The following is a 118,064-nucleotide window of genomic DNA, read 5'->3' on the forward strand; positions in this document are numbered from 1 at the left end:
CCCTTGTGCTACCTTAGATGACCCCACCCTCACATTGACGTGTTCTCCCTACCATAACAAAGGTGGATAAAGGTGGAAAGATTTCATGTAATCCATGGACACCAGTGAAGATCACAAATCATTGAAGAAAAAAGGTTCAGGGCACTGTCTAGTGGGTCTAGATGACCCAACTCCCAAAGTTAAAGTGCCTAGGATAGCACAAGGATTAAAAAATACCACAAATGAATTTGTTTATCATTTCAAGCATTTTGGACTTTGTCAGCAATCTTTATCTCAAAAAAATGAATTAGTTATATCTTCTTGTGCCTGGCAAATCTAAGGATTTTGTTCTGATTTATGCTGCTTTTTATTTTTTTTATGTTCAAGTTTTGTAACTCAAAGATAAAAGCGTAATAGTCCTTTTCTTAAAGCTAATGCACATGGGTCAAAAGGGACCACAACACCATAAATATTGCTATTAATAATAATATTAATAAGTAAATAAAACAAATGATGATCACAGAGGTGTGTTCTAATGTCCCTCAGTCATACTAATGTAAAAACAGTCTAGTTTATAAATGTGATTTTGGTTTTTCTCTGGGTACAATTTACCATTTTTCTAAAATGGAAATGCCCAAAAAAAGCCAAAAACACTGAAACTTACGTTAACAGGTGGAAGGCTAAAGTCAAGGTTGGGCTATGAGAAGTGAACGTGCTTTTAATGTTTTCTTTTTTTACCTGGTGAACTCACCTGCATACGGAGATTTCACGATTACCTGTTTCAAACCAGCTGTAGAGAGGAAGTAAAAGTGTTAGCCTTTTGCCATTTTTTAGAAAGATTTTTGCTTTATTGTGAGAAGGTTGATGGAGCAGAACATTGTAACTGTTGTGCTGTACGTCTATTTTTCTTTTGTCATTAGATCTGTATGTTTCATGTCATTGTGAAAGAAATTATTGGGAAGTTTTTTGTGTGCAAATTGTTGAATAAATTTTTTCGTTTAATTTGCTAATTTTCTAGGTAGTTTAAGAAATATTTTTTTGTAATTATCCTTTTTAAAATTTAGGGAGCACAGTTCCGACATGTAGGCAAAAATCCAAATGCATGAAGTCCAGGTGGATGAAAATCAAGTTTGTTCCGAAACCTTTGAATCTCCTCAAACTGCTCTAAAAAACTTCATCGAAGATCTTCTGTTTTAGATTTGAAAGCCTGATAAACAAGAAATTATGACTTCAAGTAATTTTTGTTTTTCATTTTACTTTGAGTTTGCTTTGGTTTCACAGGAATGAACAAAACAAATAGTTTTCTTTTTAAACTTCTTTTGTGTTTTATTTGATAAAGGATAGATCTTTTTTGTTCCCAATTTCATCTAAAAAGGTTAAAATGTCAGTATTAGACATATAAATGTTTTTTCCATGAATCTATTTTATATTTCTGCATTTCTTTTTTTTAATTTAAAACTAACATTCAATCATTTTCAACCAGTTGTTGTTCTTGTACGGAGCAGATGTCGCGTGGAAACACCACCGAGGATGCGCTTTGTTCTTCTCATGACTGGGAGCCCTGGAAGCCATTTTTATTGTCATCCAAACAATCCGAGAGCTCCAGCATCAATGAGGACTCTGTCAATTAAAACTGGTGACAATTTGCTCACATCTGGAGCGCATTTTCCCCAGACCGACTTGGTGAGATCTGCTGTGGTAGGAAATGACAGCTTTTTCATGGGCTTGGTTTTAAACAGATGGTGTGTTTACATTAGCAGAGGTGGGTAATAAACAGCTCAGAGGGGGAAAAAACAGCTCTTGGATGCAGAGAAAGGCCTCGTCAGTTTTTTGTTTTGTTTTTTTATAGGTGAAGGTTTTTTTGTGGAAAAGATCTGCCGACCTTTGTGGTTCTATGGACACAAAAAAACCCAGAAAAATCCCTGAGACTGAAACTCAGAGTCGCAGGCTTGAAGGTTACTTCCTGTAGGGGTGATGCAATCCGAGAGCAGACGGCGTGTGATAAATTCTGGATAATAAAAGGCAGCAGGGGGGTCTGCAACGAGGTGGGGTAAGGCAGCACCCAACATTAGCGGCCTGCAGCAGGTTGATAAGCAAATGGGTGGAGCTTAGCAGCCATGTCATACAGGCGGCTCAAGGGACGCCCGAGAACAAGATTCATTCTTCAAAAAAAAAGAAAATAATTCTTTTTCTGAAACATCTGATCACATCCACCTCAAGCTTTTCACAAGGCATCAGATGATTCTCTCCCCTCTGCTTTAACAAAAGTCTCTCCAAAGTGGAGCTTTTTGGTTTTTCTATTTCATCATCATGTTTCATGTTATGCTGATGATGCTCTGGTCTATTTATCTGTTAAGCCAGGTGAAACTTATCAGTTTACTAGACTAGCATGTCGCAGAGACGTGAAGGTCTGAGGATTTTGATGTTGGGGTTGGTATTAGTCTACAGACTCTGGTCTGCAGAGGAAAACCTCTCAGGAGGAACCTTGAAGCAATTTTTGCTTATTGACTCTTGGAAAATCACAAGATTTTGGTCTCAGAGAGTATCAGTGGAAACAGTTCATGTATTTGTTACTTCAAGATTATTTTATGCTGATTTCTAATCATCTGGTTGCTTCAAATGGCTTTAAAATTCCCACTCCGATCATTTCTTGATCTATTGTAAAAGTACCAGTGGTCTTTTACTTATGACTTATGTCGTTTTTCTAGGACATAGTTTCTGCAGAGCGGCAGTAGCTCATTAGAAATTCACCTCTGAAGTGGGCTGGGACCGTTAACCTCCTCTCGTCACTCATAACGGAGCTCTCTGTTAACACTCTCCCACTAGCTTACAGCTCCTCACAACCCTAACCAAACACTACCGGAACAACAAAACTAGCTAGCAATATCAGGCCAATCCAGCCGTACAGTTTGGATCCAGATTCCAGTTCAGACGAGGAAAACAAAGACGCTTGTGGATCTATTTGTCTGCAGATGCATCAGAATGGAGCAGAGCAGGGCGACTGTGATGTGGCGTAGTTTCCATCTGCTCCCGAATCACAACGATTTGAGTAAAAAAATACTCAGAAATGCAGTTTTAATCTTAAATTCCTTAATACACATCCTCCATGATCAGAAAAAATGCCACAAGAACATGTCAAAAACTCCAAAAACACAATTTTCATCGGAGTGGGTCTTTAAAAGTTTATCCAAAACGCTGCAGCCTGAGTTCTCAAAACAAGAGATCCCGTGTCTCTTACGTTGACTTCTCTTGGTTGGTTGCCCGTTTGAAGCACATTATACTTAAAAAGTTCTATTAATGAATAAAGTAGTAAAACAAAAACTTCATTTTATCTCAAAGAGGTTTTTTAAGTATGTTTCAGCTTTTGGTTTTGACAATTTTAACATTCCTGTTAATTGTATATTCTTGTATTTAATGACTGATGCAATTTTTAATTTAAATTTCAGTGATTTAGTAAATTTTGTACCATAATTGATATACTGACCAAAATTTCATTGTACCAGTGACAAAAAGGTATTATTATTATACTAGGTATTCTATGATATTTTACTGACAGAACTCTGCTTGCAGAATTCATGATTGTTCCAAGAACAATGTAAAAACCTCTTTAGGTTGTTCACAAAAAATGTAATCCTTCTTATCAAAGTGTGTCGAATGAAAACCAAATAAACACGAAGAAAACAGCATTTTATGATTTTTCACATCATGTAAAACCTGGGTCTGTTTGGATGAACGCAGAGCTGATATTCTGGCAATGGCAAATGTTTTTCATGCCAATTAGGTGAAATTCTGTTTGCTTCTGCACAACAGATGAAAAACAGTGGATTATATCAAGGATTAATGGATTAAATGAAACCAAATTGGGTTCATGAACTTTCTTTTTTCTTAGTTTGATTTTCTTGTTTCCCATGAACTTAGTCTTGATGTCAGCAAAGATTTGAACAGCTTTTTTTTATCTGAAACAATAAATGTTTACATTTAGGCCTTAATGTGTTTCTCATGCATTTCTTTTCTTAGAAATAGAAAGTTTAAGGAAAAGCATCATCTCATTTAAATTAAGAACTAATTTATCTTTTTTTTTATATATTTGTAAAGAAAAACACTTCATTCAAAAATAACCTTTTTAGTAAAATTATATTGGCTTCTTTCTAAATGTGAATATTCTCATTTTTTGTTTAAAAAAACATTTTTACTAGACAAAAAAAAGGTCCCATTTGGTTTGTTTTATTTTTATTTATTTTAAAGCAGTTAACATTTCCATAATTATATAAAGATTTAAGCTGAGGGGCATTCATGTCAAATTCCCTTTTCTTAAATGTTTTTTTTTTATTATTTAAGAACATGTGTAACTTTTTATTTTATTTGGATCTTTTTGGATGATTTTAAATCTTTAAAAGACAAAAATCTGCAAGAAAATACATTTGATTTTAAATTAAATTTTGTGCGTAATCCCCTTTAAAAAACGTATTTTTTAAGATTTCTTTGAATCCGGTTTATCAAACTGTAATTTTTGAAGTTTTGACAAAAACTTTAATTATTTTTTTAGATTTAAAAAATGTCTTTTTATTTGTAGCAGATATTATTCATCCTTTCTACCAGACGTTTAGGATTTAATTGTTCACAAATACGTCACATGATCCCAGATTTTAAAACAATATACAATTTAATGTTTCATTTTTTGTAACCTCAGTCTGATGATGGTAAAACTAAATACCTTTTGGTTGACGTTTTGGGCTGAACATGGAAATCTTTAAATGTTTAATAAAATAAAATAATCTCCAGTTGTTTATTCTATTGATCTGCAAAAACTGAGGATTGCTGCTGAAACAGAGAAAAACTAAAACAGTCATTTAATCCATATTTCTTTAAAAGTTTGACTTGTATTCTAAGTGAGTTTGTATTTTCTCACTTTTTTCCCCAGAAAAGAGGAAAATCCAGCCTGAAATAAAGTTTTGTTGGTTCTCTTTGCTGATCTGTCTTTTTTTTTATTTTCATGTATTTTTTTTTGTTCCTTTCATGAAAATTACTTATTGTCCAACATGTTTACATGTTTGTTGTACCATATTAAAAGTTTTCATGATTGGAAATCAACCTGTTGGGCAAAAAACATGACCATGAAAACGCAGATTTTGTGTGAATCAGCAGCAGATGCATCAGGTTTCCTGCTGCTGAAACAGTGAATCGACACCGAGTCACGGCTGAAAGCCGGTTGTCAGGAACGACACAGGAAAGATCAACAAGAGGCGGACGGTTTGCAGGTTGACTGGCTTATTTTTCCCCCTGCGAAAGGCCACAGGCACAGCGGCGGCCTGCTCCTCTGCTGCAGCCCCGCAGCAGCAGCAGCAGCAGGTTTGCAGATCAAAGCACAAGAGTCAGAAACAAAGAGCAGGAATGCATCCTCATGCTTCATCCGCCTGCTTTTCTCTCCCATGCAACTCATTCACCTGAAAAAGTGTCTTTGCCCCCCACCTCTTTCTCATACTCTGCATTGTTATCGTGGCTGTCATCGCTAACAATGAAAAACAGTGTGTGTTGAAGGGATGGGGGAGGAGCAGACACACAGAGCGACACAGGAAAAGAAGGAAAGAGCAGCCAGCTGTCGAGAAAACGAGAGTGACTGTTGGAGTTTGCAAAAGCTCTGCCGTCCTTCAAAGCAGCAGAGGAAAGCCTCAACGTCCACCTTAAATAAAGCAAACAAATGTTTTCCTCCTCGCTGCTTTGGGTTGGTTTATTCTCCTCTTTGATTTGGAAAAGTTAGGAACAAATTATATGCAGACGACTTGCTGCTCGGGATCTCTTTAATGTGACATATTTAAGCAATTATCAGCTGATTCAAACGAAGCACACATGTTGCCATGCCGACGCACACACACGTTGCGGGAGCATGTTGGACGCACATGTCCACATCCACTGACTCAGGTTGTTATCTTCCAACTGACTTATTTAATTGATTAATAAACAAAATCCAGGATCCAATGCCAAGGATTTCTGTCTTTTTGGTCACTTGGAGAGAAAAATCTGCTGACAATTAGTCATAGTTTGTTCTGAAAAAGTCTGTCTGAGGGTCGTCACTGTTGACAAAGCTGTGAAAATCAGCTGGAGGGAATTACCGTCCCAAATGCCTCTGACCTGCTTGGGCTCTCAGTCATTCCGACTGTCGGAAAGGTTTGATCTGCACTGGGCTTTGTTTCCTAAAGTAGTCCACTCTAGTTTGGGAGGTGTGAAAGCTCACCTGAACTCGGATGTGGATCAGTTTGAGATCCGGGATCCAGGTTTACTTGCAGAAGCGAACTGAAGGAGGTCAACAGAACCCTGTGAACACGTGACACAAATCACACAAAGTCTCTGGCTGCCTGTCAGCTTTAGGACCAATTCTAAAGACCCTCGCCGATCATCTTTAAATCTATTTGAAGTGTTCCCTTTCATGCTTAAAATGGCATAATCGTTGTCATTTCCCATCATTCCTTTGTTAATACTCTCCCACTAACTTACGGCCCCTTACAACCCCAAACTAACATTATCGGTGCAACAAAAACAGTGAGCAATACTGGAACTATGATTGATTGATTAATTGAAATTCAAATCCATATATTTATAAGAAAGTGAATATTTTCATTGAATATTCCTATTATATTAAAAAGCATTTTCTAAATTTGTTCAAGAAAATCTGTAACTGAGCAGAAACATTTTTTTAATAGACACTGAAAATCCTACAAGATGTTTGTCAAAGGTTAAATTAAATTTGATAATTCGAAACATGACAAAATTGTATAGAAGCTGATCAATGATAAGTTAGCTAAGATATACAATAAACAAAAATCTGCCTGACTCAACACTATTTTCTCTGTTAAGATTAATGTGCAGCTGATTCTTTCTATATTTTGGATTAAAAACTTGTCAGTAACTATTGTATTATTATATATAATCAACATATTTAAACTTTTTTCATTATATACAATTACTACAAAAAATTGAACAATTCAAGCATTTATTATAAAACATAACTACCAACTTTTTTAACCAACTTTACTTCTAGGAAACGTTTTTCTCTAAATATCCTTAAATAATCAAATCCTAACACACCCTCTTTTAAGATTTAACTAAGGAAATCCTTCCATTTACAAAGTCTTTACCATTTAGGGGAAAACTCAACAAGTAAGATGCTATTTCAGAAGGAGAAAGTAAACGTATAATTTCTTATTTACTAGTAACTCATTTTAGTCCATGTGAATCATTGCAGCTTTTTCGCTTTTTTAAAAGAAAAAGAAAATGTTCTTTTAAAAAAGTGTCAATGAATCAAGTACATAAATTGAAATAAATTATCCATTTAGGCTTAAAAAATCAAATAAAACAATAAAAATAAATATTTTAATGCTGAGGAAATGCAAAAGCTGTGCATTAATTGTATACATTAATCAATTTCAGGTCTTTTCTGGCAGAAAGAATTATTTTTAATGTGAGAATCCTAATGTTATCAAAGAAAGTTCTCCAATAATTCAAGTTTTTTTCTTTTTGTTAATAATAGGTATATTAAAATAACTTTAAAAATACAGGAAAAGAATCCGCAGTACCGCATCCCCAACGCTACGTGGCAGCAAACCCTCTAGTCTGCGTCACTTAAAGCTCACTGTAGAAGAAGAAAAATGAGCCGTAATGGCGCTCAAACAAGGATCAATCACGACTCTTTCTGTGCTCAGTTTGCTGCCTTCCCTTCTCTTTCAGGCTTGTCTAAGTGTAACGGAGGGACTGCACTGGGATGAGAATGGCTACGTCCTGTACTGCCCCTGCATGGGTAACTTTTTCAGGCTGAACACTCGGTTCGCAATGTAGCGAAGCCGACGAAGGCCAAACTTTAGTCGCTTTTAAGTTGCGAGTTCTGTGAAACGAAGACCCGGATGTGTTTTTTCGGAGACGCTTTAGATCAGGAATAACTTTGCATTTTAACCGGGAGGACATGTAAACCAAATAAAAGTTAAAACTGTTTAATCTCTTCCCGACTGTTCAGGCAACTCCTACTGGATCAGATTTGTTGGATAAAATACGTATTTTAATAGAGAACTAAGTTAAACTTGTAAACATGTTTCTTTCAGTATAAAACAACTTGAAGGTTGTCTGTGTTAATCAGTTTTTATTTGTGTATGAAGAACTTTAAGTAACACCTGAACGCACGTTTACGGCTCAGGTTCAGATGTTTTGCATCAGTTTACCTGAAATAAGTGACCAAAATAACCTCAACTCAGTTTTCAAGCCTTCACTTTAAGTTGTAGAAAAATCACAACAAGCGTTTATGAACCAATAAGATTAGTGTTTATGATTTTTGCCTTTCCCCTTACTAGTTAATTACCTAACATGTTGGGGGAAGTTTGGTCAAAAAACTGGAATGCAAGCTAAAATTTGTCCAAAGTTCCTCACTACTGAGTGCACTTGAGAGCGTTTGCCATTTTTGGGCGGTGTCCGAATCTACAATTCCCAAATCCCAGGCCCTGGAAATTTCCCAGACGTTTCTGTGACAAACTAGTAGTTTGCATTAGGGAATCTCTGTAAACCTGAATGTACTTCACGCCATTGAAGTGAATTGTGGGTAAAGTGTAGCTTTGCTTCTCTTCTGCATAGCCTTAGATTTACAATTTAAAGTGTTAAAAGTGTGCAAAATTTAAAAAGGATGAATTATTTATTGTTTTATTAAATTACACCAAGTTCTTTATTAGCCAACTGAAAGGTTTTTCCTAAGTGTTACTTGCCTATTAGCAAAAAAAAAGCATATTCCAGAATTTTTTTGTTGCTCTGAAACACAAATCATGTATCGAACTGAAACAAAACCGTGACCCAAACATCGTATCGTGATGGAAGAGTATCTTTGCATCCCTAGAGTGCATCAATGCTCACCAGATTGGTGAATAGAAACCACTATCCATCGCATTTGAACAAATGTTCATTTGAAGAAAGTATGTAAAACCTATTTTCATTAAAGCACAGTGGCTTCAGAAATAGTCTTTGTAAAATGTTCATATTTATTAGGTTTTTACCTTAGTAAATGGGTGACGTCATATTTGATGTTTGAAAATAATAAAGTAGTAAGCACGTGTCTGAATTACTTTAAAATCCAGGATGCTGGATTGTCCCGCACCAAAGACTTTTAGGGATTCGAGACTCGTGATGGAATTTCTGACGCATAATTCAGTCTCATAAAATGGATATTCTTGCCTTTCAGGCCGGTTTGGAAACCAGGCCGATCACTTCCTGGGATCTCTGGCTTTTGCAAAGATGTTGAACCGAACTCTGGCCGTACCCCCCTGGATTGTGTACCGCCACCACATCCCCCCGTACACCAACGTGAGTGCCGTCAGGGTTTGGAACCTCAGCAGCAGCAGAAGGAAAATACTGTGAAAATCCCGTAAACAGAAATGAAAGTTGGCGTCAGTTGGTTTTTGCAAAAACGGACACAAATGGTGTCTTTTTGGGGAGGTGGGGGGTGAGGTAAAGGTTGAATGATGATGGCGGATTTCCCCGTGGTCAGGTGCATGTTCCCTACAGCGAGTTTTTCCAGCTGGACGCCCTGTCTGCTTATCACCGTGTGGTCAGTTTGGAGGACTTCATGGAGAAGCTGGCCCCCACGCACTGGCCCCCGGGTCAGAGGAGGGCCTACTGCTTTGAGACGGCTGCTCAGAGAAGTGCCGACAAGAAGTCGTGTCCCATGAAGGTCAGAAGCAGAATAAATTGTTGGGTTTAGAATCAAAGGGCTGAGGGTTTAAGTGCTGCCCCCTGCTGGCAGAGGATCAGACAGGCCTGAACTCCTTGTTCTGATTCTTTCACAGGATGGGAACCCGTTTGGACCTTTTTGGGATTACGTTGGTGTGAATTTTGACAAGTCTGTTTTGTTTGGAGGCCTTTCCTTCAGTTCTTACCACCAGCTGCAGTGGATGAAGAAGTGAGTGCTCGATCACGGCTTTGATTTCTGGATGTTCTGGCTAATAGTTTAATACGCGAGGTCCTCAGGTTCCCCCCCTCTGAGCACCCGGTGCTGGCGCTGCCTGGAGCCCCAGCTCAGTTCCCGGTGATGGAGGAGCACGTGGGCCTGCAGCGCCTGGTGGTGTGGTCTGACAGGATGGTGACGGAGGGGGAGGAGCACATCGCCGCCATGCTGACCCGCCCGTACCTGGGCATTCACCTGAGAATCGGCTCAGACTGGGTGAGACCAACCCTCCAAACGGAAATTTAAGCTTCATCCAAGCTTCTCAAAAGGTCTGCAGAAACAAAAGACAACAGCTATTAAACAAAAATCTTGAAGTTTGGCCTTTCAGATACAAATTTTCTATTTAAGAAAAAAATCAAATCCCTGTTTTAAGGTGAAATCCTAATTCAGGATTTATGTTTTTGGTTTAGTTTAGTGGAGCTTCGCCTTCTTTTTTTTTCCAACAATCTTCACATTGATTTGTTTTTGGATTTTTACATTATTTTGTCTTTTAGATGTTTGGTTTTGGTTATATATATATAACCAGTTTGATCAGAACTTTTGTAGTAAAAAGTAAAAAGATTAAAATATTTTCTACTCAGAATTAAGTTTATTGGACAGTTTCAGATTCATTGTGGAATTATTGTGTAATTTAATAAAACTATAAATAAAAAGAGGCTGGGGTTTTACTAAACAGATGGACATTAAGGACTGCCTAAAAACTGATTTAAAGATAAAATATTAGAAAATTATAGGGAAAAAAAGTTTTAAAAGGTCTTCAAGCAATCAGTTACCTTCATTGATATAAAATGTAAATAGTTACTACACAAGAGAAATTTTTAAGCTCCAAGTGCTTAAAAATATAAAAATACAATATACATAAAGTGAAAAAAATAAATAAAATAAATGTTATTCCACCTACATGTTAATAAAATCCCCATAGAACAAGAAAACACTGGGAATCTTGTTTATAAACAATAAATAATAAAAGCAATCCTGGACATCCCAATGGGTCAAGTTTGGCTCTTTTTTTTTAACTTTTTTTTTTTTTTTAAATGCATAAACATTTGTCTTTTATGGATGCTGTTTTCTGCTGAACCCAGAACATTGTTGAAGTCACTTCACCCAGTCACCAAGCATTAATGTTCTCTTGATTTCTTGGGTTAAAATAAGGCTAAACAAACGAGGAATCTAATATTTAAAACAAAAAATGAATGTTTTTTTCTTCCTGACTCAAAGAACTTTGATCTTCCTCATCCCTGACAGCAAAATGCCTGCCGGCTGCTGGAGAGCGGCGACGCCGGCCCTCACTTCATGGCGTCCCCTCAGTGCGTCGGCTACAGCCGGCAGACGGCCCTCCCCCTCACCATGACCATGTGCCTCCCGGACCTGGCAGAGATCCGCAGGGCCGTCAAGCTGTGGGTGAAGAAGATCTCCGCCCGCTCCGTCTACATCGCCACGGACTCCGTCGCGCACAGGGAGGACATCGAGAAGCTCTTCGAGGGAAAGGTGAGCTCCCCTGGGATTGAACACTTCTGCTGACTTCCTGTCAGCTTCTTAACCACGCCTCTTCCTGTGGCTCCTGCAGGTGAAGGTGGTGAGTCTGCATCCGGATTGGGCCCAAACGGACCTGTACATCTTAGGCCAGGCCGACCACTTCATCGGAAACTGCGTCTCTTCCTTTTCCGCCTTTGTGAAGAGAGAAAGAGATGTTCATGGACGCTCGTCCTCCTTTTTCGGGATGGATCGACCGAGAAAAGCGAATGCTAAAGAAGAACTGTGAGCGTTGGTTGTTCCCCAGGAGGACAGGAGTGCTGCCCGACCGCTCGGAGGTCAGGAGGAAGAGGAAGCACGAGGAAGAAACCTCTAAAATCCAAAAAATGGATCATGGAAAGAAGGAAGAATTAAGTATTTGTATGCACAAAGATGAGGCACATTTCATTTTTACCAAGTAAAAGTATTTCCCCCCAAACTGATTATTTTGGGGAAAGCCGAACTTTCAAATAAACTTTTTTTCAGACCTCATTGGGTTTTAATCAGAATCTGGTCTGGGTCATCCCAGGATATCTAAGTCTTTAGTCGCTGCTTGGTTTTCCATTTAGTGATTTTGGTTTTTAATCGCATCTGAAATTATTACAATTCCCAACCATCTAAAATATTGCTGCAGACTGTTTAATTATAAATCACTTTAAGCTACTGAAGGCATCAACTTTTATTTATTAAAACATTTATACATAAAAAAAGTCACATGGAGAACAGCAACGATAAATATTTTTAAAAGTCTGTTATGGCTCAACGTTTCCTAAAAACCTTGCGAACAGAATAGGCCAAAAGCCAAAGGAGTCTTCATTTCCTGACAGCGCAGATGAGGCAGTCTCTGAAGGGGAAACGTTTGGCCTTGGAGTTAAACCCCCACCTGAGGACAGGAGACACAGCATGAGAAAATGACCCATTTCTAAAAAACAACCTCCATGTTTGCCTAGTTTAAGACTGCAGCCTCATTGGCTTCCATGTTTTTGTTCAGTGATGAGGAAAAAATAAATAAAAAAAACCATAAAGTAACTAAAAGATGTGAAATTATAAAAAAAAAAAAAAAAAAAATTTGATTAAATTAAAAACTGTCCTTCAGTTTTCTTGTAAATTATGACTCTTCTGGGTTGCCATACCATTAGTAACAACCTGTTAATATTCCATGAAAACACACCCACCTGTCATTTTTCACGTTGTACTCCAGAATCTTATTGCGGCGATAGAACATGGAATCCTCTGCCAGGACATAGATGACATTCCCGACCGCCACACACCTCATGGCGTGGATGCCCAATGGCATTGGCATTGGCGTGGCAGAGCACCACGCAGAAGAGCCAATTTTAAAGTATTCCACTGATCTCAGACGCCCTGTGGACACAGAATCACCACAGGTTTGTCGCTCCGTGCCCGACGTCATGATAGTAACAATAAATCGACTTAATTGATTTATATTCCTATGATCCAACCATTTTTGGCTTATATCATTATAGTATCATTTCAAAACGAAATAGATTCTAATCATTATTGGAAAATACCATTTGGATTGAGGTGTGGTAGGTTTGTTCTACTATAACCTAAAAAACGACCAAGTGCATCACAGCGGACAACACGCATGATGTCAGCAAAAACTGATCTGTCCATCATTCCAGTCCAATGTGAGGAAACACTTTGAATTTAGCAAAGTCATGTGACCATCCAGAGTGTCAGAATGTTCCAAGACTGTTCCCTTTGGATGTGGAAAAACAACAGTGGGCTGACCTCTAAGAAAACTAAAGTGTGAATGGATTTGACATTCATTCTTGTTTACTTGTTTGGACACATATTCAAATGATTATCTTGCAGGAAATACTAGGAATCTGGAAAACTTCACCTGCACTGTTCAGTACCAGGTATTTATGTCAGAGTCCGACGGGTTGAATTTTTGGTTAAAGATTTGCAGGATTCATTCCTGGTCAGAACTGATAGGAATCTCCATGAATTGTATCGTCAACCACAGATCATGATATAAATCAAATATTTAAAATGAATCGTTAGACCCCTAGTTCCCACCCACCTTCTGGGCCCGAACCCCCAACAGCAAAGATCCGGTTCCCAACGACCACCAGCCCGTGGCCCTTCCTCGCCTCCCTCATGGAGCACAACTCAGTCCACCTAATGATGTCAAAGAAAAAAATGTGCAAATACTTACTCAAAGAAAATACATTAAAACATATCCTATAAATTCTCAAAAAGCCTCAGGGTTTAATCATTGACTGTATATGAGAACTGGACTGAGCGACTGAGGCGTTCTAAACAAAAAGTACCTGCTGGTTCCAAGAAGCTAAAATCCCATAGACTGCTAACAGCTGTTAGTCCTTCTGTTCTATTCATCTTGCTCCAATTCCTTTTTACCGTGTTCTTCATATTCCTTTTTTTTTGTAGTCCAAATTGACTTGAGCCACAAAATGACCAATCAGATGCCTTAGTAGAGGTTGGTGGTGCCTGCTGGCGGTCACACATCATTTTAATCGTTGGACTGAATTTGAGTAGCCCGCTGTCCAGTGGTAGATGGTTAGACTCACAAACTCACACCTGATCGGAGAGTGGTTTCCACAGAAATTTTATTTGGACTGACATCACACAGCTGATAGATGATTTTTAGATTGAATGTGGCAGTGGGGAAAAAAATGGCGACTGACTTGGCTTTATTCAGGAAGAAAGCCATTTTCTATGGGTGACATCACACTCGATCCAGTTCTCATATACAGTAATTGGGTTTAACACAAAAATCCTTGAAGGATAAACTGCTTTACAGAAAACTCAGTGGTTGATGACCCCGCCCCCTTTCCCAAACCTGTGTTTTGGAGACTTACTCTTTAGTTGTGGGGTTGTACACCTCACAGTTGTTTAGAATGCGACCATCGTTCGACCTTCCTCCGCAGACATAAATGAGCCCCTTAACTTCCACCGACCCGTGCTTACAGCGGGGCATTAGCATGCTAGCTTCAACCTGCCACGACTCTGATATAATGTCATAAGACTCAAAAAGATCCAGAGCAGTCGAGCCTGGGGAGAAGTAGGCACATCTGTCAGGAGGACCTGCTCTCGCTGCCTTTTAAAACCCTGACCGGATTTGTCACCTTCACTTTGTGCGACCCCGCCTGAGGTGTAGATCTTCCCCTGGGTGGAGCAGGCAGCCAGGCCGCTGCGAGGCTGCAGCATCCCAAGCTTTGAGTACCAGAAGTCCCTGTTGATGTTGTAGCAGTCGATGATACATGACCCACCCAGGATGTAGACTTCACCATCCCAGAAGACTGCGACGGCGCCCTGCCGAGGCTGCAAGGAGCAGCGGATTTCTGTCCAGCTGTCGTCCTGCGAAGCAGAAGCATATTTTTGACGAACACCTGAGCCTCAGAGGTGATCAAGAACATTTACAAACCTTTGGGTTGAAAAATCGGCATGACGGACGAATGGAAGTTTGAAAAACAGCAAATCTGTTGATACTGTTCAGCTGTCGACGTCGACTGATCACTCCCAGGTCCAAACGGTCTGGTGGGCTAAGCAAGTTGATCTGGAACTCATCTAAGAAAAGATACCAGGGGCCTCATTCATTTAAGTTGACAAACAGTTGAGCTGTAGATTCCTAACAAAACCTAGTTAGAACAGAAACATGCCATAAATATTTAGTAGATCCTCCTTTTGCAGAAATGACAGCCTCCAATCGCTTCCAATAAGGGCCTGGATTCTGGTTGAAGGTATTTGGACCATTCCTCTTTGCAGAACATCTCCAGTTCAGTCAGACTTGATGGCTTCCGAGCATGGACAGCCCGCTTTAAATCGCACCACAGATTTTCAATAATATTCCGGTCTGGGGACTGAGATGGCCGTTCCAGAACATTGTACTTGTTCCTCTGCATGAATGTCTTTGTAGAATTAGAGCAGTGTTTACGGTCATCGTCTTGAAGCATCCAGCCTCGGCGCAACTTTAACTTAGTCACTGACTCTTGAACATTGTTTGTAAAAATCTGCTGATACTGACTGGAATCCATGTGATCTTCAACTTTAACAAGATTTCCAGTACCTGCACTGGCCACACAGCCCCAAAGCATGATGGAACCGCCTCCAAATGTGACTGTGGCTAGCAAGTGTCTGTCTTGGAATGCTGTGTTCTTTGTTGGCCAAGCATACCGCCCCTTGTTATGTCCAAATAACATTTTAGTTTAATCAGTCCACAGCACCTCATTCCAAAATGAAACAGATTTATCCAAATGTGCTTCAGCAAACCTCCGTTTGTGGCATGTGTGCAGAAAAGGCTTCTTCTGCATTACTCTTCCATACAGCATCTCCTTGTGCAAAGTGCGCTGAATGGTTGAACAGTGACACCATCTGCAGCCAATCATGTTGTAGGTCTTTGGAGCTGCTCTGTGGATTGAGTTGGATTGTCCTCACCATCCTTCACCTCTGCCTATCTGAGATTTTTCTGGGCCGGCCACTCCGGGCCTTTGCTTGAAGTGTGCCTGTGGTCTTCCATTTTCTCACTTTATTCCTCACAGTGGAAATTGACAGCTGAAATCTCTTAGCAAGCTTTTTGGATCCTTCACCTAAACCATGATGTTGAACAATCTTTGTTTTCAGGTCATCTGACAGCGGTTTGGAGGTTCCCATGTTGACATTCTTCAGAGAAGATGCAAAGAGGAGAAAAACTTGCTCTTGGCCACCTTAAATACCTCTTCTCATGATTGGCTTCACATGCGTATGTAGGTCAAGGGTCAATGAGCTTGTAAAGAAAATTTTGTGTTCCATTAATTATTGCTAAAGGTAGTCAAATCAATAAAACAGGGGTGCCCAAATTTACACACCTGCCTATTTTTGTTTAAGGAATTTTTGCACAGTTTCTTTAAATACAATGAACTTCATTTCACTTCTCAAATATCAATGTATTCATCTGCAATATGATACATTTATCTGCTACTGATTATCAGAACAACCAATGATTTATGAAGAAAAATCTTGAAAATGGGTGCCCAAACTTTCTCATACCACTCTACATCTGGTGTTGCCCCTCTGTGAATAATGGCTCAGCCTCACATCAAACACTTGTCTCCACCTCTCCATCACCGTTTCCTCATCCAAGTGTTCGTTAATGCCTGCAAACTGAATTGAGGATTTTTCGGCATTTGCGTACGCCATGTTTTACATTAAAATCCACAAAGTGTTTGGCCCCAAATCTTCTGTAGTTGTTGATTTGACATTTCAGTCACCCCCATTCCGTCATTTTAAAACAATCAAAAACAGATCATCCATCTACGAGATTTGAACCCAGAGGTTATGTTCTCATGCACTCACCCAAGAGCATATTGACACAGTCCATGCTCTCCGTGATGAGCGGCTCGGCTTTGACAGTCTTCAGGAGGAAGCTTTTGGACATCAGAGGGAAGCGAATGCAGCGCAGCACCTCCACTTGGTGTTGTTTTCTGCTGAGGAGGTCGTGCTTCAGCCAATGCAACGCCGCTTTGTAGATCTGGAACAAACGACTTCTTGAAAGACCAAAGGAGCTTTGGTTTGGTAGATTTTTTATTTTTTAACTTAAGCTTTTTCAGTTCATCTCTAGATCATCCTCAGTTGTGTTCCACGGCTGTCAAGCCCGTTTCTGTTGCCTTTACACCCATTTGAGAACAAGTTTGTTTCACGTCAGTTTTGGGATAGAAAGGCCGTTGTATTGTGGTGACAGACGCCTCATTTAGCGTTTTCTACATGATTGTCTCACTGTGTTCAGCAGGTCTGACTTATTGGAGTCAAAGCCAAAGAAATGCTAAAAGAAAAACCTTTTAAATGTGGCACCACTGCCAACATTCTGTGGGTATAAAAGGCAGATTTAGTCAGTGAATCATTTTAAAGTTCATCATTTAAACAGATGACGAGAAGCACCACCTGGCCACAGTGCTCAAAGAGTCATCAGCCGACTTGCATCAAGACACAGAACTATTGGCCGAGTTTGTGACAAACCCAGGAGTGGAGTCCCACCAGTGACAGACCATAACCACAATCCAAGGACCTCTGCGCTCAGACATAGTTTAGCAAACGCCACACAGCTGCAGGCCCGTTTTCCAGACATGAGTGATACTGAAGTATCCAGACAAACCGCTTTGACTTAAATGTCAAGACAACCGTTGCAGGTCACTCCGCTGACATCAAGACACAGCCGTGAACGTTTGCAGACCATGTGAACCATGGACGTTCCATCAATTCATTAGTGATTTGTGTGTCATATACGTAATTTTAATTTGATACATGTGCCATATTTATCAGTGGTACAAGTCCATTACATACATGAACGGAAAGCCGCAAATTTGCACATGCATCTCGCAAAAAATGATTCACAATTGCATAAGGTTTACATAATTCTGTAAAATCTACATAAAAATATGCATAAACTGCGTTATTCTAAACCAAACATTTTTAACAGCTGAAAACTAAATTTACTTAAAAGGCAGGTCGGCCAAAACCCTCGACGGACATCTGCGCACACCAACGGGGGATAATCACGCTCTTATCACAGAATAATGAAAGTAATTACATGGAAAATGTGCAAAAGTGTATGTAGTGGCTGTGTGACATGGCCTAAAGCAGTGTTTTTCAACCTTTTTTGAGCCACGGCACACTTTAACCTTGACAAAAATCCCGCGGCACACCAGCATCCCCAAAAAAAAAAAAAAAAAGCAGAAACTCATAGTCTGTTTTGATCCACAGCCCCCCCCCTGATTGGTCAGACTGATGACATGTGATTAAGCCTTCAAGAATGATTGGTGGAGTCGTGGAGACGGTAAAAGCTGCGGGACTTTTCAGAAAACAGTTATAGCTGCAGGTAAATCGCGGCGCCGTCATTCTTATCAAAATGTCTTTAATAGAATCAATTAAACACAAAGAAAAAAGTATTTTATGATCTTTCATATTCCTAACTACTCAGTGTTTTATCAGGACCTGTTTGGATGAACAAAGAGCTGATTTCCTGGAGATGGTTAATGTTTTTAGATCAGTTAATGAGGGCAATTTTCCACGGCACACTTGACCATCTCCCACGGCACACTAGTGTGCCGCGGCACACTGGTTGAAAAACACTGGCCTAAAGATTCCCCTCATTTACGCACAGATACAGAAGACAGATCCGTCTTCATTACTCTCCTTAAAAGAGCAAACCTCCACCTCCCTAGATGTTCCTCCACCTGCTCTTTGCTCTCACTACAGATCACAGTGTCATCTGCAAACATCCTGGTTCTCAGAGATTCCTGTCTAACTTCAGCTGTCCGTCTGTCCATCACCACAGACAATCGGGGGGTTCAAATCTGATCCTCCACTTTGAACTTGTCAGCACCAGCAGTCTTTTTGTTCTTCGTTCACTTTAGACTCCTTCACTTCCTCCTCCTTGCTTAGTCAACTATAAAGACCGTGATAGGTATGAAAGTTCTGGCTTTGACCTGCAGGCTTTGTTTTAAATTAGATGCCCTTGATAAAACTGTTTATCTTGACTCAAGACTGGCACAGCAAAACACTGGATTGTGCCCTTTTGTGGTTGCATTCCAAACATTAATAAATAAAAAACAAATCTGCAATTTTTCTAAAAGGTAAAAAAATACATCTACATGTCAGGAGGTAAGTAGTTTTTGTTTTAAAGTCCCACTCCAATCATCTTTTGATCCATTTTCAAGGTGTTCCCAGTGGGCTTTAGATTATGATTATGCCCGGGGGGGGGGGGGAGGGGGGGGGGGGTGTAAGCCAAAAATCAAGGAACTCATCGTTTTCTCAAACATTTCTGCAGAGCGGCAGTAGTTCATTAGAAATTCGCCTCAGAGTTGTTGGCGAGTTAACCCCGCCGTGCCTTCCTGCCACCCATAACTGTGCTCTCCATTTAGCGCTCTCTTACTGGCTTACAGCCCCTCATATCCCCAACCTAAAAAACAACAAAAAAGAAAAAAAATATATTATATATATATATTATTATTATACATGTGCTCCATAATAAGAAAAATGCCACAAGAACATGTTTAAAACGCCAAAAACAATTTTCCTCGGAGTGGGTCTTTAGCCGTTTCCTCGCTGCAAACAACCTTCATTTCAGGTCAGACTTCTAAAATTCCCCACATAACAGTGTAAATATATATAATGGCATAACTTTAAAGTCACATACCTCCTCCCCACAAACTTTAAGCTTTTCCTGGCGCAGCAGATGAGTGAGTGTGGTCACATCAAGCTGGAGGAATCTGCTGGTCTTCCAGATCCTGGTAAAGTTGCGTCTGAGGATGCTCTCTGCTATGGCCTTCAGCCCCGGACAGTTTGCACGATCTGCAAGGACTGCAACATCTGCAACACAAGCAGGTCAGCAAACACGAGGACCACGAGACGGACGTTTCATTTCCTTTTACGTTACCCAGGCAGTTTGTTGCATCAATCTGTCTTTTGATGAATTCCACACAAACGTTCTTGATGGGATCGATTTGGAAAAAGTCCGCTGCGTACAGCAGAGCCTCCACGTTTTGGTTGTCCACCGAAACTCTGAAAGTAACATGGGTTCATGCTGCATCACAGTACCGACTTCTGCTCAGCAAAGCCACATGACTCACTGCGCCGTGTAAATGAAACCAATCACCAGCTGAAGAATGTCAGGGGAAACGTCCCTCAGCTCCACCTCATGAGTCCTAGACTCCACCATACTGGCTGAAGAGAGAAAAGAAAGCTTAGCTTCAGATCAAATCGACCAATATGGCTTTGCATTTTACTTACTGCTAAACAGAAGATGGAAGAAATGACTGGCTGCCGCCAGAATCCCTCTGTGAGCAGAGAACCGATTCCCCTGAACAACCAGGGTCACGTCGCAGAGCCTACCCTGCAGGAGGGGGCCGGCGCCACATGTCAGAACAAACGCCTTGTGTGCTGAAACACCAAAGTCCATCTTATTCTTACCTCTTTTCTAAAGCTGTTCATGGTTCTCACAACGCTGGACAGTTTGTAGGACTTTGAGTCGGACGTCCAAGTTCCTCCATTTCTGTTGGCGCTCTGAGAGGCCATCCTCGCCTCAGAAAGCTTTTCTGATTGGAAGAACGTGAGAGACGTAAAAATAAATGACTTCCAGTTAGAAAAGGTGCCTCTTTGATCTGAAAACATTTAAAAATCTAAACTGATGACAACCAACCAGTGACGTTTGTTCTTTAGAACCAAATTTATTTTTAACCAACAAGTTTGTCTAAAGTCAAAATTTACACCAACTTAATTTATAAAAAGAATTTACATTAATTTAATTAAAGAATTAAAAAAGAAAAAACTCAAATGTCAATATATCCAGCCAATACCAAAAAAAAAAAGAAACAAAAAAAGTCTCAAAATAAACGCGGAAGTTTGATGAAATTCAAAACAAAGATAAAGTATTAAAAATATATATTAAATGTAAACCTTAGCATTTACATAAAAAATATTTAAAGCTGAAATAAAAACAAAGGACTAGAATTACTTTAATAAAAATATGCTAATGTGTAAATAAGGCCAACTGAAACAAATCAAGCGTAATCAAGCAATAATCTAAATTACTTAGCAGAATTTAGCCAAATAATGACGAACAAATACTCAAAAGACATTTTTTTTTTTAAAGTCAGTAAAAGCACATTTGTTCATACTTCAGCAGTGCCTCGCGGAAGTTTAGTTAGTCGGTTGAGAACAGAAGTGAGCCTTGAGAAAAAAAACATCTGCTGTCCCTTCAAGCGGGAAACAAAAAAATCAACCGACGTGATGAGGTACACCTGTGTCCGTTAAAGTGAAAAGACGGCTAAAAATATTTTTTCTCTTTTTTTCTAAATCATTTTTCTAAATCATGCCGTTATCTCTAGGTTCTGTGAATGCCGGGGGGACTAAAACCTGTCATAAAACGTAAAAAAGAAGAAGAAGAAAACCACCACGCAGACTGAAAGAAAATCGCAAACCGGAAGTTTATTTTGAAAAGCTAGCTAATATGGACTGAACTGTAAACTGGAGCCAGTTGGAACGATTTCTAAACAGTAAGTGTAACCCTATTAACATCATAAATTAAAAACATTTGCCTTTTGATTTGTCTATATGCTCTGTAAATGTGTTCATCTTCAGTGAAGTTTAAAAAAAAAAAAGAATACCACAAAGCAGCACTTTGTTTTTATTTAAACAACTTTTTTTTGTTTTACTTACGCCACTCCAGTGTGGTGTTTTGTTTGTTCCATCGTGCAAGTGTTTTTTCCTTTCTTTTGGGCTTTTTAGGTAAAACCTGACAGATTAAAGGAAACACAGAAGAATGTGATTTGTTGCTATGGTAATGTGAGTAGGTAACAAATTAGTGAAATCAATAAATTAATTGTTTTTTTCCAGGTAAGAATGGCCGATTCTCTGAAATAAGTGCACTTTGTGTCCCACAGGTTTGTCTCAGAGATTTTTACATTAAAGTAAACCCCAAAGTGCATTTTAAAACAAGACATGGAAAGATCAATGTCTCTCTGCATTATCACAGACAAATATATTGTGAGAATTAGAAACATTTGATGGGTTGCCGAGGCAAAGGGGTCAGACAAACGAGCATGTCCCCACTGACCAAGGCTACGTTTTCACTAAATATAAAACAGATAATAGCCAATAACTGCAAGTTTTATTTTTCTAATGTAATTTTCTACTTTCACCTAAATATAAGTAATATAAGAAAAAATTTGCATCATTTTATGACACCTCTCAGTTTTGTTCAGCCCCATATGAAACGATATATGAAAGAGCCCTTTTTGTACTACATTTGAACCGTACCGTAATGATAAACAACCAGTAAACCTGTCTGCTCTATGCTGCTTCATGGTCTTACCCCCCTTCCCCTCCTATTATCACCCTCCTACCCCCCCCTCTCTCTAACGTCCCTCTCTCTTCTTCCCTTCTTTCCTTTTCCGTCCGGTCCAACACCAAAGATTTTCAAACATGATCTAGTTCTTTGTATGCAATGTTGGTGCTCGTTTGAAATTTATATTTTTAGTTTTGGGGCATTATCGGAGTGCAGCACGTGTTGATGCCATATTTTGTCACAACCAGAAAATAAAGAAAACCGCTCCAAGAAAGTTTCTCCGGTGTCTCGTGGCTTCCTGAGGGTGCTCAACATCACACAACGCAGAGCAGAGACCAGAAAACGGTTACACATGTATGACCCTCAATAATCTAGCTAATGTTTACATGAGGCTTCTATTAGCTAAAACTTTATAACTTTCAACCTCAAAACAAACAAAAAAAACCCTGTTACAGGGTTGAATCATTGTTACTGGGCTGAAGGTTCAACTTGGAATTTTTTTTTTTTTTTTATAAATCAAATGAAATTTACCTACAATAAGTAATATTGCACAAGGGACGTGATTACCACGGAACTGGAATAGTTTGTTTGAATAAGTTTAAACATAATAATCATCCTAAAGTTAGATTGTCATGCTACGGGGTTGAATTAAAAACAAACCAAATGATGACTTCATTTCTAATAATTTTTTGGGTTTCATCCCTATGGTGGGAAAACAAATTGTCTGAGAAGTTCAAATTGTCAGATGCAATGTTCAGAAACACAATTATTGTGGTTCATTTTGTTTTTAGAAACCGTTAACTGAAAGTTAAAGGAATTTGGACAATTACGGTAATCAAATAATGTATGAAAAATACATTTCTATCACATTTAAATGTGATTTCTGCTTTTAGATACTGTATTAAAAAAACATTTGGATCCTTGATCCATTGATGCTGTCTAAAAGTGGACAAGCGAAGAAGTTATTCAACAGGCAATTTACCCTAGATAAGGAAGAAATACAACCACTGCAGAGTTATTGTACGCCTCAATGACTGTATAAGAGAACTGGACTGAGTACGTGTGACGTCACCCATAGAAATTGCTTTACTTCTGGCTCCAGCAAAATGAAGCCAACTCAGTGGGCTTTTTCTTTTGCGATACGGACGTCGCCTTACTGGAGGCAAACGAGAGTAATTGGTCCAAAGAGTCAATGTTTCTATGGTAACTGCTGTCGCCAATCAGGAGTGAGCATGTTCGAAGTTCACACCCCTTGCAAACTGTCAAACGTTGGAGGGAGGGGCCAGTGGGCAACACATACTTTTACTGAGGCATTTGATTGGTCAGTTTACAACTTAAATGATTTCCTGTGGGAAAAAAAAAAAAGATTGGAAGGAACTACAATAGTTATTCTGACAAATAGAATGACTGAGTCATATCTGCTTAGTTAGGGCGTTTTGGCTTTTTGGAGCCTGTAAATGACCCATTTTAATTGTTTTCTTATTACCAGTATTGTTTAACATTTCCTTTGATTGAAGATGCCTTTTATTTCAAAAGAAGTATGCTGAAGATGTAAAAGAACATTATAAAAACAGTATTGTTTGCAGAGTGTATTTTGTTTTGAAAACTTTTATTGTGAAGGTTCCACCTACTTCTGCTTTTTCTGTGAAGTGCGTCAGTTCAACAGAAACAAAAAAAAACGGTTAACAGCTGATGCTACGGCAACAAAGCAAACAGACAAATAACAGACGGATAACTGTCTAAAGCTATCATTTGTTTTTGGCATCTAGCTGGAAGGCGAACAGGTATGATTTTTGGTTCTGTTTACTCTGTATACATTTTGTGATTATTTTCAATTGGTTTTATGTAAAATAACAAAAAATGTTTCTGTTTGAAGTTATTCAACAATCTAACGCTACTAGCTGAGGTAAAGAATGGTTGTAAATCAAAAAGGAATTATTGTAAGTTTGTTGTTTTGATTTTCTTCAGCTCTTACGGTGTGACTATGACGGTGGCGTAAATAAATGGGTTGGAATACCCCAGGCACTTTCTATTTTAGAATGTGAGGGGCGAGTATTCGCCTGTGGCCCCCGACTTGCTAGGTCCGCCCCTGGCTCAATCCCTTTAACCGTAACTACGCGAGTAGACGCGCAGCGCCGCTGGCGGCTCGTTCAGCCGCTCATGAAACGGACTTTTCCCCTCATTGATGGTAGTTAGGATCTAGTTTCTATTTATTGAGGGAAAAACAACGCGACGTTTCTTGTGATTTGTGAGGCTGCAGTGGTTATCGGGCGGGTTCAGACGTTAAGCTCTCCTCGGTGATCGTTGTCCGTTGGGGTGTTCCGTTTGTTAGCCGGCGGATGCTACCAGATTTGTAGCTTAGGTGACCGGTGTGTTTGCCGTTGCCAGGCCGGTGTTGTTTGTTACCGAACGCGCTAACGCCTCGCTCAGTCCGGGTTCGGGTCGGTCACACCGGGCTCGGTTCGCGGCTCTGTGCCACCGAAGGCTTTTATTAGCCTCAGCTTTTCCAATTAAGAAGCCAAACAGGAACAGCTAAGCTGAGGTCGGTATCTTTCTTTCCACTGCACCGATCCAACACACATTTAGTTTTTTCAGGGAGCTGATTTCCAACTCAGTTTTTGTGTTTTTCCTGCTCTATTAAAGTATTTAAAGATTGGAAGAGATTCGAGTCACTGTTAAAAAAAAAAAAAAACAGAAGACTAAAAAATATATAACTTTTAAGAAAAAAAACATACCTTTTTCAGTGTTGTTTTTTTGTGTGCCTAGTTATAAATAACTTGTATAAAATTGCAGTTATGTCCGGTAGGGAGGCAAAAATTAATTGATGATGAATTAATTGATGTTTTTAATCAAATCCAAATATACCATTAAGAAAAAAAAACAAAATTAGATCAATTGATAATCTATATTGGTAAATACCATTTGGATTGAGGTGTGGTAGGTTTCTTTTTATACAATACCAGATATAGAAAACATCCCCTGCAGTGTTCAGTACCCAGGCTTTTATCTCAGCTATTTAACACTTTGGCTAAAGTAGTCCCAGATCGATCAGAGGTCAATAAATCGGAACGTTCCAAATGAATCGATATCGACTTTAAAGTGTATCAGTGGCCACAAATCATTGTTAAAATGAATCGTTACACCCCTAACGTCTGGTTGTCCATCCATCTTTCAGGTCGGGGCTTCGTTTCCTGAACCTGCATCGGTTTTGAGGTTTGGTTGGGCTGGCCGCTGATCGTCGCCATGTCCAAGAGCAAGAGCCCCGAGTCGGTCAAGGTGGTGGTTCGCTGCCGCCCCATGAATGAGAAAGAGCGGGCGGCGGGCTTTGAACGGGTGGTCTCCCTTGATGTCAAACTGGGTCAGATCATGGTGAAAAACCCTCGTGAAGCTTCAGCCAACGAACCCCCTAAAGTCTTCACTTTTGACTCCGTGTACGACTGGAACTCCAAGCAGATCGATCTGTACGATGAAACCTTTAGACCGCTGGTTGATTCCGTTCTCCTTGGGTTCAACGGAACCATTTTTGCCTACGGCCAGACGGGCACAGGGAAGACGTATACCATGGAGGGAGTGAGGAAGGACCCAGAGAGGAGAGGAGTCATCCCAAATTCATTTGAGCACATATTCACTCACATTTCACGCTCCCAAAACCAGCAGTACCTGGTGAGCGCATCATATCTGGAGATCTACCAGGAGGAGATCAGAGACCTGCTCTCCAAGGACCAATCACGCCGCCTGGAGCTGAGGGAGAGGCCCGACGTAGGCGTACATGTCAGAGACCTGTCGTCTTTCGTCACCAAAAGCGTGCGGGAGATCGAGAACGTCATGAACATCGGCAACCAGAACCGCTCAGTGGGCGCCACCAACATGAACGAGCACAGCTCCCGTTCCCACGCCATCTTCGTCATCACGGTGGAGTGCAGCGAGATGGGCGTGGATGAGGAGAATCACATCAGAGTTGGGAAGCTGAACCTGGTGGATTTGGCGGGCAGCGAAAGGCAGAGCAAGACGGGCGCTCAGGGCGAGAGACTCAAAGAAGCCACCAAGATCAACCTTTCGCTCTCTGCTCTGGGGAACGTCATATCTGCTCTGGTGGACGGCAGGAGCAGCCACATCCCGTACCGCGATTCCAAACTGACCCGGCTGCTGCAGGACTCACTGGGGGGAAACGCCCGCACCGTCATGGTCGCCAACATCGGCCCAGCTTCCTACAACGTAGAGGAGACCCTGACGACGCTCCGTTATGCAAACAGGGCAAAGAACATCAAGAACAAACCCCGCATCAACGAAGACCCCAAAGACGCCATGCTTAGAACGTTCCAGGAGGAAATCCTCCGGCTGAAGGAGCAGCTGAAGAAACGTGGGGGAAAGAAGAAGAGGAGGAAGCAGAGGAGGAGGAGGGCCGATGGAGAAGATCAGGAAGAAGGTGAGACGGACGATGATGATGATGAAGATAAAGGAGAGTACTGGAAAGAACAGCAGGAGAAGCTGGAGAGAGAGAGGAGGGCCATCGTGGAGGATCACAGTCTGGTGGCGGAGGAGAAGGCTCGGCTGCTCAAGGAGAAGGAGAAGAAGATGGAAGACCTGAGGAGAGAAAAGGAGGCTGGAGAGATGCTTGCAGCTAAAGTCAAAGTAAGTTTCTGTCAAATCACAAGCAATCATGTTCGATTTATTTATTATTTTAATTGATTTGAACTTGCCAACCTCCAGGACATGGAGAGTAGGCTCCTGGTTGGTGGGAAGAACATTGTAGACCACACCAACGAGCAGCAGAGGGTGCTGGAGCAGAAAAGGCAGGAAATCGCAGAGCAGGTAATGTGAAAGTTTAATCACATTGTTTTTTCTGAATGACTGTTTTATCCACACGGAACCTTCCAGGCGGGCTTATGCACCTCTTTCTTACCAATAAGCTCACAAAAACATCTATTGATGTTCTGACCATTGACTGTAAGAGACCTGGACTGAGTGAGTGTGACATCACCCATAGAAAATGCAACCAATAGTCTATTCTGTTGCCATTTTTCGCGATGCAGTAAGCAATAATTGGACTAAGTTGGCCTGAGTCAGTCGCCAATCAGGAGTGAGCTTGTTGAAAGGCCACACCCCTGCAGGCTGCTTTCACACCACGTGAAAGCAGCAACACTTTGTAAGTTTGATGTGAGACCACCTACTCTTAGGAGAGAGGGGTCGCTCAGTCCAGATCTCATATACAGTCAATGTTTCTGACCCAAATCATACTTGGACTCGCACCTGAGTGTGTCTGAGGTTTCTTTGTCTGGATCACCAGAAACGGCGAGAGCGTGAGATGCGCCAGCAGATGGAGAATCGTGACGAAGAAACACTGGAGCTCAAGGAGACCTACAGTTCTCTGCAGCAAGAGGTGGACATTAAAACCAAGAAGCTGAAGAAGGTAGAGCGCCGGCTTTCTCGCCTTGTGTTGTTGGGGTGGACTTAGTGGGACGTGCACATGGGATCATTTCTCTTCACATCATATGTATATGGGCATGTATCTTTATGTATTATGTATATTGTCTTCCAGTGTCATATAAGCCCGTGTGGGCTGGGCACATTAGTGCATGACACATAAATAAATCAAATCAATCAATCAATCAATCAATCAATCAATGCACACAATCCTATTGACCCTTTCTAGACCCCCTCCATTGAAAATGGTGGTAACATGTCCTTTGAGCATTTCTGAGTATTTCTTTATTCCAATCATGTCGGATCAGGAGCAGATTAAAAAAAGCAGTTGATACAACAGTTGCTGTGGGCGGGGCTAAGTCTCCTTCTCCACGCCAATTCTGATGCATCCACTTGCAGACAGATCCCTTAACAGCTTGCTTTTCATCGTCTGAGCTGCTATCTGGACCAAAACTGTGCAGCTGGATGGCTCTGATGTTGCTCGACGTTTTTTTTTTTGCTACGCTAATTTAAGGTTGGGGTTGCGAGGAGCTGTAAACTAATTGGGGAGGGGGTAGTCAAAGGAATGCTGGGAAATTAGGGGAGCTGACTTCCGCGCCAACAGTCCAGCTTACAAACCAGAGTCAAATTTCTTTTGAGGTCCTGCTGCTCTGCGGAAAATATACTTCTGAAGGAACGACACAGGCTTTTTCGTGTTTGGCTTAAACCGCCGTCATCATAATGAAAAGACCACTGGAAACGACTTTAGGGGACTTTAAGCAACAACAATCGTTGCATTGGAAATACGTTGCCGATCTAAGAGTTTGGGTAGTTTGAAGAACATGGACGATAGTTCAAAGAAGATTTTTGAACTGTCACAACTCTGTGACTGTAAACGGGTCTCCAATGTATCTCTAACAGATTCTGAAGCGAAAAAAAGCAGCTTTTGGCTGATACACATGTAGTCACGTGTTTACGCAATCAATGTCAACCAAAGAGTGTGTTACTTTGCTGTCGCCAGCGATGCATCCGTGTTAAAAGCTTAAGCAACAAAGCTTAATTATGGATGCAGCGATACACGTCAGCTGAAGAACAACTCGTTTTTTACTTTCTCTACCCAAAGTCAGGCTCTTTTGAGCCTTTTGGTCTACCATAGTTTTTCCACCAAGTTGTTCTGGACAACAGTCTGGTCAGCAGACATCCCATTTGATGATCTTTTCTTTCCCCAACAGCTGTTTTCCAAGCTACAGGCTGTTAAGGGGGAAATAGAGGACGTGCAGGAGCAGCACATTAGTGAGCGGCAGGAGCATGAGCAAATCCAGGATGAGCTCACACGAGAGCTCAAACTCAAGTAAGGAGCCCGTCTGTCTGTTTGGAACAGGAGCTCCCTCAGAAATCAACCTGCATCAAGCCTTTATGCTTAACAGATACAACTTGGTATAAATCAAAAAAAATATTCAATTCAATTCAGTTTATTTATATAGCCCAACATTAAAAGACATTTGTCTCAACAAATGTCACTAATTAGACAAAATATAATATCAGTTATAAAAATACAATAGCTCACTGCTAAACTAGAGTAACAGGGCCTCCTTGCCCTTAAGGCCTCCTTTTAAAGTGTTTTTTTTGGTGTTTTTAAGATGTTCTTGTAGAAATGCTCCTATGATGGAGGAAAATTCAGCTTCAGTTTGCATTTCTGAGTCTTTATTTAAACTGTTGTGGATCTGGAGCTGACATAAAGGAATCTGATTGAAAAAGAACTTATTTGTGATGCATCCGTGGATGTCTTCATTTCTGGCTCAAAACTCTGCGGCAGGTTAGCTCTGATGATGGAAAATTTCTTTTTTGTTTGCTTTTCAAATTTACCATGTGGCTTTTCATTCACTTGTAGCTGATTTGACTCCATGCATCTCCTCTGAACTGTTTTTCCTTCAGGCAACTGATCCTCGAAAATTTTATCCCACAAGATGAGAAGAACAAAATAAAAACCAGAATGTTCTTTGACGAAGAGGAAGAGTCCTGGAAAATGAAGCCCATCACACGCTTAGAGGAGTGAGTTTGAGAATGTTTTGTGCCATCATGAGGTTCGTCTCCTGTCTTAGCCAGTTCTTTTGAAAGCAGGATAGTTTCCAACGTCAAACCCGTTTGCGGATCATGTCTGCTTTGTGCTTTTCTACGGGATCACCTGGAGTCGGCGTGTATCCATGTTCTCCTCTTTGTTCCTCAGAGACCATCAGATGATGAGCAGGCCCCAGTCCGCAGGCGGGTACAGGAGACCCCTCAGTCGGGACGCCAGGTACAAAGTAAGTCCTCCTCTCCTCTAGTGTAGCCCCATCTGCACATACACAGGACAATGGTGCAAGTATCCAGCTACCTTCACACCGGCCTCAGCAACGCGCGTTCACATGGCTTTTCCAATGAAAAGTCTATGTAAATGTGGGCACGTGTGCAAGATTCACCAGATTTGCACCACCTTGACATTTCCCACCAAATCTCTTCCAGCCGTGGAAGGCGGACATTCATTCATTTTTTTTCATTCATCTTCTTAACCGTTTATTCCCTTTCGGGGTCACGGGGTTGCCGGAGCCTATCCCGGCCACTTGGGCGTAGGCAAGGGATACCCTGGACTGGTCGCCAGTCTGTCGCAGGGTAGAATATCCTCAATCACACATCCACTCACTCTCACACTCACACCTATGGACAATTTAGAGTTGCCAATCAACCTATGTAGCATGTTTTTGGACGGTGGGAGGAAGCCGGAGATCCCGGAGAAAACCCCCCCCAAAAAAAACCCCAGCTGGGACTTGAACCGGGGACCTTCTTGCTGTGAGGCAAGAGCGCTAACCACTCCGCCACCGTACAGCCCAGAAGGCGGACATGTGCTAGTAAAGTCTAATCCGCTTGTCCAGTCTGGTCCATCGACTGTATAAGAGAACTGGACTGAGTGAATGTGACCGTCACCCATAGAAAATGGTTTACATCCAGCTTCAAGGAAATGAAGTCAGTTCAGTCACCATTTTTCCACGATATGGATGCCGCCATTTGGTCTGACCATCTGATTGGCCAGTTTATCACTTGTTCATGAAAAAAAAAAAAAGAGGACGATCAAGAGCATGTTAATGAAAGGTATCAGAGAAAGAATGGTTCTTCTGACCAATAGAACGACTGAGTAACAGCTGTTCATTTCTCTATAGAAGTCTAAGGGGTTTTGGCTTCTTGGAGCCAGCGGGTACTTCCTGCATGTTGGAACGGAACGGGGGAGGGGTTGCTCAGTCCAGCTCACATATACTTACAGTCAACGGTGTGAACAGCATGGGCAATAGTTGCTTTCATGAACCTGCGTTTAGCCCGTTACATCCCTGGTGTGTTGGTAGCTTGAGGAAGAACATCTGTTGAACCGTAGATCCTCAACAGCATTTCTTGTTCTAAAGATTCATGTTTGATTTTGCGAATAAAGTCCTCTACATTGGCATTATTAGTGTGAGAAAAATCTATTTAGTTTGTCTGAAAGAACAGATCAGCTGAGGTTTCACCAAAAGAGTTCTGGTATGAAGGTAAAGCGGTTCTGAATAAAACGCAAAGATGCTGCTTTGAAGTTGCCACGGCAACAGCCGTTCGGTTTGAGAACTGAAAGTGCTCCATGAATGACGGAGATAAAAACATGGGAGGTCAAGTTTTTTGTTACAGGATCAAAGAATGTCAGAGATGCAAATTCTTCATAAATGTGTGGAAACAGGCGGAGAACGTGCTCATGTTGGCGATGGACATGCCCACCAGGACCACCAGGGACTACCAGGAGCCGGTGATCGATCCGAAGACGGCGGCGGCCCTGGAAGACGCTCTCCGGGAAGAGAAGGAGATCCAGGTGGACGCCTCGGATCACAGCAGCCTGGGAGCAGCGTTTTCCAGCGGCAGCCTCAAAAAGCCAAAGTCAGGGTAAGGCCGCCGTCTCAGCCCGCCACCGCGGCGTCACGCCTGCCGTCTGAATCTGCTCTCTGTTCCACAGCCGGCCGAGAACAGGGAGGAAGTCAGGCACTCCAAGCCCAGGGAACCCTCTGTACCCACAACCCCGCGGCCTGGTGCCCAAATGATGACCCACTGACAGCCCAGCCCCCCCCCGCGCGCCTTTCTGTTTCTCGCTGGTGTTTTTATTCCATCAGAGTTTATTCTGTTTGCTTTAACTTATTACAGTCGTCTTTATAAAGAGTTGTAGATAAAATTTTATATTTGTTTTTCTTCAGCATAGTTTTATTTTTGGAGCTGTGTAATTTAAGGTTGAAATTTTGTTATTTTTGCATCAAATCTGCAGGATGTGTGTTAGTTTGTATTTAGTCTGGCTTTTTAGCCTGAAGTTTCTTCCCTTAAAAAGTACTTGATTTTACACAATTTAAACTTTTCTTTTTCTTTTTTAGAAATCCGGTAAACACCGACATCATTACAGTGTTGACCAATTTTATATACTAATTAATTTCAAGCCAAATCGTTCTGCTGTTTTTTTTTATTCAAATGTTGAATTTATGTCTTAAATAAAGCACTACTACACTGTAAAGCTGGAGCCAACCTCAGAGGATTTTAATGAAACTGCAATGTTTGGTTTAACTTTAGGCACCATTTTACCACCTAAGCCATTCCAGGCCAACCTGAGCTAAGCCAGGCAAACAACCTCCCCGTCCTTTTTAATGTTTTACTTGAACTAAGCCAACATTTCTTTGCTTTTTCCTGGCGTCAACATTCGAGTACAAATCAGGACACTCAGAAAACGTTGCTAAGGAAACTGTTTAACCCTTATGCAATCCTAGGCACTTTAACATTGGGAGTTGGGTCATCTAGACCCACTAGACAGTGCTCTGAACCTTTTCTCTTCAATGATTTGTCATCTTCACTGGTGTCCATGGATTACATGAAATAGGAATAACACGTCAAAGTAAGGGTGGGGTCATCTAAGATAGCACAAGGGTTAAGTAGATGTTGAAAATTGAAATATGCGTTTATCAGCCTCGTACAAAAAAAGCTGGGTTTCCATAAATGCATCTTAATTCGTTGAGCTTGAATCTTTTCTAATTACATCATGATAAAATAAATCATAGTTTCTTACCTTGCAGAAGTTTATTTTCAGCAATCAGTAATACAACTCATATCTTTAAAATCTGCAAGCCATTCTTTTCAAGAGTTGAATAAAAAAAAATAAAACGACTATACACTCAACAGCACAGACGCACAACGCCACACAGGAACGGCTCCTAAAGGACTCAGGAATGACGACGCCAGCGAGGAAATTATCCAAACGGAAGCAGGTGATGCTCCGGCTTTTAAAAATAAGAGCTAGAAGAAAAAAACTGAAATAAACAGACAATTTTATGATTTTCAAACATTGTGACCACACCCACAATTTCACCGATAAAGCGCATATGCTGACCTGCATGATTGAAACGAAACAAAAACAAGTACTAGTTTAAATCCACGTCCTTGAGTTCATGCAGCCTGGGTTTGGCACAAAAGGAGGTTTTTCAAGGAAAGGAGCAACCAAATATTGCCCCTAACTGAAATCCTACGCAGGGAAAACGCGATCAAATGTTCTTCATGATTCAGGAAACGGTGCTGCAGATGCACATCACTAGAAAAATAAATAAAAACCTGCACTCAGATTAAAAAAAGAAAAAAGATTTTTCTATGTTGATTAACTCACTATTATAGAATCTACTCAATGAGATGTATGGATAAAAAAAATAACAGCTAAAAAGGTCCAGAACTTTCAATCATTTAAAGGGTCATTCTGGATGATCTCAAACCCGTTTTCTGTTCCTGGGTTGATCCAGAACCGAGCAGCTCAGAGTTTCTGAAGGAACCTCAACAACAATGAGGAGAAAAAAAAAGATTGATGTATTTCTGGGACCCAAGACTCGGTTTTTAGGCTGAAAATCGGTGGAAATGATCAAGTCCACCTCAAACCTTCAGTCATGGCTGCTCCTTACAGACAGCTCCACCTCCTGGAGGAGGAACAAGCGGCCACGCCTTGAGGCTCTGACCTGTTAGGAATGTCTTCCCTGTCAGTTGGAGAGCAGCCGTCAGGTGATGCTTTCATGATGACGTTTAAATCTTCTCTCAAGCCAAACTAGGCAAAGATGTGAAAGCTAAGAGAACCCCACCCACCCCCTGGAGACCCTTCACAGCAGAACGAGGATGGCGGAGACGTTAGACGATGAGTTGGGCTTTGGGAGCTATCTGGTTCGGGTGAAGGCGGGGCTTCGACGGCGGAGGAGCTCACTTCTCCCTGTAGAACAGCAGGAACATCTTGAGCGGCTCGGGAAGCGGCAGACTCAGGATGCGCTCCCTCAGCACGTTCACCGCCGGCTGAGGTCGCAGCAGCTCGCCCGTCTCCCTCTCCTCCTCCTCTTCCTGCTGCTCCTCCTCTTCCTCCTCCTCCTCCACCGTCTCCTCCTCTTCCATCAGCTCCCCCGCCGCCCTCCTCCCAACCCTCCTGCTCCCTCTCGTCAGACGCCTGGCCTCCCTCTCCACCCCCACCTCCTCGTCCTCCACCCGCCCCTCCTGGTTGTTGTTGCTGTCCAGGGGCGCGGGTCCGATCCCGCTGCTGGCCACCACCTGCCGCGTAGCAAGGACGAGGGCGTTGCAGTGGCGCCGGTGGACGCGCCGGCGTTTAAAGCGAGGGCCGTACTTGTGGAGGCCCGCCACGGCCAGACCCCTCCCCACGCTGAAAGAGGAGCCTCGGCCTCGCGGCTGGCTGTCCCACTCGCCTGTGGTCACTCTGAGGGTGTGGCGGATGCAGATTCGAGACAGCTCCTGCAGCGTCCGGACCTCGTACTTCGCTGCAAAGAGAAAACGGGCAAATAAGAGGAAGAAAGACGAGGTTTTCTGTATTAAACAGTTCTTTACATAAAACATTGAAAAGAAATATGAAAGGACAGAGTGATCCCTAAGATCCAGCCTCACCCCAATCACTCATAACCGAGAGCTCTCTGTTTACACTCTCTCAAGCTAGCTTAGCTTAGAGCCATTTTTGGGCACCCGTTGGTTTTAGGTCCATAGAAAAATGGAACGGACCGATTAGGGCGGAGCTACTGTTGAAAGGCACTGATTGGCTGAAGGTCATTACGACAAAAGAATGCTCCTAGAAAGTGGCTGCATTCCTCTTTCCCGCCCACAATCTCTTTTCAAGAAGCATCAAATGTTTTACGAAGTACTAAAAGGTAAAGAGTAAAAATGAGCTGCTTGGATGACCCCCCCATAGTTTTTGTTGTTGTTAGCTCCATCCCCACAGGCGCCGTGACGCTCCTAATTTGAGTGGAAACGCTCACCTGAATTGCCTGGACCTTTCTAAAATGGACCGGCCCGCTCAGCAGAACTGAGACTATTATAAAAGAATTAATTATCAACAAATTTTTGATACTTTCAATGCAGCGAAGTAGTCATTTAAACAACTGAAATAATGACTAAGAAGAGTTATTCTCACCATAAAATTTAAAAATGAGCTCAACTTTTCCCGGCAAAAGTGTTTTTAAGATTTAATGGAAGCAGCCATTTAGAAATAAGCAGGGAAAGCCAATCTACTGCCCCTAGTGGAATGACGACGAACTACAGAGTAAAAAACTTGGACCAAGTTATGCACGATGGGCTTTAAGGACAGTTTGGATCATCCTGACATGCATTTCTGAGACCCCTCAGAACGGTTACGAAGAGTTCATTTTTTAAACTTTTTAGGCTGATTTTGTGACTGCAGTACTATAATTTAGGTCTGCGTCCATCACTACATCAGAGGAGGAGGCAGAGAAAGAGTGAACGGGAAAGCGTGTTGAGGAGGAGACTCACGGAGAGGAGGGGTCTTGGGTCTGCCGTTGGTGTTGTGTTTAGGCAGCGATAGAGGGGCGAAGGACACGGAGATGATCTTCTTAGTCTCCCAGCTGTTTGCTCCGGTGCGCGTGATCTTTGTCAGCTGCAGGAAACGCCAAAAGTCGGACTTACAATTACACGGAGCAGCAAAAAGAACTTTGCATTCAGATGGAAGAAAATCCACAGATTTATTTGATCTTTTTCCAGCTTCAGAACCGACCTTTTCCTCCAGAGGCATCACCAGGATGCCCCCCACCTTGAGCAGGCTCTTCATGTAGTCCTCGTGCTCCTTCTGCACCCCAGCCCCACAGTACACCCTGTCATACTGACGGCTCTCTGGAGGAATCTCCAGGCAGTTCCCCTCCACGAAGGACGGCTCACAGAACTCAAACCTAAAAAATGGACGGAACAACAACGGTGGCTGAGAACGCGGACCTGAAGGTAGAACCTCAAACACATGTCTGAAGACGTACTTGTCAAAACTGTCGTTGGTTTTGATGAAAGAGTCCAACTTCTGGTAGGCGTACTCAATGACGTCAGCGTGCAGCTCAATCCCGTGGTTCACTCCAAACGGACCTGTAGATATCAGAACAGAACCTGATACGAGCCTCTCCTGCACGGACGGCATCATTCAGACGAGCAGGAAACGTTGAGTTTCAAACCACAAAGCTTCTTCTGAAGCTCAGGAATTCAGGAAATGAAATGCAGCTGGATGCCTTCACTTTAAGCGCTAACAAATAGACATTTTTGAACTTGGCTTAAAGATAAGGAGAACAGAAATGAATGCATAGTTGGGGCATGCACTAAAACACAGTGGTGGCAGTATCATGATGCAGTACGCTGTCAAAGTCATCTATTGGAGACCTCACAGTTTTGTTTTTGATCAATGATCAAACTTGGATCAGAAGACAAAGTCCAGATGACATGACTCCACTTCAACACCTGGATGAGAATCCTCACCAGCATCAACCAATGAAGAGGTTAAACGTAATACCACAAAAACAAAAGAAAAAGAAAAAAATTATCTCTTAGGGGATTCTTGTTCTTTCTAGTCACATCGGTCACACTGTTTGTTTTCTTTTAGTCACCTTACTCCTGAGGATTACCTGGATCAGTTGCGGCTGCTCCATTAGAACCTGGAATCCTTAAGTAAGGATTAATGGCCGATGAAGTGTGCATTATCACTTTTTAACGCACGCTGTGGAAGACTGAACCGTCCGATGCGAAGCGCGTTAAAAAGTGATAATGCATACTTTGTCGGCCATTAACACGCTTTTACCACGGTAACTTACAAAAGAAATAAATAGTAACTAGTTTTTATTCCTTAATTCTTGTTTTCCCCCCCAATTTGGATGTTCGCGTCGCACCACCGCTGCAGTCAAGATTCGGCGATATAAACTGATATATATATATGCTGATCTTTCCGATGGGTTGAATAAAGCATCAGTTCAGAGAGAAAGTTCACCTCTTCCCGCTTGTTTTTATCCAAAGGATTTAGCAAAAGGTTGTTTTAAAGAAGCCGGCGCAGTGATACAAAACATTTAAGCTAGGTGACCGGAACTTCTTTTTTCACCGTACAGTTATCCTGTGGTATGTCACTTTTTAATGCACACCCAGCAGCCAATAAGAATCGAGTATTCACCCGGACCACAGTATAAACTGAAATAATCAACATCCTAACAAAAAAAAAACACTGAGGATCCATCAAACCACCGGTTTGCTGAATTTTTGGTGCAATTATGGATGGATTTTTGTTTTGTTTTCTTGTTACAGTGCATTGTGTACTGTGTCCTGATTGGCTGTAGATCTTGCCATGCCGCATCTCCTAAACAGAATGTGCTTACTTTACCAAATCTGCATAAATAGTGATCAGATCCTTCATTCTATAAAACTGGACTTAATTTTCTATGAAGGTTTGAATATTGAGATTCTAAACAAGAGAGAAAATGTTCATGTCTGTCTGAGATAAGTGGATAAAGTCTGTACCGAGGAGGCTTACAACATCTAGAATAGTAGTAAAAAACGAGGGTGAATACTTTGCGGATTAATTTTTTCAAACATAACTGCCACATTAAATGAGGGGCCACTGTAACTGTTGGGCAGCCAGGCCTTAAAACACTGTTCTAACTGTAAAGCATGGTGGTGGAAGTGTCAGGATGCAGGGCTGCTTTGTTGCACTTCACAAAAATGAGCAACTTTATCCACAGAATAAAAACTCTGTGGATGTAAAGACCAAAAAGCAGAATAAAAAGATCCAAGATTGCAATGCAATAATAGTCTAAAGTTAAAAAAAAGGAAGTCATGGAGCGACGTGACGTTCTGTCCTTGAACTCAAGGAGGAATCGAATGCGTGCAATTCTGATAAGAAATGTCTGCAAAGAGCTTTTTGTAGTTGTGACTGAAAAACATGAAGTTTAATGTGAGATTTAGTCTTTTTTTTAAACTTTGTGTGAACTTTTGTTTAGTGAAAACAAAAACGGATGTCGACTTTTAGCTAAAAAAACTCAAAACGTTTCCAACTCAAACAGCCAAACATTCCAAGTTTAAACCACACTAAGATATGATGGTTGAGGGAAGGAAAACCACCAGGAGGGAAAAAGCTCCGCTGCATACCCAGGATGAGTCCCACCATGGTGCTGAGGTAGCCGGTCCCACTACCGAGGTTGAGGAAGGAAAGGCCGGGCTGCAGATCCAGAGCCTCCATCACCTCAGAGTAGATGCACGGAGCCGACAGGTGGATGTTTCCATGCCGCCACGCCAAGTCCTGCACTCGGCGACAGTGGGACTTGTTTATGTGCTGACATCTGCGAGCCGGTCGGTTCCCCGGTTCATCTGGGGTCTCACCTTATAGGCGTTGTCTCTGTACTCGTCCAGGTAATAGTCGGCACGGTCGATGGCTCGAAAGGCTCGCTCCACCAGGTCTGAGCGGATGTAGTACGCGTCCTTCAGGTTGTCGATCAAGTCGTCATTGTCCTCGCCGGCGCTCACGGCTCCACCCATCCTGACTGAAGCCAAACAACAACATTTGAACATAATTTGAAGGTCAGAGGTGCAGAATGACCTTTTTATGTCAACAGAAATCGATTGTAGATAAGAGCCGGAGTGGGTGAGTGTGACTTCACTTCTAGAAATGATTTACTTCCTGCTCCAACCAACGGAAGTCAATTCAGACGCCATTTTTTCACAATACTGATGTTGAACGTTGGAGATGGGCGCCGTGAGTAAACAGTGATTGGTCCGAGTCAGTAGATGTTTCTATGCCAAATAATCTGACCAATCAGGAGGGAGCTTGTTGGAAGGCCACATCCCTACCATTTAACAAAATCTGTCAATCAAATGTTTTAAAAATTCCATGTGTGACCAGATACTTTTTTCAGGCATCAATTGGTCAATTCATAACTTGAATCACTTGCACTACAAAAAATTAATTTAAAAAAACGAGCATCAGCACAGACATGTTAATAAAAAAAGTATCAGAGCGAGAATGATTATTCTGACCAATAGAATGACTGAGTAACAGCTGTTTATTTCTCTATATGCGTCTATGGGATTTTAGCTTCTTGGAGCCAGCGAGTACTTCCTGTTTGAAACGCCAGGGGGGAGGGGTCACTCAGTCCAGATCTCCTTTACAGTCAATGAAAAAACACAGAAAAGACCCACAGAAGCAAAACTCTTGCTAAACCAGATAGAATGAAGCCCTGAAGTCTGCAGCCTGAAGGAAGTCTGCTTTGGTTTCACCAACAATTATCTCAAACGAGGAACCTAAAGGTTTTTTGTAATTAATCATTTTCACTTTGATGTTTCTGTTTAGCTCGAAAAATTGCTGTTTTTTTTTTCTTTTAAGATTTTGACGCTGAAAAGGTCAGATAAAAAAACTGATTTTTAGACTTTTTCATGCAGTTTAAGTCGCTCTTGTGCTCAAAAAGCTTCTTTTTGTTTTCATCTAGTCTAGTCTTTCACCTAGTTTTTTTGTCTGACCAACAGGTTAATATAAAAAAAAATTCAGACTATTCCAATTTTTCTTTACGACTTTTTTTTTTAGCTCAATGTGAGATTTTTCACAAGATACTTACAAAGAAACTATTGTTGGTCTCTCCCCACTCACCAAAACATGATGGCTCAAGATGCAATTTTATTGAACACAAGCCTTTAGAAATAAGGTAAATTCTATAAAAATATATAAATTAAAAAGAGAAAGTCGTCTGTTATTAATTTGAAATCAAACTGCAGAAGCAGATGAGGCTTCAATGTGGACAGACATGAGAGGAGGATCAGCCTGTAGCCACATGAATGAATGAACTATCACTGTGGCCACACGGGGGCGCTGCAGCACACTTCCGTCGATAGGCAGCATGAAGCAGAGCGGCTTTAAATCCACAGGCTGCAGCTAGCGAGGCCGATCCGGGCTTCGGTGCACAACAACCACCTGACGCTGTTGCGCTAAACGCGCACGGTGTTTCTCACGCACTCTCCGATTGTAATAAAAAAATAAACCCCGTAGATGCGGTTTGAGTCAAGCAGCTGCCAGGCGGAGGCAGTCGATGAAGGACTCCAGGCACGACCATGGAGGCGGCCGGAGCGCAGCGGCGGGTGTTCGCCCCGCAGGCCGCCTCTGGCGCCTCCGTGCTCGGCTTGAGACAGCTGCCGGGGTACCTGCTGTCTGAGCCGAGGGCTGCCGTCCGTCTGCGCAGCTCCACGCGCGTCCTGCTCTTTGTTGTTTGGAGGATCCAGACTACACAGCACAGCTGGATGTAAACATTCGGCCATCTGACGCGATGACGTCAGACGCACGGCACGCACAACCCCGCCGCCGGTCACGCGCGGGTTGGCCTTCTTTCTGTTTAGGGGGCGGACCAAAGCCAAAAAGAGGTTAGAAACCACCGCGAAATGAGAATAAATGTCACAAAATAAACATTTTAGAGCCGATTAGGACTTTTTTTTAAATCCGCGCTGTTCACACGGTTTAGCTAATCAAGCTTTTATTTAAACTGCTCTGTGGAGTTTAAAACTGAGAAAAAAATGTTTTTCTTCTTTTATTTGATTCATCAGAGAGAAAAGTTTTATATGTCCAAAGAATCAAAAGAAAACTGCAAAATGGGTCAAAGTATCACATAAAGTTTAACTTTAATTAACTTTAAGAACTGCTATTGAACTTTCAGAACTGTTTAAGAAATGTTCAGCTATAGCAGAAATAAGAAGATTCTGACCGTTAGTCCTTCAATGTAGACCTTTAACCTCAAAATAAAGGTAAGTAAAAACATGAATTATTTTATTCTTTTACAGCCTCCAAAAGTCACTTACATGGAAAAATGTTTTGCACACATCTTGGAGGGATAACAACACGATATAATGTTGGAAGAAAACCAAAACATTCGTCAAAGCTGAAAACAATCAGGTGTTATGAAGTTATGAGTCAAAATACTGAGTTATTTGATTTCGTTTATTCAATTCATAATTCACAATTAAAATATTTGTTTCTTTTTGTTTTATTTACGTGTGTTAAACAAAAGCCAGATATGGTAATATAATTTTCAAATAGTAAATGAGGAGATTATATTTTCTTTTATTTCTTCTTTTTTGTACAGTGTTGACATTTGGACCTTGAGTCTAAAAAAGTATAGTATATTAAAACCCAAAGGCAGTTTCCCATCCTAAAACAAGTAGAAAAATTGCTTTGTGAATTATTAAAGTATCTTTTTGTTTTTTAAACATAGATTTATACTTAAATAGTGATCAGCTTTTTGTGTTTGTCCCACTGTATGACAAATGTACCAAATGAAGAAAATACAAACAACAGAGATACAAAAAAGAAAAACTGTTTACCATAATCATCTGGAAAACTTTGATTAGTTATAGGAGACTGCAAATCTTGGCTTATATAAATATCTTTTAGTGAAATGGCAGAATCTAAAGGTTTATTCAAACGTCCACCAGATGCCAGTGTGGCTCTGCATAGAAGCTGCATGCGAGTGTAGTGGGAAAATAAAGTAACTTCTGCTGTGTAGACACAGAAGTTACTGAGAAAATAAAGAACTTCTGCTGTTTAGACCCAATCTGTGCAAAATGAAAAAAATTAGCATTTTAAAATAAGAGATGAAAAAACGTTAAAAATTATAGCATAATATATTTTTAATATTCATATTAAGATCTTTTGTTTGGAATAACCAGCCGATTGAATCAGGACAAAATAAAATAATTGTCAGATTTTATCCTCAGGTTTTATTATGAAGCAAGTAAATTCCGAAAAAGTGAAATGAAATGTGCTATAAGTTTAAACAAGCATACAGTTTCTGTTCAGAAAAATAGTGAAGGAACATGTCAATGTTTGTTGTTTACTGGATATTTTGTTTTATTTAACAGCAATCAAGGACACAATCACACACATGAGTATGCCTGACGTCAAAGTAGGTTCAGCACAGTTAAGCAGACAGATGTGGGCTGACACTAAATGTGCCAGGGCGTGAATGTGACATCCTTTAGAAAACACCCCAATATTGCTTGGTAATAGCTCAAAATGTGATCTGCAAGCCAAACCATAGTGGTAATGTATTTATTAAAGTTAATGCTCTTTTTAAGTGCCTACAAGCTCCATTCTTTACACTTACTAATAAACGGTAACCCATTAAAGAGAATGCACATCGCCTACAACTGGATGAGGTGGCGCATGCGCTCAGTTATGTATCGTTATTGGAAACACTGACACATGCGAGGGAGAATTTAGACATAATGGTCAGTAACAGTTCAGTAAGGACTGCCTTTTGTGAGCAGACTACAATACAGTTTGGCTCTGAAAACATAGATCTGACAGTTGGTCCTGATATAACATATGGCACCTTTCAGCTTGAGGCGCTTCACGGAAAAAAGACAGAGAAAAACTACAATCAAGACAGCAAAATCACAGTTACAAATGTAAAATCATAAATTGTAACTAAAATCCTTTAAAAAAAGAAGAAGAGTAAAGTTAAAAGACCTGCAGCTGTGAAACGCTGAGTTGGGAAGGATGCCTTTGGTCTGGAACATTGTCAGAGTTGAAGTGGATTAAAAAAATCTTGTTGTGTCTGTTAAAGACATAAAATCCAGATTATGATTCATGTTCTTTTTTAACATAAAAATCAGATGTTTAGCAGTTTTGAGAGGGATGGTTTGAGGGCGAGATGTTGGATGGAGCTGGTGGCATTTGGGCAAATGGCCCAGGACAGGTGAACTTCCTGAGGGGCAGAGAGGGTAAGGTTTTACATGGCAGATGAATTTAGTGATGGTAAAGGCTGTGATATGTCCTATATTGGAGTGAGCGGCACCATTTTAACTTCTGATTTTACCAGGCTTTCAAATCCCTTTGATGAAGTTGATGATAGGATAGATGGTGACAGTTCTACAGGATGTGAGGGTGCAGCAGGTGGGGCCCAGGGTTGTGATGATAGCACCATGAAGATAAAGGAGGAGCAGTATTCAAAAGATCAAAAGTACTTCTTACATTAATATTTTGTTCATTTTTTTGTAATAAGCAAAATTGAAAAATTCAAAAACAATTTTTTTGTTAAAAGTTTCTAATGAAAGCTTTCATTTACTATCAGATACTCTGCACAGAGAAATGATCAAGTTTTTAGCCCTTTGATCCCAATTGATAGAAATACCGATCAAACGTCTTCTGCTTCAAACAAAACTTCCTTTAGCATCTACTTGAAAGCAGAAACATAAGTCTTTTTTCAATACAGTGGTCCCACGTTTATCAAAAGAGTGAAGTTGTAATAACCTGCGATAGGTGAAATCTGTAAACTTGTCTTTTTTTTACAACAATTCTTGATGTTTCAAGGCTGTAAAACTCATCACTACACACTTGATTGACTTTTCTCAGACAGACATGAACATTTTAAACTTTTTTCTCCTGTTTAAAGTCTCAAAGTTCAAACCTTTGTAGAAAAAAAGTTCTGAAAAACTGAAAAAAGTACAGTTTTATAGAATGAAAACAAATATCTGATCGCTATAGATGATTTCAATAGATGTGAACAGGAGACATCTTACAGAAGTTTGATTGGCTAGGTCAACAGCCAACCAGGACGCAGAACCAATTCTGCTGTTAGAAAAAGCAAAAAACAAACAAAAAACCCACTATAATGGGTAATAAATTCTGTTAAGTAGTTCAATGAGTCCACATTTGCTACTCTGTGTTTATTCACCAAAATATCGCTAGCACTGTTCCATCCATCCATCTTCTTCCGCTCATCTGGGTCCAGGTGCAGGGGCAGCAGTCTAATCATAGATGCCCAGACTTCCCTCTCCTTGGCCACTTCCTCCAGCTCCCCTGGGGGGACCCCGAGACGTTTGCTAGGCCAGCTAAGAGACATGATCTCTCCAGTGTGTCCTGGGTCAATCTTACCTTGGGTCAATCCCCAGTGGGAAATGCTCAAAACACCTCCTCAGAGAGGCGTCCAGGAGGCATCCGAACGAAATGCCCGAGCCACCTCAACCGAGGTCAGCATAACGGCGGATGCTGCGCTAACCCGCCTGTCGATCTCACACTCCGATCTTCCCTCAGTTGTGAACAAGACCCCAAGATATTTTAACAAGTATAAGTTATATTTCAAAAGGAGCTCCCAAATGGTTTGGATAGTAGTAATAATTTAAGCTGATCTGAAAGCAGTTTAAATTAACAACACTTAATGAAATCCTACACGAGAGCGCCCTCTGCTGTGCACGCTGTATAAGCATAAGCTTAGATAAAAGTTGATTGTGACAGAAAATGGTTACGATTCTATATATATTTACTGTATGTATGTATATATATATATATATATATATATATATATATATATATATATATATATATATATATATATATATATATATATATATACTGTATGTATATATAGCTTATAAACAATTTTAACCTGATACTAAAACATACTTATCCTCAAACAGAGGTTTAAATCAGGAAGAACCTCCAGCGTCCCCACGATCCAGATGTGTCCTCATATAGAGAAGGGTTTGAGGATATCAGTGCTCACAAAGACAGACAAACGAGTACAAACACACACACGCACACACATACAACAACAACAACAACAGATCTGCTTGTCTATGAGTCTTTATTCATATTTTCATAGAGAACATTTAAAGTGATTCATACCCTCACAATAACTGACATCACTTTCTGCTTTGTAACACTGAAACAGGAACAGGGGAACATGTACACAAGTACACAAACACACAGTCACAAACTCGGTCCATCTACAGCAGTGTACACCCAACCCCTCCCACCCCTTCCACAAAAAAAAGAAGATGAACATAAAGAGGAGACCCAGAGGACACACAGCCAAGGCCTGTCCCACTTTACAAAAGGAACAACTCCATCTACAAAAGTAACAAAAATGACCATACAGTCTATCCACGTGGAAGTGCTGGAAGTAAGGAAATGCTGGAAGGTTTCATAAGTATTTCAATATTAGTGCCTAAAAAAATCACCAGTAAAAATAGCTCATCTCTGTAAAAATGTGATAGCAGGACAACCCTTGGCTGTGGACTTTTTTTTTCTTTGTCACAAATGTTTTTTTGTTGTTTTTTTTAAACAATTTTCAACTTTTTGTCAATACAACAACAACAACACTGTTTCTTCTAAATACAAATATGTACAGAGACTTTCACTTATTTCAAAATAATGCCCTGCACACTGATGCATTTATGGGGATAAAAGACGATGATCTTCAGATTCCAGTTCGGATACCTGAATGGACAGACTAAGATCACAGTTTCTTTAGCCCGACAACAGGTTCTGATTTTGTTTTTCCTCTGCAACAGAGCGCCCCCTGCCTGCAAGCGAAGGACATCTGAAAGTAAAACATGCAGATCCGGGGCGAACAGGACTTGAAGCCGGCATAAACAGGCCGTGTGTCAACATGAGCGGACTGAGAAAGGCACACATGATAAGAAGACCACACGACAGGGAGGTGGGCAGAGGAGGGGCTGTTTTGGTTTTGGTCAGCTTGATGAAAAAGTGCCGCTCAGTTTTATAGCGCTGCCCTTACCTCCCCACTTCTCCTCAACTCATATTTGGATTTCGGTGCGGACTGGCATCCCTGAAAGTCTCACCTCGGCGGGCACACCAGTCCAGTGTGTGATCCTCCACTGTTTGGAATACTAAAACTCCCTCCATCCCTCTGTACTTTATGTAAATCAGAAAACATACAGTGCGTGGGCTCAGCGCTGTGGGCTGCGCTCGCTTTCTTAGCTCTGCTTTCATGGCCTCAGTGTTATGTATTTACATACCTCAGCAGACAATTTCATCAAGCATTTTAAAAGGGGTCATGCCATAGCAAATGGGTCAGGAGAATATTCACAGTCTGAACACCCTCGGGTGGTATTCTCCAGCATTTCAAGAAGAACACACAAGTTTTCACGCACCGCGTTTTCCTGAGGAGAGGTTACAAGGGACGAGAACAACAAAAGGGGGTTTCGTGGGGCGGCAGAGGGCCGGACGAGGGGTAAAAGTCATAAAAAGCTTTGACATTCTTTTGAGTGACGTACATGTTTATGCAACAAACGCCTCCTCTTGAAACAAAAGGGGAGATTTTGAAGCTCGGCAAATCAATTTCCCACTCCCACGCTCTACTCCCGTTCCACATGAGGCCTCCATCCAGCTGATGATGTAGCCTCTAGCCTCAGCTGACTGGCCGACCTATGGCATCGCTCCGTTTTGCCCCGTCACCCGAGGGCCAAACTGGCTTCTTGTCAATCTCTTTTTGCTTTGTTTTCCTAGTACAAAAAGAAAAAGACAACTTTCTGGTGTATCTAAGCTACTGAAGCTGAGTTCCCAGAAATCTATGTTCAAATGCTGGCATTTTCAACGGTAGTTCAGAAAGTGCACAAAGGAGTTTCATTCTATGTTGGCTAAGAGCACATTGACCACCTCAGGAACAAACGGACATCCGAGTTACGCGCAGGCATTGAACTGTACACACCACTCAAAGGCAGGTTCCACCCGAGTTTCCTCACAGCGAACGGGCCTGGACGGTCAGAAACACGCCAAGCAGGGAACCGCACCACAAGGCCGTGTGCAGAACATTAGTCAGAGGCATCGTCTTTTTTTTTTCTTCTTTAAACTGTACATGAGATTCAGTCGTAAAACACACAGCTGATGTTTTATGGATCAAAGACACACAAGTAAAAGAAAACGTAATGGGAAAACTCGCAAAGCGCCGTTTTAGCTCGACTCAATGGTGCGTTTAAAGCCACAGTTGAGCAGGTCTTTATGATATTCAACCATCTGCTCATGATTCACCATCACATCTCCTCAGAACAGCTCCTCTGACAAGGAAAAGTCCACAGTTACACTGGAAAAATATAGGTACGTTTGTATTCATATATATATATATTTATATATATATATATATATATATATATATATAGACAGAGAAAGAGAGCATCTTTAAAATCTATTTATACAGAATGTATATATAATGTACTTCTGGCCATTTTGGCAGAGAAACAAAGGCATCTGAAACAATCACCACTCTTCGGATGCCATGGTCGTCCTGGGACCAGACATTATCACATTGGAGAGATGAATTAGGAAAGAAATCGTTTTTTCTTCTTTTAGTGGCACTTTGTGCATAAAAAAAACAAAATAATCTAAATCTAGAGTAAGGCTACAAGGGTGTGTACGTCTGTCTGATAGAAGTTTGTCAAAGTAGGCCATGTTATTGTTTCCTCGAGGGCTGGATATGTTGCTGTGTGAGTCTGTGTATGTGTGTGTGTTTTAGAGCCAAACTAAAACACTGCTGGAGAAGAGCTCTTTGTGTACCATTGCACTGATGAAAATCCTATTAGGAGAGCAGTCACGGTACAACACAGAGGTTTAGGGTGAGCCAGTGCTGGCCGCTACAAAGCGCTTGGGAGAGGTAACGTTTTTTTTTCTTGTCTTTTTCTTTTTTTTTACATTTTCACCTGACAAACACACAGAAAGTGGGCGGCTTTCTCCTTTTACAATCAGCTGCTGCTTCACCTAAGCAATCAAACCGTTTGTCATGACGTGGTTTCTTTATTCATTTCTCATCAGTGTTTTTTTTATTTCCTCTCTTTCTTCTTCTGTAAGACTACTCAAACTCAACCATCACATCACGCACATAAATAACAAAATAAATATACAGCCATATCAAAGGATTTCTCTCATTTTAAATAAATAATTAATACATTTCTTCTCAGTTGGTTTTCTGGATAACAAAAAAAAAAAAGAACAAAAGAACTTTTTTGTTGTAAAACTATAAAAAAAGAAAAAAAGTTTGTCGTAAAAACATCCGCACTTAAAAAGGTGTTTCAAAATGAGTCACAAACAAAATATGCCTCATCAGTTTTCATATAGATTCTTTAAATATGGATGTAAATCATCTGCAAACTGGTTATCAGAGCAAAAGATGCATTTTTTTCTGTTTGTTTTACAAAACAAGGTTAATAAATAGATCGCTTCAAATAAATAAACCTCAAAAACATAAACGGCAATAAGTTACAATTTAAAACGTTCACAAGTTTAAATAATTAATTTATAATAATAATTATTGTACCACAAAACTAGTTATTCAAATGAAGTGCATCTGCTATATTAATAAATACTATTGATATGACAAACTGATCTGAAACGTGTGCACGCTAAATGACTATAATCTGTTAGAAAACAAATGGGCACGTGGGGGCGGGACTTATCTGTTCGCAGATCTGCTTCGTAGTTTTTTGTGCAGATATTTTCGGTTGTGACGCCACAAAATGAACACGCACCTTCAGTTTGGGGCGTGCTTCCTATTGCTGGGTGGAGTGGGCGGGTGGAGTGTCTCTGTTGGCGAATCGGCGTTTTCGGAGCCACGGTGAACGCTGCTGGAGCTCAGCCAGAGTTCTTCTCTGTTGCTCCTGCGAGAGACTTTTTCCGTCACGTTCAAGACGCCAGTCAGCTGACCGAGTGCCAACGCCCGCACGGCAGAGAGGGAGCGCGGGCGAGCAGGTCCAAACTCTGCCGTACAGTTTCCAGCTACTCCTCGTCCATTCTGACTGAAAGGTCTGCGACGCCCAGCAGCAGCAGCAGCAGCGTGGTGTGGATTTTGGTCCGAGTCACTCTTCTTCATCTGTGTTCCCTGGGTTGCTTTTTTCTTAAAGTTGTTGTCTATTTAGATAACCTGAATTCCCTTTCGTTTGAATGGTATTTCAATACACCTTAGAGCATTTCAGCGCCTCGCTTCCGTCTTTCCAGCTTCGCCGAGCCTCACACTTTGATGCCCTTCACGGCTTTGTTGATGCTTTCCAGCAAGGCCTTGTTCTCCGGGCTCTGGAAGCAGTCCTTGTTGGTGTACATGTCCGTAAGGGTGCTCACGTAGCGGTCAAAGTTCTGCTCTGTGATTGGCTCCTGCTGAGGCGCAAATGACAAGCGGGTTCAGTAAAAGAGGCTTGAAGCGGAGGCGCAGGGTGAAAGCGCGGGGAAACACTCACCATGTGCGGCAGGCGGATGTTAGCAAGGCTACGGATGAGGGCGCGGCTCAGACCCGACAGTTCCACAAACAGAGCCTCGTTCTGCTCCTCGATCATCTTGTTCTCGTGCTCTATGCTCTTCAGGTTCTTCTCCATGGAGGAAATCTGCAACAGACAGCAGTCAGGTCACCTGTGTTTGAGGTCACTTCAGGTCATTGTCAAGTATGTCACACTAGTTTGGGTCTCAGCCATTGACCGTATATGAAAACTGGAGCAAATGAGTATGACATCACCCACAGAAAAGATTTTACTGACTAAATGAAGTCAAGTGAAGTCCAAGTCTGTCTGAGTCAACGTTCTATAGCAACCACTAGAAGTCCAAATCTCTACACCCAAGCAGACTAAAGAAAAGATTTGAATCTTTGAAGGGAAATTTTACATGTTTTCATACTCGTTGATTCTTTCCTTAACCCTTTAAGGTCCAATTTATACAATTCGTATTTATTTGGGTCGCATTGGTTGCAAGGCCATTGGAACAGAATTACCCCAAACACTAGGAAATGTAACACAAGCTGGTGACATCATCCGCAACTGGAAATTTACTCCCTTGGTGCAATTGTGTGCATATTGATCGATTTAGCTTTTATTTATTTTGAGCAATTAAAGTATGTGATGACGAAGCAAACTCTGTCCAGAAAAATGCATTTTTAACCCTGAAGTTGATGAAAACTTCATTTAAAAGGTTAGGAAATGCTTAACTTTACACACAGAGACAGACACAGAGAAAGCGAACAACTAGACAGAACATCAAGCAATTTACCGGAAAGATGTTTCTTATATCTTGTATCTTGCAGCACTAGATAAAGCCTTTTGCCTGTTTTTTCACCCGCCTGTATAAGTTGGGAGTGTGTTTAAGTCATGGCCTGGTCATTGGTTACACAAAATCTGTCAATCAAAGGTTTTAAATGTTGGATAGCAGGCCGGCAGGCGGCACATCCTTTTATTGAGGCATCTGATTGGCCAGTTTATAACTTGAATAACTTGCAAGTAAGAAAAAATATCAAAAAACTATGATTATCAAGAACATGTTAAGAAAAAGTTATCAGATCAAGAACAGCTATTCTGACGAATAGAATGATTGAGTAATAGCTATTTAATTCTGAATAGCAATAGAAGTCTATGGGATTTTGGCTTCTTGGGGCCAGCGGGTACTTCCTGGAATGTGGTGGGGGGGGAGGGGCCACTCAGTCCAGTTCTCTTATCCAGTCAATGGTTTGAACCAACTTATCAATAACACGTATCTGAGTTAGGAACCCTCTTAAGTTGACCATTGTTTTCATGTCAACTTGGCTCACTTGAGCAACCCTCCTGAAAGACCACAGCTGTGATGGAGTCCAGCAGCAGAAACTCACCTGAGTCTGCAGGTTCACCATATCAGCCTCCATTTCATTGTTGGAGTCATTAAGGTCACTGATCTCTTTGTTGAGCTGCTTAATATCCTCGTCGTTGTCTAGAACTGAAGCAGAAACATCAAGATGATATAGAAAAAGAAAGAAAAAGTATCTATTATTTGTAGCTTTGTACAGATATTGATTTATACCTTTGTAGGGAGGTACACTGACTGGCTACTATATTAGGCACACCTGTCTAACTGCTCATTAATGCAAATTTCTATGCAGCCAGTCATCTGGCAGCAACTCAATGCATTCAGTCATGTAGACCTAAGTCAAGACGAACTGCTGCAATTCAAACCGAGCATCAGAACGGGCAAGAAAGGTGATTGAAGTGACTTTGGCATGGTTGTTTGTGCCAGATGGGCTGGTCTGAGTATTTCAGAAACTGCTGATCTACTGGGATTTTCACTTACAAACATCTCTAGGGTTCATAGAGAATGGAACGGAAAAGAGAAAATATCCAGTGAGTGGCAGTTCTGTGGGCGGAAATGCCTTCTTGGTGCCAGAGGTCAGAGGAAAATGACCAGACTGGTTCCAGCTAATAGAAAGGCAACAGGAACTCAAAGAACCACTAGTTCCAACCAAGGTCTGCAGAAGAGCAGCTCTGAACACACAACACATCCAGCCTTAAGACAAATGAGCTACAGCAGTAGAAGACCACACCAGGTGCCACCCTTGTCAGGTAAGAACAGGAAACTGAGGCTACAATTCACACAGGACCATAGCTGATTGTAAAACGCTGTCTGGTCTGATGAGTCTCCATTTTTTCTGCCACAATCGGATGGTAGGGTAAGAATTTGGCGTCAACGACATGAAACACTGGATCCATCCTGCTTTGTCTCTATGGTTAAGGCTGGTGGTGGCGTAATGGTGTGGGGGATATTTTCTTGGCACATTTTAGACCTCTTAGTACCAATTGAGCGTGGTTAGAAGACCACAACCTACCTACATTGTTTCTGACCATGTCCATCCCTTTATGACCACAGTGTACCATCTTCTGATATCTACTTCCAGCAGGATAAAGCGCCATGTCATAAAGCTGGACTCATCCTATACTGGTTTCTTGAGTCCAATAGAGCACCATTGGGATGTGGTGGAACGGGAGATTGGCATCATGCATGTGGAGCCAACAAATTTGCAGCAACTGTGTGATGCTATCATGTCAATTTGGACCAAACTCTCTGAGGAAAGTTTTCAGGACCTTGTTGAATCTATGCCACCAAGGATTCAGGCATTTCTGAAGGAAAAAGGGGGTCCAACCAAATACTAGCATAAAGTGGCCAGTGAGTGAATATACAGATTTTCTATGCATGCTTGGTTAATAATAATGTAACATTTTTACACAAATGTCTCACCATCAGTGGGTCTGAACTTGGTGCTCAGATAGTCCTCTGAGGGAAACTTGGCCTTCTTCTTGGCATACAAGGCTCTGGGGCATCCTGAGAGGCTGAGCACACAGACAACACCTTTAGAGTCTCAGTTGAAAAAAAAACAGTCAATGCCTGGATAGAACAAAACAAGTTCACATTTTCCTATTTAACCTTTTAACACCGCAGATCTTGCACAAATAACACATGTTCTTGGACGAACCATAACTCTTTGACCATTTACATGAAGCCCCTCCCACTGTCCTCCATAAGTGTCAAAAATATGAATGGTTGAGCAGCGACTGCGCATCTACAGATTTAACAAACTCAATGGCCTAGTGGTAGAGTGTCTGCTCTGAGACTGGAGGTTATGGGATCAAATACAATGTCCAGTCATACCAACGACTGGGTGCCAGTGCCTCTATGTTTGACACTCAGCATAAAGGGATTGGATTGAAGCATATCAATTGAAGCGTATCTGTGTCTGTAGATCACCACCTTCCCAGAGGGATGGGTTAAATGTGGAGAGCAAATTTCACAAACCCGGCTAACTTTTAATTTTATCCCGCATCGATGCTACGCAATCTACATGTACATTATTGATGCTAAATAGGATAAAAGGTATTTCCAAAACAAAGCTACCTCACTTGTGCAATGACTGCATGTGTTTCCATCAAAGCAACTTCCTGTCATCTAAACTTTGGTTTTGCAGGTGTCAACGCATCATGGCGACATCACCACTGCGCTCACCTGCGGTGTGTGAGGAAGCTTCCGTTAGCATGACCGGATCCGTCACAACCAGGGGTGGGGCAGGTGGGTCCCTCGGTCTTGAAGGCCTTCCAGTTGAAGGGTGTTCCATTCAGGAGTCCCTCTTTTTGCCGCCGCGCCGCCAGTGGACAACCGTAGGCGCTGCGGTGAGTGGCGTATTTGCCGCTGATGTGACCCAGACTGTCGCAGCCCGGAACCGGACATCTGCAGGGGGGAAGCGGGAGCAGAGAGGAGGACGGCATTGTATGAAACGATGAAAAAAAAAACGATGAGCACAGACTGATGTGTTAAAAATGAAACGCAATTCACTGTCTGTTCTAAGTCAGACTGATTAACAGCTGGCAGGAGTGTGTGCAAACATAAACCGATGTTTGTCAGGTTCTACGTTCAGTCAGTATCTGCTGGAAGTGTGTTTTCCCCTTAGAAAGGGCCCTATTGTTGGATTCAATCGGGGGGGGGTGCAGGTCAGCAGCTCTGCATATGAATAACAGTGACTGTCCTCTCTTCTCTATCTGTCTCTGCTTTATTGCATTTTTACCGTCAGTCACGCTAAAAGCAGACGTTATGGCTTTCTGAGCGGTACGAACTTTAAAAGCTCCGAGTCCTCCTGGTTGTCCTTGGTAGGAGTTTTAATTCCACTTTTCTTGGCACGCGGGCACCCAGAGAGACTGAAAACAGAAAGTATGGAGTTGATAGCAAAAAGTTCAAAAGCGGTTCTGCTGAAGTGAGAGAACATTAGAAGGAAGAGTGAATTTACCCAAAAAAACGCCTAAAGGTGTGAGAATGTGCTTGTGGGCCCTCTCTAGTTCTACATGAGCTGTCACTACACTGACTCTGTGTGTGTGTGTGGGTGTGTGTGTGTGTGTGTGAGTGAGTGTGAGCTCCTCTTTGTGCGTTTGTTACCTTCGGTGAGAGGCGTAGTTCCCTGTGATGTGACCCGAGCCGTCACATCCCGGAGTGGGGCATCTGAGAGGAGGTAAAGGTTCGTGGTCAGAATGAAGACATAAGCAGGAGGCGTTTTACCACAGAAACAGTGAAAAGGCTGACTGCAGCTCCATTTCACATTTCTACGGGCTGATTCAAGTGAAAGAGCAGAGTGATCTAATTGCAGGGAAAAAGGCGCCGTGACAGATGCAGCAGCAGCAGCAGCAGCAGCACAGACAGCAGCCAGCAACAAAAGACAAGTCAACGTCAGCAGAATGAAGGTGTAGAGCAGACATACTTGAGTTCAGGGGTGTGGGCCGCCATGAGGGACCGCAGGCTCTTATCAGCGAGAGGACACCCAGACAGACTGAGAGGAAGAGGAGGACGAGGAGGACGGCAAAAGGGGGGGGCAAAGGAAAACGAGGGAGAGAGCAAAAAGATGTGAGTGAAGGGAAATTGAGAGTGCGAGGCACACCGAGGTCATTTAGGAATAAGAGAACGCCCAGAAAGAAGTGAATTCCCGGTGCACCCAGAATGCATTGCTGCCTGTGTAACATCCCCTCCCCCCTGTGGAAATAGAGATGAGGCAGAGCTCACCTGCGATGCGACGCGTAGTTTCCAGTGATGTGGCCGCTGCCGTCACAGCCAGGTGTGGGACACCTGTACAGGAAGAGGATGAGCGTTCAGGTGAATCACATGTCCACAGCGTGAGGCTGGATCACACTTCTTAAAGACCCACTCTGAAGAAAATTGTGTTTTTGGTGTTTTTAACATGTTCTTGTGGGCGTTCTTCATCTATAAAGAAAATTACGCTGAAATTGCATTTTCTAAGTATTTCTTTATTCAAATTGTTGTGAATCAGGAGCAGATGAAAAAATGGCGTCCGCTCCATTTTTCCCCCGTATAAAGGCTAGATATGGGATGGATACGGACTGGCTGAAGCTGTAACAGAGACACATTTTCAGTAGAAGTGATGTTAAAAAGTCGCGTTTCCTCACTTTATGGTGCCTTATCGCTAAAATACTTGTTCAAAGTTGACACAAAATCCCTAAATCAGTTGTATTTATCATTACAATATTAATGTTTGATTTTATGAGGCACATAAGTGGAACCAGCTTCGCAAAGAACTCCAGTGCCCTTTAACTACATGTCAGAGGTAAAATCCAAATTTAAACTACTATTTTCCTGCTGTTTTTGTTTCACATGCTGCAACAACTTCACTCTATTACTTTTTTTTCTTTTAATACAATTTTTAAGTGCCTTAAACCTTTCTGCATCTCTGTAAAGCACTTCTTTCACCTTTATTAAAGCAAATTATTAAACTGTTTCCTCGTTTCCTGAATCAACGAGAGACACCAGAGGATGGATTTTTCCTTCTTCTAGAATGCTTTTAGTTGTGAGTTAGAAAAAAAGGGCTTCTTTTATGTAATTTGTAACAACAGGACCTGCTTAGGGACAAATATCTCAGCCTTTCATCAATCGTTCCAGCAGCGAGGGATAGGAGTAAAGGGGCAGAGCTAAAAGGTAGAAATGAGATTCCTTCAGTCTGGGAAGCAAGCAGGAATGCAGCCTTCGGTACTCAATTTCTGATCTAGTCATAGTCTGGGCTTAAATCTGATTTTGTTTCATGGCCGCAAACTGTCGTGTCGATGGCAGAAAACTGAAAATGTGTCAGAATTAAACAACTCCACGAAAAAGACTGACACAAAGTTGTAAGAAACACACCTGACGACTTTCAAAAACAAAGATTTACAGTTCCACTGCTGTTTCTAATTATATTTTTAACAGTTCAAATAAATAAGACATTTCATTAACCCTTGTGGACCCCATAGGATAACACAAGGGTTAAAACCCTAAGTTGCATTTATCTGTTTCTGTAATGTGAACTTTTTTTGATCACCAGAATCTTAAATGTGTGAAAATAAGAGAATGAAATGTTGTTGTTTTTTCAGTTGTTTTGTCTTGTTAGCAGGAGCTGAAACTAAAACCTGATTTCCTGACAAACGGAACGCTATCTGGGTGGACGTTTTCACTCACGAGAGCAGCTCTTTCTTGCTGTCCTTGGGCTGGAACTTGACTTTGAAACTCGGGGTTGTGACCTCTCCGGGGTATTTCCTCTCCTCCAGACCGTCCTGCATCATGTCACAGTCCTCTGGGTCAGACGACACGTACGACTGCATAGTGTGCTCCATCTAAAAAACCACAAGAAAGCAGAGGGTTGATGAACTTCTAGGACGTTTTCCCCGCAACTCTTTGCTCAGTTACACACAAAGCAGAGAAACTTAGCAAGACTTAATGCGCGCTCGATCCGCTTTCAATCTTTTGTAGACATGTGATGCTTCCAAATTCAGAACGTCCTCATAAAAAATTTACTTTCAAGGCCCTTTAGATTTCTTTTGAAAAAGTTCAAAGGAGCGAACATTTGCATATGCCAAATCCAGGATGGTGCAATGCACCTGACACACCACCTCTGTTTCCCAGTGCAGTGTTTTAGCTGTACAGTAATTCTTGCATTTCACTGAAATGAATTATAGAAAGAGAAAAGCGGCACAGGAAATAAGGAAGGGGGATTAGACAAAGTCAAAGTGATGTAAACAACAGTTTTTAATTCAAAAGGCTTCAGGGGGAATTTCTCTGTGGTTGTTGATGCTGCAACGTCTCCTCTGTGACTCTAGTTGCAGGAAACACTTGGCGTTCAGAGCGTGTAGCGTAATGTTCACCAACACCGACCTCGTCCGCCTCCTCCTCCCGCTGGCGGTTGGGTTTGGTGAAATCCAGAGGTCCCTCCCAGTCCTCCTGCTTGTACGTTTGCAGATTTGGCGACGTCATCCCGCTGTTTCCACCGTGATGGAGCGAGGAAGAAGAGGAGGAAGAGGGGTCCGGGGAGCGCACCCCGGGGCTGGTGCCTGACACACTGCCCTCTCTTTTGATGGGCTTCTTCATGCTCAGGTCCAGCGTGCCGTTCTCGTCCACCTCTATGTCCATTTCCTGGAAGAGGAAATCAGCACAGAGATAAAGATTCACTTTAAAGTAAAAACTACAATAATAATGTGTGTATTCAGGACGAATAGGCTGTTAGAACCAAGGTTACCCCCCCACACCCTCTACTGTTGGAGGAGCCTCTGTGGACCACCTGTGAGCCTTTGATCTTCAGACTTTCACAACCCAGCAAGAATGGGCGGGAGATGCTAATAAAGTTCACACTAATTACGTTTCTTTTGCTTTCATACACAACGCTCAGTAGCTGACGACCAAAAGAACGATACCGGAGAACAACCAAATATCACCAGGCTGTTCAGGTGGGGGCGATATTGCGCAAAACAGTTCCACTTCTTCTCTGACCATACTGTAAACACAAACCCAGGTATCTTCTCAATACACTAAATTTACTGATGGTATGTGCCAAGCTTGTCGTTCATTGCGCTCCATAAGATTCACGCTATTTTTTCCCCTAAGCTTGTAAGATACATCACTTTTGTATTTCACTCCTTTTGAATCCCCCATTATTTTTAGTACTCTGAATAAATTGTGTGCATTCTCACTGAGGTGAATTGCATCAAAGTTAATTTCCAAGTAAAGCAAGATCCTTGTTTTTAAACGGAGCCCTTGTTTGGCACAGGTGAGCTCAGGTGGATCAACCTGCTTGTGTGGGTGTGTCCTCATGTATGTTCTGTCTGTGCTGTGAGTCACTGGTTTGCTGAGAACAACACTTGCTTCACTTAAGGGTCTTTAAACTGCCCTTATAGCGCCACAAAAGTCTCTGGACTGAAGTCGTGTTTTTAAAAAAGAAAATAAAGCAGATGCCAAATTAGTAAAACCACATCAGGATAATTGTGCAGCAATTCACAGCCAATGTGTGAGTTTACACATTATGGGCATTAATGTGTTAAAGTACTTCCATTTCTGGTGTGAAATCCCCCTTTAGAAATCCATAGTCTGAATGCTATAAACCCTTAAGTGGTGTTTTACAGAGCTAAACTTTGTTGACGAGTCTCATGGCTGCACAAACAGCAGCTAAAGCCTTAAGCTACGTCCACACCGTCCTCTAGGCGGCCACTTCCGATGAAAAGTCTATGTAAATGCGTGTTTCAGGCTTCTGTGTTCAAGACTCACATTCACGCCTAGCTACGCAAGTTTTTAAAACTTTTTTTAGGTTCTACGTACAAAATGTGCGGCCAGTGAGCAGGCTTTGAAAGTTAAACCAGATCCAACTTTGACCAATCAGGGACTTAGACCAGTCTTTTCCAAAGACTTGAGGGCCAATCTGTGGAAAATTGATCACGAAGGGAAAAATTTGTGATTTGTGCTCGGCTGGAACTTTATGACATAGAGTATTTTATTTATCTGAATAAAGCTGTGGAGAAAAAAAAGCCTGGAGCAAGTTTCACTGGATTTGCACCGTTTTGACATTTCACACCAAGACTCTGGCAGACACGCACTAGGAAACAGTAGCAAAAGAAAAAGACGAAGAAGCCCCTCCCTGGTTGCCCACTGTGAACAACACCATGGGCTTCGTGTCAAATGCCTGGTGTTTACGTAGCTTTAAACACGTTCCCTTATGGGTAGATACGGGCCATCTGGGGGGGAAAAATGGGCAAACCTGACATGCCCTGCACCACATTTTAAGGTCATAGACCACTAGAGTGAGAATGTTCCCCCACATTTTCCTCTTCGGGCATGCTGTGAGCCACAGGACATAGCAAACACTTAGACAACATGAAAGGGTCAAGTAAGGTTGAAGTAGGTGAGACATAAGGATTGCGGTTTGTGCCTGACTGGAATTCTATGACACCAAGTCTTTCACATATCGGAATCGAGCTGTGAAAGAAAAACCTGACGACTTGAACCGCTTCGACATTTTTCACCAGGACTTCCAACTGTGAGAACTAGTGCTTCTATCGGCTAGCGTCAATTCGGCGTGAACACTGTATGTTAAAAGCACGTTCAAGAACCCACATTCAGGATGTTTCTTGAACGTGCATCACATGCACGATCAAAAACCATCTTTGAGGTTCTTTTCCAAAGACTAATGAGATCAGATGAACTGAGCCTTTAACCTCATAGAACATTGATGTAAAGATTGTAAAAGCCGAATGTGTAGACAAAGTAAAAATGATGACAACTTAAGAAAGCAGTTTGTGGAGGAAAAACATTTAAGGTGGAGAACAAAACCACACAAACCATCTTAAAAATTCATGTTAAAAGCATTTTTTCCCCCTTTTGAGTCAAGACAAAACAAAACATTTGGGTCAAAATGAAATGAAGTGAATTGAATAGATAAAGCTGACAGATCGACGAAAGGCTCATAAATGTTGAAGTTAGTAACTGTGAACAATAAAAGCCCAGCAAAATATTAAATGGAACCATCTTAAAATAAAGGAGCATTTAATCTCTTTTTCTTCCCGTCAGTGTTTCATGAACAGAAATCTGCTGTTTAACAGATGGATTTGCCATCTTAATTCCACTGAATTACGACTTCATACATGTCTTTATGTTGCAAACGATTGATTTCTTGCTATTTTCGTCTATGCGGCTCCACCTGCTTGTAGAATCGCCCTGAAGCTTGCAGCAAACGTACATTTATTCGGTGTCATGCTCTTTCTGAGAGCTTAGGAGAGCGAGCTCTGATATCTGCGCCAGCAGCGCTGACATTATGCTTCAAAACAGCACACTTCATTTTAGGCTGGCAGGTGAACAGAAGCAGGAAGGGTGAGATGTCTTCGGCGCATTTAAAACGCTCCAGTCAAGATCTAGAAAAATCAAAGGGTTACGAGAAGCGTAAAGAAAACTGGAGCGGTTCCCAGAAACATCCCGGGTTGACGAGCGCGACCTTCCTGCGCTCTGCTATTGAATTTTAACTGACTCTGATTCCAGATCGGGTCCCCGATGGTCGAAGCAGCGAGGGCCCGCTCTTGGATGGCTGCCCCGCCCGAACAACACCTCGCTCGACTTTGGTGCCAGACACATCCCTTTTCTTCTTTTTATCGTCCTCAACTCGCGTCAAGAAATGAAAAAATGATGAGGCAGTTACTTTCTCTCCTCTGCGAGCCAAAAAGGCCTTTAAAGATCACAATATGGGGGACAGTGGCGCTCCGATTACACCTCCTGTGCACAGAGAGGGGAGCGAGGGAAGGAGTGAGTGAAAATTTACAGAGGTATGGACAGATACGGAAAAATCGAGACTTACACGGGGATGGGGAAGGGAGATAAAATAGAGTAGAGGGAGAAGTGAGAAGAAAATGAAAGGCAGAGTGGCGGGGGTGGAGAAACGGGGTGGGAGATCCGTCCGGCAGATAATGAAAAAAGGCTACCTGGTGGAAAAGTAATCCAGCAAACTGGCAGTCGGCCAAATTCAATAACAACATGAAAAGTGTGTGGGATGGAGGGATGAAAGAGGATGTAAGAGGTGATGCAACTGATTCTCAACACCGTCCTGTTGCTGCAAGCCTGCGCCTCCTGATGATGAATTCATGCAGGGTTGATGGAAAAAATGAACGACACACCCACCGCCATCCCCTCTTATTTTCTCCAGCTGCGGCCTGTGATGTTTCATCTGCATCGCTTAATGAAGAGCAGCGTGCGGAAGAGGGCCGCCGCCCCTTTCGGGATCGGCTAACGAGCATGAAGAAATCGATCAAAGACGAGTGTCATCAGCTCACCTTGTTTGGGGGTTTGGTGCTGAGGTTCTCAGGTTTCTCCCAGCAACGGGTGGACAGGTTGAGGATGGCGGTGGCGGCCATGTGAGCAGCTTCTGCGTCGTGCGAGTAGTCGTAGGCCAAAGAGGAGCTTTTCCCGTAACTGTGGAGGCTCAGGCTGGGGGAGGAGGGGGGCTTAGCTGCAAAAACATGGAGAGAGGACAAACTCCTTCACATAGGACAAACATCACAGGATCTCCAAGAAAGACCTTTATTTTCTAACCATTGACTGTAAATGGGAACTGGACTGAGTGACCCCTCCCCACCCCCCAGCATTCCAAACAGGAAGTACCCGATGGCTCCAAGAAGCCAAAATCCAAAAAGTTTTGGAGTCTCTTCAATGAGGCTCTTCCTCATTGGCTCTTTTCTCCCCAAAGACACTTTCCAAACACTTCTTTTTGTTTTGCTTTCTTTAACTTTTAGCGTTGGACTTATAACTTAGCTAGCTCTCTGAGCGAGCAGCCGCTTTTATGTCAAGTGATGCGGCAAGACAGGCGGCTGTGGTGAACAGGCAGTTTTCCAAGATAAAACATCCTTCTGAATCAGAAAATAAAAAAGCGGAAAGAATCAAAGTTGAATTAGGCATTTTTTCCAGTCTGCGGCCCTCGAACCGGTACTGGTTTTGCGGCCCGAAACAGGCAGCATGTCGAAAATACAATGGGATGGGGACACCCAAAACGTCAAAAAGTGACGCGGACGGGGCCCCGAAAATACGTCCATATGGCGAGTTGGGAGTGAGAATGTGTTGGTTGCAATGACAAAAGCTGAACCATTTAAAATAGAGACTTAAAATAGTTATCCCATCGAGTTTGGATCCGGGTCCAGTGTATGGGTCCGGACTGCAGTCTGCTATTTAGTGACCCCTGCCATAGACACTCAGACCGACTTGGACCAAACACTCCTTACTGACAACACATGCTGGCATCGCAAAAAATGTCAACTGAATTGTCTTCATTTGTTTGGATCTGGAGGTCCGTCATTTTCTAAGGATGACGTCCCACTCAGTCCAGTTCTGTACTACAGTTAATACAACAGACTCTAACATCTGGTAAAATCACATGAGCATATTTTTGTTTGTACAGTTAGCAAACCTGTATTTGTTTGTTTATTTATTTTTATTTTAAAGATGCATAGAAGCTAGAATAACCGGATTTAAATACAAATCATAATAATAGCAAAGGTAAAATTAAAAATGCACTTAACCTTTTAACGTCGCTGGGACACCCAAATAACACACGCTCTTTGACCTACTGTAACTGACCCATTATGCAAGTAACGTAAGACAGTTGCGCCAATTTGCAACACTTGTGAAAAGTTCAGAATCCGCTGGAATGACATCAGTTGTTTAAAAACACTTTACAATATTCAAAATAAGGTAAACAATGGAGATAAAAGCACAGTGTTAAAGGCTTAATTAAAAGTATCTGCATGCAAACACTAGCACTTGTGATGCGATATAATGTTGTAAAAGACTTTAAAATGCATACATTTAATATAATGTACACACGATATAACATATATAATAATATAACTTATAATTAAGAATAAACCTCATTTGGTTGGTGACAGAGGTAAACCATTTTTTATGGTTTACGTCACAACCGCTCAGTCCAGTTCTCTTATCCAGTCAATGATTTGAAGAAATCTTTCTACCAAGAATGGTTCTTCTTTTGATCAGAAAAACAGAATAAGACGTGTTCTTACTTTTAAAGGCTTTAGGTGAAGTTTCGCTGGTGCTTATCTTTGGGGCAAGAGTGCGCTTCCCAAACACTTGAGCATCAAAGCTTGCGTAATCAAAGGAGACCTTCGAGTACTTCTCCAGCTCCTTGGCCAGGTTTGCGCGAGGCGTGGAGGGCGCCATGTTGGGCCGGTAGCTGCCATACTGGGGCACGTCCAGCTGCTTCACAAAGCACATTGGCCTGAGGTGGGAGAAGGGGAGAGGAGAGGGAGAGGAGCGCATTAAACCGCAGCTGTCAGGATTAAAGGATAGAATAAAGCAGAACAGATCAATAAAGATGACAGACAAAAGAGGGCTGATGCAAAAAAAAAAAAAAAAGACAAAAAAAAATCAAACTGATAGGAAAAAATGAGAGGAGGCGGTAGAGAAATAAAAAGAGAGAAGATAGGGGTAACAGTGTACTTAGCAAGAGTGCTGCAGGATTAAAAGCTCTCATATCAGCAGAGGGCACATTTGCATGTTGTACAGCATGAAATTTATGAGCTTTAAGCCCTCTCGTTTCCTGGAGAGCCCAGGCTTTTGTCAGACCTGTTGGCATAAATCCACTGATAGATGAGGAGAAGGAGGAGGAGGAGGAGGAGGAGAGGAGCTGAAGAAAGGAAAGATGTTGCAGATGCAGGTGGAACCAGGGGGAAAGACACATTTAGGTTTGTTTGCTTTCTCATTTTTCTTTATTAAACATTTTTAATAAAAATAAAAAAATTAAATTTTTTCCAAAATAACCAGTTTTTTTAACGTTTTAAAATAATGGTGATGCCATTTACTGGAAAAATAACAGCAGATGAGGGTGTGGCCTGTTTTTAAGCTCTCTGGCCACCTCAGCTGGAAGTGACATCATCACATCGCTGCATTGGTTAAAACTGGCAAATACGGTGGGAAAAACAGACACGCCCACTTTTGTCTGACCGGCCCCTGTCAATCTCACGATGTCTATTTATACACAAACTCTGAGAGTTAGAGAAAAAAAATTAGTGGGGTTCATATATTATATATTATTATATATATATTATTTTTGGAAAGTTTCCAGTTTCTCTTTTGAGGGTAAATTAAAATGAGATATAGATTTTCCCATAACCTAGAGCCGTCAAATTGGAAACTAAAAAATCGAACGCCAACTTCAGCCTCGTCCGACTTTTAAGGTGGGACAGATAAATACATAAAAAAGTCACTAAAACTGGTATTTTCTAACTATATAAATGTGAATCCACGGTTAGTGAAATTACAATACAATAAATGTTTCAGAATTTGTTTTTTTAATAACTTTGCCAGCTTGGTGGTTTTAATTTAGTGGTCAGGGCAGCCACTTTATAAAAGTAGCGGATGGGTTTTCAACACCTGACCGAGAGAATTGGCATGTGTCCAGAATGAGTTGGATGTGGTGGAGATTCCAGTAATTTTTCTAAATAATAACTTCCTTCAGAATCTGATTAGAAAGAAAACAGAAAAAAAGTATTTTTTTGGTTTTTTTTTTTTTCTGTCTGCGGCCCGGTGCCATCTGTCTCACAGACCGGTTCCGGTCTGCAGCACAGACGTTGGACACAACTGACCTAAACCAGGCCAGGATGAGGCTTAGAGGCTTTGAGTTCTTCTGGAAGTTTATGATGACCCACCTCAGCACTCTGTCGTTGGGGCTGACTTTGAGGAGCTCGCTGGTGGGCGGAGCCACAGCCGGCTTGTCGTGGGTCTTGGAGAGCTTCTCAGCAGCAGCGATGGGGCAACCAGACAGACTGTGTGTGTGTGTGGGGGGGCAGAAACACAAAAACCACGATGATGCTGCTGCTGACACTGTAAATCTGTAAATCTACATCAAACCAAAGCGGGCTAGCAGTTACCGCTCATACACGCATGCAGCGGCATGAACGCACACGCTCCAGACAACGTGGGGGCGTACCTGCGGTGTGTGTTGCGATTGCTGTTGACATGGCCCTGACCGGTGCAGCCGGGGGTCGGACACTTCAGCACATTTTCATGCATGGCCAGAACTAAGCGGAAGGAAAAACAACAACGTGAGCTCTGAGAAAATTCCACAACCTGAGAGTTTGCGCTCCTCTAACTCTTTCTGCTTTAGTCTGCTTCTGTCTCAGATCAAAAATGGATAAAAGCTCCTGAAAAAAGAAAAAAAAAGCTCATTCTTACACAAGAATTAGATCCTTGTTGCCTCAGATCTCACACAAAAGTACGAGAGCACGTCAGATGAAATTCCTGACGTGCTCTCGTACTCTCTTTCTTTGATGGAATGAGAACAAATGTCCTTTTTTTTTTCTCCTCATCACATATTTTACACTCAAAGCGGCTGAAAGGAGGCAAGAAAGAGCAAAAGAATAAAAAAAAGACCCACTCTCGGGGGGGATCCTGTCCTTGTGCGGACAGCCTGACAGGCTGCGATGGTGGGGGTAGAGGCCGGTCACGTGACCCGTCCCGTCACACCCCGGCGTGGGACATTTGATCTCCCTCTTCTCCGGCCTGCTGCTCTCTGCGTCAGACATGATGGAAGGGGGTGGGGGTGGGGGGGTAGAAAGTGAAGAGGAGAATGGAAGAAGGGATGAGTAAGGAGGACAAAAGCAAGTGGTTAATGCCATCAGACAGCCTGCTTGACTGAGCATGAAATCTCGACATATTTCAGACAAAACCAGCACCATCTGTAAGCCTTCCCATCTCCTCATCGTGGTGAAATCTTGGAAATATCTACTGCTGATCATCTGGAAAACTTGAATCATTTGCACCTCTTTCTTCTATCTTTGTTTGACATTTTCAAAACCTAAAAAAAACAGCGCCTGGAAACACATCACACCTTCACATAATTCACCTATAATTAAAGACGCGGGCTCCTGCATATTTGGAGCCCAGCCAGCCAGTATCTGTGGCATTGGAGGCAAAAAAAAATAAAAAAAATAAAAAAGCAGCAAGAGGATGGTGTGACGCTCTATTGGCCTTCAAATTGAATGTTAACGAGACACGCATCTCCTAATTAGCGATGAGCAGAACAGGAACGTCGCCACAGGAGGGTGTTGAGGCCGCGGAGAGGGCAGCACTACCAGGCGTGTAATCACGCCGCAGCTTTACCGCGAGCATGACAAGTGGGCAGCGTGCCAGAGGCCCGAACACATGCGGCACGTAAACAAACACTCCACGCTCGCAGGCTGCGGAACAGCCTCGCCTCCGGGCCTCTGCACCCCGCCCTCTCATCGAGCACTTCCTCTCCACTCCTGGTGGAAGTCTATTCAGCTGGAGCCACTTCACCCCCTTCACAATGGAGAGGGAGGATCTGCACAGAGCTCCATCACGTCATACGCTGCTTGTTTGCTGCCGCCACTGAGCTCAGGACAGGAGGAACACGCCGGTTTGGATCCATCAAAAGCCCGTGTTTTCTGTCGGAGATCCTTTTGGAGAACTTTCCTTCTGTTTAGTCTGATAGGAGTGTTTTTTTTTTGTTCGTAACCATAGATACTTCTTAACTCATCTTTAACAACCCACTCCAGTAAAAATTGTGTTCTTAACATGGTGTTGTAACATTTTTCTGATGATGGAAGACAATTTAAGATTAAAACTCCATTTCTGAGTAATCCTATGTTCCAATTGTTGTGAATCAGGTGCAGATGAACAACAATGTAGTGTGAAAAAGTTAAAAATATCGTATTTTTGACAGAAAATATGCAAGGCTTCCTGCTCTGAGGCCTCACCAAGGGGGAGGGGAAAAAGGGCGGGTTGCTCCCTGCCAACGGTCCCGCCCACAACTCAGAGGTGAATTGTTAATAAACTAGTGCAGCTCCGATAAAACTTTGTCCTAAATGGCAGTTTTTTTCTTATTTTGTCTAAAAGCGGCACAATCATAACCAAAAAACCACTGGGAAGACTTTGAAAATAGATCAAAAGACATTTTTGCTCCAAAACCTTCCTGATACGTCTCTGTCGAGAACTGAACATCTGACCACACACCAAAACGTAATTTTAACCTTTGAGGCCCAAAGCGCTTCATAGTTCCATTCAGCCACTGATGGCGGCTCCACTGGCGAACACTGGCACCAACCTGGAACCACCAGGAAGGAGCAATGTGGGGTTCGGTGTCTCGCCCAAGGACACTTCAAAAAGGCTGGAACCTGCGATCAGAGGTCGACCGCTCTATATCTGAACTGTTATGTCTTTGTGTTCCTTGATTGTGTCTTATTGTCATGTGATTCAACAAGTTTTTAATTTAGCACAGAGCTGGTCCAGACAGGATATGACATCACAGAAGCGTTGACTTATATGTGAAAATAAAGCTCTGTCTGAATTCCTTCTCTACTCCCCAACACCAAAAACTATATAGTGCAGAACTGGGGTTTTAATACCATTACTACACAGACTACTGTTCTATTTTTTTTTAATACGATGTCACCCATATGCAAAAAACAACAAACCTAATGAATATGAACATTTTACAAATCCGCTGCGTTCTGACGAAGAATAATTTTAAATAGATTTTTTCAAAAGTCAAAACCATTTGAACGCAATGCATTGTGGTCTATATTCCCCAATCTAAAGAGCATTAATGCGCACAAAGACTTGTGGGAAATTTCCAGAACACTGGATTTTGAAATTGTAGATTCCAACACCCCCCTAAATGATGAACGCCCTACTTTGTGCGCTAAGTAGTGAGTGATGTTGGACACAGCATGTGTGCGATTATTGTTAAACTGAGGAGTTGTTGGTCAAGTGTCAGTCAAAAGACAACACCTTCTTCTGTCCTTAGCCTTCATTTCTACACTAAAATCGAAATTAACTCTGAGAATTTCCTGCTGGTTCTGTTGTTATGGAAAACACATGTAATATGAACAAAACAGCAAAAATTTGTTTTTTTTTGTTTAGAATTTGTATTGTTTTAAATAAAATGACTGTAATAAGCCACCTAGTGGTTTTTTAGCCAACTGACCTGGCTCCAATCACTTTCAGTTTTAAATCAATCCAAAAGTCAAAGGTCACCATGTGACTGACTTTTCCTAACCGTGTCTTCTTGAGGCGAAATTTCGTGTCAGAGAAGACAACAGTCACACAGCCACGACATACATTTTGCAAATTTCCCACGTTTGAAATTTCGGTCTTTCGTCATACGTGCACGAAATACGTAAATCATAAGTGTTTCTTGCGTTTGTCACTCTTGATGTATACAGACGTCCGTTGAGGTTCTTTACATGAATTCAGTTTTGAGCTGTTCAAAATGTTTGCACGGTTGAGAAACACACAGTTTATGCTTATTTTACGTAATTATACGCAATTACGTCAATCTTACACAACTGTACAAGATTTTTGACAGATCCAAATGCTAATTAGTAGCTTTCCACGACCGTTCCAGGTATGTCTAATGGACTTTTAACAGACTGCACCTCCGATTGACTTTTATATCGCGAAACGGCGCACATATCACGTTAAAATGTTGGCGCACAAATCACTAATGCATTGCATATAAGCAGTGCAATAATCACGCACGTTTCACGTTCTACATTGAGTTACATGTTCTTTGCGGGGTTTATTTGTACTTCCTCCATTGTTTTAAGGAGGTTCATTTGTGAGACATCTGTGAAAACTTCACGTAAAGACCACAACTTTTCTCACATAATCCTTGTATGTGACGAATTATCATGCGTGTAATATGCGCAAAATGTCCGTAGTGGGTCTGTAGCATGGCCTTAAGGTCTGTAGTGCACATCTATGATGCTCTCCACCTTTTCCAAAAATATACTTTTTTTAGCTTTTAGCTCCATAAATCCGTCCTTTTGCCAGCTGAACAGGAGGAAACCTCAGATTTGGAGCAGCAGATGAAGTTACGGCTTTGACTGCGAAGCATCAAGGTCATTTAGATCGTGTAAGCGACGAACCTTAACTGAGAGTCAATAGAAGCGGCTGGAGCTCCATTCACAGAGCTTACAGACGAAATAAGCTTGAAAGCTGGTGGCACAACAATTAAGATGCATTAACACGGCACTAATCTCATGGCTGGATCTCGGCATCAGCGCGGCTCTAAAGACGTTAACAGGCCAACTCGTGCAGTAATTCATCCGTTCAGAGCGCTTTCTGTTTTTGATCTGATTGAGTGCAGGGCGCCGAGGGAAGACCTCCAGTCAGGGACATGCTTTGCCGTCTTTTGGGAGAGACAGTGATAAAAGGTGTCAAGTAATTCAGTAAGTGAGTAAAAAATGTGCAGAGGTGATGAAGAAACTGGCGGTGAGGCTTTCTGCTTTTCAAAGCGTCGGTTTGATCTGCGTCAAACTGGGCAGAATTCATTTGTGATGGCAAATTCAAACTAAACTGACTTCAACCAAAGATCTGTCATTAGAAATGCAGAATCCTCATTCTCAAATTAAAAATTAATCAACTTCAAAAAGAGACGCTAAACATTTTTGTGTTTACATCTTAACAAATTCAATTCTTTTAGATTAATCTGGACATTTTTCCAAAACCAAAGACCACAAGATCTTCTATAAATCATCTCTGAATCTTATTTTAACTACATATATATATATCTATAATGTTTATATAGCCCTCAGATTATTCTTGCATTGATTTTCCTTTGAACATTGCACTGTTTAATAATAAAGCAAATCATTAAATTTAATGGCACTCTGAGAGCAAAGGGTTAGTGTTGCCAAGGCAACCGGTCTCATAAATAAAAGGTAAAGCTTGTTTTTTATAACTTAATACATACACACAGCTAAAAAGAACACAATAGGATGAGTAGAGTCAAACATGGGCGCAAAAAATAGAAGAGAACACAGATCACGCTTTTATCTTAAATGTTCTTCAGTTGTTTCAATAATTGATTTTCATGGTCAAAGCCTTTTGGTTTCTGAAGATCTCATAACTTGCTCTGAGCTGCTTCATAACCAGGCGAGGAGCGTTCTTCCTTTTTGGGTTTGTCCTTTTTTAATTTCAATTTTTGTCAATAACTAAATCCGCCTGAGAGTGTGATCAGTCCATCTTTTTTTGTTTTATTAGCTTCATGAGGAGGATGGACTTTTACTACCGTGTTCTTCATGTAACCGTTTTAAATCTTTGTTTTGCAAAGACCCACTCAGATGAAAATGTTGTTTTTGACATCTTCTTGTGACATTTCTCAGATGTTGGAGGACATTTATAAAGATTAAAATATCATTTCTGAGTATTTCTTTCCTCAATTCTTTGTGAATCAGGAGTAGATGAAAAAATGCAGTTTATAAAAGGGCTTTTTTGTGATGTAGAAAATAAGCTAGGCAGGCCACAAGTTCCCTGCTCTGAGCTCTGAGCAACAGAAAGGGAAGGGGGGCGGGGTTGCTTTATACCAACAAAGAACCGCCACAATCGCCAACAACTTAGCGAAAAACTTCTGATGAACAAATACTGAAACTATATCCCAGACAACAACAGAGGTTTTTTGATTGAAAATGAATAAATACTAAACGACCACGGGGAACACTTGGAAAATAGATCAAAGGATGATCGGGGTGGGACTCTTACCTTTGCTGAAGTAGCTCTTGCGGATGATGTCCAGGTGCTTGGGCCTGTCCTCCAGGGTGAAGTACCGCTGGTGGTGGATATCTGGGGCTCGGAGAAGCTCTCTGGGCCCACCGGGCTTCACCTGCTCCGCCTTTAGGGCGATGGCCTGCTCCAGCAGGCCCAGGTTCCCGCGCGTCATGTCAAACATCTCTGACTCGTCTGTGAAGGCAGAGCGCTGCGACAGGCTGTCCTCGTCGTCGTGGTCGACGTCCCCGTCCAGGTCAAAGTCCTTCTCTGATCGCACTTCGATGATGTCGGGCGAGGCCGAGGAGGAGGAGGCCTTGTGGATTTTGTAGTTGTCGCTTCTGGGGAGGGGCAGGTAGTCCTCCAGCGGGATGACCCTGTGGGAGGTGAAGCTCAAAAGAGTGCTGCTCTTGTAGCTCTGGAGCGGGCTCGGTTTCAGTGGGTCATATTTGTCCTGCAGAACGGTCCTGCGGTCCTCCACAGGACTGGCCCGAAGGTCTTCGGTCTTGCTGAGTGTTCCCTGAGCTGCTGCTGTGCTGGTGATGGTGCGGACGGCGGTCGGCGCATCAGATGTGGAGATGGAGTGACCTCTGTGCTCCTCTTCCTCCTCTGTTCGGGTTTCCTGCACAGACACAACCATCTCTTCTTCTGACTCCTCCTCTTCCTCTTCTGCTTCCTGTTCATGCTTTATTTGCTCATGAAGGAAGACGTGGCAGTCAGACCCTTCATCATCTTCATCATTCTGATCGTTTGCCTCCTCCTGCAGAGCAGGTGACTCCTCCAGCTTTTGGAGCCTCTGTGCCTCTTCCTCCTCCATCAAGTTCTCCTCCTGTTCGTCCTTAACTTCTTCCTCCCATTCAGCTGCAGGATCGTCAGCCTCCATGGCCACAGACTGCTGGATGGTGGGGGCATCAGCGGTAGAGACCCGGCCCAGGTGGAGCAGAGAGTTGGCCACCTCTTCTGCGCAATGTGAAGGCGACTCCCGTGCTGGAAGTGACGCTGCGATGATGACACACTCCTCCTCTGCGGGAGCAAAGACAAAGAGGTTACGGAGGACGTGGTGAGTCATGGTGAGCTCTTTATCTTCACTTGCATCACCTCCTGCCTCAGAGGTAATCTACCGTCAGCTCTCGGGGAATTCAACTCACAAATCTGCTCGCCAAAAGCCCATAAAATGTCCCTAGTGGTCATCTGGAGGTACAGCAACCCGATCAGCCTTTTATCAGAATAGGTTTTAAGCCCTTTGGGCCTTAGGTCCCTATGTGTGCTTTTCTAGCTCAGTGATCCCCAACTGTGGCACGAAGAAGTAAAACTGTTGTTCACTTTTTTTGTTTTACTTATTTTATCTGATGAAAGTTTTATTCAGTAAAACTATCATCACATTCGTCTTCAACTTTCTTGATGCCTTAAATACGTTAAATACGCTGCTACTCTGACCCTTTTATTAAAATCCCTAACCAACAGCAGTTTTTGTGACACTTTTATCATTTTTATTTATTTATTACACCACATATCAAAAAGCTTGTTTTATTAGATCTTTATCTTTTCTGAAATATCTACAAACATTTTCAAAACATAATTTTATACTAGACTTAACGATGAACCATTATAATGTGAGAAATAGATTTTCCAGAAACCAAAAGCTAAAAAAAACCTTTGGATGGGCCGTGAGAATGCTGCTTGATATCTAACCGGTCCATGGCCTAAAATAGGTTAGAGAGTACTGTTTTAGAAAAAAACACCCAACTAACCCATCATCACGATCATTTCTGGAGAAGCTCTTACAGATTTGATTACATCATGTCCCCTTAAAAGCTTCAAATCTATCTCATACAAATGGACTTCAACCACAGAAAGGTAGTAAAGCTGGGACTAAAATAAATGATTTGAACACAAAAGGACCAAAAAACATGAGCTGAAAAGCAAAAACAATACGCTCTTCCATGAAATTCTTATGTTTATGAAAATGCTAAATATTTAAAAAACTGTTTCTATGTTCATGAAGAAGCCAGCATGAACTGCACATTTCATGTTGATAAACTGGTAAAAGAAGAACAACCTTCATCCGCTGCAAAGTTCTCCTCCTTCTGAATATCGCCCTCCTCCTCCTCCTCCGTTTGCTCCTCCTCCTTTTGTCCGTCCTGATGGTGGTAATCTGTCACCTCCTCCCTTTCCTCCTCTACACTTGGTTCCTTCTCCTCGTCCTCCGCCACGTCTTTGGCCTCCTGAGCTTTCTCTCCATCCTTCTCAGCTTCGCCCTCGGCCTCACTGCTGGCGTCGCTCTCTGCGCTGAAGCCCTCGTCCAGGGCCAGTTTCAGGGGGTGGGACTTCCTTTTGGAGGCGGGCCTCTCCGCTTCCTGTTCTTGCTCCTGCTCCGCTTCCTCCAGACGCCGTTTTCTCGCTATGGGGCATCCCAGGATGCTGGCGAGAGAAGGGAGGCAAACTAGTTGATCGTCTAAAAATCCAAACCCTCCATCATGCAGGTTAGGAGCAGAAATGAAGGATGTGTTTGAGAGCCGTTTTAGCCGACACATTTGGCCTGAGGGGGGCGCCGAGCTCTCTTACTCAGACATCACTACCAATCTCAGCCAATTGAGTGGAACGTTTAATGAACAACTTGTATGGAGAGGAGTGCGGGCGAGGCAGCGGAGGGTGAAATCCAATAAACCGCCTCTTATTCTCACCTGTGAGACGCCGAGAGGGAACGAGGTGTGATCTATAAACAACGTGCGTCTGCAATTGCCCGCTGAACGGACACACATGTAAACAGATAGCTAATATCTTCCCCTTAATAAAAGGGGAGCCACAAGCAGCGGTGCCGCCCCCACGTCTTGTGGTCTCTCAGGGTAAAGCCAAGAGCGATGAACGAGGAGGAGAAAACAAAAAACAGGATCAACATCTAAAATCTCACTTCTGTTCTTTGAAGCATTTTTATTACACCTTACGAAATATTGTAGGGTTCAACAATGTTAGATTTAAGAAGCTTAGGTCTTCAGATGGGTCAAAGTCACATCAGTAGTTCTAGTGATGTACTAATATTACAATAAATATTATAAATATTCAACCATTGACTGTATTTAAGAACTGGACAGAATGACTCCTCCACCCCGGTGTTTAAAAAACAAGTATTAGCTGGCTTCAAGAAATAAAAATGAACAGCTTTTTTCTGTTTTTTGCTCTGCAACTTTTTTTCATGTTTTTGCTCATCTTAATTTTTTCTTTTAATGATATTTTTTCTGTAGTTGAAGTTATTCAAGTTATAAACTGACAGATTCTCCCAACCTCACTTTCAAGTGGTAGGGGTGTGGATTTCCAACAAGTAAACTTCTTATTGGCGAGAATGGTTACCATAGAAACACCGACTATTCAATGCTTACTACTGGTAAAGAATGAACTGGTATAGATTGAACTGGTATAGAATGAACTGGCAAAGAATGAACTGGTATAGAATGAACTGGTATATTTCTATACCAGTTCATTCTAGCTTATATGTATCTGGTGTATAAGCTAGAATGAACTGGTACAGAAATATACCAGTTCATTCTTTACCATCTTTACAATTTCTTTAATATGGTGAAGTAACAATTTTTACTTTTAAAACATCTAGTCATAATCTATCTGCACTAGCAATGTCTTTCAAGTCCCACTCCAATCATCTTTTGATTTATTTTCACAGCCTTCCCAGTGGTCTTTTAATACAAGCAGTAGAAGTTTATTACACAATCGCCTCTGAGTTGTGGGCGGGACCGTTGGCACGGAGCAACCCCGCCCCCTCTTTTCACCGTTGCTGAGGGCTCATAGCAGGGAGCTTGTGGTCCGCCCAGCGTATTTTCGACGTCACATATATGATCTTTTTCAACCGACAATTTTTCCTCTACTCCCGATTCACGATTTGAAAAAAGAAATACTCAGAGATTCAATTTTCCCCCCCTAATATTTCTTCTCCTTATTTCAAAAATGCCACAAGAACATATTAATAAACATCATTTTTTATAAGAGTGGATCTTTAAAATGAATAACTTTGGCCTTTTCATGCTAACCATTAGTAGCGTGCTAACATTAGCCTTTGCAAGCCGATTCTGTCAATTACAGTAATTGTTTGATTCTACTTTAAACAGATTTGCACAAGCAACAACACATCACTACAAATGCAAATGTAAAAGAATGACCTGTTTCAGCCTGAATCAAAACAAATTCACTTCAAAGAAACATGTATTTCATGCAGCATGCAATCATGCAACAACCTAATTATCATAAATAAAGAGTGACTACCTGTTTTTGCAGTAGTTCTTTTTATTTTATAATCAATTTGTTGTCTTGTAGAAATGTACTTGACCTGTTTTGCATCATTTGCAAAACCACAGTTACTGTTAAAGTTAAACTGGCTTTGCTCAGGTTTCATCCTGAGAGCTGTTCCAAACAGTTTCATGAAGGGAAATCATGGATACGAATAAAGTGCCATCTTATGAATGGTGTAAAATCTGAAAACTGTTAAAAGTAGAGTTACAGTTTCAAGAACAGGTTTTTAATTTCTTATTTTGAAAGTTATTTAAGAATTATTTTTTTGTTTTTTATTGACTTGGGACGGATGTCGTTATTGTTTGTCAATGGAAGCCGCTGCTTTTATAACAGCGCGGAGTAAGAATAAAAATAAGAATAAATAGAATAAGAATGTATTTATATTAATATATATTTTTTGTTTCAAATAAATACACTAAAGTGATAAAAAGTATGACAGTCTGGTTTGTTTTTACCTTTTCTAGGGAAACTTTAGGAGAGATTATAAATTTTTAAAATTCTTAGCATTATTCAACAAGCTGGATTACTGTTGTGAAGCAGTGCAGTGGCTTAAAAAATCTTTCTGGGTTTGAAAATTGTTGCATAATGCCTGAAAAAATAAATGACTGTGTGTGTGTGTGCGTGTGTGGCCACATCAGCTGGAATAGAGGAGAATTTGAGCCTTTTACAGACGTGTTTGACACATTCTGAATGGAAATAAGTCTTGCAAAGGAGACAAGAAAAGCAGAATAAGTGTATTTTTTTATGAGAATCTCGCTTTTATGAGCGCTGCAGATGGTGGTGGTGCGTGGCTGGAGGGAAATGGGTTAAAACCGCCCTTTGATTTCAGAACTACTGCAAAAGATCCTGATCTCATTGACAATTCAACATAAAATGGAATGAAAAGTTCCTTCAAAACCAGTCAGTGTGGAACAGAGACAGACAGACAGACAGGGTGGGATTTTTGATCTGCCCTACCTTCTGTGTCGTGAGTATCTCCCACTGATATGGCCAGAGCCATTGCATCCAGGGGTGGGGCAGCTGGATGGGATGGATGGCGGTTAGAGATATGTTAAAGACAAGGGTGCTTTTTTTTTTTTTTTTTTTTTTTTTCTTAGTTCCTGTGCAACAGAGATGAAAACCACAGACCGAATAATGAAAAACAGAGCAAAGAGAAGCCGTGCAAACTGAGCACACGTGTCACACATGACATGCAGCCGTCCAACAGACTCACATCATGCATGAAAGCAGGTGGCAACAAGCCGGAGAAGCATGATATTGCGTGTCGTACATCAGCCCTGGCCTATATCCTGTTACTATGAGTGATAAGGATCAGCCGAGACCTTCTGTAATTTCCCCCGCTCTGCTTTCTTCACCAGTCGTCATCATCGTCATCATAGATGCTCACTTCTTCCTCCGTTCTCTCCTCTTTCATTCAGGTGGACCCCTCAGCGGCGGTGTTTTCATGTCTCGTCACTATCTCAGCCAGGAACTGTCCTTTTTTTCCAAAATCTAATTATTTTATTTCTCCTAAAATGCTGCATTTGCATTTTCAATGAGGAGGTCTGAATGCTGCTTTTTTTTTCAATGCAGAAATCTGAGGCTTTTCCTCCATAGACCGGAGGATGGATCAATGCTCTGAGCTGAAGGGAGTCGAAATAAAAAGGGAATAAAAAAAAAACATATCACTTATCAGGAGGACAAGTGGCTTCCTGGCCCTGAAAGCTGGCGCCAGGGTGGGAAACTACTGGAAGGAGAGAGGAGGAGATGGAGGAGGAGGAAGGTGGAAGGCCAGGAGAAGAAACTAAATAATCTCCTTTTATCATCCTCCCTCATTGTGTTGCATTCTCTGATCGGATACGCCCGCTGCATCGCGCCGCTTGCTTGCGTTCGGCGCATAAAAAAGCAGCAAAAGGCCACGAGGAATCAATAGCAGCCGGTTGGAGGCGCTGCTCATGAATTGAGAAGTGCTGATGATGAGAAATAATAAACCCCAGCATCATCTAAAGAAGCACCAGCAGAGAGCGGGGCAGGGGGGGCTGCAGGGCGGTTTTCATGAAAGAACTTTACACAGAGAAAAGCTGAGAGATGAAGGTGCTTCCTTACCTTAGCTCTTGTCCTACGAGCTCAATGGGAACTGGAAAGAGGAGGAAGAGGAGGGGGTGGGAGGGTGGAGGGAAGGAGAACAAAGGTAAATGAATGCTCAGAACGCCGCTAAAAGAAACCCAGATCAATAAATCACAAATGCATATGAATCCCAAGAGGATTTCCAAACACACTGCTGACTGCAGGATCAGGAGGAAGAAAAAAAACGACCCCCCGCCCCTCTCCTGAGTTTATTTATACACACATGCAAAGAAACAGACGCGCAACAAACAAAAAAGGGAGTAAGAGTGGGAAGAAAAGGCCTAAATCAGCCAATCCGCTGCCCAGAAAAATAGTGACAATTATGCGCAGACTTCAGCAGTAAAACAAGATTAATTGTTACACTTTAGCCATCATAATTGGGAAAATGAAATTAAAGAGAAAACTGCCTTCATCGGTAGAAAAACAGCACTTCTTTCAGGGACAACTTATAGTAATTGCCTTGGAAACATAAATCACGCTCTGCTCACAAACAACACGCACGCACGGCTCTTTCGCTCGCTCCGGGCATCGATTGGGAGCCGAGCAGCAGAATGAGTTTGGAGAAATATCCTTTTCTCATTTGGAGCAAAATGAGAAAACAATACCATCCTGGAGATTTCAGTTTGGGCTCACATATCACATGCATTAATCACACGTCAGAAAGGCTGGATATCCGGATACTCCACGAAGAATAAACACGCGCGTGTGTGTGTGTGTTTGTGTGCGTGCGTGCGTGCTTGAGCGGCAACGCAGTTTCACAGTCTTTCATCATGCAGTTGGAATGACTGGACGCCATCGTGCGCTCTGAACGCTACGTGAACTGTTGCTCTGCTTTCTTGCTTCTGAACATCAAACAACACACACACACACACACACACACACAAAACACACAAAGACCAGCATAAATAATGTAAATAACAATCACTCAAGGACACACCACAAACCATACAGCTGCAGATCCTTGTGCTTTACGTCAAAAACACACACTTTCTACATCACTGGCATAGTGTGGCTTCAGGATTGAGAAGAAAGGAGCTGGAAGGAAATCTAAATCATTTTTAATTATAGTTTTATGTCATTGCCTCTTGAGATACAATATTATTTTTTATTGAATTAGTAATGATTATTTTGGCAGCATCTGTTTTGGCTTGAATCTAGAATGTTTTAAAGCGTGTAGGTGTGTCTGTATAGTAGCTTTATTTAACATTTGAACTCTTTCTGTTCTTCTGCTGCAAGTTTCTAATGTTTATGTAGCTGTTTCCTTTTGAAAATATACTTATGAATTCAAAATAATGATTTGAATGACCTAAATCATGCTGTTTTTCTAAATTTATTGCTGTTACGGATTTAATTAGCGATGGTCTAGTTGGGTTCTTCTTAGAGGTTGTTATGGCCTCAATTGACCACTAGGGGGCAGAGGCTCTGCTCTGTTTTTGGTTAAATTGAAGCCTCAAAGCTTCAAATGTTTTAAGCAAAACTAGAAAGTAAAAACCTCGTCATTAAATAAAGTGTCATAAAATACTAAAGGGTTACTTTTCTAAAGGCTGGTCTCCTTTTTCTGAGTTTTTATTTCTGTCCAAAAGTCTTTAAAGGCCCACTCCGATGAAAATTGTGTTTTTGGTGTTGTGGCCTTTTTCTGATGATGGAGGACATTTATATAATGATGTTTAAGCTCAAAATAACATTTCTGAGTATTTCTTTATTAAAATAATTGTGAATCAGACACAAAAACGCTATTTGGAAAAAATCGTATTTGTGATGTAACAAATACGCTGGGCGGGGCCACAGGCTCCCTGCTCTGTTTGGGAAAGGATGGGCTCCGTCCAAACGGTCCCGCCCACAACTTAGAGATGAATTTCTAATGATCTCCTGTTGCTCAGCAGAAACTATGTGCTAGAAAATGACACAAGGTTTTTTTATATTGGCTAAAAACGGCATCATCAAAACTAAAAGACCACTGTGAACGCCTTGAAAATAGATCAAAAGATGATCGGAGTGGGACTTTAAAAAAACATTTGTAACCCTTGTGCTATCCTAGGCACTTTAACGTTGGGAGTTGGGTCATCTAGACCCACTAGACAGTGGGTCTTTAATGATTTGTGATCTTCACTGATGTCCATGGATCACATGAAATCTTTCCACCTTTCTCCACCTTTGTCATGGTAGGAATAACACGTCAACGTAAGGGTGGGGTCATAGGATAGCACAAGGGTTAAACGAGTTTCTCTGCCAACCTGGCTAAACAACGTTTATCAGACTAAATGTGTTGCTGGTTTTTCTCAAATATGGAAACATCTGGTGGTTGCTTTATTTATGCTGTGATGTAAAGTCCGCACACTACATGCTAGCTTTAGCTATTGCTATATCAGTTGTTATGTCAGCTTAGCTTAGCCTGCACTAATCAGAGAAAATGTTGTTGAATTGTTTGATATGGTCTAACATAAAATATTTGATTGACATTTTATTCAAAATCACTTAGTACAACACTTAGTTACAATTCCAAAGAATTGTACTAAGTAATAAGAAAATACTTACAAAAAATACTTAGAAAAAACTGTCATCGCTGTACTAAGAAATTTTCAGTTTATTTTGATGAAAATGCTGCCGGATTAAAACTGTCTCACTGTGTTTGGTTTAAAAAAACCATCATGAATGAGTGAATTAGCAATGGCCTGTTTAGAAAAGTTTGTGTTTGGGTTGAACTTTCCCGAAAAGAACTAAATCAAAAGAATCTGCTGCCAGGACCCACCTCGGATTCCTTTGGACCGGGTGCGAGTCCGCTTGTCGTCACTCTCCACGCTCATCTGTGATGGAGGGAAGAGGAAAAAAACAGAAGAGAGGTGAGGCAGAGGCGGGAAGACGGAAAACGTCTGCCGATGGTTTCTCCATGTTCTCGCTACGATCGGAGTTCATCAAACTGCCTCCATTTATTAATAATCCTCATTCACGGTTTTCCCATCAGCCAACTTTATTTCCAGACCCCCCAACCCCATTGTGTTCCTCACCACAGAAAACCCAAAACGGATAAACGTGTTCATCAGAAACATGGACCCCAAAGCAACTCTACTGGAAAGTCCTTTGAAAGCCCCCCCCCCCCCCCCCCCCCCCCCCCCCCCCACACACACACACACACACATCCCTGTCAGTGTAATTTGCAGCATGTGAGTGGTGCTCATGATTGTGGTCTTTGCAGAGGCAGCAGGCGGCGCCTTGCAAAGAGGCCGCGGCCTCTGTGAGCAGAGGGACTAACAATCATTACTGAATATAATAATAATAAAGCAGAAAGGCGCGGTAATAACCCTTTTTAAGGAGGCCGGTTGTGTGCGAGCGTCGCTCCCCTGGCTCGGCTTTTAAGCCACAATGGAGCAGGTGTTAAACCTGCTGCTCCGCGCACACACAAACACACGCACGTGCACGCACACCTCGGCCACGCCCCCCTTCGCCTCTACACTTTAAAGCTATCAGATGTTTTAAACACAATGCAGACGTTAGCTTTGATGACAGTTTTTTTCTTCTTTTATTTATTTATTTATTTATCCCTGATCTCCACTCTCTCTGTCCCGTTCTTCCTCCCTTCTGCACGCTCCCCTTCCAACCCCCTTTTATCCCCACACTCGCCCATACTCCCCTCGCCATGCCCAGCCACTTAGCTGCTTTGTTGCCTCTCTATAGTCAAGTTGGCAGCGCCACAGTGAAATTCAACAGACGGTCGCTGTTTTTTTTCTTCTTGTTCTTCATCTCTTTTTCTCCTCCTCCTCCTCCTCTCTGAATTTGGCAGCGCCCCTTTCCTGCTAATAGACTACTTGTGAAGAGAAGGAGGGATGAGAGGAGGCTGAAACACGCTGTTGTTGTTCTTGTTAAGGGCTTTTCTTTCCCCCCCGTCTCTCTCCTGACGAGCACGCGCGGCAGCGTTCATTAGCGTTTAGTGTCTGGCCGGAGGTACAGGTGCAGCCGCGAGCCCCTCCCTTCCTGCGCCGGCGTGTGCGCCGCCTCCGAGCAGGCGCAGCTTGAGTGAAACTTCTGTAACAAGCAGCAGCTTTGTGCTCGCTGTGGAGTTGGATGATGGGAGATGGTGGATATTTGACCAAAGTGTTCACTATTTTAGAACGACGAGCCTGCACTTAAATAAATCAACATATTTCTGCATCTAGTCCTGGAAAAACCCAGAAGTATGTGTCTCCATATATACTGATCCATCAAGTGAACCAGTTCATAAATATTTACCATAACTAATACATATTAAACTTTCCCAAAAGAGGATCAAGTTTATAGAATTAAATAAAAAGTGAAGATTTTTTTTGTTATAACTGACTGTTTATTTTAAACTAAAACCAAAAGTTGATTTTTTAAAGTTTAAAAAAATTAAATAAATACATTTGGTTGAGGGGGCGGGGCCAGAGTGCACCAATAACAAACAAAATTGTATGTTTTTAAAAGTTTAATCTGATCATTTTTAAAGCCTTTACTTCAGCCAAGCGCCCCACAGTGGCTATAGGGGATACTACATCACCAAACATTTCTTCTACAATTTAGGAACAAACGGTGAAATAAAATGAATCAGTTTCAAAACACATTATAATAAAACAAATGTAAAAATACTTCTATCTTGATTAAAAACAAACTACTAATTTTAAAGACCCACTACGACGAAAATAATGTTTTTGACAAGGTCTTGTGGCATTTTTCTGATGACGAATGACATATATAAAAAAAAATTGAGCTCCAAATTGCGTTATTCAAATTGTTGCGAATCAGGAGCATACGAAAAAATGCTGTTGGAAAAAGATCATTTTTGTGATGTAGAAAAAACGCTGGACGAGCCACAAACTCTGTGATCTGCTCCATTCTGATGCATCCACTTGTAGACGACTAGATCACTGTACGTCTTTGTTTTTCGAAACTATACGGCTGGATAGCTCCAGTATTGTTCTCCATTTGTGTTGCAGGTTGAGGGTGTGATGGGAAGGGAGGGGCGGGGTTAATCTGCACCACAGTCCCGCCCACAACTCACAGGCAAATTTCTAATGAACTACTGCCGCCCTGCAGAAACTAGAAAACAACTGTTTTTAAATTCTGGATAAAAGCGGCTTACGTTGTTTTGAGTATCAGTCGCATCTTTGTCATATTTTGGTCGGGGATGCAATTACATGTGTGATTTTTTTTAAAGCAACAACCCCTAGAGGGCAGTGTAGGCTTGTGTTTAGTGATCCGCTACTGACAGCAACGCAGAGGAAGAAGCGGTGCTGTCTTACACCAGGCTTCCCGGTTGTAAAGCAAAATAGAGGATGAAGTATTCAACAGATTTAGTGATTTGAAGTAATACCATAGTTTGGTTGACTTGTTAGCGTGTTCTTCGTACTAGATTACTTCTGTTTAATGAAGCTTAATGAGTTCTGGAAGTGAAGCATCCATATTTGATCTACTATTTTGTTACCTTTTTTAGATGAAATGTCCATTCTTGTTCCTCTATTTTGTCAAAAATTGCGACTTATATTACAGTGCAACTCATGTAGGATTTTTCTTCGTTAATATGCATTTTTTGGCCACTGCGACTTGAACTCCAGGGCGACTTGCAGTCCAAAAAATACGGTAATAATTAAAAAGACCACTGGAAACACTTTAAAACAGCTCAAAAGACGATCGGATTGGGTCTTTAAAGCCATCAACCAGCCAAGCGCCCCACGGTGGCAGAAGTGGTACTGCACCACCTAATATTCAATCTATATTTTACAGTAATATAAGAATTTCAGTTTCATAAAATACTATGTTAGCATGTTCAACATCCTTCGATCATAGTTAGAATTAACAAACTACCAGTAATAAATAAGTAACACTGAATGAAAGACTCACATATAGACGGCCTGCTCAGCATCGCTCATTCTGAGACATTTTTGAAAGACTTCAAGACAATGAATGAAATCCTAACCCGGGGTCCAAGGGATGAACGGAATTTTCTGTAGGGCCGTGAACGTGACCGCCAACAAAAGCAGAAGATGTTTGCTAACACGTGTGACAGAATGAAGATTCCTGCTTAATTAACAGAGTGCAGACTGTCAACCCCGCCGCCTCTCCCTTCTTTCGCATCCTCCCTACATTAAGAGTCAGTGGCTGAATCAAACCCCGGACTGAAAAGGGCTCCTGTTGCTTTCATGTTTGCGTAACCATAGTTACGTACATTTAAAAAGCATGTCTGAGGTCTCCTCTCTTTCCTGTCCTTTTCTCTCAATTCCAGCTCATTAAATTTGTATGAACACAAAGTCACCACAAATGAATCCACACACGGACGGGCAGGCATCTCTTTCAAAAGAAGCCTTTTTTTCTTCTACGTATGTCCAACTTGTCCTCTGCAGCTTTTTTTAATTAGGGTGGTGAGCAGAGTGGGTTGTGGATGCAAGGTGGGTGAACTGCTGTAGGTGTGCAGCGGCGTGCGCCTGCCTATGTGTGTGTGTGTGAAGGGGGGGGGGGGTTTAATGAGTGTGAAATGAGTGGGGCAGCAGCAGAAAAAAGGAGGAGGAGAAGACACAACTCATCTCCACAGTCTGTGTTGTTCCTTATCAATTATGTCCTTTGTGTGCAGCCGTCGGTGCAGGAGGCCTCAGCGCCGCTCTGCATTCTGACAGCTCAATGTAAATGGCTGGCTGGGGGCGATGACTTCAGAGAGAAGGTCACCCTCCGTCCCTCGGTGCACATAAATGACTCTTTTATTCATTTCCAGGTTTACAAGAGCAGATGAGCAGAGGGGGAGGAGGCTGAAGTGACGGGAAGTGGAGACTCAAAGAATTACCTGTGGAGAGCAGCTGTCAATTAGAGCGCCGCCATGTCGGACCCAATCCACTTTTAAAGGCGGAGCAGGAAGCTGGGGGAGGGGGGTGGCGTCATGAACCCCCCCCCCCCCCACAGCCCTAAACTCACTGACGAAACTCTGCAATCGTATGACGGTTGGTGTGTCAGAGGTTTAGCCGTTTCCAGTCTGATTCATTCACCCTCATGCAGTTTCAGGTCTTTTCTAATCCGCCGCTCTGTTTGAAAGCGATGCCTCTCAGAAATCAAACCCAATCAATAAAAGTCATCTCTGAGGATGAACCCCAGGCATCAGAGGGAAGCAAAACTACTTTAACTGAGTCCGAAGGGGGGAGGGGGGGACACCCCCCCACACACACACACACTACCACCACCTCTTTCCATCTTCCCTCAGTCCCTCCATCTCTTTGTTGGATGTCAATCACAGCGACAGCACACAGGAAGGAGGGATCAGGTGTTTTGAGAGTGGAAAAAAAAAACCTTCTTCTAGGATGGCGGAGGGGGTTAACTGAAAGGAAGAGCAGAAGGGGGGTGGGGGGGTGGGGGGTTCCTCTGTGCTGATAACGCAGAATCCGGCGGACAAAAAGTACGATCAGCTCAAGGACATCCTTTTGAGTTGCTGCTTTTTTGTGTTTGAGGAGAGGAGAGTGGAGTGAAATGAGCTCAGCGGCAGGAAAACGCTGAGGCGGAGGCGAGGGATGGGCCGGCCGCCGCCACCTTTGATGCGCAGCCTGATTTTTTTCTCTTTGGATGTCAACACCAACCCCCCCACACCCGCTTCCCCCTGCTGAGTTAGGGATCCAGGAAATGCCCAGGAAGCAGAATCCAGCTAGAAGGGGCGTTTAGGGTGCGGCGGCTGATGCTGGGGGGGTGGAGGGGGGAGAGACTGTCACTCACCATGATTGGTCGGCGGCTCTGCAGTCTCTGGGAGGCCTGACAGCGGCTGCTGGTCCTCTCGCCTCGTGTCCACCGCTGGTTCACCAGCTCACCCCGAAACTCATTTTCTGAGGACGACACAGGGAGAGAGTGACGGAGGGGGGGGGCAGCAGTTGGGATAAGGAAGGGCGAGCGCAGGGGGGGAAGGTTGTGCGCTGAAGCGTACTCCAGACACTTCTTTATTAACTAAAGGAAAGCATATATGAGGCTAAGTGCCCCAGCTGGGGTCTCTGTCAGTCTGCTATCAGAATCAATCAAATTTGAGCATTTTTATTAGAGCTTTCAGGCTGCAGATATGGGTGGGTGGTGGTGGGGGGGTCAGTAAATAATGAATCATACATAAATCAAACCTCCTCTCTTCTTCCCCCTCCCCCCTTCTCTTCTTTTTTCATCAAGGTAAGAGCTCCTCATCCCATTTTTCAGATGCTGCTCAGAACAAAACCAGTTTCAAGTTCAGAACTTTCCCCGCCGCCGCCGCTCAGTTTCTGCTCGACTCTGCTGAGCCGCCGCTTTGAAATCCAATCTCCTTTCAGATAAATATATATGTATATAGGAGCGTTTGTGTGTGCGCACGTTTCAGCCCTACCCTTCAGCTTTAACCTTTATTCAGCTCTTTGCGGCAGCCGGCTGTGAAAGAGGAAAGTGTCCTTGAGTTTTCAGAGACTCTTCTAACGGCACCAGCCGCTTTCTTCGGCCTCCTCAAGAACATCTGAGAGCAGATTAGACTGGAGCGGAGCGAGGAGCGGGTCAGTCTTATTGAAGATGCTAATTGAATCGGTTCAGGGTTCACCGCGGACGTCAGCGTCGGATTACATCTGAATTCTGCCACATTTCATATTTAAAAAGCGGCGTGACGACTGAAGCCTCTGCCTCATCAGCTCCAGATCACCTTGATGTTTTGTTTCCTTCACACTCCACTGTCCTCTGAGTGAACCCGAAGAGCAGAAAAAGTAAAAAGAGGGGGCAGAAAGCTTTATATTTAGCTCTCCCGCACTGCTTTCCCTGTCACATGCAGACCTCTCTTCAGCTCAGCCAGCACTTCACAAAACGCTTGTTTATCAACTTCCACCCCTCCCCAAGTCAAAAAGTGATGACAGCAGCAATACTGTTCCTCTGAATCTCAGTCAGCAATCTGCTCAGGCCGCTTTTTCTTCCTCAGGAGGAAGTGGGCATCCATCCTGAGTTGTTAGTTTTGGAGGCGAAGAAGCTGGAAGCCCCTCCCCTCAGCAGCGTTGCGCTCGAACCGTCGGACGGTTTATCCGTACGTCGCCTGCGAGCGACCCGGAGAGACAGGCAGCTGCTTACTTTAGCAGAGAAAACCGGACGGATGGAAGACAATTATCCATTCACCGGGGAGGCCTGCTTCGTCAGGAGGAGGGGGAAGGGGAGGAGGGGGCAGGGAGATGAATACATTTGTTTTTAACAAAGCTTGCACTTCCCTGTTTGCTTGAAATGATGAAATCAATACATTTATCTTGAACATGGACAGAAGCAGGTAAAAAAAAACTACTTTAGGATCAAGTAATAATATTACAGATCTGCAGCTTACTCTGCTGGGACAATAAAGAGGCCTAAATCCACGGTCAGATTAAAGACCCGGGTTCTGTCTGTAACTGTATTAGCACACAAACAGGGCCAGCTGTACACTCCTGAAACCGTTAGGAGGGATTTACCCACAACTTAGTGTGATTACCACAAAAAAAAAATCAAAAGTTATATACAGCCAGGGGGATTATTAGAAAGGTGAGGAGTTATGGCGTGAAATAAACCAAACTAGAAGAGGGTCTGGGACAAAGAGGGAGATGCTCTTATCAGCTAGAGGATGGGAGGGGGGGGGGGGGGGGCAGCGCCATGGTAACCAGCTTTTTAGAGGAAGCCGCCCTTAGGGCCGCCCTGACCTCATCATCCGAGGACTAAAACAGACTCCTTCAGAAAGGATGCTCCGTCCGAACATCTCCACGTTTCCGTGCACTGCACTATTTTTTTAAAGACCAAGCAGCATTTGTATCATTCCTCCTTAAAAACTGAGTGCCCCCCCCTCCCAACATAGCCCCTGACCTATGCTGCCGAGTTTTTCCGGTTTGAATGACAAGAGTGCAATTAGGCCCCAGCTGCTCCTTCAACGTGTTTATTGCACTTCTTCCTCCTGACACCTACCCTCCTCGTTTGCCCCCCCCCCCACCCCCACCCCCCACCCCTCACAAACAGAGGGGCTTTCTCCGTATCACAATCAGAAACAGAAGAAGAAGAGCAACTTCCTAAATTTGGCTCTGCGTTCTGCTTTATGGCCTCCAGCGGCAGCAGAAGGCTTCAATAACCTAATTCCGTATAATCCTCTGAAACTAGGCTACATTTGACTGGAAAAGTAAACATTACACAGACACACAAAAAAAACTATTCATTTACATTTTCCTCACATGCACTAAAAAAAAGCCCCATCCACAAACACAACCAGTTTACCACAGCACCCCCCCCCCCTCTTCCATATATCTGGTGGTTTTCCAAACAGAAAAGAGTGAAGACCCTGAAACCCCCCCAAATGCGCCCATGCAGCGGAAGTTTCTCAGATCTGCGGCTGACATAACCCTCTGCGCATCATCTTTCATCTCTTTCCTCCATCTTAGGACGCAGGTGCTTTGACAAGCTGCACATTACGTGGCCATCTAAGCCGTGGGGAGGTGGGGTGAGGGACGAAGAGGAGGAGGAGGAGGAGAGGGTGAAGGGGAGTGAAGGATGAATAAAAAAAAATAAAAAAGTTAAAAAAAAAATACAAAAGATGACAGGTGAATCTTCCAGCGCGAGCTCTGAAGCACGCGCGCCAGACTTCTGAGGAGTTTCTATTTTTTCATCTGCGCTCTATGAAAGGCGGCTGACATTTAAAGAGAGCATCTCTGTTCTCTGCTGCAGAGGATCAAATGCCCCCCCCCCCCCCCCCCCCCCCATCCATCCATCCATCCATCCATCCATCCACACTCGCACACGGTGAGTTCGGCTCTACGCCCACGGAAGCATCCCCACGCAGCATCTTTATGCTGGACCCTTTACTAAACAGCTGGCGTGACGCGCGGTTTATCCACGAGACGGTGAAGCTGGAGGACGCTTCGGAAACACAAAATATGAATGTGCATATTTTATCAGCGACTGTTGTGGGGGTGGCGGGGTCCTGCCTGCCTCAACTTCCCCCCACCACACACGGCAGAACTGAACTGTCCGACCGCGGCGGAGAAGTGGATAAACACGCAGCGCCACGCTCCCAAAAAGCGCCATAGTTGGTTTATTCCCACTTCTGAGGGGCATGCGTGGAAACGCGGGGACGTTAAAGGGACTCCTCCGAGCGCGCGCGCCCCGATCAACATTCAAAATATTCGATCGGATTAATGTACTTTTAAATCAAAGTGTTGGGAAATTGGATATAAGTTTTAAAAAAACAAGAAAGAAAGAGATTTATTAAAAAACACGTGTTAAAAAAAAGAGCTTCGCCGTTTCGAAAAATAAACAGAACCATCAAAGTTATCCAAAAAGAAGAAAAAAATAATAATCTGGGATGATGAAAACTGTTCCATCAGATTACCTTTATCCTACAGTTCTTCCTGCGAGGGTCTGACGCCGTGTCCTTGCTCCGCTCCCGAGTTGCAGGTCGCTGCCAGTGAGTTTTTAAAAAGATATCCCGAGTAAAATCTCAGAAAAATGAGCATCTATCCCGGTCCAAACGTCCAGATGTGACGGATGAGAAGCGGAAGGTCGCGGCGGCCTCTCCTTCGCTGCGCGCCGGCGCAAGGCTCCGCATCCAGGCGCTCAGATGGACTTGTTTGTAAGCAAAAACATGGCTTCATTTGCCTTTGTCAGCGAGGGGGGGTGGGTGGGGGGTGAAAAAAAAAACGTAATATTGACTTACCTTTCCCTCATGAGCCATTGTACCACCCCCCACCTCCCTCCATCCCCTCTCCGCCTCCCGAACCCCTTCCAGCTCCTCCCTCCGCCCTTTGCCATGACATCACGGAGGCTGTAGTAAAATCTCCAGCATCAGATAGATGGGCAGGGCTTCAGGTCCACCCCCCCCCCACTTCTTTACACACACAAACAGCCCCCTCCTTCCTCCGACTTTCTCCCCACTCTCTCTGTCCAGCACGCGCATCGCCTGAGCCCTCAAAACTCCCCTCCAAGTCCTCCTGCGCGCATCCTTCTTCTCTTTTTTGTGCAGACGAATCCACCACAAGCCGCCGACACGCACGCGCAGCATCACACGCAGCTCACATGTCATACATTTCAGCGCAAGTTCTTGACACCCCCCCCCCCCCCCCGACTCATCCTGGAAAGTGGTACCGTCCAATAATTCATTCAGGGGTACTTTTTTTTCCTTCTTGGGCTGAAAATTGATGTAACAGTTGTATGCAGAATGTGCGCACGCGCCTGCAGCACGCGCGCAAAGAGGCAGGATGTGTTTTGATGCTCTGTGAGGAAGAGGAGAAGGAGGAGGAGGGGAGGGGGTGAACGTCTTCAGAGTGATCTCTGTCAGAAGCAGATTTCTCAGATAGTTTCTAACAGCCAGTCCTCACAGCTCAAACTTGGAGTCGCTCCCAAACGATGCTCACATTCTGCTTTGCTGTTTTGAGAACCATTAGTGGAAATGACAAGCATTCATTACAAGCCATTTGAGAATAGTCTCCACAAATGCCATCCTTTATCTGCTGTCTCCACGCCGCAGACGCAAAAGAATATTCAAAAAGGCCCAACCTTCAGCTTTCAGAAATTCTATTAAATCCTTATCTCTTTGCAGCAGGCTCTTTTTGTGCAATCCCATTGTTATGCATTGGAGCTGAAATCAATCACCGGCCTGCGCGCGCCGCCATCCCTATGATTTCAGGCTGAGGCAGCGGGGAGAGGGGGAGGGGGGGCAACAACACTACACAGTCAACAAAAGAAGGAGGGGGCGGGAGGGGCCCTAGACGGGTCAGGTGTGAGCTGGAGATCAGGACTGAGGACAGCTCCACGGTGGGGCAGAGTTCAGAACTCTGGACAGCTCCAACACGCAGGGAACGTGGGAACTTTAGAGACCTTTGTCTGACGCAATTTTAATAAAATAATAAAAAGAAGAAAGAATAAAAGTAAATGATATTCTTAACAAACTGACATTTCCTTGTTTTAATGAGCAAAAGTAGTGAGTCTAAATTTATATTTAAAAACTTATTTTATTAACATTCAAAGTTAAAATGTGTGTTTTTTAACCCATAAACAGATTGTTTCCTAGCCATTAAATCATAAAATGAAAAGCTGGTGTAAGGTCTCGCATGCAGTGGATGCAGATGGCTCAGGCCTGCAGCTCTGCGCGCATGCACGCCACTGCGCATGCACTGTGCAGCGAGGAGGCCGAGTGGAAAGCCTGTATAAATATTACATGGGGGCAGCAGCTGACTGAGCGCTGAGGTTGGGATCGGGGGAGGCCCCTATAGTCCCTCGACAGATGGAACAAGCCGACAGACTAACACAAAAAAGTTTTTTAATAAGCCCGAAGCTTGGCATTGTCCCTGCGGTACCGGGGCCACACGGCCCCTGGGGGACCAACTGTCCTTTGTCTGGACTTTTTTCCCTCTTACAAAGGGAGTCCAAGTTGGTTTCATCCTTTACGCCCCTTTAGTCAGAAGTATTTGAGCTCTATAGAAGTTTTAAAGTTACAGATGGTGTTTAGACAGAAGCTCTGTTTAATCCTGCGCGCCTTTCAGTTTGTTCACAGAAAGTTTCTCAAACAAAAGGCGAGTTTCTTTATTTTACTTTTTTAAAGATAAATAATATAATAAAAGTAAAGTAAAGCAAAAGGCGCCACTAAACAGCTGCTCCTCAATATCTGACTGAGGAGATTCCGAAACACGGACTGAAACCTTAGGGAAAAAAGGGAAGATACGAACCTAAAAAATTGCGGCACAGCTTCATGTTTGCGCTCCTCCGCCGCCGTCTGCGTGTCTTCAGTCCCGCAGCCTCCGCCTGAGTGCCGCCGGGCAACTTCACCCCTCAACAAACTTCTCCAAACTTTGGCTCAACTTCTGCTCCGCGGAGAGCAGCAGGTTTCCCGGAGGGGGGGGCGGGGAAAAGCGGCTGACTGACGGGCGGCGGCAGCCAGTAGGAGGCGGGGCTGCACCCCTGCCACCAGCAGGCAACAGCCAATCAGGAGCCGCGAGCGTTCGCTTTCAGCAACAAAAGAGCCGAACGTCAACAAAGAGCATCTGCTGCCCCGGAAACTTCTCCCACTCCCAGCTCAAAACCACGAACCCCCAACTTCACCCATTTCTTTCCAAAAAAGCAAAAACTTTAGGACCCCCCCCCATAATATTTTAATAAAACCCCTCAGCATTATGAATGAACAAACTTTCCACTCATGATTAACCCCCCACCCCCATGCACGGGCCCATGAACCAGATGTGAGATCTCTTCAGGAAGTCAGGGGAACATTTTCACTGCAACTCCAGCCCTTTCAGAGGGTCTGTGTCTGGGACGGACAGACAGTTCCCCCTCCCAGCAGCAGATGGTCTGCCAGATAATGAGCTCTCCCATTGCTTGCTCCCATTACCCCCCCCCCCCCCCCCGCACACACACACACCTCCACAATGCAATGGGGAGGGGGTGTAAGGAGGCCTTCAATGCTTTTTCCTAAGAGTTTGATTTTCTAAAACTTTGTTCTGGACTCAAACAACTTTAAAAAGTTGTTTTTCTCTTTCTTTTCTCTTTCTTTTCTTTTCTCTTTCTGTTTGGTGTCACAACGGTGCTCATCTAAACTCAGGAGGGGTCCTCTGCTCCACGAACGCTCTTCAGAGCAGACCCGAATCCTTCTTCCTGACTCCATCTTCTTGTGTCTGCAAGGGCCTCTGGTTCCTGAAGGTTCCTTCGTGAGTCCAAACATACAGGTGCCATTTTTAATCAGCTTTTATTGCGAAAAACTCTAAACGCCAAAAGGACTCTTTTCATACTTCTCCTTACAGCAGAGTTCTTATGTTCAGAAAGATTCTCAAAAAATCTAAATATTTCTAAAAGAAATAACCTAAACAGACAGAAACAACTTGCTCTAATAAAAAAACTCTAAATTTAGTAATAGTGGGACATTTGTCATTAAATATTAAAATATAACAAAAAATGTATCTCAACATAATTCCATTCAAAAATCAATTTGTTAAAGTTTAGTTAAAAAGTTAATTAAAACAACAATTTTTTAAAATAAACTGGTAATAAAAAAGATAAGTGTCACACGCAGATCATGTTTGCATGCGAGTCAGAAATCTGACAAATTTACCGTCCAAACTTTTATTTTTCCTTCCGATTTCTGATAAAATAGAATAAAAATGTATTGATCCCATAAAAGGAGAAATTGCAGTGTCCACATCATTTCTTTAGCAATGTTTCAACCCAACCTGCTTTGGCTGTCCTTCATTTAAATAAGACGAAAATTCTTCTGGTTTCCACTCGCGCTGTGACCATTTTCTTACACTTTTCTAACAAATATCAACACAGTGTGATTACTGCCTTATATTCATCAATCGCCATTGAGACGACTGTGGTTGTGAATTTGGCCTATACAAATAAAATTGAATTGAAATGAATTTAATCATATAAGAAATATGAAATATTGCTTTTAAAAATTATATTAAAAAAAATCGAAATCAGGAAAAGTTCAGATTTGTGGTGTAAATATGTTAGATTTGCAGCCAAACTAACTTAGGTCCAACAAGAAAAGTTTATTTCTAAAAAAATCTTAACTCAAACATTTTATTCTTGCAGTTTGTTGAAAGAACCAGGAGTTCTAGTAACAAACTAATCCTTTAATTTGAAGAGTGTGAAATAAATCCGATGACATAAATTGCAGCTACTAAAGTCAAATATGAACATTTCGGTGGAAACCTTGTCTTCTTTCTTGTGTTTGTGATGTTCTGACATTTTTTTTGTGTGGAAACAGGGTGAAAAACAGAAAAAAAGCAACAGAGGAGGCAGATTTTAAATCTTTAAGAGTCTTCAAACTCAACTATTATCATCCTAAAAGCTGCTGCAGAGATAAAATAAGAAGCAGGGAGGAAAAATAGTCTATGTCGGCATGGAGATGTTCCCTCAGATGGCAGTTACCGGCAGAGGCGCTCGAGCGGAGGTTAAAGGGATCAAAAAACGAAAGGTTTCTCCGCTGCCCTCACACAACAACGACCTAAAGATCACTGAAGAATAAAAAATCTGCATCCAGGAGGAACCCAAACACATCCTGCTGCTGCAGAAACATCCGCTCTGAGCTCCGCTCCTCATCCAAGTTTTCTCCCAACTTCACAGCATCAAAGCTGATCAGTCAGATTTAGGAAAAACTCAGCGATTGGCCAACGATGCCACGCTCCGCAAAGTCAATCCTGTGCTAGAAAAACTAACACTTTGGGTTTGCAGTCTGATGCCAAGAGGCCCTCGTAGAGCGGCAGCGTGCGGCTGGTTGGGGGTGAGGCCCGGCTCAGAAAACACCATATGGGCATGTTAATGATGGATTGTGTCTTAAGCCCGCAGAGTTGAGCCCAAACTGTCACTGCTGAGCGACAGAGAATAGAAGTAGACAAAAGGGAAACTCTGCTGCACCCACTGACCTTGATGGAGAGCTGCAGCAGCTGCACCCAAACTTTAAACTCTTCTCTGCAAACTCAGAGATCCAAAGTCCGATCCCAACCTCAGGATGGTCAGCTGACATGAAATTTGACTCCATCTCTCCATGATCATTAGGGATGCAATGATTCGCTTTTCCCAGAATACGTTGGATATATGATTTGTCTATTACAAAACAATAACAAAAATGAAGAGCTCAGAAAAATCATTTAGCGTGATTAAACAATACAGTAGGGATGTAAAGATTCACTTTCCTCACGATTTGGTTTCGTGGTGCAACCATATGGTAACAATTGTGGCCTCCCTAATGATTATCTCCTCAAGATGTTGTCTTTTAACAACATCTCCCATGGTAACAGCTCCCATGGTAAGTTTGAGACTTTCTGTTCCAAAAATGGAGGTATGTTTCCATAGCAACTCATGCTCTGAACATACCCTGGTCTGGAGCAGGTTTAGTTGAAGGTTAGTTTGTTTTCAGAGAGGGGAAGCAGCATGGCGTGTCCATTTGAAGATGATTTAGTGGATGAAGAAGCTCAGATAATTTTTTTTCCACCGTGAGAGGGTGATAAGACCACATATGGATGTTGGAAAGATAAACTTTTTTACTTTGATCTAACTTAATTATTTGCTTCAGTTAAGATAAATCATTTTTTTGAGTTAAGTTAAAAATAACACGTAGTTATCAGACAGTTATTTTACTTTCATTCAAATTAATTCAATGAAGTAGGTGTAACTTTGGTGATGCTGTTAGATCAGCACCGCAAGGAATTGTGGGATACCATTCCCTTTGCCTATCTGGACGGATTGGGGTTTAAGTGTGGGTTTTTGACCAAAAGTGTTTAGTTGTTTAGCTGTTTTACTGTGTTTTGCCGAGTTACTTTGTCCTGTTGTTTGATTATTTCAGCACCAAGAGGTAGAGTGAGGAAGAAGATGATGAGTTCATTTAGCACTCCGGCTGGTTATTAGTGTAATGTTAAAGTCAGAGAATTGGTAAACGACAAAACGTTACATGTTATGAATTCATATTGTTTTCTTCCATTTTATCGTTATAAAAATGAGTATATCTGCGGCCTCAAACTAAGACATATGAGAGTTCAAGAATTATATTAAATTAAGATGGAAAAAACATTTAATTGAATTGGAGTACTATGACATTTTGTTAGACAAATATGTAAATTAGAGTTGTAAAAAAATATTGAGTTGGGTAAGATATTAGGTTGAAAAAATTTAACTCAATTACTTGTTACCATTTGAATTAATTCATTTAAGTTGGATGAGTTATATATATGCGTCACAATGAAAATGAGATAGAAACTCGTGTGTTTACTTTGTCCGTTATTTTTCTCCAAGCAGAAACTATTTCTTTTGATGATGCAGTCGTATTACTTTTTTGATGGGCGTATTATGTTCACACGCCTTCATTAAAATCTCAGACTCCGTCTCACTAAAGTATAGCGCTCTCTTTTTTTCTCCACGCGTTTCCATGGTGACCCCGGAAATCGGCGATCCATTGAGAATGCCTCTATGTACTTGCCGTGCACGTGCGTTAACCCAGGGTTACCAAGTGGAGCGTAATTACGCTAACTCATATCCGGTCTTTTGGAACCGACATATCCAGAGTAAGCAAGTTCAGGAGGATTTCAGCCAGAGTTCAGGGTTAAAGTCAGGCTAGTTTAAACATGCTTTCTGGAATACCCCCGTGAAGGTTCACCTCAAAGGTCCAAAAAAGATGTTTGATTTCTACGGTAAACAGGAACAGCGTGGGTCACACAAACAAACTTAGAATCACAAAAGTGTTTTCTAGATCACAACCATCAACTGTATCTGAGAACTGGACTGAGTGAGCGTGACGCCACCCAGAAAAAGGTTTCATTCTGGCTTCGACCAAATAAAGTCAATTCAGTCGCCATTTTTTCAGGATACGGATGCTAGATGGGACCAGACGTCGTCAGTAAGCAATGATTAGTCGAGTAAACATTTTGATGCCAACCATTCGCACCAATAAGGAGTTGAAAGCAGGCTACACAAAATCTGATTTGATTGTTGGACCTGGGGGTCAGCGGGCACCACATGCTTTTATCGAGGCATCTGATTGGCCAGGCTATAACTTGACCTACAGAAAAAATATCACTAATTAAAAAAAAAGCATAGGATTATGAAAAACGTGTTAAAAAAATATCAGAGCAAGAATAGTTTTACTCTGAAAAATATAATCATTGAGTAATAACAATTTATTTCTCTATAGACGTCTATGGGATTTTGGCTTTTTGGGACCAGCAGGTACTTCCTGTTTGGAATGCCAAGGGGGAGGGGTCACTCAGTCCAGTTCTCATATACGGTGAATGATCACAAAACAGGAAACACATACTTTCTGAACCTTCAGGAATAAACTTCTGTCTACCTGATCTATAAACAGGAGCCACCAAACGTTTGATCCAATTATTCGCATTAACATCACAAAGATGCCTGACTTGCAAATAAAAATCCTTAAACTGAAAAGATCTAACAAGTAAATAAAAATTAGAAAAATGTTTACTACAATGTGTTTATTACAAAATAGTGCAGTTACATTCTGAATGCATTTACTAAAATCCAGTTTGGAGAGAAAAACAATAAAAATGAGAAAATTAGCTCCTTTTTAAGCACTTAATCAAATTGTACTGTATGCAAATACATGCAAGTACATCTATTCATGATTAGAAATAATTATAATGTCAAGATGATAGTTTTTTAAATGTATTTTCTTATCAATTTATGAACTAATAATTAAACAGATTTGATATATTAATTTTATTGTTTTCTCCTTTATTTTTATTGCTTAAAATAGCTTGAAAAACAGAACAAATTAATCAATATAGGAATAAAACATGCTAAACTGTGCCAGAAAGTAAAAAACGTAAAGATTTGATTTAAATCTTTGTTTCATAAAAACAACAGTGGATGTGAACCCGCCTCAGTACTTCACAAAAATCTGCTGTATGATTGACAGTGTCTGCTTTTATTTACACAACTGACTTGTAAAATATACAAACACAACCTGCGTCCTGCTTCGTCATTCATTCTGCTGTTTCACTGCAAAATGTTTCCCCTCCTCCCGTTTCCAAGAAATTCTGGCATCGAGGCGACGGAGAAATGGCGAGTTTAATGTTCTGCATTGAGAACGCACAGATCTTCCAGGAACCAATCTTATCTTGACAGCCGAACGCGCCGCTTTGAAGCCTCAAAGAGCTTTTAGGCAAAGCTGCTGACACGAAAACAGAAGTGGAAAGCCAACCAAACACTGAGGTGTCCAACCTTCTCCAGTGTGGTGGTGAGCATAAAGAATAACACATTCTACTTAGTTGTTTAGGCTTTAATAAAAATTTTTTGCACAATGCTGGAAAAATTGTTCTCGACTCAGCTGTTTGTGACCACAGTTTAAATGAAATAATAAGAATTTCACCTTGTTGGAAGACCAGAATGTGCAGTAGTGTTTGGTATTTTTGCAGCTTTTATTAAACATTTACTTTTTTTAAATTGTCCAGAATAAAATCATCTTTTTTTCAGCAAAAGTCACGGAATTTTTTGTTTTTGCTGAAGTTTCCATGTTTCATTTGATGACCCACAGTTTCAAACTGAACAAGGTCCAAAGATGTCGATGCTGATATCTTCACACTGAAATGTCCCTTTACATTCATCTTCACCTAAACAAGAATTACCATCAAGTTTGAAGGAAAATTTTTTTTATTGTTTCCTACAACTTTGTTGAACCACTGAGTCTCCAGAAACCAGAGAAGATTTCAGTCTCAGGGAATTAGGCACAAAAAAACTTTAAAACTGTTTCAGTTTAATCCTTTTTTACAAAAACAAAAAAGTATAGGGTATAAAAAAATTCTTTTTTGAAATGAAACAATTAAAAAGACTAGTAAATGATAATGGAAGTGATTTTAGCTTCTAGTAGAGTTAAAGTCTGCGTCAAAAATGCTTAAAAAAAGAATTTAAAAAAACTTCAAACTGCTATAAAGGAGCTAAAAAGTGTTGAGGAATCCTGAAATATTAAAAAAAAAGCAAACATAAACTAAAAAATACACAAAAAAAAGTAACAAAGAAACATAATTGTTAAATGTTTAGATTTTCAATTTGTGTTTAATTTGTGAAATGTCTAATCATGCCAAACCTAGCTCAAAAACTTAACTAGAAGTAGTAAAAGTAAAAATGCCATTGCTTTAAATATTAAGTCAACAAAGGCTAAATGAAGTTGAAACTGCAGGTGGTGTAAAAAGCTTTTTGCTGAGTCATGCTAAGGTCCCAAAAGTCTGCTTAAACAGCAGATGAAATGGTTTAAACACCAATTTTGCTGACGCTAATGTAAAGCAGTTCAATGAATCTTAATATAACAAAACAAGAAAAACTAAGCAGCTGATAAAAATTATTCTAGACTATAGCAGCCGCAGGAAGCTGAAATATTTTAAAATGTTAACTAAAATACAAATTCTAAATTGGTTAAATAAAGGTCAATGACAACTGAGGACAGGATGTTAAAACATTACATTCTAAAAAGGCTGCAATATTTGCAAACTCTAAATAAAAAAAACCTAAACAAAGCTAAAGAAACTAAAGGACCAATGAAGGCGACACCGAGTAAAAAGATGAGGCTGAACAATGCGACAACTGATGCTAACACTACATCCTTAGAGGCAGATAAAAAAGGTCAGTGATTCATAATATTGGCCTCATGTGTTCATTAACAATTTAATTACACAATATTTCTGTTTAAATAAATACTTGAGTAAGAAATCCGACTTAAAAACCAAAAAAATGTGTTTAAAGTTAAAGATCATCTTTGACCTTTTATGAAAACGTTCCAAGTGGTCTTTCAATTATGATTATTCGGTTAGGCAAAACAAAAAACTGGGTTTTTAGCTTGGACATAGTTTCAAAAGAAATTTGCCTCTTAGTTCTGGGCAGGCACAACGCAAGCCCGCCCCCCTTCCCCTCCCTGTTGCGGAGCAGGGAGCTTGTGGCCCACCCAGCTTATTTTCGACATCACTAATACGATCTTTTTCAAACTTAATTTATCTGTCTGCTCCTGATTCACAACTATTTGAATAAAGAAATACTCAAAAAGGTTACTTTGAGATGAATATCATTTATGAATGTCCTCCATCGCTAGCAAAATTCCACAAGAACATATTAAAGGCACAATTTTCATCAGAGTGGGTCTTTAAAAAAACATTCTGATATTCATTTGGACCCAATCTAATTATTAACTCGTTAAACTGCATCAAACTGATGCACAAAAGTCTGTTTTAAATTAGCAAACAGAAAAAAGAAACTCAGAAAAAATGGTTCATTTAAAAAAAAAAAAAAACATTTTGAAGCCCGGAGGGAAGAAGGCGATCATAAAAAAGGAAAATAGAACAATCTCAAAAAGTTGAAATAAGTTTAAAACCCAGATTTTGTCAGTTCTTTAAAGTTTGCCTCTGTAAAAGTACATCTAAAAAGTACATCTAGTAAATGGTTTTCAAGGATTTAGAGGTCTGCTGTTTGTCTGAAAAAGTAAGAACCACCAGAGATTTAAAAGTTCTTAATCACGTCATCGATTTGCTAAAAACTGATCTGCAGGTTTTAAGGTGAAATGCATCCGAACGGATCGGACCCGCCTCCACTTTGAATGGAGTCCAGATGAATCCATCTGACTCGTCCTTTTATCAGCAGCTTCGCACTTCTCCCATCTCCACTTTGCCCCTTCTTTCACGGACAAAAAAAAAAGTGAAGGAGTAACACACTCCTCTAATGAATTCACTCCTTATTAAAGTGGCTTTCAGAGCGCGCGGACAAAGAAGGTGCCGCTGTTAAGGAGGACTGCTGGGTCTCAGCTAATGCCGCTGGAAGTTTTTATCTGGGCATGCCAGACAGCCTCCTTTCTTCTTCCTGAGCACGGTGCTCTCATTAGCCTATTAACTTCACAATTCAACCCCCTTCCACCCTTCTGTTCCAGATAGGACCTAACACATGCACCCCCCCCACCCCCCACACACACAGACATATGCAAAAGGAACATAAATGAATGAACACACTGAACCCCCCCCCCCTCGCTCTGCAGCTGAACTCTGACACAGCCTCCAGCTGCCCTGCGCGACAGCAGCCATAAGAAACTTCACTGAAGTCCACGTCCGGATGCTGAGAAGAACAGGAGCTTCGTGGAAACTTCCTTCAGTCGCCGTCGCTCCACCAGGAGGCCGCTGTGACGTCCCGCCATCGATAAGCGGCTGTGAAGGCGTCAGAACCGACCTCGTGGACGTTTGACAGTGTTTGACATTTGACAATCAGGTTTTGAAGCTCAGTGACTCCATTGCCCCTTCTCCTCCTCCTCCTCACGTTCATAACCCCAACCCTCTTCCTCCATAACAGCCGTGCAGCATCATCATCCCCATATCTGTCAGCTCCCATTAGACACAGATAAGAGCATCACCCACGGCTGCGAGGAGCTTTCTGACTTCACTCCAACCTTCCCTCCGTGTTTGTTCAAGGAAAGAACATCAGTTATCAGAGCTCTGCTGCGTGGACCATTTCTGCCTCTTCAAGCAGCAGCAGACACTTCCGTTCCTTTGTTTCCACTTGCTGGCTGCGTTTTCCCACAAACTTTCAGACGTGAAGCTGCAGAGCAGACTTCAAAAGCGGCTGTGGAGCCAAACCGGGCTGAAAAAAGCCGTCAGAAAAAGCGGCATCCCAAAATAAGCTGAGTGTCTTCTTGGCGAGGATGATGGGCTGTTTTTTTTTTGTTTTTTTTTTATTGGGAGCTAATGTTGGATAGTTTTCCAGATTTTTATCTCATAAACTATAAAGGAAAAATGACTTCCTGTTCTGGGGAAGCTACAGAAAACTATACCTCGATATTTTGTGTTAGTTTCAGGGTGAAGCCACTGCGAGCGTCCCTATGGCCTGATGAAGATGCACGCTGCCTGGAGCTCTTCATTACTCATGGGTGGCTTTTTGCCGTCCTCCCTCCTTTGTGGCGGGTATGAATTTTTAACCAGAGCGATCGCTCACACTGGGAGTGAAAGCAAAACGCCAGGAGACAGACAAAGTTTGGTCTGGGTGCCACTCTGGATGACCATCATGTCTGGAGAGTCCTCCCAATGTTTACCCAACCTGACCCCCGCCCCCCACCCCTCCTGCCCATCAGGGAATGAAGGGGGTGTCACGTGGAATGGGGTCACCCCTGCCAAAAGGCATCACGTCGCTCCGTGGTGCCTCTTTCTGTCCATTTCTCTTTTGCAACTTATAATGCATATCTTTGCGTGAGCCTGCAGTCATGAGGCGGATGAACCCCCCCCAACATCCCAGCACTTACACCCCCCCCCCATCCTGAGCCCTCCCCCCTCCGCCTGACCCCATGTCATCCTGCAAAGTCACCAAGTCGGATTCTTCTGCGCCTCTCCTCGTCACTCCTCTTTCCATACTTCCCCATCCCATCATTTCAACCCCCTCCTAGTCTTAGCAGTACCCCCCCTCCAAACACCCCCCCCCCCCCCCCCCCTATTCCTCCTGCTTTCTTTCTGCTCTCTCCCCTCTGCGCTAGCCCAGCAGCAAAAGCAGGCTGGGCAAATATGCACGCTGAGCAGCGGTAAATACAGGCAGCACTTCACAAACAGGGCCTGATTACAATGACAAAGGCTGCCACACTTTAGGGAGGAGCTTGGAGCAATTTGGAGGCTGCGGGGGCCACGGAGCGAGTGGCATACTTAATGGGCTTTGTGTGCCAGAAGAAAAGAGTCTGAGCTTCTGGGCCCAGCTGTCACCACGGAAAATATCAGACTGACACAGCGCCCGACGCTCTTTGGCTTGCTCTCTTTTCTTCTTCCAAGCCCACCTCCCTCTCCTCTTCCTCCTCTTTCTTCGCTGGTTAGTGAGCACAGAAAAGTGAAGCCTGTCAAACAGACAAACTAAAGAAGAAGTCCCCCTCTTGACCGCCGGCCCGCAAATAAAACACAAAGTGGGCTGTAGCAATGGTTAAAACCCCGAACCCAGAGGGATCACTGACATTACTACGCCGCACTACTTAATTACGTGGAAGGTTACTAAACCAACGTGTGCAGATAACGTGGCTCTATGAAGCACTCTACCAGATGTTTAAGGTGGTAAATCAGATCTTCAAAAGTGCAACTATGAAACTGCGAGGCCTCATAAGGCAAAAAATAACTCAAAGATTTGTTTTTTCTCCTGCGGAGCCAAAAAGCAGTTTATTCTCTGGAAATGATTCTCCTCCAGTGATAATGGGTTTGGCTGCGAAACAAAGACTCCAGAGATCCTCTGAAGCAGCTCTCTGGTTCCGCAAAGAACTCCAGATCCAAGTGTATTACACCAGCTCTGTGACTTATGGCACTGTAACCCGCAGCATAATGCACGCGCCCACGCATGGATGCGCCAAAAACTAGCAAACACATGTGCGCAGTTGCACAGAGTTGGATGTTGTTTCACCTAATCTCTTTGATACCACTGTGCTGCTGCTAAGCTCCAGAAAATCAGCTTAGCAGATGTCCTAAAGTGTAGGTGGCTTGTTTCATGAGGCAAAAGAAGTCGACGAAGAGGAAGATGGGGGTGGGGGTGGCAGATTTGGAAGCGGGGGCCCTCAGTTCAACTTTTTTTCTCTCTCACTTGTTCCAGTCTTTTCTGCCTCTCCTGAGCGCTGCTGTTTCCCTGAGCCAGGGTTCTGATAATGATGCTGATAATGACTTTAATGAGGATTTGTTTCTCTAAAGGTTGTCCCCCCCCTACCCCCCACTGCCACAACCTGTCGTCTGATGTCAGCTGATTGCATTCAAACTCTCTCCAACACGCGCAGCCACACGCATTATCAGCACAAGTGAGACATCTGTATGCAAATTGTTATTGTGCTGGTGGCGAGAGGGGCCGGCTGTGAGTGATGTTATGATAGTGAAGGAGGGACTGAAGAAGGTCGGTCTCTAAAAAAGAAGTGTGCGTGTCAAGAGCATTTACGTATGGTCTCCATGGCAACCAACACACCCAGGTCAAGATGTTGTGCGGTTGTCCCGCTTTATCGCTTTCTCCTGCGGCGTTCTGCTCATCTGTTTGTGCCTCAGGAAACACACCGAGGAGTCTCTGAAGCTGCAGGTTGGATTCAAGTACGGTGCATCCGTGAGCACCTGAGTCCTCAGTTCAGGTATCTTAACCCTTTCAAGACCCGCTTCAATGAAAATTGTGCTTTTGACATGTTTTTGCGGCATTTTCCTGATGATGCAGGAGAGAAATTAAACCTAAAATTTCATTTGAAGTATTTCTTTATTCAAATCATTGTGAATCAGGAGCCGACGAAAATAAAAGTTGTACAAACTACAATGGGCTCCATTCTGATGCATCCACTTGTGGACAAATAGATCCATAAACGTCTTTGTTTTCCACATCTGAGTTGGAATCTGGATCAAAACTGTACGCCTGGATAGCTCCAATATTGCTCGTCTTTTTTGTTGCAACGCTAATGTTAAGTTGGGGTTTAAGGGCTGTAAGCTAGCAGGACAGAGTGTGAACAAAGGGATAATGGGAAGTCAGGGCAGGTTTACTCCACGCCAACAGTCCCCCCAGAACTCAGAGGCGAAATTCGTATTAACTTTTGCAATGACAAATAACTTGTCATCCAATCAGTGAGGCAGAATAATACCTACCTTTAATTTTTTTTTTGGATTTCTTTTTATTTTTTGATAGTTTGGTTTTTTCAATTTTGTTTTCGCAGTTGGAAAGATTTCTGCGCCTTTGAGCGAAAATTTGACCCCCGCCACATGAGCAAAACGTCACCAAGATTTGCACACACCTAGAGAAGAAAAAAATCCAGCAACACAACCTATGGCTTGGGGGTCATTTTGTGGGAAAATGTTAAATGAAAATGTTTGTCAAATTTAACGTATTCCCAAACAATGGGAAAAGAGAACTTTTGTTTAAGCTATTAGGAATGTGGGCGTGGTTAGAAATAACCTCTGTTGCTAAGGAAATCCGAAAGTTAACTGATTCAACTGAAACTCGCATCCGTCTGTTTGAAATCCCCTGGTCACCAAAACGTAACATGGTTGCTATGGAGATAAAACTTACACAAAAGCCGCCATTTTGAAAAAGTGGATTTTGCATCAACATAGCACAGTAGCACCATTATGTTGCATTGCCTGTTATCGCAGCTGGCAGTGCTTCTATTGTTAGCGTCTTAAGCAATGCGTTTTTTGGAGACAGTTGATGCTGATCGCATCCTAGCACTTTTAGCCACATTAGCGTAACTAGCCTAGTTAGCATTATCAGTATCTTAAGCAATGTGTTTTTCTGAGTATGTTTATGATGCTGATCGAATAGTTAGCACTTTTAGCCACATTAGTAGAACTGGCACAGTTAGCATGGTCTGTAGAGGCGGGCAGCGAGGGCGGGTGGCGCGTAGAGATGGGCGGCGAAACACCGCTCGTGGCTTTAGTTTGTTTAGCACTTATAATTGTCGTTGTGATCTTTAATATGTTTTTACGTTGAGTGATTTGTTGATGTGATTTGCACTTTCAGGTCACCTCAGGTTTGAGTTTCTAATCATCACAGCTGCTCGCTGTTAGTTCATCAGATTAGATCAGATCGTTTATTAATCTGGCAGATTAACATCGTAGCAGCAGGAAGCGGTGGAACAGACACAAAGAAAAGCCAAACATGAGAAGAAAATGCAGGAAGAGAGCCGGCTTTGTCCTGGCACTGGACTCCATTGAGGAGGTGGCAGAAAGACGGATGTTAGCGTTTCTGAGTAACACCTCCCACCCCCCCAAACCACACTGTGCAGGCCCTGAGGAGCTCCTGCAGAAACAGTCTGTTACCACCCCCCTCCCCCCAGTGCAGAAAGGAGTGCCTTAAGACTGCAGTAATGGACGTCAAACTGCTGCCATTCTTAAAACAAAACTCCTGATTTTTTCTTTGTCTCGTATAAATAGTTATTTCAACCTTTAACTTAAGTTTTGGAAATTCTGCGACAGTTTTCATTTTATGTACATTTATTATTATTATTTTTAGGATATTTCTCTACTTTAGCTATTTTTCAAGAACCTCTGATGCCAAACTTTTAAAAACTGTAATACTCAAGTTACTAACAGTTTTCCATCTCCTTTCTGAACTCACTAATTCTCTTTCAGGGTCAAAGGGTTGCTGGAGCCTATCCCACCCACTATTTAGTTAAGGCAGGGTGCACCCTTGACAGGTCTCCAGTCTGTTGCAGGGCCACACACCCACATTCACACCTAGGGGCAATTTAGATGCACCGATTAACCTATGAGGCATATTTTTGGACTTTGGGAGGAAGCCAGAGTGCCTAGAGAAAATTCACACGTGCTCAAGGAGAACACACAAACTTCACACAATTTAAATGCTTCATAAATGAAGTTTATTATTATTAATATTATTAAGTATGTTGTGGATTTTATGGTTTATCGTGTGTACATTTATTATAATTCTCTATCTTTTAATCTATACAGTTCTTTCTCAAGGCGTTTCCAACCATTTTGTTTGAGTTTTGATTGTAGTTGTTTTTAGTCTATGTTTTTTTTATGACTTTTTATTGTTTTATCCTTTGTTTATATATTATATCTTATGTTAAACATCTTGAGTTTTATGCATGTTGATGAGAGGTGCTCTTCAAATAAAACGATTGATTGATTGGGATATTTTTAGCGTTATTTTACCCTTCAGACCTCTTTGCGTACACGTGTAAATCAGCCTGTACTTACGAGGGTTTAATTAACATAAGACTAAATAAGTGAAGACCCACTTAGATGAAAATGGCGTTTTTAACATGTTCTTGTGACAAATTTTCTGATAGAAGACATATAATAAGAAAATTAAGCTCAAAATTGCTTTTCTGAGACTTTCTTTATTCAAATTGTTGAATTGTTGAACTGAATCCACTGAACTTTTCATACATTGCTGTTCTCAAAAGAACCAGAATGTATCCATAAAGATGTGTTCTGTTGTGTTTTGTCTGTTTGTTGTCCATCATTTACTAATTAATGGTAATACATTTTTCTAATACTCCATTAAAAACCTTTTAAAATCTTTTTAAAGCATGAACAGTTCCAAAAAAGCAACAATGACAAATCTTTAGCTGCTCCAAGTCAGACTTCAGCGGGTCTCCGGTCCACATCTCTCTTTTGGTCATAAAATCCAAACAAAAAGAAGCAAAACAATGAAAATTCACAACGTCAAGGACAAACCACCCGACTATTTCCCTCCAATTCTGCATTTAGGTGCATCTTTGTGCTCTAAAAGCGTAAGGATTGTCTTGTCAAATTAATTTGATTCATTTTTTTGTGCTTACAGCACTTTGGAGGAGGTGACAAATAAAAACTATTAAAGGAATTATTTCTGAAAGCACCTCACTTTACTTTTAGTGCCTGAAATATTTCTTAATTTTCTGTCTTATGACTTTAGCGGTCTTATTTTTGGATGGACCAGGAAAAAAATCGGGAGTTTCATGAAGTATTACTGCAGGTAATTTTTACCTCCTCGCTTTATTACAAGCTTTTTAAGATGGTTGTTTGTAAAACGACAGGAAACATTTTTCTGTACTGGTCGAGTTTTGTTTCTTCTTTGACATAAGTATTTATAGATTTTTGCCTGCAGCATTTTAAACTCCACAGACTTTTAATTGCAGAGAAAACATTGGGATTCTTAATAACTTTTACGCGTTTTAGTCATCAGCAACTGGGTAATTAATCTGGCTCCTGGCTGATGTTTGTGCCAGTTTAAGTAGATTTGGTGCCCTTAATGTGTAAAAAAATGATGGCTTTTAAAACCTTTTACTCTGTAATAAAATTAACATAAAAAGGGAATAATTTATCCAGGACAGTCCTTGACACGTTTGTTGATTTTTTTCCACTTTTTTACTGAAAAAAATCAGAAGGAAGAAAATGGCCCAACAGCATCTGAGCTGTTGTTTAGTTTGTTTAAAGACATGGACTGTTTACCATCAGCCGGTTGAAATGGGAATCTTTCAGCTTCCTATCTAAGCCTGTTTCTCCTGCTTTTGTGTTCTCCTAACCAGGGTTTATTTGGATCCGTCGCCCTCAAGTTGAGTTGATTCTTTGTCTTTCCGAGGATAAAAACAGAAATGTTGGAGCCGGGCCAGTGACTGCGGGAGAATGATTCATGCCGCTCAAAAACGGACAAAATCTGTTTCCAAAAACGATTCTGAACACAAGAGCTCACAAACGCCGTTAAAACAGGAAGCAGAAACACAATCTGCACTGCAGCTCCAATTGCAAACAAAAAGTCTCAGCTTTAGAGCTGTGATCTTGGTTCTTAATTCCATTTACAAAAAGAAAAGGCAAAGCAGATTGAGTGACAGTCTTGAGCAGTGTGATGTCCATCTGATTTCTCCGAATTGTCTGCAACACAACCAAAACAGTTAATGTTCAATGGTCTTTGCTGAAACATTTTAAAAGCTAAATGTGACATTTTATCTTTGAAAAAGTAGGTCTTTTTACATGTAAAATAACAACATTTTGAAGCATAAATGTACGACTTTTTCCTCATAAATAGCTTTTTTTTTAAATAATTGTAGCGGCTAATATTTTTAGCCTGATAGCTACGTGGAGCGGTGTCAGTTTTTATCTCATTTACAATGCATGGAAGACAGATGGTGTTGAGAGATCAGGTTTATTTGTTTTAAAGAGCTCTAAAACGGTCTTTCCGTCTCTCTCTGAACAAATTTAAAGGCTTGTTGTCGCGCATTAAGCAGAGAGGGTAAAAATCAAAACGAGAATAAAATCAGCGCTGACCTTTTTTTAATTTTTTTTTATTGCCTTGATGAAAATAAGAAAAATCTAAAGTTTCAGCAGCCAGAAGCAGGCTGCCTCCCCATCCTGCAGCTGACCTCTGTCTGGTCGTCAGCTCGCCTCCCAGGACCAGGCGTAGTGATCGCCTCGTTCCAGCCCCACTGGCCCTGCGACAGACAGTCTAGGTTGTATCTGCCTTTGCCCACCAGTAGCCGGGACGGGTTCTGGAAAACCCGCTGCCCCAAAAAGGATACAGCTGGTTAAGAAACTACATGGAAGTTCAAGAGAACTGTTGGACCGATCCATCATCTTGGATGTGTTTTCTATCTGCTGTGACTGAAAATGTCACGTGCCCAAAGTCGACCTTCACAGAGTTCAAATATTCTATAAACTCTAGAATGCCGCCCAATTCAGGCCACGCCCCTGAAATCTCGCTGCTGCCAGACCTTCGCGCCGCTGGACCTCAGAACGTGTCAGTACCGTTGACTTAACATTGAAACTTGAAAAGGCGGGTTCTGTCATTGGCTGCAAACAGGACACCTTTGAAGCAGTGATGGAGAGGAGGTCCCTGAACAGACTCCTTTCAATCATGGACAACCCTGAGCATCCTCTCCACCCTCTTATGAACAAACAGCGGAGCTCCTTCTCCAGGAGGCTCAGACAGCTCCGCTCCAAAACTGCCCGGTACCAAAAGTCATTCATACCCAATGCAATAGCCCTGTACAACAACACACAATGCAAAAGATAACCTTTGCACATCTTTATTACCTATTTATTTAGTTGTTTTCTATTTTGCACATTTCTTTTGCACATCTTTCTACTTGCACTGTTCTGTAAATAGCTTTTTTAAATTATACCTTGATGTCTGTATTTATGCTACATTTTCTTGTTTTTTTTTTTTTACTTAATTCTAAGTCTTTTTCCCCCTCTGCTGTCAGTTGCTATGGTGACAAACAAATTTCCCACGTGTGGGATCAATAAAGTATCTCTGATTCTGATTCTGAAACTGGCAGAATCCGCCGCACGAATCGCAATCGGTGTGAACACAACTGTTACGACCCTTGTCATATTTGTGTATGTTTTTTTATTTTTTTATTTGTTGTTTTGTATATTGAGTGTTTGTGTAGGGGGGTTAAAGTTCTTTTGTATGTGTGTAGGTTCTGGTTTTTTTTTTCAGGCTGCACTGAGGCCTTGTGGCTGCCCTGAATTGGAGGATGAGTGACTGGTGCTGGTGCTCAGGATTGGAGGGAGGAAGATTGGTGGCTGCACGTAATTGGAGGATTGGACTTTGAAAACCTGGCCTCTCCATTGCCCCATGGGGGAAGACGTTTTTGGCTGTGGCTTTGTCTCTCCTTCCCCCCATTGACAACACTTAAGTGCTTTTGTGAGGCCTTTGGGCTGTGTAAGCTTTTTGGTGAGCTTTTGTGTGAACCATTCTCAAACTTTGTGTAACTTTCATCTGGAAATGTCTTTGTTGTTGTTGTTGTAAAGCAGTAGGGGTGAACTTTTGGTTCATTTTGGTTGTGTCTGTTTTCTCCTGTTTTGGTTAAGGTTCAGGAAGACCAGTCAGACTCTGTCATTTATTTTTCTTTTGTTTTATAGAAGGCCAGATAGAGAATTTGACATTTGAGTTAGTTCTGTTTTGTTTATTATTTTGGTCTGAGTTCACCCTGAAGTTACATGCTACATTTGTTTTCTTCCTTTTAAATTTGGGACAATAAACCAATAAACTTGTAAAGACATTGGTTTTGGCAGCTTTATTAAATTTATTGATTTTGAGGGCTTACTTTTTGGCATTTGGGGTCATTTCCTTATTTATGTTATGCTCCACACCCCTAGACATAAGGTGCATAACAACATTAGGCAGTAGCGCGAAGGGTCTTCCCCAAGGACTCACACTGGATGAATCTCATAGCACCCCCTGGGAATTGAACCCTGATTTCCCATGTGTCATCCTGCATTTACAGCTATCTAGTCACTCACTTTTCTCTCATAATGGTTTTTAAACATTTTTTTTTCATAATTTAACAACTTTATTCTCATTAATTTTTGAAATATTTCCTCCTAACTATGACTTTACTCTAATATTTTTGTTTCTTTTTCTTCTTTTATGGTGGTTCTAATCCTCTGTCACAGTTTATCCACCTGTTTTAGCTTGAACCCTTATTTTAACTCTTTCCACGTGTTTCTGCTGCATCAGCTGTACATCTGTAATGAGAACCGACTGTGAGGAACATCAACACACGAGCAAGAATCTCACCGACAGAAAAAATAAACCCATTAGACTCCGAACTACAAAGTAAAACAGGAAGTCAACCAACTTTTTCAAAACAAATGAATCCCAAAAACATAACCAAGCAAGATAATCTACCAGCTGTCACTGATGTAATTTGAAAATAACTGGTTTTGGTTGGACAGTGTCAGTTAGAACAACATGAACTGCAGCAAATGGAGCAAAGCAAATGATTTAGAGATGAATCTCCTGAAATTCATCTAAGATGCGTAAAGTTTGTCAAATGAAGAAGAAAATTTCAAATCTGCAGAAGAAAAATGTTGTTTAATCAGATTACTGACTGCTTTAAGCTCCATTTTCAGAAACGAACATAGACCAATTAAATGAAATCTAAAGGGGGAGGGATATCCAGGCAAACAGCACACAACATCCTGGAGATCGAGACTGCACGCTGTGCTCCGTTTGTCGTCTAATCCAGACATAGTTTCATCAAAATAAAATAAAAAAAATTAAAAGAAAATTGGAGTAGAAAGTGTGAAATTTGGTTTGGGATTAAAGCATCACTGAAATTGCAGATGACAGCAGAATTACAAAAGAGTGCAGATTTGGGAAGCATCCGTTTGCGGGAGATAAAAACACAAGTGAACAAGGGTCGTGTGTCCCGGCGCACAGCCACACAGGCACACAAACGGCCGTCAGTGTCAGGCTGATGGGTAATGGGGGGAGTCACAACACAGATCGGGCTGCTGCGTCACGCTGTGCTCCAGGTCTGGCTCGCCGGCCCGACCCTCTGGTTGCACGCTGCGACACGCTCTGGAGCGCACACATGCCTGTGCGTGGTGTGCACAATTCACACACACTAACAGGCTGTCTTTACACAAGTGTGCACAGTCACACAGCAAATGAGGCACCATGAAAAACCCACAAATGCTCCCAGATTCAGCTGGGAGAATAAGAACACAGACTCTGTCCGGAACAAGCTGGAACATGTCAGTGCAGAACCGCACACGGACAGATCCATGCACTTTCAGCTGATCTGTTAGTGCCTCACAGTTTTTTACATGTGCAGCAGGGAATGAAAGGAGAGAACTCGCACTAATTTACACCTGAGCGTGGACACAGATCGTGTTGGTCCAGCAGTAAATTACAGACCTTCATTTATCCACAGCTGAGCAATGTGAAAACTACTGATGAAGGTCAAAATGTTCTACAGAATGGAAAAACTGGGTGTGTGTGCGTACAGACACAAGAACACAACTTAACTTGATGGTTAAAGAGAACCAAGGACCAAAATAAAAATGCATTGAGAGTTTTATTTGCCATATATTCCTCTTTTTTTCCTCATATTGGCTGTTTTTACAGTTTAGGAATGTAATCTGTCTTCCAATCACATTTTGATCTGTTGTAAAAGCATTCCCAGTGGTCTTTTAATTATGATTATGACGTTTTTATACAAAATCTATGACAAAGTTTCTGCAGAGCGACAGGACTTCATCAGAAATTCGGCTCTCAGGTGTGGACGGAATTGTTGTGGCAGAAGTAAGCCTCCACTGATGTCCCGTCATCCTTTTGTTTACGCTCTTTTCCGCCAGCTTACAGCCCCTCACACCCCCAACCTAACATAAGCGGTGCAACAAAAATGGCGAGGAATACTGGAGCTATCCAGCCGTACAGTTTAGATCCAGATTCCAGCTCAGACGAGGAAAACAAAGACGTACGTGGATCTATTTGTCTACAAGTGGATGCATCAGAATGGAGCAGAGCGGGAAGACTTTGGCCATTTCAGTTTCTACGTCATAACTGAGAGCTTTTTTTCTTTATCAGCTTCTGATTCATCCAGACTTGAATAAAACTCAACAAAATACAGTTTTAATCTTAAAATCCATCAGAAAAAGGCCACAAAAACGTTTATAAAACAATTTAGAAACTCAATTTCCATTGTCTTTAAGGGATCAAAGTAAAGGTTATAAATCTTGTCAGTTTAGATGAAAGGACTGTGGGGTTTTTTCTAGATTTTTCTATTTTTATTTAGGTGTTGTGTCTTTTCTATCTTCTTGTCTTCGATCTACTGGAACTGTAGTCAGAAAAACTTTGATGGTAAAAAATGTGGAGAACATTTTCAGAATTTGTTGTTAAATGATCCAAACAGAGATGTTTATGTTTTGTTTACTGTTAAAGTTAATCAGGAAGTCAACAGAAAAACTTTTGAGTGTGACATTGTTTTACAGTGATAAATATTATTTTGTATCTATGTTTTGGTGATTTTAATCTCTTGTTTCAAATAAAGAGTATAAATAACGGTAATTAAATTGTTTTATATTAAATCTCAAACATCCAGTAGAAAGACAAGCGCATAGCAACCATTCAAACATAATATATCAAATAATACAAATCATGGTTTTATCTGTGAATCATTGATCTTGATTTGTGAATCGAATCGGAATAAAATGATCCACATTCCTACTCACTACACCTGTAAGCGGCATGGGAGGGGGGGGGCATAGGTGTGGGAGTGCTAGTACAAAAGACAGAAAAAGTAAGAAAGAAAAGAAAAACTCCCAACCCAAAGTGTTAGGAAGTGAACTGAAAGCAGGAATTTGTGCTGCTTCATCATAACAGCATGAACTTCCCTCTACTCCCTTCAGGCTTGTTAGGAGCTGCAATATTCATGACATTTTCCTTGAAATTGTTACAGGATGTGAGCCGAAAGGAATTTTACTTCCTATTGTAATTTCTTTGTAATGTTTTCATTTAGTTTTGTTCATATTCTTTGACTATTTTGATATAATTCCTTATTTCTTACATAAAGACATACAACAAACGCACACATGGACATACATGTGTGTGCACACTCTACACTCTTGTGTGTCAGGAATAAAAGTGGACCTGATCATCTTTGTTTAATCTAAGGCCTAAAAACTCCCCAATACCTCCATTTTTTTTCATCCTTTCTTTTCCTTTGGGCCTTTTTAGATCGTGAAGTTTTGAAAAAAAAAAAAAAGGTTGCAAACATTTACATTCAGTGCATTCAAACATCAACAAAAAGTTCTGATGTGTTCATTAAACATTATCATGGCTGACAGGATCCTTCCATGTTCCCTGAACTGTGAAGAAAAACTACAGTTTAAGTGGGAAGCCGGACCAATTAGTGGTCAGTAAAGCTCCGGTTTGCTTTAATTAGCCAATTTGTTTTTCAGGACAAATTTCAGTCCAAGGTTTTTCTGGAAAGCGTGCGTAATGGGCAATTTGTCCTGCAGGAGTGCACGAAGAAACGAGTGCGAATATTTCAGCGTGGATCTTCTGAATCTGTCTTCACGGGTCGCTCCATCATCCTTCTCGTCTTTACCTTACCCAGCTTCTCCCTCCACCTTTCCCTATGTCTTCCTCCTAATGTCCTTCCCTCATTTCCTCCTGGCCTCTCGTCTCCTCTTCATGCTTGTCAGAAAGGAGTCAAACAGGCTTGCTCCTCTTCACTCCGCCTCCCCTCCCCGGTTTCCTGGCCGTCCTCCAGTTCAAACAGAAGGCTGTGCTGGGGGAGAGATGGGAGAGGGCCAGTAGCTTGTGTGAGTGCTGCATCATTCATGCTGCCCTGTAATGAAGCTCGTCCACTCTTTTAAGTGTTTGATGTGTAATGGAGTTTCAGGGACAGGCCTATCATTTTCCCCTAATAGCGCTTTCTCCGCCGCGCGCCGTGACCCCTCTCTCCACGCCCCCGCCCTGCGCACCCCCACTGCGGTAACTGCACATTACAGGCGACGCGAACGCACACACCAACACGTGCACACGCCGATTACCGACAGCTGCGGGAGTTTCTGAACGGCAAAAGTGGCCAATTTTCTCCCCCTGCCATTTCAACAGCAAACAGGGCGGCGTGTTAAAATGGGCAGAGAGGAGAGAAAGGGGGATCTGGACTCAGGCGGGTGGTTGTCAGTTAGAAGTCAGAGTTTTATGATCCTAAGGGTGTTTGTTTTGTAAGTTGAAGATGAAGGGCGGAAAAACCCAACCGTGTGCTGTTAAAGCCTTGAGATGTTCAGGAAAGTGAACCTTACTTTTAAGGATCTGACTTTGCTTCCAAAAACTGGGAGTCAACAGTCCTCATGAGTGTGTGTGTACACGGGACTGTGCACGGGTGGGAGGACATTTTTACCGGAGCAGATTGTGGCACGTGTGCACAGAGCAGACCTGAGATTACTGAACAGATTGCACAGCTGGCAAACAGCCCTTTCTGCACACACAAACACACACATGCACAACGGGGAAAACAAATATTGACAAAGTATTGATCCTGGGTGTATTGGTCCACATTTACAAGCCACTAATGCCCGATACGTCATTCTGGTCCACGTGCTAAATCAATTTTGTTCAAATTCTCAAGTCAAGGTGTGCTAGTAACACAGAAAGTTCATTTATGGGGGGAAAAACAGATTGGATTTGTGAGAAAAGGTTAAAAAGTGAAGGACGACCGGAGGGTCGGTGTTCCCTATGAAGTTTAAATGGATTTATTTAAGTTAAGCTTTGTTTTCTCAAAGAAATCCACCAAAAGGAAGAAATATTTAACCCAAATATGTAGTCACAACTGTCCTTATGGGTGGATATGGGCTTTCTGTGGGTGAAGAATGGGCAAACTTGCACGGGGCATGTAGGTGACCCACATTAAATATTCACATTCCCGCAGCTTTTTGTCCCACAGACATGCTGTGATGACAGACTGAAGCAAAGATTGAACACGTAACAAGTAAGGGGGAATTATGTGAGACGGAGGCAAGTCGTTTTTTTAGTTTTTTTTTACTAACTCTCTTGATCTTCCTATTTGCTTTCCTAGTTAGCCCGGCTGGTAAGGAAACAGAAGCAGAAGATCCAGGATAATTTAGTCATTTCTGTTTGCAACAAGTTAGGAACCGAAGTTAGGAACCTAATTTAAATAGATCTATTTTCTGTTGAAGGATTCTTGAAGTTTCCTTCCTCTGTGAAAGTCTGATCCCCTAATGAAGTGCTGAACGTTTAAACACAATGGAAACAAACAAAAACCAGAAACAGTTATTAGTCCATTGTTTTAATTTAAGTCCATATATGCAAAAAAAAAACTGGTGATTCATGAATACCCTCTTCTAAACTTGTATAAGTTGCAGATCTGAGCTTTAGCGGTTGCTTTGTGTCTCTTTGTAGTTGTTTTGTGCTGTGTTGGGCTGGATTTGAACTCTTTGTGGTATTTTTGTGTTTCTTTGTAGAGCTTCTATCTATTTCTGTGCTGCTTTTGAATCTTTTTTTCTTTTTCCGCCTAACTTCCCCAGTCTCTGCATAAATTCAAAGCAAGGAAAAAAGTGAGTTACAACTTTCAGTCTTGAGCCAACTCTGAGTTTATGTTTCAAAACAATTCATACCTCAATCTTCACCAAAACAAACTAAAATATACTTTGACAATCAATTTAATTTATTTCCAAATTGTTTTATCATTGTTTGTTTACCTCTCGAACACAAAATTGCATCCAAAATAAAACTCGTCATCCTGTTTTACATTTGTGCAATTAAAAAAATTATCTACCTGTAATTATTGCATACTAAAAGCATGTTTTAGTAAAATAACCAGTCTTTAACTTAGCTTTAAAAACAGAAAAAGATTCTCACAGCTGAGGGTTGTTTGTCACTCTGCAGCTCACCAAACCGCTAGAAAACATGCAGGTTACAGTTTTCCTCAGAAATAGGCTGAGTGAGAAGGGAACGACTCACATTCCTAGCATAACTTGAGCTCACGCTGTTCATCAGGAACGCCAGATTCTCATTGCCGTCTTCCATCAGTTACAGTTTAATTTCATTTAATTACATAACTGGTAAATGGTGTTTCCTTACAAAGCACTTTTCCCCCTTCTTCAAGGCTCAAAGCACTTTACAGTCTCTCACACACACGAACATTCATACACTGGTGGTGGAAGAGCTGCTAAGCACCCGGCTTTGGTCCATCCATCCATCCATCCATCCATCCATCCATCCATCCATCCATCCATCCATCCATCCATCCATCCATCCATCCATCCATCCATCCATCAGGCTGCTTGTCTTCAAGATGTCGTTCTTTCAGTCATGGTCCAGACCTCATGACCATAGGTGAGCAGTGGAACGAAGATCAACCGGTAAATCTTTTAGAGCATCCCTTTTTTGCTCATCTCCCTCTTTACTACAACAGACCGGCACATCGACTGCCATACCAGCGGACGCCGCACCAATCCGCCCGGCAGTCTCACCGTTTGATCTTCTCCCATTTGTGAACAAGACTCCAAGATACTTTAATTCCTCCTCCTGGGGCAGGAGCACTCCACCCACCCAGAGAGGACTAACTACGTTTGTCCAGTCAAGAACCATGGCCTCAGTTCTGCTGTTTCACACATGGCTGCAAACTGCCTCAAGAGGTCCTGGCTCGATGAACCTAACAGGACACCATCATCTGCATAGAGCAGAGCAGAAATTATGGGGTTCGCAAACCAGACCACCTCCAGTCCTTGGCCGCACCAAGAAATTCTGTCTATATAGATTATGATCAGAACCAGTGATAAAGGGCAGCCCTGCCAGAGTCCAACATGCACCGGGAACAGGTCCAACTTACTGCCAACCATGCAAACCAAGCTCCTGCTCCGGTCGTAAAGAGGCCGGACAGCCCTCAGTAAAACCTCATTATCCCTCCACAGGGGACCAAGGGGGACGCAGTCAAACAAACATCCATCCATCCATGTTTTTTGACAGTGGCAAGAAGATACAAACGCCACACAGAAAGGTCCCAGCCGGGGTTCAAACCTCTCGCTGAGAAGCAAGAGCGCTAACCACTGCTCTACCGTGTAGCCCCACTGTGAAATGCTTTCTCCAAATCCACAAAACCTGCGAGAAATTCACGGTGCAGTGCTTCACACAAACGGTAGGTGGGCAGAGAGGAAACAGAACCTCCAGGCTTCCATTCAGAGATACACCACAGAGCCGGCTCAAACGCCTTCATTCACTTAAAGGTTGTCTTCTCATTAGGCTTCAGCAGAACGTTCAGTGTGTTGTTTGTCATCGGATTAGTTAGTCCTTTTGTTGTTGTTCAACCAGAAAAAGTTCCTATCAGCTGATAGGTGCAAAGACAAAATCTCCACTTTCTGCAAACTTTTTAAATAGTTGTTCAATTCAACAGCTGGGCAGGAAAGCCGCTTTGGACACAAAACGAAGTAAAGAAGAAAGTTAGCTTTTTTTATTGTTAACAATGGTTGCACATCTGCTGGGGTTGCAAGAAAAAGAGTGGAAGAAGAGGAGGCCTGCAGCTCTCCGTCCACGAAACACCTGCCATTTCCTGCCATGCCGACATTTGTATCTTTGCTTTGTCACTGGCAGCGTGCAAAGGCAGCGCCGTCTTTGTGCGCCACTCCTCTTTGTACACCCCTCCAGGGCCGACAGAAAGGGACCTCTGTGGAAGAGTTGAGCAAATAAACAGCAGAGAGACAAAGGCGGGGAGGGAGCACCTGCTGGGGGCTTTGTGCCTCACTGGTCCTCACTGTACGAACATGTCCCGTCTATTGACTGAATGCATGTGCAAACATGCAAATGCACAAGTAAACCTTAGCCTCTAAATACACAACAACCACAAAATTAATCCCTCTTTTTATGGAAGCGTATTGCATTCAATAAAAAATAAGGCGATTTTCGAAATAATTTTTTACTGGAATAATTTAGGAACTACAAACGGAAGAAAACTACAAGCTGATCGGCAATTAGAAACTGACCAAAAGATACGGCGTGTCTGTGTCCAGGATGAAGACTTAACCTTTGTTTGAAGTGATGCAGAAAATGAATTACAAATGGAGTTTTTGGTTAAACAGGATCCACCTCCTGAACTCATGACATTAGCCTGCAGGTTAAGCTGCAGAGACAGGCAGGGACCGTCAACAAATTACACCAAAGCATCCCAGACAATTAATTTTGTTTATCTACCACTCACAACTTCAATTGGTTTTTTGAGATTTAGTATTTTAATTTTCATGATTATTTTTTTGTTATTCGATGTTTTGTTTTTGTTTCCTAAAAAATTACAGTGAAAATTATCTTTAAAAAACAAAAAATTGTAAAGACGTAAATATTTTTCACAAAATATAAAAAAACACTCAGTTATTTTGAAAGTCACACAAAAAAATTATTTAGAAAAGTTAAAACAATCTTTTAAAAAAAATCTCAAAAACCACTAGATCTATTTTAATTGAATGCAATACGCTTCCATACTTTTTAATCTGAGATCCAAAAAGCAAGGTTAATCATTGTTTTGCTCAAACATGATCTTTTTTTTTTTTTTTTTTTTTTTTTTTTTTAACTTGTCCTGTCCAACAGCTAGGCAAACAGATGAGAGCTGAGGGCCTCTTGTGTTGGACATATTTTATTTTAACAAGAGGGGTTATTCATCTTCAGACAAACCAAAGGTATGTCTGAATAAACCCCTTTTGTAATTGAGGCCAAACTTTATTAATTTCAATCGTGTTTGAAAATCTTTGGTGTTGGACCGGACGGAAAAGGAAAGAGGGGAAGAAGAGAGAGGGACGTTAGAGAGAGGGGGGGGTAGGAGGGTGATAATAGGAGGGGAAGGGGGGGTAAGACCATGAAGCAGCATAGAGCAGACAGGTTTACTGGTTGTTTATCGTTACGGTACGGTTCAAATGTAGTACAAAAAGGGCGGGGCCTGTTCACACACACTCAAATATTATCAACACACCTGCTAGCCGCAAAAATGTCCACATGTCAACATGTACACAAAACAGATAGTGTTCACGAACGCATACCTATGCCTTTAAACCAACTAGTGTGAAATCTTTCATTCATTCAATCATGCAAACTATTAGTGCAAAGGTGAGCTAACACCTGTGCTCAGGTGAGTGTTTATGTTCTTCTAAAATGGATGGTGGAATGTGAAAAGAAGGAGGAGGAGCGCCCAGCCACCCCCACACCCATACCCCCGCCGCAGCAGCAGCGGCAGCCGGAATTCCCCCAACGCCACACGGGAACAGGCAGGGAACAACCGCCCCCCGGGCGACCAAGACCGCCACCCAGGCCAGGGCCAGCAGGACCGCCGCGAGGCCCCCAGAGCCAGAGAGCAGGGAGGCGCAGAGGGAAAGAGAGCGCCGCCCCAGCCCAGCCAGGAAAGCAGCCCCCCGCCGCGCCGGAAGAGCCCAACGCAGGGCCCCACCGGAGAGGGACGCCCACAGCCCCAGACGAGCACCCCACCACCACCCAGGAGTTCCGGGCATCCCCCCGCCCCGACCCCAGGTACGAGCCAGGACCCCCCAAGGGAGACCCGCTCCGCACTCCAGGCAGCCACCCACCCGGCCCACGGTTGGTCCAGGTAGGAGCAAGGCAGGGGCCCGCCGCCCCCGCCCAGGAGGGGGGAACCCCGGGGAAAAAAGGGCGGCCCACAAGGGATGTTATAAATATGGCCCGACCAGGCTCGGCCATGTTGGAAGTTTGGCGGGGCCCAGCGCCCAGGGGCAAGGACCAGGACCCACCCCCCAGGGACACGAACACCCCCGGCTCAGGTGTAATATGAACCCCCCCACCGTGCGGAGAGAGCACCGCCGGGCCCAGGGAGCCGGCACCCAAGGGACACGGCCGCCATCGCCAAGGGGCCCGCACCCCCCACCAGGGAAGGGGTAGGGGACAGATGGACCCAGGTCCCACCTTCCTTGTAAAATGTGTGTGCGTGTATGGGTGTTTGAGAGGGTGTTTGTGTGCATGTGTGTGTGTTTATGTTTGAATGTATATATTGAAGGGGGAGGGGTGTGTGTACTAAGGGGGGTGCAGTTAAAATTGGCGAGTAGGGCACTAAGGGGACATCTCCTGATTACTCACAGTGATGTCCCCTCACCCTCCACACCAAGGGGCCCTAAATGTCTAAGGTGCGGTTA

At 42.3% G+C, this 118,064-nt stretch overlaps 5 protein-coding genes across 24 annotated transcripts; 2 read left to right on the forward strand and 3 right to left on the reverse strand.

Annotated features, from left to right (window-relative positions):
* The first annotated feature begins 7,632 nt into the window (after positions 1 to 7,632).
* On the forward strand, positions 7,633 to 11,714 carry pofut1 (protein O-fucosyltransferase 1). Its single transcript, NM_001104906.1, is given in 7 exon segments — positions 7,633 to 7,771; positions 9,191 to 9,312; positions 9,497 to 9,679; positions 9,795 to 9,907; positions 9,976 to 10,168; positions 11,198 to 11,440; positions 11,520 to 11,714. Coding segments are annotated over 7 exon segments (1,188 nt in total).
* A 414-nt stretch (positions 11,715 to 12,128) lies between these two features.
* Positions 12,129 to 21,377, reverse strand: LOC101155684 (kelch-like protein 7). The gene is made up of 13 exons (XM_004070308.5): positions 21,106 to 21,377; positions 20,399 to 20,523; positions 20,219 to 20,321; positions 20,059 to 20,152; positions 19,866 to 19,990; positions 19,626 to 19,798; positions 16,787 to 16,961; positions 14,880 to 15,022; positions 14,581 to 14,812; positions 14,314 to 14,506; positions 13,515 to 13,612; positions 12,640 to 12,829; positions 12,129 to 12,347 (listed from the first exon to the last, which is right to left on the reverse strand). The coding sequence occupies exons 2-13, from the start codon at positions 20,501 to 20,503 to the stop codon at positions 12,278 to 12,280; spliced, it is 1,701 nt and encodes a 566-aa protein (XP_004070356.1). The 5' UTR covers positions 20,504 to 20,523; positions 21,106 to 21,377; the 3' UTR covers positions 12,129 to 12,277.
* Positions 21,346 to 32,226, forward strand: kif3b (kinesin family member 3B). 4 transcript variants are annotated; one of them, XM_011476803.3, is made up of 9 exons: positions 21,346 to 21,483; positions 25,450 to 26,906; positions 26,985 to 27,086; positions 27,562 to 27,684; positions 28,910 to 29,028; positions 29,613 to 29,729; positions 29,905 to 29,980; positions 31,414 to 31,613; positions 31,684 to 32,226. In XM_011476803.3, the coding sequence occupies exons 2-9, from the start codon at positions 25,518 to 25,520 to the stop codon at positions 31,766 to 31,768; spliced, it is 2,211 nt and encodes a 736-aa protein (XP_011475105.1). In that variant the 5' UTR covers positions 21,346 to 21,483; positions 25,450 to 25,517; the 3' UTR covers positions 31,769 to 32,226. The 4 variants fall into 4 exon arrangements, with proteins under 4 accessions (XP_011475105.1, XP_020560112.1, XP_004070355.1 ...); XM_020704453.3 differs by lacking the exon at positions 21,346 to 21,483 and adding an exon at positions 23,924 to 24,058; XM_004070307.5 differs by lacking the exon at positions 21,346 to 21,483 and adding an exon at positions 24,324 to 24,462.
* Positions 32,227 to 32,764: 538 nt separating this feature from the next.
* pcmtd2b (protein-L-isoaspartate (D-aspartate) O-methyltransferase domain containing 2b) lies at positions 32,765 to 40,328 on the reverse strand. The gene is made up of 7 exons (XM_004070587.5): positions 40,176 to 40,328; positions 38,367 to 38,527; positions 38,136 to 38,286; positions 35,996 to 36,098; positions 35,743 to 35,914; positions 35,502 to 35,625; positions 32,765 to 34,501 (listed from the first exon to the last, which is right to left on the reverse strand). Exons 2-7 carry the CDS (start codon positions 38,520 to 38,522, stop codon positions 33,939 to 33,941), a joined length of 1,269 nt encoding a protein of 422 aa, XP_004070635.1. The 5' UTR covers positions 38,523 to 38,527; positions 40,176 to 40,328; the 3' UTR covers positions 32,765 to 33,938.
* Positions 40,329 to 47,536: 7,208 nt separating this feature from the next.
* myt1b (myelin transcription factor 1b) lies at positions 47,537 to 89,571 on the reverse strand. 17 transcript variants are annotated; one of them, XM_078949942.1, is made up of 24 exons: positions 87,422 to 87,512; positions 87,098 to 87,330; positions 83,488 to 83,594; positions 78,539 to 78,593; positions 75,769 to 75,799; positions 74,641 to 74,703; positions 71,444 to 71,805; positions 69,382 to 70,407; positions 64,253 to 64,387; positions 63,806 to 63,896; positions 63,525 to 63,641; positions 61,881 to 62,095; positions 60,141 to 60,316; positions 56,212 to 56,469; positions 55,519 to 55,673; positions 54,079 to 54,141; positions 53,780 to 53,848; positions 53,461 to 53,523; positions 53,145 to 53,225; positions 52,540 to 52,761; positions 51,778 to 51,869; positions 50,381 to 50,484; positions 48,990 to 49,133; positions 47,537 to 48,906 (listed from the first exon to the last, which is right to left on the reverse strand). In XM_078949942.1, exons 3-24 carry the CDS (start codon positions 83,488 to 83,490, stop codon positions 48,766 to 48,768), a joined length of 3,666 nt encoding a protein of 1,221 aa, XP_078806068.1. In that variant the 5' UTR covers positions 83,491 to 83,594; positions 87,098 to 87,330; positions 87,422 to 87,512; the 3' UTR covers positions 47,537 to 48,765. The 17 variants fall into 17 exon arrangements, with proteins under 17 accessions (XP_078806068.1, XP_011475100.1, XP_011475099.1 ...); XM_011476798.4 differs by lacking the exons at positions 87,098 to 87,330; positions 87,422 to 87,512 and adding an exon at positions 89,430 to 89,570; XM_011476797.4 differs by lacking the exons at positions 87,098 to 87,330; positions 87,422 to 87,512 and adding an exon at positions 89,430 to 89,570 and having other exon boundaries at positions 47,537 to 48,909.
* Positions 89,572 to 118,064: the final 28,493 nt, after the last annotated feature.

The sequence above is a fragment of the Oryzias latipes genome, chromosome 7, assembly GCF_053564925.1.
Source record: "Oryzias latipes strain Hd-rR chromosome 7, Olatipes_Hd-rR_3.1".
Lineage (NCBI taxonomy): Eukaryota > Metazoa > Chordata > Actinopteri > Beloniformes > Adrianichthyidae > Oryzias > Oryzias latipes.

What these genes read in the sequence shown, in the direction of transcription:
- LOC101155684 (XM_004070308.5), bottom strand. Translation starts at nt 20,503, where the DNA reads ATGGCCTCTCAGAGCGCCAACAGAAATGGAGGAACTTGGACGTCCGAC. An exon ending in TGAACAGCTTTAGAAAAGAG is followed by an intron (nt 20,322 to 20,398) that starts GTAAGAATAAGA and finishes CCCCTCCTGCAG; the next exon opens with GGTAGGCTCTGCGACGTGAC. An exon ending in CTGTGTCAATATGCTCTTGG is followed by an intron (nt 15,023 to 16,786) that starts GTGAGTGCATGA and finishes ATCTTTTCTTAG; the next exon opens with ATGAGTTCCAGATCAACTTG.
- kif3b (XM_011476803.3), top strand. Translation starts at nt 25,518, where the DNA reads ATGTCCAAGAGCAAGAGCCCCGAGTCGGTCAAGGTGGTGGTTCGCTGC. An exon ending in AAACCAAGAAGCTGAAGAAG is followed by an intron (nt 27,685 to 28,909) that starts GTAGAGCGCCGG and finishes TTTCCCCAACAG; the next exon opens with CTGTTTTCCAAGCTACAGGC. An exon ending in CCCATCACACGCTTAGAGGA is followed by an intron (nt 29,730 to 29,904) that starts GTGAGTTTGAGA and finishes TTTGTTCCTCAG; the next exon opens with AGACCATCAGATGATGAGCA.
- pcmtd2b (XM_004070587.5), bottom strand. Translation starts at nt 38,522, where the DNA reads ATGGGTGGAGCCGTGAGCGCCGGCGAGGACAATGACGACTTGATCGAC. An exon ending in ACAGAGACAACGCCTATAAG is followed by an intron (nt 38,287 to 38,366) that starts GTGAGACCCCAG and finishes CGCCGAGTGCAG; the next exon opens with GACTTGGCGTGGCGGCATGG. An exon ending in ACCCAAGACCCCTCCTCTCC is followed by an intron (nt 34,502 to 35,501) that starts GTGAGTCTCCTC and finishes TTCTCTTTGCAG; the next exon opens with CGAAGTACGAGGTCCGGACG.
- myt1b (XM_011476797.4), bottom strand. Translation starts at nt 89,454, where the DNA reads ATGAAGCTGTGCCGCAATTTTTTAG. An exon ending in CAAGAGCTACTTCAGCAAAG is followed by an intron (nt 64,388 to 69,381) that starts GTAAGAGTCCCA and finishes TGTCTGACGCAG; the next exon opens with AGAGCAGCAGGCCGGAGAAG. An exon ending in TGGTGAACCTGCAGACTCAG is followed by an intron (nt 49,134 to 50,380) that starts GTGAGTTTCTGC and finishes TGTCTGTTGCAG; the next exon opens with ATTTCCTCCATGGAGAAGAA.